The 144,179-nt window shown below is 38.4% G+C and overlaps 1 protein-coding gene and 2 pseudogenes across 8 annotated transcripts; all 3 read left to right on the forward strand.

The window, feature by feature from the left end:
* The first annotated feature begins 981 nt into the window (after positions 1–981).
* Positions 982–1,750, forward strand: LOC122743613 (annotated as a pseudogene).
* A 22,610-nt stretch (positions 1,751–24,360) lies between these two features.
* Positions 24,361–114,587, forward strand: USP10 (ubiquitin specific peptidase 10). Of its 8 annotated transcripts, none has more exons than XM_043982209.1 (16): positions 24,361–24,472; positions 73,549–73,617; positions 76,691–76,751; positions 76,996–77,010; positions 79,504–79,602; positions 82,464–83,498; positions 97,205–97,296; positions 97,829–97,938; positions 98,313–98,368; positions 98,670–98,773; positions 100,079–100,178; positions 100,996–101,170; positions 105,772–105,937; positions 109,665–109,809; positions 111,585–111,650; positions 113,527–114,587. In XM_043982209.1, the coding sequence occupies exons 1-16, from the start codon at positions 24,452–24,454 to the stop codon at positions 113,712–113,714; spliced, it is 2,502 nt and encodes an 833-aa protein (XP_043838144.1). In that variant the 5' UTR covers positions 24,361–24,451; the 3' UTR covers positions 113,715–114,587. The 8 variants fall into 8 exon arrangements, with proteins under 8 accessions (XP_043838144.1, XP_043838146.1, XP_043838149.1 ...); XM_043982211.1 differs by having other exon boundaries at positions 82,467–83,498; XM_043982214.1 differs by lacking the exon at positions 79,504–79,602.
* A 23,974-nt stretch (positions 114,588–138,561) lies between these two features.
* On the forward strand, positions 138,562–140,189 carry LOC122739457 (annotated as a pseudogene).
* The last annotated feature ends 3,990 nt before the right edge of the window (positions 140,190–144,179 follow it).

A 144,179-nucleotide genomic window follows, 5' to 3' on the forward strand; every position in this document is an offset into this window, starting at 1 on the left:
ATACTGCTTCAAGCTAATTGGCTAGCATCAACCAAATCCATTGGTTCACTGGACTTGAGTGGTCCTGCGTTAAGGTCAGAGTTCACACCCTCTGAGAAGGGCCAGGCAGGTGTGGTTTTAATTGAATTAACTTTAAGTGAGTTAATCAGCGAAGTCAATCAATCCAATCAATCTTAATCTAATCAATCCCCTCAAACTGGGGCCTTTAGGTGTTCCCCAAACCCTATTATTTTCTCACAGTTTTCAAGGAGGACCAGTGATGTCATGGGTGATGTCTTGATTTGTGGGTGAATTGGATTTAAGTGAGGCAGAGTTGGGAAAAGTCCTCAGCCTCCCTCTCTTTTCTTGAGTCATTGAAGTCCTGTGATGGGACAAAAATCAAGATAACTGGTGATGGCCTGGGATGCAATGGATGACCTTGGTGTCTTTGATGGCTGGCCAAGCTCTAAGCGCTCCACAGCATCAGATTCAGTCACCTTAGAACTTGGTCAGACATGGGAAACACTAAGGTCATCTACTGCATCCCGGGCCAGCAATGTCTGACCAAGTTCCAAGTGCTTCACAGTGCCTGCTTCAGCTGCCTTTGACTGTTGGAACAAATCATTCTCATTCACCCATTCCACCAGGAGAAGTCTTCACGTGCTTGGGGTAGACATCTCCCTAACTCACCCCTAAACCTGGTTTGGTCCATCTGCCTCCTTTCCAGCCCTGAATATATGATCAATATTATTGTTCTCATTTTACCAGTGATGAAACTCAAATTCACAGCAGTGACTTATTGTCCAGGGAGTCTGGGAAAACTGAGCACCTAGCCATGGGGAGAAGGGTAGGGAATAGCTCCAGGAGGTAAGATTGAGACACTCCAGAACCAAGCCAGGTGGAGGAGGATCACAAGGTGCTCGACTTAGTTAGCCTGCTGGGGGGGGGGGGATGTCTGCAACTTGGGCCTGGGACCTAGATGCCTTGGAAGACTTCAAGGCTTGCTAGAGGGAGGTGGAGTCCATGAGTGGAATTCAGAGGCTGCTGGTCCACATAGAGAGGCTGCTGAATCACTGAGTGGCAAAACCTCATTAATGATTTATCGTTGGTTTATTTAACTCATAAATTTATGGAACTCATCAAATTCGCCTCTTGTGGAGTCTTTGATTAAATGAAGTTGTACCAACATTGGGAGTATGGAAACAAAGAGTATATGACATCATCAATGTCAACATTGTATATAACAATATATAGGATAACATCCAATGCTGCAATCAACCATATTCAAAAAAGATCTAAGAACCATATTCAGTGGACTGGATTTGATCTTGGTGCTACTGAATCAAAAGTGCCCCAGCAAAAGAAGATAAGGGATGAATTTACTGATTTAACAACAATGGAAAAGGCTTTAGATGAGTTAATTAAGGATTATGCTCAGCACCTGTTTGAACTAACAGGTGACACAGAAAATGAATTATTAACTTATATAACCTATCAAGTTACCCATAGTATTCAAGCTTTCCATGAACTGACTGTTATTGCAGTCAAGGCTCCAGAAGAAACCAAATTGGAAGTGCCAACTCCTAAAGAAGACTATAAGAATACCTTTATCAGGATCACAGAGGGACCTCTTGATGTTGATTTGTGTGAAATGGAACAAGATAACATAAATATCAAAATATTTGAAAGAATGAGTACCACTGTATGTGGAAATAAGGATGATCAAGAAGGAAATCTATAGCTGACAGAATGAAGAGAAAAAACCACCTGAATTGCCTTGAACGTTAAAACTTTGGAATGATTTTAATAATGGTTGTCAAGTGGACTTAAATGTTCTCTGAGATTCATTTTTTCTATTTGAGCTTTTATTTAATTTTTTTTTAGAATTTTATTTTCCCAAATTACATGTAAATACAAATTTTGACATCAATTTTTAAAAAACTTTGTGTTCCAAATTCTCTTCCTAAGAACTCAAGCAATTCAATATAAGCTATACATGAGCAGTCATGCAAAACATTTCCACATTAGCCAGGTTGTGAAAGAAGACAGACAAAAACAAAACTTCAGATAAAGGAACTAACAAAAGAAAATTATGCTTCAAACTGTATTCAGATACCATCAGTTTTCTCTCTGTAGATGGACTTCATTTTTCATAAGATCTTCAGAGTTGTCTTGGATCATTGCATTGCTGAAAATAACCAAGTCATTCACAGCAGATCATCTTGCAGTATTGCTGTGATTTTGTATACAGTACATTTCATGTTGCATCAGCTCATGCAGGTCTTTCCAGGTTTTTCCGATAGCATCCTGCTCATTATTTTAAAAAAATATAGTTAACTACATTTATATAGTACTTTAAAGAGAGATTTCCTTAAAATAAACCCATGAGGTTGATTCTTGCAATCAATTTGATCTTTTAAAAAAAATCAGCCATAGAGAACTTCTGTACCTGGTTTGACATTAATATTTAGGCCAATAGTTTTAGTAGATCTCTTATATAGTTATATCAACTTATTGTGGAAAATGGCTCATTTTATAAACAATTATGAAAATCTAATTTGTCACTTACATAAAGCAAGGACTTTCCCTACTGAAAAAATTCCATCAAAACAATCCTTTAGAGCAAGTTAATTACTACAAAAACATTTGGACTAATATGAAATTGAAGAATACAGCATGTCATTATCTTTATAATGTAAAATATGCACCAAGTGAAATTATGCTTTACATAATATGAGTACTGTTTGCATTGCTCGCAGTCAGTTGTTTCATTAGTAAAGGTGGGGGTAGCTAGGTGGTGCAGTGGATAGAGCACTGGCCCTGTATTCAAGAGGACCTCAGTTTAAATCAAGCCTCAGACATTTACTAGCTGTGTGACCCTGGGCAAGTCACTTAACTCTGCCTAAAAAAAATAGTAAAGACATACACTATGAATGTGAATATTCCTGTATAATGTTTAGATAATGCATGAAAAATGTGAAGTATACATAAAATTTTCACCTTGTCTAGCAAAAATTAAAATATAAATATGAAAAGTTTTAAAAAGTGACTTGTCCAAAGTCACACAAGAAGTAGCAAGTTTGTATATTCAAAATCAGATCTTTGAAATCTAAGTCTCATGTTCTGTCCATCATATCTTGCTACCTTTCCATTTGGAAGAGAGAATTATTCCTCCCATCCTAGTTGTGGCAGGGTTGCTGCCACAGTGTCTTTGACAACTGTTTTCTCTTCACTGAGACTACCCTAATTCAGGCCCTTTTCACCTCTCACCCAGACTGTCTGCCTCCTATTTAGTCTTCCTTGAATCCAGACTCTCCTCTCTCCAATCCTTCACTCTGTGAAATTAATAGTTTAAATGCATAGGTCTGACCATGACTCTCCTCTGCTTAAGAAGTTCCAGTGGCTCCCTATTGCAACTAGGAAAAAATACAAATATCTCTGGCTAGTACTTAAGGTCTTGATGAATCTGGCTCCAGCCTTGATTTTCCAGGTCAATTACAAATTATTCTCCTTCAAACCAAAAAGGTTGTACTCCATCTTCTGCCTCCATGCCTTTGCACAAGTTGTCCTTCATATCTACAATGTTCTCCTTTCTCACTTCTGCATCTTGCTACCCAAAGCTCCCTTCAGGGTCCAACTTAAGTGCTGTATTCTAAATGAAGCCAGTTGTCAGTGACTTTCTCTATTGAAATTGGCTTGCATCTATTTAATCTTGACTTTTCTGTGTAAATATTGTTTCCTGGTAGTAGAATGTAAGCTTCTTGAGGGTAAGTGCTTTCTTTTTTGTCTTTTATTCCTTAAATATTTATTAAATTGAGTTGGATTAAGGTAGGGAGTATGAGCATTATTCTTCCAATTTTCTAACTGAGGAAACTGAGGTTCAGAGAAGGGAAGTTACTTGTCCAAGGTCTTTCCCATTGCAAAAAGTAAAGGATTCTTTTCACAATACCATGCTGTTTCATTACCATATGCATCAGTGGGAGCTACCAAAGCATAAATTTAATTACTATTTAGAAGGAGGGATGTTGTAAAGTTGATTCATTCGTCACTGAGTTAGACTGTGTGATCTTTTGAAATGCCTTCCTTGCTGAGATTCTATGACTCAACATTCTTTGAGCAAATGGAGCCATTTGCTTAAAGCCAGAGCTAATCCATGACCCATGTAGGACTAGAGCCAAGGCCTCCTCAACTTCTCAGGCCAAAATAAAAATCAGTAGCAATTTGTTTTAATTTTAATTTTTATTTCCAACATTCATTTTTATAAGATTTAGAGTTCCAAATTTTTCTCCCTTCCTCCCTTTCCTCCCCCCCTCCACAAGACAGCAACCAATCTGATATAGGTTACATATATACACAATCCACAAGTACTCTTTTTTTTTAGTCTGTGTTCAATCAATATCAGTTCTTTCTCTTGAGGTGAATAGTATGCTTCACCATTAGCCCTTTGGGATTGTCTTGTCTTGTATTGCTGAGAATAGTTAAGTCACTGACAATTGCTCATTGTGCACAATGTCCTCCTGGTTCTGCTCATGTCACTATACATCAGTTCATATGAGTCTTTCCAGGTTTTTCTGAAATCATTCTGCTTGTCATTTCTTATAGCACAATAATATTCCATTACAATAATATAACACAGCTTGTTCAGTCAATCCCCAATTGATGGACATTCCCTTGATTTCCAATTCTTAGCCACCACAAAGAGTTGCAATAAATATTTTTTGTACAATTTGTTTCCCTTTTCTCCTTATTCACAATTACTATTATTAACTGTTTCCTTCCATCCTATTCCTTTCCCCATGATATTTACTCTATTATCTAATCCCTCAAACTCTATTATCAAATCCCTCAAAAGGGATTTGCTTCTGACTGCCCCTTCCCCCAATCTGCTCTCCCTTCTTTGCCCCTCCCTCCTTATCCCCTTCCCTTCCTATTTTTCTGCAGGGTTAGATAGATTACTCCACCCAGTTGAATGTGTATGTTATTCCCTCCTTCCGACAACTCTGATGAGATTAAGGTATTTCAGCCAATTCTGATGAGTGTTAGGCTCATTTTCTGTCCATCTTAAATAGATTACTCTACCCAATTGGGTGTGTATGCTAATCCCTCCTTTAGACAACTCTGATGAGATTAAGGTCTTTGAGCCTATTCTGATGAGTATAAAGTTCATTTACTGCCATGTTCCTCCCCCATCTCTCCCTCCACTCCAGAAGCCCTTTCCTGTTTTTTTCATGTGGGATTTCACCCCATTCTACCTCTCCCCTTCCCCCTCCTCCAGTGTATTCCTCTCACCCCTCGACTTTACCCTAAAGATGTCATCATGGGGCAGCTAGGTGACACAGTAGACAAAGCACCAACCCTAGACTCAGGTGGACCCAAGCCCAAATCTGGCCTCAGACACAAGGGATTTGCCTACTGCACGACCCCAGGCATGTCACCCAATTCCAACTACCCCACAAAAAGAGATAAAAAATAAATACTTTGAAGATATCATCCCTTCATAATCCCACCTTTGCTCTCTAAATTTATTCCTATCATCTGCCCTAATACTGAGAATGTTCTTGTGGGTTAGAAGTATCATCTTCCCATGTAGGAATGTAAACAATTAACCTTTTAACATTCCTCTTAATTTTTTTTTCCTGTTTACCTTTTTATGGTGCTCTAGGGTCTTGTATTTGAAAGTCACATTTTCCATTCAGTTCAGGTCTTTTCATCACAAATACCTGAAAGTCCTCTTTTTCATTGAAGTCCCGTGTTTTCCTCTGAAAGATTATACACAGTTTTGCTGGATAGGTGATTCTTGGTTGTAATCCCAATTCCTTTGCTCTCTGGAATATCATATTCCATGCCCTCTGATTATTTAATGTAAAAGCTACTAGATCTTGTGCTATCCTGACTGTGGCTCCACAGTACTTTAATTCTTTCTTTTTGGGCACCTTGCAATATTTTCTCCTTGACCTGGGACCTCTGGAATTTGGCTATAATATTCCTGGGATTTTTCCTTTTGAGATCTCTTTCTGGAGGTGATTGATGGATTCTTTAAATTTCTATTTTACCTTCTGCTTCTAGAATATCAGGGCAATTTTCCATGACAATTTCCTGGAAGATGATATCTAAGCTCTTTCCTTGATCATGGTTTTCAGGTAGTCCAATAATTTTCAAATTATCTCTCCTGGATCTTTTTTCCAGATCAGCAATTTTTCCAAGAAGATATTTCACATTGCCCTCTATTTTTTTTATTCATTTGGATTTGCTTAATTGTGTCTTGGGTTCTCATAAAGTCACTAGCTTCTGTTTGTTCAATCCTGATTCTTAGGCAATTGTTTTTAATTTTTGTGTGTGTGTGTGAGGCAATTGGGGTTAAGTGACTTGCCCAGGGTCACACAGCTATTAAGTGTCATGGGTCTGAGGCTGGATTTGAACTCAGGTCCTCCTGAATCCAGGGCCGGTGCTCTAACCACTGAGCCACCTAGCCACCCCTTAGGAAATTATTTTTGTCAGAGAGCTTTTCTATTTGGCTTTTCAAGCTGTTGACTTTTTTCCTCATGTCTTTCCTGCATCACCCTCATTTCTCTTTCCATTTTTTCCTTTACCTCTCTTACTCTATCTTCAAATTCCTTTTTGAGCACCTCTATGGCCTTAGGCCAATTCATATTTTTCTTGGAAGCTTTAGATGGAGGGGCCCTGATGTTGCTATCCTCTTCTGAGGGTGCACCTCGATCTTCCTTGTCACTAAGAAGCTTCTATGATTGACAATTTTCTTTGCCTGCTCATCCTGCCTGTCTTTCACTTGACTTTTAACTTCTTCTTATTGTGGGGTCCTGCTTCCAGGATATACTGTCCCAAGCTTCAGGGGGGCCCAGGTGTTTTGATTTAATTTCACTTGCCTGGCCCTTTCTCCAGTTCATAGATAACCCCAGGCCAACTTGCCAATCAACCAGACAGCAAAACTTTGTATACTATGGTTTCTAGCTCCGATGAGCCTGCACCCCTCCCCTACCTGGGCCACTACCGCTCAAGGTTTCTTCCTGGTTCCCTGCTGGGGTAGAACATCCAAGTTCCCCCTTAGCTCCTGCATATACCCCTGTAGATTCCCCCCTGGCCAGCCATTCAGCCCTTTCACCAGACCATTAACTTAGTTCCAGAAGATGCTGGCACTGCCACTGATTTGGAGGTTCTGGGGTAAGTTTTTCTGGTGCAGCCTGCCTGGGGATGTATTTGTGTTAGCATGATTGTAGGGCTAGACTCCACTCCCAGCCCGGCTCCCCCTTCTGCTGAATTTTCAAGGTGTCTTTAGCTGGAAAATAATCTCAGCCATATTTTTGTGGGTTCTGCTGCTCCAGGAGTTGTTTCCTGGCTGTGTTTAGAGTTTTTTTGGGGGTAATTGTGTCAGGAAGTCTGAACCTTTACTGCCTTTCCTCCACCATCTTGGTTCCACCCCCCAAAACAAGGATAGCAACTTGTCTAGAATTGGTACATTAAAAAGTTGCAGATTTTTAGTATTCTGTATAGATGGTGACATGAGCAAGGCCCGCTAAAGAAAACTGCATGGCTAACAGAGCATGCAGAGACCTAAAGTAATGTGATTCCATCATAACATGGTCTCGTGGCATGAAATATGTGTCTGCTGAAGATACTTTCCAGTGGTTGATTGGAGTCCCAGTTCTTACTGCTGGTAGCCAATAGGAAGGTCCCAGAGGAGGTTATTTTCTTATTTCCTAAGCTCAGTGGACTAATTTTCTTATCTCCTATGCTCAGTGTGCTCAGGATTGTGAGCAGCAGTTGTGTGTGTGTGTGTGTGTGTGTGTGTGTGTAGGGAGGACTCCAAGTGCTTTCCTGAGCTGGTAACTACAGCTGCTCTTGGGTCAGTCCTAGGTTAGCCAGAGGGTGACCAGACAGATCATATTACTTCCAGACCAAACTGGGTCCCAGCTGTTCAAAATCTGGCAATGGTTCCTGATCAAGGTTGGCCCTGTGTATTGGCAGCATACAATGGAACCATCCAAGAAGTGTCAGAACCCCTTGCCCAGAAGTATTACCCCCATTAGCCCTTCCATGCTGTTGAAAATTGCCACCTTTGAAGTCATTCTCTTGGATGCACTTTTCATTCAATGCATTCACTAAGGATTCCAGAATGTTAAAGCTGGAAGGGTCTTCACAACATAGAGATCAGAGCTGGGAGAGATCTACAGAATAATCTAGCCCAACTCTTTCATTCTTACCAATGAGCATAATGATTTCAAGAGAGGCAATGTGACTTGTCCAAGGTCATACAGGTAAAGCTAACAAAATTGATTAAGCATCAACTGTATGTAGAATACTGTGCTAAGTCCTTGAAGAGATGTTCATTTTTACACAAAGCAGAGTCCCTGCTCTCATGGAATCTACAGTCTTAAGAGAATAAAATGCAAATCCAGAGATGTGGACATATCCAGTAGCATATCATTGTGTGATATGGAATAGCATATTATTAGGAAATTAGTTATAGAAAGAAATGATATGTGAAGTCTAAGCAGGAAGATCATTACTGACCAGGGCAATCAAGGAGAGATTCCTGGAAGAGAAACTATGGTATAATGGATGAAGTACTGGGCCTAAAAACAGGACAACAACAACGACGAGGACAATGACTACTACTACTACTTCTACTACCACCACTACCACCACCATCATCACTACTACCTCCACTACTGGTGAGGAGGAGGAGGATGAAATAACAATAGCTTACATTTAGATAGCACTTTAAGGCTTGCAAAGTGCTTTCCTGGTGTTAGTCAACAAGCATTTATTAAGCACCTACTATGTACTAAGCACTGGGGATACCAGAAAAAGGGCAAAAGACAGTCCCTACTCTCAAGGATCTCACTGTCTGTCTAATAAGGGGAAACAGCTTGCAAAGAACTGGCTTTATACAGGATCAATTGGAGATAATCAACAGAGGGAAGGCACTACTAGCAAGGTAAGATTTTAGCTGGGACTTGAAGGAGGCCAGGAGACAGAGGTGAGGAGGCAGAGCATTCTAGGCATGGGAGACAGCCAGGGAAAATGTCTAAGTCAGGAGATAAGAGGGCTTTGCAAAGAACAAAGGAGGCCCATGTTTCTGGATCACAGAGCATGCAGGAGGTGAGTAAGTTACAGTAAGGGGACTGGAAAAGTATCAGGGGGCCAGCACAGGAAGGGCTTTGAACTCCCAACAGATGATTTTATATTTGATCTTGGAGGTGACAGAGACCTGCTGGAGTTTATTGAATAAGGGTAGGGAGCACCATGATCAGACCTGTGCTTTAGGCAGATCAGTTTGACAAGTGAATGGAAGATGGACTGCAGTGGGGAGAGACTCGAGGCAAGGAGACCACCCAGCAGGCTATGGGTGATGGATGATGAGGACTTGTACCAGGGTGGTTTCAGTGTCAGAGGAGAGAAGGAGAGAATGTATGTTGTCATCTGTCCTTTGTTCTTGAAGAGGACCATGACACTGGGAGGTGATGTCATGACTTGCTATGAATTGGATTTAAGTGAAGGAGTGCTGGGAAAAGTCACTAACCTCACTCTCTCCTCCAGAGCCATCTGGGTCCAGTGAAAAGATATACATCAGGATGACTGGAGATGGCCCCAGATGTTTGAGTAAATCGGGGTAAGTGACTTACCCAGGGTCACACAGATAGTAAATGAGGTGATATTTGAACTCAGATCCTCCTAACTTCAGGGCCAGTTCTCTATCCACTGCACCACCCAGCTGCTCACAATAGAAATATTGTTATTATGAATTCTATGCGATGCTTTTGGAAAGAGCATTGAGTTCTTTCAGGAGCTTTGAGTACTAGTCCTAGATTGGCCTTCCACTTGATGTGATCTTCTGGGCGAATCACTTCATTTGTCTGGGGCTGAATTACCTTCAGGACTAAATAAATTCTGAGGGTCCCTTCTACCTTTAACATGGTAATGATTTTACTATTGTTTGTGGTGTCTTAAATAACTGCACATTCGTTAAGCATTATCCAAAGGTCTCCATGAACAGCTATTGCTCTTCTCAGGGAGATGGAAGAAAATCAGAAAGTTTCATTCTTTTGCCCCAGTCCAAGGGTTGGATGTCATAACATCATAGGAGACAATTCTGGATTTGGAGTTAGAGGAGCCAGGTTCAAATTCTACCTGTGTGACCTTAAGCGAGTCACTGCCAGTCTGCACTAATTTGCTGTCTTTCCTTTAAGGTCATTAAACCTCCCAGGAGGATTGTTATGAGAGAGGAATGACCTGTTCAGATGTGGGGTCATGTTGTCTCATCCTCCTCAAATCTGTCCATCCTTCCTCCTCCTAATTCTAACCAACCTCTCTGGGTTGTTGCTAGAATCTTCTTGTTGGGGAGAGAAGGTTTGAGCTGAAACAAAAGGCAATTGTGACAACTTTCTAGGGGGTGGCTGGCGTGGGGGAATGTAGGAAGTTGAGATCCATTGTGACACACAGCATTTTGTGTTTTCCATCTTGTTGCTGTAAACTCCCATTAACCTTTTGAGGGCAGGGACTGACTTTTGCTTCTTTTTTGGACCTGAAGTACCTGGCACATAGTAGATGATTAATACATGTTTATTGTTTGATTGATTTTATTGATTTAAGTGTGTAGCTAACAGTTATAAAGCACCTACTATGTGACAGACACGTGTGCTAAGTGCTTTACAAAGATGATCTCATTTGATCCTCACAACAACCCTGGGAAATAGGCACTATTATTACCCCCATTTTACAGATGAGGAAACCGAGGCAAATAGAGGCTAAGCGACTTGTCACACAGCTAGTATGTGACAGAGAAAGGAGTTGAACCCCAATCTTCTTGGCTCTGAGGCCAGCCCTCTATCCACTTGCCACAATGAAGAGAATTTAATATCCTTCAGGATTCAGGGTGACCTGCATGAACATCGGTTACCATTGTGCAGGAGGTGGAGTTGGAGACTGAACGGAATCTGGATCAATCCTAGGAAGCTGGGTCCCCCAGGCTGCAGCTTGCTGACTGGCTTGCTGTTGCTTTCTCTTAACAGGCGTGTGCAGGATGCTATTTGAGCTCCCTGGTTTCTTCAGATTCTGCATAAAGGGTCTTTGAGTTTGCTGTGATCCAGCAGACAGCTGATGCTATTTCCCTCCCTAAGAACTTCCTCTGTTCCTTGTCTGCACAGCTTGGCAGCTGGCAGTGAACATCGAGGAGCCATCACTGTTGCCAGGCGTCCTGTTGTCATGGCGATCCTTGTTTTACCAGATTTCATCAGCGAGTCAGAGATCTTAGAGCTGAAAAGTAACTCAAGTGATTGTCTGGGCCAGCCCTTTGCCTGTGATCGTTCATCATGTTGGCAGAGTGGATACAGCAGTGGCTTAGAAGCAGGACGACCCATTTTGAATTCTTCCTCTGAAGCTTGTGGTGGATGTGTGATGGCCTCAGTTTCCTTATCTGTAAGATAGCAATGATGATACTTACAGCATCTGCCTCCTAAGGTTCTTAGAAGGCTCAGATGAGACAAAGGAAGCATGGAAAGCAGTTGGCATATTTTAGAACTCTCGAGGAGTCAGCTGAGAGGCAGCAGCATACCAGGCTTGGTGTCAAGAAGATTAGGGTTCAAGTTGTGCTTCTGATACAGACCTGCTGTTTAACTTCCCTATATCTACAATGGACAGGTTGAGGAGGGTGAATTTCCATTCCCATTTCTGACTCTGATGAAATCAGAGGAGCCTATCCCTCAAAGTCTCTTTGTTGTTGTTTTATTGTCAGCTTAGTCTGGGATTGTGTGCCTACGGAAGCTGCTATTACTGAGAAAGACTTTCTTTTTTACTTTTGCCCGGTGGGAAATTTACTGAGTCTTATTTGACTTGAAAGATATGGAACTGCATAACTCATTTATCAGCCACACTAACAAAAGGCAAGTGATTAGGGAGAACTCAGTTTTATTTCATTGCAAAGCAAACACAGTATGATAATCATCCCTCAAACAGCAGTTATATAGCACAGTTCACTCCACTTGACAGCAATTTGTGTCACAAGTTAATAAGCATTCGTCCACCTACTGTGCACTGAGGGATTTCTGTCATACCCCCTGGATTCCATTAAAACATCAGCTGAGATCCCAGGGGTTCTGGTCAATGGCAAACCAGAAGAGTCTTCCATCCAACCTCCAAGGAGGATCCACTTGGTAAGAGGGTGGTGGGGGAAGAGGCATTAGCTTTATCCTTATCCTGGGTCTCCCTTCCCCACCCTCTTTTGTTCTGGAGGAAGACTTTTTCAGCTCCCAAAGACCCAGATGATGTTAGATTTCCCATTCCCTTATCAGTGTCCTAGCAGCATCCCTTAGAGTAGCCAATGGCAATGTCCTTATTGGGAGCAGAGGACAGATTGGATGCAGATTCATGGCTATCTGAGGAACTCAGCAAAGAAACTACATCAAGCCTAGTGAGCACCCCATAAATGGGACAAAAGGCAACCACAGACCTGGAAGACCTCAAATCAGTATGCTGGGGATAATTGGACCTCTGGTAGCTGATTAAGTCACCAACTGAGATAGTTTAGAGCAATCTGAGTTCAAATCCAGCCTCAGACACTTATTAGCTGTGTGACCCTGGACAAGTCATTTAATCTCTTTCTGCCTTGGTTTGTTCATCTGCAAAATGAAGATTAAAACAGCACCTACTTCCCATAGATATTGTGACTACCAAGTCTGATAACATCTATAAAGCACTTTGCAAACCCTAAAGTCCTATATAAATGCTAGTTGTTTGTTTAGGATGTTAATTTAAAAACCTTCATTAGCCCTCATATCTATATGCACAAAGAGACAAACATTCCCTTTCCCTGTCCAAACTCTGAGTAATTAGTATCAGAGAGAAGAAACTAGATACTGAGTACCTTTTGGTATCCATGTATTATGGAATCCTCAAAAGAATCTCATTTCACTGAATTCTTTCCTACTAAAAGTCTCAATGAGTGTTATTCAAAAAGTGCTTTGTGATATGCTAGAAATCCTTCCAGTATTACTAGAGCTAGAGGCAAATCTAGAAATGAGTCTAATCTGATCCAGCACCTTCATTTTGGGGCAGCTAGGTGGTACAGTGGATAAAGTGCTGGTCCTGGATTCAGGAGGACCTGAGTTCGAATCCAGCCTCAGATACTTGACACTAGCTGTGTGACCCTGGCAAGTCACTTAACCCTCATTTCCCTGCAAACAACAACAACAACAACAACAAAAACCCAACACCTTCATTTTACAGAGATGAAAACAGAGGCCCAAAGAAGGGAAGTGAGTCACATACCTACTTAGTGGCAAAGTTGGAACAAGAAACCAGGTCTCCTAATTCCTAGTCCAGCAAGGATACTGAGTCTCAGAGAGAAGCAAGCCAATCTCAGAATACTGGATTTGGGAGAAACACAAATCCTTTCATTCCCAAGTGATGATAAAGCTTCCACTTGATCTCCAGGGACAGGAAGCTCATTACCTTATAGGGCATCTTTTCCCATTGTTGAACAGCTCTGATAATTAGGAAATTCTTCCCTTTTATTGAGCCAAAATCCATGTCTCTGGAATTTCTACTAATCAGACAAGCTGCTGCTTCTTTGGCTGATACTTTTGCCTCTCTATTTTCTAGGTAAAATGACACCAATTATCTTTGATGTTTTCATGTGGAAGGACATGCTGTTGTTTACTAATTTAATTCACAGAGAATTATAAATGTGACTCATTTTTCAATAGAATTGAATCTGACAATTGCACCCTTGAAGTTACTTTACAAATCCTCAGATGTGACGGAGGCACAGCTCAGTGGCACAGTAGATAGGGCACCAGCCCTGGAGTCAGAAGGACCTGCATTCAAATCCTCCTCAGATGCTTACTAGCTATGTGACCCTGGGCAAGTCACTTAACCCCAATTGCCTCAAAGCCAAAACCCTGGATGTGGATATTCCCTCCAACTAGCACTCTCTCAGCAGATCTACAGATTTCAATGCTTGTATGACTTCTTATCCTGGTTCTTGTTCACATCTTCCCACAAATCCTAGAGATGAGATCTATCCGACATATTGAGGTCTTCTGGTTTTGTGGCACTGTGTGGACTCCAATGGAGTTACTACAAGTCATCAATTCAGCATATGTTTTCTCTCTGCTGCTAAAGCCTCTATCCTAGTTCAAATTGTCCAACAATTAAAAGGGATACCTTAGAAGGTAATGAGCTTCCTGTCCCTGGAGATCTTCAAAAGGAGGTTTCAAAATTCAGCATACATGTTGGTTTGCCATACACTTTGGTTTAATGACACATCAATTATATCACATTAGTCCATCTTCTCATTTCAGCTATCCTCTCATCTTTTTCCTCCTTCTCTTCTGGATGAGCCATTTAATTTTATTGATTAAACATCTTCCATTCAAAGTCTCTTAAAACTCTGTACTCTTAACTTCTGACCTCTCTCCTCTCTTGTCAAATTCTGTAATACCCATTCCCCCACTAAAACCCATAGTAAATAATCAGTTCTTCTCCTTAAGAAACTCTCTTGCTTCATAACCTTGGAGTTATCTATGACTCTGACTCTCCCCTCTCCCTCACCCCCATAGTCCATCAGTTGTCAAGTCTTGTCAATTCCATCCTCATAAAATCTCTCACATTCTCCACCTTCTCTCTATCCTGACAGCCACTATCCTCGTTCAAGTCACTATTACCTTTTTCCATAAACTATAATTATTATTTTTGTTTGTTTCTTTTGTTTTTGCAGGGCAATGAGGGTTAAGTGACCTGCCCAGGGTCACACAGCTAGTAAGTGTCAAGTGTCTGAGGTCGGATTTGAACTCAGGTCCTCCTGAATCCAGGGCCAGTGCTTTATCCACTGTACCACCTAGCTGCCCCTAAAGTACTTTACAATCTGGCTCCCATCTCCTTTTCCAGTCTTATTTGATATTCCTCCTCTTCACAGCTCTCCATTGCATTCTAATTGACCTGATGGCTCTTCCTAAGCACAACATTTTTTCTCTGACCTCTGTACCTTTGCAGAAAAGGTGTTATCTATCTGCAATACATTCCCTTCTCACCTCTGTCTTAGACATCCTAGGTTCTTTCAGATAACATTTCAATACTATATCTTTCCCAATGCCTTTTCTGATCCTTTAGGAAGCCTTTTTCCAATCCTTCTTAATTCTAGTACTTTTCTTCTGTTGTTTATTTCCAATTTACCTTGTCTATTGCTTGTTTGTGCGTGGCTGTTTGCAGATTGTCTCTTCCATTAGATTGTGAGCTCCTCTAAGGCAGGGACTGTCTTTTGCCTTTCTTTGTTACCTCAGTGCTTAGCACTTGATAAATGTTTAGTAACTTACTGATCCTTTCTAGTTATTCATGCTTTCTCTGTGTCTCTCTGCGTCTCTCTCTGTCTCTATCTCTCTGTGTCTTTCTTTGTGTCTCTCTCTCAAATATATATATTGTGGATCTACTTATGTGTACATATTCTTAGCTTGTACATGATTTATTCCCCTAGTAGAATGTAAATTCCTTGAGGACAGGAACTGTCTTGTTTTTAGCCCCAAGTCCTCATCATACCTTGCATGGAGAAGCCTGTCAAAGAATGTGTTGAATTTAACCTAATTGAATGCAGTAGAAAAGAGTAATTCAGATTTATTAATAATTAAGACTAATTCAGATGTGCTTTAATATTTACAACTTGCTATAAAACATCTTCATTGCCTTTGACACTTCATCTCCTAAACCACCCCCTTAGCTGTCTCTCTAACCTTGGTTTTCCTTTTATAAGAGCTCCCTCTACTCTTTCTGCACTGTTCTGCTATAAACAAACAAGAAGAGAGGCTGCTATTGCATTTTGGCCCTGTATTACAGGAATATAGGATTTATGCTTAATTCATTGGCTCTTGTCCTACATCTGGTTTTTAAAACTTTCCCCATTAAAAAATCCTAAACTTTCACTTTTTCACCCAGTTGTTCATTTTCCTTATCTGACACTGATAACCTCTCTTGCTTCACTGAAAAGACTGAGTTTACAGCCTATTGGGGATATAAAATAGAAGCCTTGCCTGGATCTCTCTGGAAACAATCTCTCTTTATTTGAATCAGTCACATCACTTGGTGTTGTTTCTTCTCCACTCAAATTTTCATATCAGTTATTTGTGTATTTTTCTGATCTCTAGTACTAGTTGAGCAATTCCTTAATATGGAAAGAACACTGGTCCCGGAGTTAAAGAACTTGACTTCAAATCCCACCTCTGACATAGACTACCTGTGTGACTTGGGACTACACTCATCCATCTTCCTTCACCGCAGTTTCCTCATCCGTAAAATGAGAGGATCCTACCAGATGGACTCTGACATGTCTTCAGATTCTAGGTATATGATCCTAGCTATAAGATTTATATTGTTCTCTTGGAATAAAGGTATATCTACTTAGGTTATCTAAAAGTAAATAGCCACCTAGCTGCCCCAATGAACTCATTTCTTTAAAAAAATTTTTTTGCTGTTATTTCCTATAGTTTCCTTTATCCTCTTATGTAGTTTGTTTTGTGCATTTAAAAATATTAATCTGAAAAGGGGTACATTTCTTCTTGTTCCCTTGTTCAGTTGTGTAAGACTCTTTGTGACTCCATGGTCCATAGCATGCCAAATCCTTCTGTCCTCCACTATCTCCTGAAGTCTATTCAAGCTCTGTGTTCACTGCATCCATGACACTATCTATCTCTCTCATCCTCTACTGTCCCCTTCTCCTTTTGCCTTCAGTCTTTCCCAGCATCAGAGTTTTTTTCCCAGTGAGTCCTATCTTTTTATTAAGAATTGAAGCTTGAGCTTCAGTATTTCTTTTTCCAATGAATAGTCAGAGTCAATTTCTTTAAGTATTGACTGATTTGATCTCCTTGCTGTCCAAGGGACTCAGAAAAGTCTTCTCCAGTACAATTTGAAAGCATTGATTCTGCAGTGCTCAGCTTTCCTTACAGTCCAGCTCTCACAGCCATACAATGATTGCTATGGGAAAAATCAAAGCTTTCACTATATGAACCTTTGTCAGCAAGGTGATACCATAGATTACACCAAATGGCTAAAAAGAGCCCTTGACACCCTAAAACCTTAACAACCACATATCTCTCTATCTATGGAAGATCTAGCCTTCAGTCCACTATCCCCTTTATGCAGGCACACAGTATTTCTCCTTACCTAGAGTCACATTTCCTTCCCAGTCCCTAAGCTTGGTTGGAACTCTGGTTATACATGATTCTACAATAATTGAAAGGATTAACCTTTTCTTTCAGCTCATCATGGCAGGCTGGATGATCCTGGATTCCTAGAGGCCATGCCAGTGCTTTTTACAGGATGGTATAAGCCAGGAAGGCTTTAAGGACAGATGCAGAGAAGGCTGTTGTCCGATGTTTAAGGAGCTTCCTGGCTAAGTTAAAAGGCTCATTGCTAGGCTGATGGCAAAGTGATGAATGTTTTCCGCCATGGAAACTCTGGCGGCAGACTAGAGGAATTGTGATCTCTATCAGTGCAGGGAATGATGGTACCGAGGAATCAAAAAAATCCTTGATGTGCTGAAGTTATTTTCCCTAGTGCCTCTTGTATAAGAGGAGCTCAGTCAATGTTGAATTGAGCCATGAATGCTACCTGTAAATTCTTTACTCCTCCAGTCATCTCCTGCTTCTGACTGTCCATTTCTTTTTTTTTTTTAGTGAGGCAATTGGGGTTAAGTGACTTGCCCAGGGTCACACAGCTAGTAAGTGTTAAGTGTCTGAGGCTGGATTTGAACGCAGGTACTCCTGACTCCAGGGCCGGTGCTCTATCCACTGCGCCATCTAGCTGCCCCTGACTGTCCATTTCTTAACATCTGCTACCAAGTGACACTTGACCTACAAAAATCAAAGCTGTTATTTCACCCTGTGAGAGGTGATCCCGTTCTATTACCCACTTCCATCAGCTTTCTCCATCATGGTCTATGGTATCATCATTTCTCCAAGCCAAATTTGGAGAGATAATTTTTAACATTTTCCTTCTTTGCTTTCAACATCAGAGTTGTAACAGAAGGCTGACCCATTCCTTTTCCAGAAGCAGCTCTTGCTTGCATGTGTCCTTTTCCCACCCTCTGCTTCCAATCCAGTCTTCTCGCTCCCACCCTGCCACATGCAACAGCCTGGCTATCTTCCTGCCAAAGTGCTTATGACCCTGCCCCCACTTACCATGTAAGGGAAACTCTGGGAATAGGAATCAAATCAGGATGGTTATATCAATCATCTTGTGACTCCACTGACCACCCTGTGACTTCCCAGAACAACACAGCCCCCATCTCCTACATACCCTATCTTTTTTTGTTAGAATAGAAACCCCTTGAGGGCAGGGAGTGTCTTACTTTTTGGGTTTGTATTCCTAGCACTTAGCAAAGGGGCTGGCACATAGTAAGAAACAAATGCTTAAAAAGGTTTTTTTTTTTAAATGCTTTTTCATTCATTTATTTGTCCATTCATTCAATGGCCTTTTCGTATCCTTCCTAACTTTTCTTAAGTGTTTGACATTATTGACTATTTCCACAGCTCACCAGTGGAATGCTCTGTTAGTCAATAAACAGTTATTATTAATAATAAGTTAGTCAATAAGCATTTAACAAATGCCTACCATGTCCTAGGGGCAGCTAGGTGGTACAGTGGATAAAGTCCCAGGCCTGGCTGGAGTCAGGAAGACCTGAGTTCAAATTTGGCCTCAGACACTTACTAGCTGAGACCCTGGGCAAGTCACTCAATCCTTTTTGCCTCAATTTCCTCATCTGTGAAATGAGCAGGAGAAGGAAATGGCAAATCACTCCAGTATCTTTGCCAAGAAAACTCCAAATGGGGTCATGAAGAGTAGGACAGGACTGGGAAAAAAAAAAAAGACTAAATAACAAACAACAGCAACCGAACTACGCCTGGACACTGTGCTAAGCACTGGGGATACAAAGAAAGGCTGACAGTCCCTGTTCTGGAGGAGCTCACAATCTAACATGCAGACAACTATGTGCAAACAAGCATTCTACAAAATAGATAGGAAATCATTTCCTGCACGGATTACTACTCTTTCTGGTGTTACTGTATCCAGTTCTGCTGCTCTATTTATCTTTCCCCAAGAGTAACATGGAATCATTATTTAACACTGCCGGGTAGAATAGTCAGAACCATCTCTCCCTCCCATTTAGGTGGGTAAAATGTAATAGTCGAAAGCAACACTTACCTAGATTCTAATCTCTTCCAAGGCACTGTTGTTCTTTTAAGAGTATCAAATGCTCAGGCCTTAATACTTCCAGATTACATCAGTTTTCCTCTGTTGAATTGAAAGCTTTATAGTTTCCAGATTCTTTAGAGGTTTGTTTGTTTTTTTTTTTTTTAGAAATTTCTTTTCTTTTTAAAATTACATTTTTTTTTCCAATGGTCAATTATTTCGTTAGTTTTCTTTCTCTCCCTGTACCCCCCCCCCCGAAAATCTGGAAAAACAAAGATTTTTTTTTTTTAAAGCAACAAACAGGGGCAACTAGGTGGTGCAGTAGATAAAGCACCAGCCCTGGATTCAGGAGGACCTGAGTTCCAATCCGGCCTCAGACACCTCACACTAGCTGTGTGATTCTGGGCAAGTCACTTAACTCTCATTGCCCTGCAAAAAAAAAAATTTAAAAAGCAACAAAGAAAAAAAAACCCTGTAACAAATATGCATAGTCAAATAAAATAAACCCTCATATTGACCTTGTCCCAAAATGTGTCTTATTCTGAATATTATTATATCATTTCAGTGTCTGGTGGTGGGTGCCGGGCATCATGCCTCCCCCAGGATAAGCTGATCACCTGAAATCTCATCACTATAAAGACTGACTCAGTTTTTGATACTTAACTGTATCAATTGCCTCTCCCTTCTGACAGGGGGACTGAGGGGTGGAGCAGTAAATTCCTCCCAAAGTCTTCTTTTTTAAGAGGGCTCAGGACTTTCCAGGTAACTGCATTTTTCCATCAGCAGCTCAGTGTGGTTTCAACTCCATGGAATATCATACCATCATGCAGGATGTGCCCTGGTGCCCCATCCTCTCTAGCTTCCTTTTGTGTGTTGTCTTCCCTCATTAGACTGTAAGATCCTTGGTGGCAGGGACTGTCTTTTTCTTATTTATATCCCTGGCACTTAGAAAAGTGCCTTGGGGAACAGCTAAGTGGTCCAGTGGATAAAGCACCAGCCTTAGATTCAGGAGGACCTGAGTTCAAATGTGACATCAGACACTTGACACTTACTAGCTGTGTGACCCTGGGCAAGTCACTTAATTCTCATTGTAGTGCAAAAAACCAAAAATCAACGAAAAAAAAAAGAACAGTGGCTTGAATTTAGTAAGTGCTTAGTATAAAACTGTCGAATTACTGGAAACACGGTTGATCTTTTCCTCAACCAGAGTTCTGAAGTCTTTCAAAATTGTTCATTTTTATAATGTTATTGTTAAAGTCGAAATTATTCTCCTGATTCTTCTCACCTCACTCTCCATTAGTTCATACAGGTTTTTTTGAAAATAATCTCTTCCATCATTTCTTACAGTCTAACTCAATAGCATTCCATTACCTTCACATGCCATAATTTCTCAATTGATGGGGACCTTCTTAATTTCCTGGCTTTTGTTACTTTAAATATTTTTGTACATATAGGATGTTTTCCTTCTTCTTTGAACTCTTGGGGATATTGGGGTAGTAGTGGATCACTCAAAGGATATACACAGTTTGGTAACTTTATTAGCTCAAATGAGATAATATTTGTGAAGTTCTTTGCAAACCTTTAAAAGCTATGTACATGCTAGCTATGATGATGATGGCCATAACTTCAAATTGCTTTCCAGAATATATTTTTTAAATAACCAATTTACCAATCTATTAACAGTGCACCAATGTACCTGTTTTCTTGTATCCTCTCCAACATTTGTCATTTCCCTTTTTTGGCAATTTTGTCAATCTGATGGAAGAGCAATGGAACCTCAGAATAGCTTTAATTTGCACATATCTAATTATTAGTGGGGGCAGCTAGGTGGCACAGAGGATAGAATGTAGTTAAATGGAGGGCTGGGCCTGGAATCAGGAAGGCTCATCTTCCCGAATTTAAAATCTGACTTCAGACACTTAATAGTTGGGTGACCCTGAGCAAGTCACTAAACCCTATTTGCCTCAGTTTCCTCATCTGTAAAGTGAGCTGGAGAAGGAAATGGCAAACCACTCCAGTATCTTTGCCAATAATTGTTGTTCGGTCTTCATGACAATTATTGGTGATTTGGAGCATTTTTCCATATGACTGTAGATATCTTGAAAACTGTTTATACATATCCTTTGACTGTTTATCAATTGGGGGAATGTCTCTTATTCTAATAAATGTGAATCATTTCCTAACATATCCTGGAAAGGAGAACTTTATCCTAGAAATGTGCTGCAAAGATCTTTTCCCAGTTAACTGTTTCCCTTCTAATTTTAAATGTATTCCACCCTATCCTTTCTAACCACTCCTATTTATAGCTGCTATTTATAGCTTCCTCTAACACAGGGCTTCTTAAACTTTTTTTCCACTCATGACCCCTTTTCGCCTGAGAAACTTTTATGTGACTCCAGGTATATAGGTATATACATAACCTTTTACTGTTGCTAAATTTTTCGTGACCTCCCTCACATTCAGTTATGTGACCCCATATGGAGTCTTGACCCACAGTTATAGGCTCGACAGCCCATTTCCTCAAATTCTGTATCATCTAAATCTGAATATAAGCTAAGCATAGTGTTGGGGTCTTTTATTTCATTGATAAAAGGAACTCCTGGATCAAGAAATTCCCTTTACCAATACAAGTCAGCTTAGCCTTAAAGAATTGCCTAGAGCAGCAGTTCTCAAAGCATGGACCTGGGATCCCAAAGACCTTTTTAGGGAATCTTTGAGTTCAAAACAATTTTCATATTAATACTAAGACATTTTAATATCTAAGTCACTGTCAGTAGCTATGACCCACAGAAGCAAAAGCTCTTGGAGGGGTTGGTATCCTAATTTTGAAGAGTTTATAGGAGTACTGGGATGGAAAAGGTTAGAGAACCATTGGCCTAGAGCACTGAGATTATGTGATTTGTCCATAGGCCCACAGCCTGTATGTGTCAGAAGTGGTACTTGAAAAAAAAAAAGTGGTTCTTGAATTTACGTCTTCCAGGCTTTGAGACTCATTCCAAATATACACAACACTCTTAAAATGAGATCTCCTTGAAAGGAAATATATATATATATATATATATAGGTATATATTTAAAAAAATCTAATATAGATAGATGACAAGCTTGAATTATATATACAAACACACCCATATATACACATGCATAATACATACACACATTTACATGTATGTATGTGTATATACACACATATATAGTCAGAATGGGGGGGACTATGGGGGACATTTGGTTCAATAATCTATTTTTTATCCTATCAATTTCTTTTTTTAAAATTTCTTTTGTTGTTGTTGTTGTTGTTGTTGAGGCAATTGGGGTTAAGTGACTTGCCCAGGGTCACACAGCTAGTAAGTGCCAAGTGTCTGAGGCTGGATTTGAACTCAGGTCCTCCTGACTCCAGGGCTGGTACTCTATCCACTGTGCCACCTAGCTGCCCCCCATCCTATCAATTTCAAACTCCTAGAATTAGAGAATTTTAACATGGAAAGAATTTTTGATTTTCTAGTCTAATTGGCTAATTTTCTACATGAGGAAACTGAGGCCTAATGAAGGACTTAGGGAATGTGATGGAACTCTGAGCAATCAGAGGAATTTGAGGGTGACTTTTAAGATCCTAGAATTATTTTGTTCCCTCAAACTAAAATATATAAAAAATACACACACACACACACATATAAGTGTATGTGTATATGTATATGTAAATATAAATGATATGCTCACAGTTCCTTCATGTGATCTTGAGCTGGGAAGGTGCTTTAATGGTCATCAAAGCAAATCCTTTTCATTTTATAGAGGAAATTGGCCCAAGGAGCTATTGAGTGACAGGCACATAGTAAGAGATTAATGATCTCTCTGTCTCTCTCTCTCTATCCTAATGTCACATAACTGGCAAGTAGCCCTGGTGGGATTACAACCCAACCTAGTTCTATTCCAAAATTCTAAGTTCTCTGACAACCACTATAACCTGCTGCCTCTCTCTACAGCACTTAGAACAGTGCCTGGCACATAAGTAGGTGCTTAATAAATGCTAACTGTTGACTGATCTACTAGCATTTCCTCATGCTAGCTAGTCTCTCTCCTTTTTTTTAAAAAAAGAGTTGTTTTTATTTTTTTGATTGATTGATTGCAGGGCAATGAGAGTTAAATGACTTGCCCAGGGTCACACAGCTAGTAAGTATCAAGTGTCTGAGGCTGAATTTGAACTCAGGTTCTCCTGAACCCAGGGCAGGCGCTTTATCCACTTCGCCACCTAGTCTTTCTCCTTTTACCATCTATCTAAATTCCCACGACTCTCTGAATCTTTTAAAAATATGATTTATAGAACCAGAATTCCTCTGTTTCGACGTATTTCTTATAGCTTCTTCTTTCCTTCTTTAACTTCAGGCATCACTTCCAATTTTTGCTCCCCTCGTTTCTCCTTTACGCCCCCTTCCTGATTGCCCTCCTAGCTGCCCACGCTTAGTTTCGGTCGGCTGTCTCAGTTTCAATGAATCACTAGGGGAGTCCTGGAGGGAACCTTTGAGATTACTCTGGGAAACCTTGTTTCCCTTCCTTTGGAGACTGTAAAAACTACCGAGGTGGCGGTGGGTGGGGAAAGGGATGGAGGAAGGGTGCTTGGAGCTGGCTCTGTCAGAGGCACAGCCAAAGACGTGGGGGACACCTGCACCCCCGTGGCCAGGCTGCAGCGAACTCCTAAGCAGTTGCTGCGGTACAGGCAACAAGTAGACCAGACAAAACACGTGAGGTCTAGTCAAAAGGAGGACATGTATGGTCGAGGGTCTCACCTCTCTCGGGTTTGGCTTTCGTCACTTTATAGATCTGATTCAACCCCTCTATTAGACAAGAGGAAGAAACGGAGGTCCAGAGAGAGCCCTCAGGATTCTGCCCCTAAAGCATTTGCACCCAGGTCCTGGTACTCCAAAGTCCAGCGCTCTGAGAAAGGACTTTTCCCTGCTATCTCTCCCTGCCTTTCTCTTTCCGGCGCGATACTGGGGAACTCGTTCCCCGGCTAGCTGCAATAACCCACAGCTAGGCAGAAAGTGCAGCCCAGACTGCAACCTTTACTTCCCCACTGAGAGCCAGGCAAGCCCGGGAGTGCCCGCCCCCCGCCCCCCGCCGCGCCTGCGCAGCAGCTATCCTCTCCCCCCCGCCTCGCCGCTGCGCAGGCGCGGCGGCCGATGCGAGTGTGCCTGCATGAGAGCGAGAGGAGAAGATGGCGGCGGCGGGGAAAGCGGCGTGAGGAGCCCGGGCTGCGAGCGGGGTCTCCCTGAGGCGGGGGCGACATGGCCCTCCGCGGCCCCCAGGTGACTGAGGGAGCTCGCCGGGGCGGGGACGGGGGTACGGCAGTGGCGGGGACGGGCTGGGGGTCCGGGGCGCCGGGGGCACCGGGCCCGGCGAGGAGGGCGGGCGGCGTGTGAGGGAGCGTGTGAGGGAGCGGGCTGCGGGCGGGCCGTGGCGGGGACGGACGGACCGAGGGGCGGGGGCGCGTCCTCGCTTTTCCGGAGGGGGGGCCCGGCCTAGGCCCCGGGAACTCTGCTCCGCCGCCGCAGGCCCGGCCCCCCCGGCCTCGGGCCGGCCACGCTCCCGGGCGGCCCAGCCGGCCAAGGGGGAGGCAGGAGGAGGGAGGAGGAGGGAGGAGCCCCCGGCACCGGGCCGGGGGGGGGGCGTGGGGGGGAGGAGGAGGACGGGAGGACGAGGATCAAGGTTTGTGCTCGTCCTCCGGGAAATCGCATCCTTCCTTCCCCCTATGGCCCTGGAGCCGGGGAAGGGGAGAGGGGAGGGGCAGGGGAGGGTCTCCTCCCACCCACCCCGGACCCTCTGCAAATCTCTCTTTTGGGGCGCCCCAGAGGTTGCATGAAAACCCAGGAGATTTGGGCGACCCGGAGCTCCGTCTTGTCCCCGAGAGCAGCCGCAGCCTCCTGCCCGGCGAGGGGACGGGAGGGGGCGTCTAGGGGGTCTAGGATCGGGCCTGGGGGGCTGCTTACCTCTTGCCCCCCTTCCTTTTTAAACTTAAGTTTATCTTCGTCTCCTGTAAGAAGTCCCCAGCATCTTTTAGGCAAATCCTCCCCGACCTAAGTTTACAGGTTAACGACCCCTCACTGATAGGGGGTACAGGTCCTGTAGTGCAACTTGGGTATGAGTTTTCATCTTTTGCCCCTAACTCCCCTTAATGAGCTTACTCATGATGTTTGGCACACAGTGGGTGCTTAATAAACAGTAGCTGACTGACACTAATGGAGTAATGGAAGAGAGCTCGCTGGATTTGCTGTCAGGGAAGGGGGCTTCAGATCTTGAGGTGTGTGATCTTAGATGAGTCACTGGCCCCTCATTTTCTCACTTGTGAAGTGACGTCTTTGGACCAAATGATCTTCGGTTCCTTCCAGCTCATTCTATGAATACCCTGTAAGAACCTACCTGTAAGACTACTCTGTAAGCTTCTAAGTTTTAGAAGCTTAATTACATAGTTCAGGGATACAATGAAAAAAAAATAGTGGAAAGACTAAAATGTTACTTCTTTTTCCTGCTAAATTTAGAAGAGGCCCTTTTGTCAACGTAAAAGACAAAGTGTTTACTTGTTTTTATATATATATAATATAAATTATAAATATATAATAATATAAATTATATATTTATTTATATACAAATTATATATATAAATTAAATTAAAATGATACTGGATAAAAATCAGCCTATAGTAGGTATTCTGGAGCCTGATTTACACTGATTTATTGACATGTACCCTTAAAGGGATTGAAGTTTCTAAAAACGCTTAATTTTATTTTGTGTCAAATATTTTAAAAATCAGACTTATAAGGCCACTCACGAGGAATACGTTTTTATTAAAAATACGACCTCTTTTTTTAGTGTGAAGTTAATCTGAGTGTTTTTCCATATAGGATGATTACCTGTTGGCAAAAATGAAGTTATATGTAGTGTGAAATTGGAAAACATGGACATCTTATTTTCCTCTTTAGATTCCCTGAGTTTTTTAAAATAGAAAACTTTTTATAGGTGGCAACATTTATGGGATTCTGTGAAATTGGTGGCATCAGATTTTTTTCTCTTTCACAAGCCTTTTTTGCCTTCCTTTTAAAGTACACATTTGTTTTCTCCACAATTCTTACAAAAATATTGCATTTTATTCTTCCTAATAGAGCAGTGAGCATGTTTTCTTGTATGATACTATTAGTAATTCACATTTCTGTTTGCCTAGCATAATTTGAAATGGGAAAGCATTATTAAGCATAGATTGGTTTAGTCTGTGCCCTGTGCTAGGCACAGTTAGAATCATAGTTTTAGAACTGGAAGTTACATTAGAGGTTATCCTATCTAAATCTCTCATTTTACACGAGAAAACCCAGGCCCCAAAAGTTTGTGGCTTGCCTAAGATTACACAAGGAGTAGGTAAACTGAGTTCTCCTACTCCAAATACAGTTCATTCTCTTTAATGCATCATCAGTAAATTTGTGCAAAAGTAGAGATGATGATTTACTTTTATCATTTCATTTGAATTAACTGGTTCATCTTGTGTTTGATGTAGTCTCATTTGTAAAGGAAACGTTAAAATAATTTAGAACAAGGAAATATTAAACTACTAGAGAATGTAGTAAAGGGAAATGTTTAGTATATTCCTCATAATTTTATGATATCCAAAGTTTTACTAGATAACCCATCTTATTAAAAGAAAATTACTTATTAAGTGGTAATTTAAACACTAAGTCCTGAATTCAGGATTCTGCCAAAGTTTACTAACCTTTGCAAATCAAGATTTTTTGTTTGTTTTTTTTAGCATCTAATTTATTTAATAGATGCCTAAAATTAATAGTTATTTAAAGTGGAGATTTTAAAAAAGAACAAATGTTCTAATTGTACTTCAGCTTTGAAGAGTAACAGGTTCTGAATTAATGATGAAACACTTAGTAAGCATTGACTATGTTCATGGCACCTTGCATACAGATTTATAAAAGCATCACAGTTCCTGCCCTTAAGGAGCTTTCATTCTAATTGGAGAAGACCAACACTAATAAAGTGTTGGGACAGGGAATGAATTTTGTTGGGGAAGTCACTGGGATGGTGAGTAGGGGCATAGGCAATTGATCGACATAATCTTTTCAACAAATGGTAGTATTGATTTGATTACTGTACTCATAGCTACAGGTGGGAAACAGTAAGTGGGGGTAAAAGGCCAAGTTCAGAGAGCAGCATTCTAGGGCCTGAGTAGGGCTAAATAATGGAAAATTCTCACTAACTTGAGCCTGTGGCACCAGGTAAGGAATTGGAGTTCTGTTTCAGTGTGGAGCTAAGGCAAAGGGTGGAACCCAGGGGTATGGCATGAGGATGGCTGGAATGTAAATTGGTTAGAACCTGTGTTTTGATAATAGGAAAAGTGTTGACCTGAGCCCAGGTCCAAACTAAATTCTAATGTAAATTTTAAAATTTACTTCTGAATGCTAATATGAAGGTACTCAACATGATTAGCTTTAACAGTTGGAAATATAAATTAACCACTTATTAAAAAATTTTGTTTTCCTTCCTCTATACTATGATTTAAGTTGGGACAGCTTCCCTTTACTCCCAGTCCTCCCCAGCCCCACCCACCCCTTACCCCCTCCAGAAGTTGTATATTTATACAGTATAAAGATTCTGTAATCATTGAAGTCAAGGTTAGGGATAGGTACTAGACTTGTGATTGGTAAGTGAGGAAATTACTGCAGCTCAGTCAGTAAGTACCTTCTCTATAGCTTAAGTCTTATAAGTTTCCTAAAGCCTTAAAAAGTTAAATGGGATGGAAACTTAGGTCTTCTTGACTGTTAGGTCCCTTCATCACACTCTGTCATTGAAGTCAAACATTAGTTAATGTTCTTGATTTATGATTAACAGTATTGATGTATTCTTTATACGTAACATTAAAAAAAATCATAAGTATTTTTTTATTTTCCAGTTACATGTAAAAATAGTTTTCACCATTTGTTTTCGTAAGATTTTTAGTTCCAAATTTTTCGCCCTCCCCAAGACAGAAAGGAATCTGATATGTTTCATATGTTTATATATGTATGGATATATATATACACACACATACAATCACATTAAACATTTCTGCATTAGTCATATATATATATATATATATATATAAATAATTTATAAACCTTTGTTGCCTTCTCAGACATGATGAACAATTTAAGTAAAATTGCTGCCACATTCTTGAATGTTTTGTATATATTTTCTTTTAATATTGAACAGATAATTTAGGCATCTTCTGAGAAGAGACAGATGTTGAATTTATGAAGTTGGCCATTTTATTACTTTAAAAACAGTTTCTATGAAATTTCACAATAGATTTAAGTGGATCTGTATTATAAGTGTAACCTTTTGGGTCTATCATATAATGAGGTGAGATCCATCCTTTAGGTAATTGGAATCCTTGGAATGGGGTCCAGTATTGACCTGGTTCTATTCTAAATTCTACTCTGCTACATGTCTTATAGTGGAGTTCCTAGGTACTTCCATGATTTCGTATGTATTTTTGGATATCTTATTTAAAATTGATTGAATTTTAAATGTTTCATATGAAGGACCTCAGAGGAGAAAATATCAAAGAAGGGATGACTTATTCTGCATATTTATGCTAAGTGTTGGTCATACCCTGCATGTGACTTAAGTATTAAACATTATGTTCACTTCTGGACACCATGGTTTAAGAGGAATATTGATTAGCTGGAGATAGTTAAAAGTAGAGTAATAATGAGTCACTAAGTTTTAAGCACTTATTACATGCCAAGCACAGTGCTGAAGATACAAGTACAAAAAAAGAGACAATTCCTACTTTAAATGAGTTTACGTTCTGATGGGGGAGACAAAATACATAGAAAAATTATACAAATATAAAGCCAATAAATAAAAATGTATATAAAATAATTTGGGAGGGAAGGAAGCTATCAGTTGGGTCAGGTCATGCAGAAAATAGTACTTGAGTTTACTCTTAAAAGAAGATGGAGACCATGAGGCTGAGGTAAGGAGGGAGAATGCATTTCACCTGTATTGTATGGCCGGCCCAAAGTTTTGAAGGTAGGTGATGGAGCATCCCATGTGAGGAGCAGAAAGAAGACCACTTTGGCTAAATAAATCACAGAATGTTGAAAGGAGGAGTAATATCCAGTGAGGCTAGAAAGATAGGTGGGGGCCAGGTTATGTAGGACTTTAAAAGCTGAAGAGAGGAGCTTATATTTCATCCTAAAGCCATTAGGAAGCTTTTTGAATTGATTGAGCAGAGAGGTCACATGATGAAGGGCCTTGAGTCCACAGAAGAGAAGACTAGTGAGACATGATAGCTGAGTTCATGTATTTGAAGTACTGTCATGGAAGGAGGGATTAGATTTGTTTTATTTGGCCTGAGAGGGCAGAACCAGGAGCAAAGAGTAGAAATTTAGAGGCAAATTTAGGTTTGATGTTTTTTTTATTAGGAATAATTTCTTAACAATTAGAGTCATCTGAAAGTGAAATGGATTGCCTCACAACATAGTTGAATTTCTCCTAATTAGATGTCTTGAAGCAGAGACTAGATGACCATTTATCCAGTATTTTATAGTGATTCCTCTTGGACTAGAATGTTACTAAGCCCTTCTAACTGTAAATTCTCTGATTTTTAAGTTGAGGAAAGTTGATTGTCTTTGGATTTGAATTGTTAACCAGTCTTTTTGTGTAGTGAGGATTTTGTTATGCATGAGCTTTTATAGAGTTATGTTAAATATTTTGCCAAATTCTTATTTCTTACATGAACATATTAAAGAATTGAAAAGTAACCCTGGGGAATTTTGTTTATAAATTTTTTAACTCTATTGTTATAGTTCTGTTGGCTACCATATAGACAACATTCTCTTTTGTGAAAAACAGATAAATCTATAATAGAATTTGCTGGCCCTGGACCATTGGATTACAGTCTTTTGTCACTTTAGTGCTACTTCAGCAGTGTAGATGTTAGTTTCCAAAGAATTACATATGCTTGTATTGCAGTTTTCCTTTTTATTGGGACTTTGTGTGAACATACACATGGGGGTGGATGGATCATTACTGAATAGTATATAAAGCAAAGAGCATAGGAATGGAAGATCTTTAGAATATAGACTTCTGGGGGAATTTTTTTCGCGTGATAATGATGTTATAAAAATTAGTGGAAAAGTAAGGGAGGGGACACAAATAGAAACTCTTCTGTATCATATGCATACAGAACATAACCCTTTTTATGACTTGTAGGTTGTAGCATTTGGGTGCCTTTGACAGTCAACAAATGTTAAAGTAAGATCTTATTCTTTATACCTTACAGCCATTTGTATGATTCTAAAGATGTCGTGGTCTGTGGACTATCTTTGGTGAAAGTCTGCCTGTTTCTTTTAATCACCTCACCAAAGATACCCTTTGTGAATGCAGATAATTCTCATAAAATTTTTTTTGTAGTAGCTGAGAAGGGAAAAATTTATGGGCTTACAGTTATTGATATTTTCCTTTTTGTACTTATTAAATAATAATAATATCTAATTCTTTCCCCATGAGTTAGACATTTTCTCTTTTAAAGGAGAAAGCTAGAATTCATCCTTGCATAAGAGGGAGAATCATGTACCTTGAGCACTCCCTCATCATGTACCTTTTGAGCACTCTTCCCTCAAAATTGTATTGTATTCATCTTGGACTTTTGTGTTTCAGTCCAAGTCAGAGAAGGATTTCACATAGATAGGGAAGCCATTTAAATGCTCCTGCTTGAGCATGATGATATGCTGGTTGCCTCAAGCCTTGGTACATTACAGAACCTCCTAAATGGGATCCCTGATTTTCTACACAGTTAAAAACAAATAGATAGAAAAATATCTGTTGTCTATATCAAACACAAATAGACATGGGGGATACTAATCCCATACGTAAGAATCCCTTTGGACCTTATTTGTTTTATAATGTAATGTTATCTAGGTTTTGTTGTATTTTTATTTATTTCATTAAACATTTCCCAGTTATATTTTAATCTGGTTAGAGCTGTACTCAGGAATGTTGTGAGAACGTTGTGGACATGTGTTTAACACCTCTGGTCTAGAGCAGTGGTGGCAGATTCAAATGGAAATGGACCACTAAACTGTACATAAGTATCACTTCAGGCCACATGTTGACTTAGAAAACCACACATGCTTATATATTTCTTTTTTTATTAATACATCAACACATTAAAAGCAGATAGGAACTATGTTTTAATCTGCTTCAGGCCATACTTTGGAGTGTTGTGGGCCATGAGTTTGATACCTCTGGTGTAGAGTAAGCTATGCATTTGGATAAGTGGACAACCTGTAGAGCTTAATCTTTCCTTTGTATATCTTGGGCATACAGTGCAGGTAGACTATGATATTTTTTTGTGTGTTTTTTTGTTTGTTTGTTTTTGTAGGGCAATGAGGATTAAGTGACTTACTTGCCCAAGGTCACACAACTAGTAAGTGTCAAGTGTCTGAGGCCAGATTTGAATTTAGGTCCTTCTGAATCCAGGGCCGGTGCTTTAGCCACTGTGCCACCTAGCTGTCTAGACTATGAACTGAATACAGAATTGGAGTATAGGAGGAAGAGAGTGGGTTGGGAAAGGACGTAGTCTTCCCCTGAAACAAAAATCCATCTTTTTAACACTGGTATTCTTCCAGTGATAATGGATGGCAGTCACTCATGGAATACTATGGAATCTCCAAAGGGGATATCTAAAAGATAATTAAGCAATCGTCTAGCATTTATTAAGCTCCTACTATATGCTAGCCACTGTGCTAAGTGCTGGTAGTACAAAGAAACGCAAAAACCAGTCCCTGCTCTAAAGGAATTTAAATTTTAATATCAATCAATCAATCAATCAATCAATTTTAGTATTAAGGAGGACCTGGAAAGGCTTCTTGCAGCTGGGAATCGAAGGAAACCAGGAAAGGTAGGAGGCGTAGAGGAGGGAGAGAGTTCTAGGCAAGGGGAAAAACCAGTGAAAATGCAAAGAGTCATGTGGTAGAGTTATGCAAGGCACAGTAAGAAGGCCAGTGTCACTGGATCACTGTGTATGTGAAGAGGAGTGAGGTGAAAGCAGACTGGAAAAGGTATGATGGGCTTTAAAAGCCAAACAGAGGATTTTATGCTTATTCCTGGAGGTAACAGCACTAACAATTCCCCCCACCCCCTCAGCAAGGCACTATTATAGTCAGAACTACACATTAGGAAGATCGATTTGGCAGATGAGTAGAGGCTGGACCACAGTGAAGAGAGACTTGCAAGCAGGGACACCAGCCAGCAGGCTATTGTAGTAGTCTAGGTATGAAGTGGCAGTATCAGGAGAGAAGGGGGCATATTGCAAAATATGTTATAAAGGTAGAGTTGACAGAATTTGACAAATAATTGGCTTTGGTGGGGGATGGAGTGAGACAGAGTAAGGAGTTGAGGAGTAACCATCTAGGCTTTTAGCCTGGTTTCTAGGGAACTGGGAAGATGATGGAACCCTGGACAGTAATGGGAAAATGAGGAAGAGGGGAAGGTTTGGGGAAAAAACCAATGAGTTCAATTTCTGGACATTTTGAATTTAACATGTATACAGGGCATCCATTTTGAAATTCTAGTAGGCAGTTGGATATGTGAGACTGGAGGTCAGGAGAGAAGTTAGGTCTGGGCAAGTCGATTTGAGAGTCATCTGCATAGAGAGATGATAATTGAAACTTTGGGAACACCAGGTGAAATAGTACATAGAGAGAAAAGGACCCAGGTCAGCCTTGGGGGACTCCTACCATTAGTGAGTGTGATTTAGATGAATATCCAGCAAAAGAGACAGAAGTAGTGATCAGACAGTTTGGAGAAGAACCAGGAGAGAGCAGTGCATGGAAACTAGGAAGAAAAGACTTATCAAAGAAAAGTAGATGATTAATAATGTTCCAGATTAACAGTGTTAGAGAGGTCAAGAAGGAGGAGGCTTAAGAAAAGACCATCATATTTAATAATTAAGAGATCATTGATAATTTTGAAGAGAGAAGTGGATTGGGGGGGGTGGGGTAAATATGCTAACACAATGACAAAGGGGGAGTTATTCTGGAAAAGCACACAGCCCACAACACTCTGCCACACCAAATTAAAATGTAATTGAGAAATATTTAACAAAATAAAATGCAGTAAAATAGAGTGTTAATATGTGGTTTTCTAAGTCTCCGCCTCAGTTCCCCCTCCGTAAAGTTTGGTGACTCCTCTTTCTATTCAAGCTTGACACTACTGGTGTAAAGAATATCATTAGAAAAATAAATATAAATTGTAAAAATAATGGGCCAGTCAGGTAATGAGAAAACAGGCCTGCTTGTTACTTTGACATCCATGTAATGGGAAGACATTGTGGGGAAGGACCCCGACCATGTTGGGTGGACCCCTTATGTTGAACTTATTAGAGGACATAGATGAGCATGGATGATCAGTCATGGCTGGATTGTGATGCGTATTGTTGGAGGGAACTTTGCTAAGATATAGGTCAATTGGAGTATTTGGGTGAGGAGAGCAAGCTTGGGGAATGTAGGTAGTACAATAGATACTTAATAGCTCACATTTATACAGAGTGTCCCGAAAGTCTTAGTGCAGTTTTAAGGTTTTTAAGCTCTAATCCGTATTGGAACTATTTAAAAGCTATTTAGCTCTAATAATAAGTTTAAATAACTCCAATATTGATTTAGAGCTTAAAACTACACTAAGACTTTTGGGGTACCTTATGTGGTACCTTACAATTTACAAAGTATTTTTGTTTTTAAACTGAGATGTAGGGAGTGTGACTTTGATCTCAGTCACATGGCTCATGTGACTTTAGAGATATGATTGGGTGAAGTATTCCCATCTTTCTCTCTTGGGTCCAATTCAATTCAGTTTAGTCCAGTGAAGGTGGAGTCCCAAGGAGTGCAGCTGGTGGGAAATAACTGGGCTGTGAGCCTTCTTTAAATGGAAACTTTAGGAGCTATTTGCTCTGCCCTTTAGACATGCAATCAAAGGAGCTTAGGCTACGGAGGAGCTGTGGGTATCAAAGCTGATGTAATCTCAGGGATGATGAATTTCCTGATAATGAGCTTTTCCTTGTAGCATGAAGATAGTGGAGTCACATCCAAGGAGTAAGACTGGCTGGTTGGTTGTGAGCTCTTTTTAAATAGAGCCTTTGGGAGGAGTTTTTCTTCTACCTTTCCTTTCTAATTTTTATGCAAATATTGCTAGGTACCTCTCTTTGGTTTTTGCTTACTGCTACTGTCCCCTTTTCAGAATTTCCCAGTCTCTTCTTCTGGGTCTAGTTCTATGCCAGCCTTACATATCCTGAAGTCTTCCCTAGGGTCAAGATATGTCAACAGGCATTTAGTGTGCATTTTATGCCAGGCACAGTGCTAAGTGTCAGCTGTCAGAGAATGGTAGAAAGAAAGTCTCTATCCTCAAGGAGCTTAAATTGTAATGGGATAGTCAATATATAAATAAGGAAAGAGAGGAAGGGAACAAGTATTTATTAAATGCTGACTATATGCTTGCTATCTAAGTGCTTTATAAAAATTATCTTATTTGATCCACATTACAACCTTGGAAGGTAGATACTAATATTTTTCTCATCTTACAGTTGAGGAAACAGACAGAATGAATTTCTTGTGCATGGTCACACAGCTAGTAAGTGTGTGAGGCCAGATTGAATTGAATTTTTCTTGACACCAAACCCAGTGCTCTACCTACTGTGCCATGTAACTAGGTATATACTGAACAAATAGACATTCTGAGAGGGAAAGACATTGGCAACAGTTGTAATCTGGAAAGGCCTCCCGGAGTAGGTGAAATTTGAGCTGAATCTTGAAGGAAGTCAGGGAAAGTAAGAGGCTGAGGTGAAGGGGCAGAGAATTCCAGGAGTGGGGGATAGCTTGTATAAAGGCATGGAATGTCTGAGGGACTACAAGTAGGCCAGTTGTAGTGTTTGCAGAGGAGAATAAGTTGTAAGCTGATTGGAAAGACATGAAGGGAGTAGCTTGTGAAGAGTTTAAAATACTAAACAAAGGAGTCTTTATTCTGTTCTGGGGGTGATGGGCCCCTGGAGCTTATTGAATATAGGGGATAGAGTGGTATAAGTTCAGACCCATGCTTTTGAAAAATCACTTTGGCAGCTGAGTAGAGGGTAGATTGAAGGGGAAAGATACTTGAGTCAGAGAAAATTAGTCATAAGGCTGTTGGAATAGTTCAGTGAGAGAGGTCATGAGAACCTGAACTAGGGTTGTCATTGTATTAGTCCAAAGAGGGGAAATATATGAAAGATGTAATGATAGAAATGACAAGATTTGGTGATGTATTGTATATGGGGGAAATAACAGTGAGGAATAGAGAATAACACTAAGATTTCGAGTGTGGATGACTGGGAGGATGATTGGTGGCATCTTCAACACTGATAAGGAAGTTGGGAAGTAGAGATGGTTTGGGGAGAGATGAGTTACATTTTGGCCAGGTTGAGTTTGAGCTATCTAGAGGACATTCAGTTCTAGGTGCCCCAAAACAGATTGGTTGGTGGTATAGGAAAGGGATTGAGATTAGGGCTAGATTTACATATGAAGTAAATAAATGAGATCAGCATTATCACGTTAGAGAGAGAGAAGACTACACAGAAAAGACAGCAAAGGCAGCAAAGGATAGAGGAGAACAGGGAGAAACCGATGTCATGAAAACCGAGTGAGGAGAGAGTATCCAAAAGGAGGTGATCAACAATTAGGTTTGAGTAATTCTATTTCACTTCTTTGTCACTTTTCTAGTTCCCTGCCCAAATGGTCTCCACATTTATCTGGCTCTGTTCTTCCTTGATCAGTTGTAGTTGGTTCTAGTTTGCTTTTGCTTAGTTAAGGAATAAGTATTACTTTGTTTTGTAACGTTTAAAATCTAATGTGTGGTCGTCTTGTTTCTACCTCCAGCGTCGGGGGAGAACTAGCTAAGGTTTACTTATAAGTTGGAAATATCAGCACCAGTTTTTGGCATTAAGCATTTATTAAAGAGTAAAGAGAACACATGGAGTACAGAAAGTAAAGCAAGAAAAGCCCATTTCCTTTTCTCTCTCTGCCACCAGCCCGAAGTCCCAGAACAAAAAGGACCAGAGTTTTTGACCCAGCCTCCCTTCCTACTTCCTGTCTCCCACCCTGGAAGGGCTGTCTTTCAAGCTGACTGGTTGAGGGTGGTCTTGTGTTAGTGTCATAGTCCACAGCCTCTAAGAACAACACCCCACTCAGGGCTGGCCCGGTGTGATGTAGATTTAATCTACCTTAAATAGGTTCAGTCAGTCTCACCCAGTTCAATCAGTTCTAAATCTGTCTCCAGGTAGGGCCTTTGGGTGTCTGCCAAATCCCATTATTTTCTCAGTTTCCTGTATTATGTGGAGGCAGATGGATTGAAGTTGGTTGGCATTACATTTAAAAAAAAATGTCTTTGGGGGGGCAGCTAGGTGGCTCGCTGGATAAAGCACCGGTCCTGGATTTCAGGAGGACCCGAGTTCAAATCCAGTCTCAGACACATGACACTTACTAGCTGTGTGACCCTGGGCAAAGTCACTTAACCCCCATTGACCCACTTAAAAAAAAAAGATATATTTTTTTGTTTGGTTGGTTTTTTTGCAGGATAGTGAGGGTTACGTGACTTGCCCAGGGTCACACAGCTAGTAAGTGTCTTGTGTCTGAGACTGGATTTGAACTCGGGTCCTCCTGAATCCAGGGCTGGTGCTTTATCCACTGCGCCACCTAGCTGCCCCCCAAAAAGATATATTTTTAATGACAGTTCAGTTCTCCAGATCATAATGCTCCAGAAAAGGCTGATTATCAACCTACTCCCATAAGTTAATGAAGTAGAAGATGAAAATAAAGATAGAATGATTTTCCCCATCCCCATCATGGAATTCCTGAAACGTTTGTCTCTAGAGACCCTTGGGAGTCTGTGAATCCCAAAGTAAGAATCCTTGTTCTAATCCAACACTTCTGAGATAAAGTAACTGAGGCAGGACGTGAAAACCCCCCCAGTTGTTTAGTGACAAAACTGAGATGTAAGTGGGGCTTTGTGCATCTTTTTCTTTCCTATTTTTTAAAAGGAGGGTTTCATGAGAAAAATGACCTGGTTTTTTTTTTTTAATTTTTTTTTATAACATTAACATTTTGGGGGGATATTTTGAGAGGGAAACCATATGATTAACCCAGCTATCAGGTCCTGTCAATTCTACTTTTCTAACCTCTCTCACACTGCCTAGTCTCTTCTTTGACACTGCTAGTACCCTTGTGAAGACAGACCCTCATCACCTATCACCCCAAGTTTATACTATTGCAATAGCCTACTAGTTGATTTTCTTGCTGCAAGTCTCTCCTCACTGTAGTTTCTCTTACACTAAGCACTTGAAATGATCTTTCTAAAAAGCACAGGTCTGCCCATATCATCCTTCCTTGTTCAGTAAACTCCATTGACTCCATATTATTTTCAGGACTAAGATCCTCTGTTTGGAGTTCAAAGCTCTTCATAACCTGGTGCTCTTATCTTCCCTTCCCCCACTTTTTCAACCTTCTTACACCTGACTCCAAGTACTGGCCTCCTTGCTGCTCCTCACACAAGACCTTTATCTGCCAGCTTTGGGCAGCATATTGTCACTGGCCACCCCCCATTTCTGGAACTCTACCGTCTCCTCTCTTCCTCCTGGCTTTCTTTAGGTTTCTAGATAAAATCTCACTTTCCACAAGTAGTCTCTTTTGACTGGTTCCTCCCAGAACCTGCATTTTTTCTTGTATTTTAAAGTGGTCTAGGCCAGCCATGTTTTTCTTCATTCCTTTCCTTACTGCACTCCTTATTTTCACATTGTCCTTTTCAGTTCCCTATGTGTTGCCTTCTCTTCATTAGAATATAAGCTCCTTGAGGGCTTTGACTGCTTATTTTTTTGTTTTTGTTTTTGTTTTTGCAGGACAAATGGGGGTTAAGTGACTTGCCCAGGGTCACACAGTTAGTAAGTGTCAAGTGTCTGAGACTGGATTTGAACTCAGGTACTCCTGAATCCAGGACCTGTGCTTTATCCACTGCTCCACCTAGCTGCCCCGACTGTCTGCTTACAATAGTGTTTAGAACAGCCCTGGGATGACTGACTATTCAAAACTTATTTTACCTTACACTCCCCCCACCCCCTTGATATAGGGGTGGGGAATGGGGGAGGGGTGTAGGTTGCATTTTGCATCCTTTTATGCACCACATAGCCTTGGAGTATTTGGAATAGTCGTTTTAGAAAAAGATTTATACAGCTTTTTCATGAACTCATCTGTTGTCTTTAAGTGAAATAAACCCTTTTGGTTACTTTTTTTTTTTAAACTCAAGTTGTTTTAGGTTTTCTTGTGCAAAACTGGCATCCTTTGAAATACATAAAATAGTATATTTTAATTTTCATTTTGTCCATTTATATATTTAGTCCAGATATATGAGCTAGAGAGTTTTATGTCTTAACAGTTTTACTTGACTTTTCATTTCGAAAAACTTTAGGTAGCTGTTACTTTCTTTAAAGAAATAGTGGTGGAGAGAATTCTTTTGGAAAACATTTTGCTTGTTGTCCCTTCACTTTCCAGTACTTTCTCATTACTGCCGCTGTGATTTTCATTTCCAGTGTCAACAACCAATTTAGCTCCATACTGACCTCTACTTTAGAATTCCTTTATACGTAGTCCAGGATTTGCCCTACCCCAACCCTGAATGACTCCCACCATCTGCTGCCTCTTCACCTATTCTTATACTGTAATGGAGTTGGAAGAACTCAAGAATCTGAGCTGACTTGGGTCCAGTACAAATTTGTTATTGAATCTCAATTTAAACCTCATTGAAATAAGGCAATCCTTTTACTTCGTAATTGATTCTTTATCCCATTTTCCAGAGGGTATTCTCTGAACCTTCTCTTCTTTCCTTAAATATTTTTTTTCTCTGTCCTCTCACCTCAGCATCTAGGCCTAATACTTTACTGAGAAAATAGAGTGATATCTTCCATGAGATCTTCTGTTAATTCTTCATCAAAACACTCTCTCCCTTACTTGTCTTGGTTAATCATTTGGGCTTTTCTGCTTGATAAGTCCAACTCTTCTACATGTGTCCTTAATTTCATTGCCTGTAACAGATTTCCCACTTAATGATCTTCTCTTTCATATTCACTAATTGGTGAATAGCCATTTACTGGTTTCTTCTTTATTGTTGTTCAGTTTTTTCAATCCTGTTTAACACTTTGTGATCCCATTTGGTGGGTTTTTTTTGGCAAAGGTACTGTAGTGGCTTGCCACTTCCTTCTCCAGTTCATTTTACAGATGAGGAAACTGAGACAAACAGGGTGAAGTGATTTGTTCAGGGTCACACAGCTAGTAAATGTGTGAGGCCAGATTTGAACTCTAAAAATTAGTCTTCCTGACTCTAGGCCCAGCACTCTGTTTACTGCCCCAGCTAGCATTTCCTTCTTTATTGCCTAAAAGCAGATAATCCCAAGTCTCCATCATTACTATAAAGCTTTCACTAGACAATAACATCCTTCAAATTGTTGTCTAATACCTCTCTTCCCTTTCTGAGACATTCATCTAAAAATCTGTGCTCATTGCTTCTGCTTCTTTCATTAACTTTTTAAAGTTACATATTTTTGTCAATTAACAAAAATTCACTACTCTCTTCCTCCAAAATTGAGAATGAAAAGAAGATAAAATCATTTAGAAAAATGTTATAATCAAGCAAAACACATTTCTGCATTGACCATGTCCAAAAATATGTTTCATTCTATTCTCTTCAGTTATTCGTTTTTATCAAGAGGTGTGGGTAGCATATTTCATCATTAGTCCTTTATAATCCTGGTTGGTCATTACACTGATTAGAAGTTCCTAAGTCTTTCAAAGTTTTAGTCTTTATGGTTATCATCGTCTAAATTGTTCTGGTTCTGTCCACTTCGCTCTGCATCAGTTCATATAAGTCTTCCCAAGTTTCTCTAAAACTATTGCCTTTATAATTTTTTTACAGCATAATAGTTTGCCATTATAATTATATAGTATAATGTGTTCAGTCACCCCCCAATTTATGTCACCCCCTTAATGAGGAAGCTAGGTATTACAGTAGATAGAGCACTAGGTATTGGGTGAAGAAGACCTGATATCAAATCCTGCCCCAGACCCTTACTAACTATTTGACCTTTGGCAAGTAATTTAACCTGTTTTGTCTCAGTTTCTTCAACTGTAAAATGGGGTTAACACCTATTTCCCAAGGTTATTGTGAGGATCAAATGAGAGATAATATTTGTAAAGCACTTATCACAGTGCCTGGCACAGAGTTGGCACTATATAAATGCCAACTGTTGTTAGTATTATTATTAGCCCCTTTCAAAAAGTTATAAATATTTTTGTATGTCCTTAGTTATGAGTTTGTTTTGAGACTAAGTCTCTGCTTTGAGACTTAGCCTACCTCCCTCTAATTCTTCCTTCTCCCCTTTCCCTCCTATTTCCCTAAGATCCTGGGATTACACAACAAACAATACCCAAAGAAAACAGCTACAGGATCAGCGCAGGTCTTCCCTCCAGAAGTGTACAGAACCTGGATCTAATATCAGATCTACATTTAAGGAAAAAAAAAAGACTCAAAATAGAACAACTCCAAAACTACAAAGAAAACATCAAAGAACAACACAGCTTGGGTACTTATTCAACCAGAATTTCTGGAAGAGATGAAACGAGGTTTTTTTTGTTTGTTTTTTTTTTTTTTTAGTGAGGCAATTGGGGTTAAGTGACTTGCCCAGGGTCACACAGCTAGTAAGTGTTAAGTGTCTGAGGCCGGATTTGAACTCAGGTACTCCTGACTCCAGGGCCCGTGCTCTGTCCACTGCGCCATCTAGCTGCCCCGAAACAAGAGTTTTTAAAAAAAGAATTAAATTTTTTTGTAACCAATGAAATGAAAGCACTAGAGGAAAAAACTGGAAAAGAAGTGAGTGCTGTGGAAGAAAGGGAAATGTTTAGTGAAATGTATTTCTGTACCCAACTCTCTCTATGTGTATGTGTGTATCCCTCCTTCAATGATCAGTTCAGATGAGAGTGAGATTTAAGTGTCAGCTGCTGCTCCCTGGCTTCCTCTTCCTTGTTTGTATAGATGTCTGCTTGCCTATCCTGATTATGAGATAGTTTTCTCTAACCTTCCTTTCTCTCCACTCCCAGTGAATTCTTCTGTTTAATACCATCAAGACATTGATTACTCCTAGACCTTGACTAATTACACTCCCTTTATGAACCATGATGATAGAAAAATAGATGTTTCATCTCACTTTAATTAAGCAATGTATCCTTGTTTATTCTTTTATGATTGTTCATTTGTGTTTATGTGTTTGAACTTAAGAATTTCTACATAACTCTGGTCTTTTCATCAAGAGTACTCAGAAGCACTCTTGTTAAAGATCCATTTTGCCCTCTGTAGGATTACATTCACTTTTTCTCTGTAAATTACCTTTGACTCTAAACCCATATCCTTTGCTTCCTGGAATATTATATTTCAGGTTCTCTGTTGCTTTATGGTGGTATCTGCTAAGTCTTGTGTTATGCAATCTGTGACTTCTCAGTTATTTGAATTCTTTCTTTCTGTCTGCTTACAGTAAGTATTTTTCCTTTGATCTGGAACTCTGAATTTTAGCTTCAGTTTTACTGAAGATTTTCATTTTGGGATTTCTTTCAGAAGCTGACCATGGGATTCTATTTCTACTTTGCCCTCTGGTTCTAAGAGATCTGGGCAGTTTTTCTTTCTTTCTTACTTTCTTTTTCTTTCTTTCCTTTTTTTTTTTTGTGAGACAATTGGGGTTAAGTGACTTGCCGAGGGTCACACAGCTAGTAAGTGTTAAGTGTCTGAAGCCGGATTTGAACTCAGGTCCTCCTGACTCCAGGGCCGGTGCTCTATCCACTATGCCACCTAGCTGTTCTTGGGCAGTTTTCTTTTAAAATATTTTTGAAATACGATGTCTAAACTCTTTTTTCGGTCATGGTGTTCAACTAGTACAGCGATTTTTAATGTTCTCCTTGATCTGTTTTTCTTTTATCAGGTCTTTTGACTTTGTTTTGACATGTCTTGTCTCATGGAATCATTGGCTTCTAGTTGGTCCATTCTAATTTTTAGAGAGTTTGTTGCTTGGACAATTCATCAGTTAAAAAATATTTTTAATTCTTTTTTTTTTAACTCCTGTTTCATCTCTTCCAGAAATTCTGGTTAAATTTGTACCCAAGTTGTGTTTTTCTTTGGTTCATTCTTTGTAATTTTGGAGTTGTTGTCTTCTGAGTTTCTATCTTAAATGCCCCCGTCCCCATAATATTTTTTATTGTGAAACTCATTTTTGGTTGCCTGTTCTTTTAGCCTACTTCCTGACTTCAGACTTCATTTTAGGTCAGGCTCTGCACACTTCTCGAGTTAAGATAGGTGCTGATCCTGTAGCTGTTTTCTTTGGGTATTGTTTGTTGTGTGATCCCAGATTTCAGAAACAGCCCGATTTGGGAGCTTGCAAGCTTTCAGTGCTCTTAGTGGTCTGATGCAGGGCAAAGTCTGACTGTTGCTCCCCTGCTCTGAGCTCTGCAAGTTCCTGACATGGGTTTGGTTCCACCCTGGGAAACTCAGCTGATTCTGAGGGACAGAACTGCAAGCTTTCCCTTTGTCTAACATGCCTGCCCTGGTTCTTAGAGGAAGAACATCTTTGAGAGACCTTGCTCTGTTCCTGGGTTTTGAGCCACACCACTGCTGCTTGCTTCTGAACTTGCTCTTTCTCAATATCCCTGAAAACAACCCTTAGGAACAGAACATGTAACTTTCTCAATCTGCCTTGTATCTGTGACCTAGCATTGGGCATCAAAGCTGTCATTTGGCACCTGTTTCATTCATGGTGCCCTGATATGTATCTGGTGGTTTCATAACATGGATCTGAGACCTGTTTTTGTCCTAGTGCCCAGCTTGTCCTTGAGCTCTCGCTTTGTGTGGTGTTTCTAGCTAGACCTTGTCACTAGCATTTGCAGAGCTCTTTTTCTCCCTGTGCCATCCTGGGCTGGAAAAATGACTTACTGTGACTTTTCTTAGATTTTCCCATTGGAGTTCTGTCTCATGCATTTTCTGCCTCTATTTGGAGGAGTTTTTTTGGAGAGGGTGAACTTGGTGTTACTGCTTTCTCTGGCATCTTGACTTTGCCTCCTTTCATGTACTTCTTAAGCCTTTGCAACATGGCTTCCAAACTCCTTACTCAACTTTAAGCATTTTCTCCAAATTTATCTTTGAACTGTCATATCTTACAGTCTTTTCTCATTGTTTTGTTTGTTGTTTGTCCTTCCTTTTTGAAGAGGACCAAGGACATCACAGGGTGATGTTTTGACTTGGGAGTGAATTGGATTTCAGAGAGGCAGAGTTGTGAAAAGTTGAAGTCATCAGCCTCACTTTCGATAGTCCTTGAAATCTGGTGGCAAGACAGAAGTTGTGGATGACCTTCGTGTCTTCAGTATCTGACCAAACTCCAAGTGCTCCACAGCACTTCCTTCATGTGTCTTCTTGACCTGTGGAGCAAATTGTCCTCATTCTCAACCCTTCTGTGGCATTTGAAGCTCCTGATGTTATTCTCTTCCTGGATACTCTTTTCTCTAGGGCAGCTAGGTGGCACAGTGGGTAGAGCACTGGCCCTGAAGTTGGAAGGACCTGAGCTCAAATATGACCCCACACACTTATTAGCTGTGTGACTCTGGGCAAGTCACTTAACCCCAGTTGCCTTAAACATCTGGGGCCATCACTAGTCATTCTGATCTTTCCACTGGATGCAGATGGCTCTGGAGGAGAGGGTGAAACTGGTGACTTTGCACAGCCCTCCCTCACTTAAATCCAGTTGACTGCTAGTCATGACATCACCTCCTGATGTCATGGTCCTCTTTGAGAAGGAAGGACAATCAACAGCTACTATTCTTTCTGGGTTTTCATGACACTAGTCTCTCCTGGTCCTCCTGTCTGATTGCTTCTTAGTCTCCTTTGCTGGCTCGTCATTTACATTGCTCCTCCTAAATGTAGGTATGTTCCTTCCAAAGTTTTGTCCTGGGCTCTTTTTTCTCTATGTCTTCTCTCACTTTCTGATCTTAATCAGCTCCCATGGGTTTATTGGTCCAGTAATGATTTTCTAATTTGTCTTTCCTTATTTCCACCTCATGGAATCCCTCCCTTCCTTCAAGGACTACCTTCTGAATGAAGCCTTTCCTGATTTTTAGTGAACTGTCTCCCCAAATTGCTTTATATTTATTCTTGGCATACATAACATGTAACTTATGCTGTTCTCCCTACCCTGCCCCTGTATAAGCTTTTTGAGCAGAGGGGCTATTTAATTTTTTGTTGTAGGCACTTTGCTTATTCAGCTCATTTTGTGGTGGCTAAGAATTGAAAATCAAAGGAATGCCCATCAATTGGGGAATAGCTAAACAAACTATGGTATATGATGATGATGGAATATTATTGTGTTATAAGGAATCATAAGCAGATGATTTCAGAAAGATCCGGAAAGACTTTTATGAACTGATGTATTGTGAAGTGAGCAGAATCAAGAGAACATTGTGGAAAGAGATGGTAATATTGTTGGATGAAGAACTGTGAATGACTTAACTATTCTCAACAATACAGTGATTCAGGACAATCCCTAAGGACTATAGATGAAACATACTGTCCACCTCCAAAGAAAGAACTGATATTGATGGAAAACAGACTGAAACATGCTATTTTTCACTTTTTTTCATTTTTTCCCCTTTTATTCAAGTTTTCTTGTACAAAATGACTAATATAGTAATGTTTTACGTAATTGTACATGTATAACCTATATCTGATTGCTTACCTCCTTGGAGGGGGGAGGGAAGGAAAGGAAGGAGGGATAAAAATTAGAACTCAAAACTAAATAAAAATGCTTATTACTTAAAAAAAATGCTTATTGATTTAATTGTACCGTAGATATGTATTTTAAACCACTTATTTTCTTAAAATGTTTTTATTGATATCTTTTGTTTTTATATCACCTTTATTTTCCATCATATCCTGACCTTTCCTTTACCCAGAAAGCCATAATAAATTACTCTCCTAAGGAATAAGAAAAAAATAGTTAGATTCAGTTGATGTGGTAGTTTTGCTAACAGTTGATGGGCACTTTTTCACACCCATAGTTCCTCACCTCTACAAAGAAAGGAGGCATGAATGTTTCATATCTTAATGGTGTTTGTTTGGTTAGTACAATTATACATCTGAACTTATTCTTTTTTGTTTTTGTATTTTTTTTTCCTGGGGCAGTGGGGTTAAGGGACTTGCAGCTAGTAAGTGTCAAGTGTTTGAGGCTGGATTTGAACTCAGGTCCTCCTGAATCCAAGGCCAGTGCTTTATCCACTGTGCCACCTAGCTGCCCCCTGAACGCATTTTTTTTTGCATTCATTCATTCATTCATTTATCTATCTATCTATCTATCTATCTATCTATCTATCTATCTGTCTATTTATTCATTCATTCATTCATTCATTTATTTTTTTCAGCAGCAAACATTTATTTTATTTTCCAGTTACATGTAAGGGTAGTTTTCAACATTCATTTTCTTTTTTTCTTTACTTTTCTTTTCTTTCTTTTTCTTTTTCTTTTTCTTTTTTTTTTTTTAGTGAGGCAGTTGGGGTTAAGTGACTTGCCCAGGGTCACACAGTTAGTAAGTGTTAAGTGTCTGAGGCCGGATTTGAACTCGGGTAGTCCTGACTCCAGGGCTGATGCTCTATCCACTGCGCCATCTAGCTAGCTGCCCCTTCAACATTCATTTTTCATAAGATTTCTCCTTTCCTCCCCCCTCCACAAGATTGCAACCAGGTTACATATGTACAATCCACAAGTGTTCTTTTTATCAGTTCTTTCTATAGGGGTGCATAGTAAGCTTCCTCAGTAGTTCCTTGGGATTGTCTTGGATCATTGCATTGCTGGGAGTAGTTAAGTCATTCACAATTGCTCATTGAACAATACTGCTGTCACTATGCACAATGTCCTCCCAGCTCTGCTCACTTCACTATACATCGATGTTCATTAGTCTTTCCAGGTTTTTCGGGGATCATCCTGTTTGTCATTTCCTGTAGCACAAGACCATTCCACTACAATCATATAGCACAGCTTTCTCCATCATTCCTCAATTGATGGACATTCCCTTGCTTCTCAATTCTTAGCTTCCACCAAGAGTTGCTAATAAATATTTTTTGTACAATTTTCCCCCTCTTTTCTCTTTTTCATGATTACTATTGTTAACTGTTTCCCTTCCATGAACTCATTCTTTTTAATGGATCTAGAGCTGAAAGATTCTAAGTCTGGGATTCATGGGGACTTTAGGGGGTCTCTGAACTTGGATTTGGGGAAAACACATATTTCAATATAATTGTTTTTTATCTTTTATATTTCTTTTATGCATTAAAAACATTGATACAAAAAGGGGCTCTATAGGCCTCACCAGAAAAACATAGGGGTCCATAATGAAAAAACAGTTAAGAACCCTTGATCTTGTCCAACACCATCATTTTACAGATGAGTACACTATGGCTCCGAGAAGTGAAGTGATACCGTAGCTGTCCTGGCATTGGAGCCTGGTCTTTACACTTCATATCCAGTATTCATTCTGTTCCAGTTATATTGCTACAAGTATATTGCCCCTAACCCTCTGGAAATAGCTGTCCACAAAGGTGCTTAATAAATATTTGCCGAAAGTTGAATTCACAGCCACAGGACAGTGTAATAGGTGAAACAATGTTGTAATGAAATTCTTCTGATAATTGGAGGAATAAATTCTTAGTTTGTTTCTTTTTTTTACTTGTAGCTTAGTTAACACTGATGTTCCTAGTGTATTCTGAAAAGTCATAGAAATCTTCTATAGTAGATATGAAAGTTGGGCAAGGGAGACTATGATCTTTACAATAAAGTTACCTCAAGAAAATGAAAATACCTTCCTACTTGAGGCTATGCTTTCTGTATTTTGTGGGGAGGGAGGCTGGGTCTCGTATCTTTCCCAGACTGGAAGTGAAGTGGACACTCATGGGCTGATCTTACAGCTGTTTTGGCAAGGGAGCTTTAGCTTTTTTTTTTTTTTTTTTTTTGAGATATTTTATTTTTTCCGTTACATGTAAAGATAGTTCTCAACTTTTGTTTATACATGCTTTACACTTTCAGATTTTTCTCCCTCCCTCCCCCCTCCCCTAGACAGCAGGTAATCTGATATAGGTTATATCTATATATATCTATACATATACATATAGATATATATATACACACACATATATATACACATAATAACATTAATCCTATTTCTGCATTAATCCTGTTACAAGAGAAAGAATCAGAGCAGTGATGCAAAACCTCAAAATAGAAAAAAAAAACAACAGCACCCAAAACAAAAGAAATAATATGGTTCAATCAGCATCTATACTCCACAGTTCTTTCTTTCTTTTTTTTTCTTGGATTTGGAGATCCTCTTCTATCATGAGTTCCCTGGAACTCTTCTGTACCATTGCATTGGTGAGAAGAATATAGTCCATCACAGTGGGTCAACACTCAATGTTGATGATACTGTGTACAATGTTCTTCTGGTTCTGCTCATCTCACTCATCATCAGTTCACGTAAGACCCTCCAGGTTTCTCTGAACTCTTCCTGCTCATCATTTCTTACAGCACAATAGTATTCCATTGTATTCATATACCACAACTTGTCCAGCCATTCCCCAATTGATGGGCACCCCCTCAACTTCCAATTCCTTGCTACCACGTAAAGAGCAGCTATAAATATTTTTGTACATGTGGGTCCCTTTCCCCCTTCCATGATTTCTTTGGGCAAAAGACCTAAAAGTGGGATTGCTGGGTCAAAGGGTATGCACAGCTTTATCGCCCTTTGGGCATAATTCCAAATTGCTCTCCAGAATGGTTGGATCAGCTCACAGCTCCACCAACAATGCATTAGTGTTCCAATTTTCCCACAGCCTCTCCAACATTTATTATCTTCCTTTTTTGTCATTTTAGCCAATCTGATAGGTGTCAGGTGGTACCTCAGAGTTGTTTTAATTTGCATCTCTCTAATCATTAGAGATTTAGAGCATTTTTTCATATGGGAATAGATAGCTTTGGTTTCTTCATCAGAAAACTGCCTGTTCATATCCTTTGACCATTTCTCAATTGGGGAATGACTTGGATTCTTATAAATTTGATTTAATTCCCTATATATTTTAGAGATGAGGCCTTTATCAGAAGCACTGGCCTCAAAAATTGTTTCCCAGCTTTCTGCCTCCCTTCTAATTTTGGATGCATTGCTTCTGTTTGTACAAAAATTTTTTAATTTAATATAATCAAAATCATCCACTTTGCATTTTATAATATACTCTATCTCATGTTTGGTCAAAAACTGTTCTCCTTTCCAAAGATCTGATAGGTACACTATTCCTTTCTCTCCTAATTTACCTATGGTATCACCTCTTATGTCTAAATCATGTATCCATTTTGACCTTATTTTAGTATAAGGTGTAAGATGTTGGTCTAAGCCTAATTTCTGCCATACTATCTTCCAGTTTTCCCAGCAGTTTTTGTCAAATACTGAGTTCCTATCCCAGAAGCTGGAGTCTTTGGGTTTATCAAACACTACATTACTAGTGTCATTTACTACTGCATTTCCTGAGCCTAGCCTATTCCATTGATCTACCACTCTATTTTTTAGCCAGTACCAGATAGTTTTGATGACTGCCGCTTTATAGTAAAGCTCCAGGTTTGGTACCGCTAACCCACCTTCCTGTGAATTTTTTTTCATTATTTCCCTGGATATTCTTGATTTTTTGTTTTTCCAGATGAATTTTGTTATTATTTTTTCTAGCTGTATAAAATAATTTTTAGGTAGCCTGATTGGCATGGCACTGAATAAGTAAATTAATTTAGGCAGTATTGTCATTTTTACTATATTAGCTCTGCCTATCCATGAGCAATTGATATCTTTCCAATTATTTAGATCTGATTTGATTTGTGTGAAGAGTGTTTGGTAGTTGTGTTCATAGAGTTCCTGGGTTTGTCTTGGCAAGTAGACTCCCAAGTATTTTATATTACCTACCGTTACTTTAAATGGAATTTCTCTTTCTATCTCTTGCTGCTGGACTTTGTTGGTCATGTATAGAAATGCTGATGATTTATGTGGATTTATTTTATATCCTGCTACTTTGCTAAAGTTGTTAATTGTTTCAAGTAATTTTTGACTTGATTCTCGAGGATTCCTTAAGTATACCATCATATCATCTGCAAAGAGTGATAGTTTTGTTTCCTCCTTGCCTATTCTAATTCCTTTAATTCCTTTCTCTTCTCTGATTGCTAAAGCTAACATTTCTAGGACAATATTAAATAATAGGGGTGATAATGGACATCCCTGTTTCACCCCTGATCTTATTGGGAAGGCCTCTAATTTATCTCCATTGCATATAATACTTGCTGATGGCTTTAGGTAGATACTGTTTATTATTCTAAGGAAAGCTCCCCCTATTCCTAAACTCTCTAGTGTTTTTATTAGGAATGGGTGCTGTACTTTGTCAAAAGCTTTCTCTGCATCTATTGAGATAATCATATGATTTTGGTTGGTTTTCTTATTGATGTGGTTGATTATGTTAATAGTTTTCCTAATGTTGAACCAGCCCTGCATTCCTGGTATAAATCCCACCTGGTCATAGTGTATTATCCTGGTGATCACTTGCTGTAATCTCCTTGCTAATATCTTATTTAAGATTTTAGCATCAATATTCATTAGGGAGATTGGTCTATAATTTTCTTTCTCTGTTTTTGCTGGAGCTTTAGCTTTTATTTTCCTGTTTGCCCCTCCTTAGGCAGCTGGGTTCCCCTTCCTCCTACCTCCATTAGTGCATAACTTTGTCCAGTCACTATCATCTTAACAACACACTGCAAGCACCCTATAGCTCTAGAACTCCCAAACTTAAGCAGTCCACTAGCTTCAACCTTCCCCAGTCTGATGAATATCAGGACTGTGCCACCACTACTTGGTGATCTCTGCATTCTTAAATTGCTTCAAGATATTCCTGTGTTGTTTTTATGGTTTTGCATATAGTAGGCACCTAATGTTTGTAGTTACTTTTAACAGTCATGGGTTTGATATTTGGTGCAATTTTTGATATTTTAAATGTATTGAAAGCATCTGTTTTATGTAAGGGGTGTGTGTATTAAAGTAGGTAATCCTTTACCTGCTTATTTTGAGGTTACTCTGACTAATCAAAAAGTTTAAGGATTCAAGAGGCTCATGGTCCTGTAGTGCCACAATTATTGCCAAATTATTGTAATAAATTTGGGAGTGAGCTGCATTAGAACTTTTATGATTAAGAAAATGCTGGACTAATCACTCTAATTACACAGCAGCATCAGCATTCTTTCAATGTCTAGTGAAGTCTTTTAACTTTCATTTCTTAAGCATTGACTCTACTACAGGAAAAATTAAGTAGAGGACAAACTTTGGTATGGGAGAGAGACCTTTTAAAAAAAACTATCGGTAAACTTTGTTACAGTGCTTCTTAGCCCCATCTCATCACATTCCAGAACTGAATCCTTTCTAGTGTGTAATTGTCATCAAGAGCTGGTAAAACTACCTAAAGAGAATGATTGCTCTTGATGGGAATATAAAGTTCTAAGGTTTGCAGAGTGCTTTATGTACATTATCTCATTTGATCACTGTAACAGTTCTGTGAGGGAGGTGTTTTTATCACTTTTATACCCGGGAAACTGAGGTTCCAAGGTTAGGTGACTTTCTCTGACTTCATACCATTAATAAGTTCCTGATGCAGGATTTGAATTTAGGTATTCCTGATTCTACTTTCAGCTCTGTATTACCTTGCACTTCAGTCCCTTTGTCAAAGAGAGGAAGGTATATATACTTTATAAGCTGGATATCAACTTCTTTTAATTGCAATTTTTTTGCCTTTAAACTTTAAAGTTTTTTATATAATTATCATAATAGTGTATTTTTAAAATTCTGTTTTGCTTTACATATATCACTTTATAGAAATCTTTTCATGATTTGTTTTTATTCTTGTTTTGTTTTGTTTTTTGTGGGGCAGTGAGTGTTAAGTGACTTGCCCAGGGTCACACAGCTAGTGTCAAACATCTGAGGTCAGATTTGAACTCAGGTCCCCCTGAATCCAGGGCTGGTGCTTTATCCACTGCACCATCTAGCTGCCCCCTGTTTTATTCTTAATATTGGTCATTCCTTTATGGTGTGGCAATTAATATTGTATTACATCACTATACCACAATTGATTCAGATATTTCTTGTTTATGGGGGACATAGTTTTATTTTTTATTTTTTCAGTTACAGTTAGTAATGTGGGTGGGTAGTAGTGTCAAAAACATGCTTGGGTTATAAATCTTTTAGTGGGATTTCTGGGTCAAAGGGTATGGAGCATTTTGCAATTTTTTATTGATTTTTTTGAGTATGAAGTTGTTAAGGGCTAAAATTCTAGCTAAACTGTCTAAACTATTTAATGAGTGGTTGCCAATAAATTATAAGCTTTAGCAAGAGTTAGACTTTTAAGCATTTATTAAGGAGAATAAGAATTTGATAAAGAGAGAAGAAATGCCTAGATTCCTATCTATTAAAGTGAGAGCACATTTCTGGCTCCCTTCTCCACCAGAGTCCAGAGGAAAGAGCGCGAGACTGAGCGCCAGTCTCTTCCTTCCTCCTCCCACTAGCCCGCGTCACTTCCTGACGCCAAAGAAAAGACTCCTGGTCTTGCCCTCAAAGACCTTCGCTTCATGGGCAGAACTCTTCTACAGTAAGTCTCCAGCAGGTGGCGTCATTCCAATCGTTACAAAGTGATATCTAAAAATTTTAAATTTCTCTTTTAATAATTTTGATTATTTTGGATAGTTGTTAGACCTTTTTAAAAAACCCTCCATCTCCTCTATTCTTATCCATTGAAGAATAACTTAATTGTATCTGTGGCAATTGGGGGGGGGCAGGGCAGTGAGGGTTAAGTGACTTGTCACACAGCTAGTAAGTGTCAAGTGTTTGAGGCCGCATTTGAACTCAGGTCCTCCTGAATCCAGGGCCGGTGCTTTATCCACTGCACCACCTAGCTGCCCCTGGCAATTCCTTAAAGACTTTTGGGTGACAGACATCAGAGTTGTATGCAAAATTTTTCCCCATAATACATTTTAAAACAATTCTAGCTATAAAATTTGCATTCTTTTTGTCTTTATGTAAGGGAAATAGTCTATTCACTTTACATAAGTGAAATGTCTTTTATAACATTCTCTGTTCCAGGACTAGTTACAGATCCATCTTCTATCCATAGTTGTGATAGAGAAAGATCTTCATTTTCTTCCACATTTTTAATAGTGGACTTCTTATATTTAGCTTATTTTGAATTTCTTGTTGCTATTGTAACATGCTCGTGTAAACCATTTTTTTTCCACCAGTCTCCTTTCTGATTTTCCCAGAAATTCTTGTTGAGTAAATGAGTTCTTTACCTAGTACTTTATATTCTTGGGTTATTGAAAACTAAGCTACTATATATAAGCATTTTTTCCTAAGTCTTGCTTATGTAATGTATTCTGCTGATCAACTTATGATCCAGTACTATGCTTTTCGGCTAATTTTTTAAAAAATTGCTACTATATATTTTGAGTTATAATAATGCCGAACCTTTTTACTTCATCTCCCCCATAATTTCTTGAGATATTCTTGATCTATCCACAGTCAATTCTATTATTACTTTATTTTAATTCTCAGGTCCTCCTTGACTCCAGGGCAGGTGCTCTGTCCACTGCGCCACCTAGCTGCCCTGAAAAGTGATCAGTTTTTCCGTAAGTTCCAGAGGAACTTAAGAAATATGTATGTTCTACATTACATTTACAGGTTACCCCCTCTCTTTGAGAGGTTTCTTGTTAAACAAAATAATACTATTAAGTAAGTGAAATAGAATGAGTACTACAGTGACCTCATCTGAAAATAGATGCAACTTTCTCCACTTTTAGCAACCTCCCCCCTTCACTATTAAAAAAATTTTTTTTTAAATAGCAGAAGTTGTTTTCTTTCCCTTTGGCCAAATGCTTATTGACTGGCTGAGTCCTAAGCAGTGACCAGGGTGCAAGAGCTCAGCTTCCTTACTTTTCATTTCAATGAATACCATAGGTTGACAGGTATGAATGCGTTATGATCTTCATCACAGATATTATGCTGTCTTTATCTCCAAACCCTTCTTTCCAAATTTCCTTGTTACTGTCAAGGAAACCAATCACCTTGATTCACACTCTCAGTATCATTACTCACTCACCTTCGCCACAATCTAGTCAGTTGCTTGGTCTTGTTTCTCCTTCACAACATTTCTCACATTTGTTCTCTTCTCTACTTATTTAGCCTTGTTCAAACCCTAATCACTTCTCAAGCAGACTGTTACAAGGGCTTTCTAAATGTTTTTTTCTTGCCTCAATTTTTTCCCATCTCCTAGCCATCCTTCACACAGCTGATAGTTATTTTCCTAAAGAATAGGTCTGGGGGCATCTAGGTGGTGCAGTACATAAAGCACCAGGCCTGGATTCAGGAGGACCTGAGTTGAAATCCAGCCACAGACACTTGACACTTACTAGCTGTGTGACCCTGGGCAAGTCACTTAACCCTCATTACCCTGGCCAAAAAAAAAAAAAAGAAAAAAAAAGGAATAGGTCTGAGTACATCACTTTTCTATTCATTAAACTCTAGTGGCCTTCTATTGACAGTAGGTTCAAATACTTTTTATTTCATTCTTTTTAAATGTTTTTTTTTTGTGTGTGTAAGATCTGTTTTCTACTTAATAGTATAGTAGTGCATTTTGTTTTTAATAAATGTGTGTCTATGTATGTATGTATGTACATGTATATATGCTGAGAGTGTATCTTCCAAGATTTTTTTTACTGATTGGGTATATGATCAAAAAAGAGATCATTGTGTTAGATGGTGGTGATGATGTAATTTTCTATTTATATAGGAGTTTTAGTCATGCATAACATTTTGTATTTATCCTATTTGATGCTCCTAACTACTCTGAATTAGGTGTGGTATTACCATCTCCATTTTACAAATGAGAAAATTTAGGTTCAAACAGCTTATAAATGTTGGGGGTAGGAGCTAACCAAGACTTCCTGACTAAAGTGCTCTTTCCATTATTGTTTCTTTTTTAAAAATTTGTTTTTGTTTTTGTTTGCGGGGCAGTGGGGGTTAAGTGACTTCCCCAGGGTCACACGACTAGTAAGTGTCAAGTGTCTGAGTCCAGATTTGAACTCAGGTCTTTCTGAATCCAGGGCCGGTGTTTTATCCACTGTGCCACCTAGCTGCCCCCTCCTTTTTTTTTTTTTTTAATTTTATTATTATTTTTTGCGGGTCAGTGGGGGTTAAGTGACTTGCCCAGGATCACACAGCTAGTGTCAAGTGTCTGAGGCTGGATTTGAATTTAGGTCCTCCTGAATCCAGGGCCGGTGCTTTATCCACTGCGCCACCTAGCTGCCCCCATTATTGTTTCTTTTAAGCAGCAAATTGTTTTGTTTTCTAATCCATTCTACAATTTGCCTCCTTTTATGGATGAATTTAGCTTATCAACTCCCAAAGTTATTATTTTTTAAATTTGATTTTCCTTCCATTAGATTCTTTTGATTTGGAATATTACCTGTTTTATTTTTATCTTCAGTCTTATTGTACTACACTGGTAGTCACTGTCTTGTTTCTACCATTCCTTCAAACTCACATAAAGCTTGTGCCAGGCAAGTCAAACCACCACCACCATTTTAACCACTGTTCTAGACCAGAGGGATCAAATTTGGGGCTTGGCTACAGCCATAACTAGATTAAAATGTAATTGGGAAATGTTTTTTAAAAATAAAACTACGGTACAACATAATGTTAATTTGTGGTTTTCTAAGTCAGTATGTTCCTCTTGCCCCATCCTTTCTATTTGAATTTGATATCACTTCTCTAGACCCTCTCGAGATAGCATAGGGCCTTGAACTTTGAAAATATCAATGCCCTCCAGACTACCAGTCCAACTTTTAGTCCCCTGACTCTGTAGTCATCATTGAGAGTAGAAATTGCTGTAGAGAGGGACCTCTGCCTTTCTTGTAACCTCTCCCACCATCTGCTAACCAATTGCTTTGCAACAGGCAGGTAAACCCAGGAGCCTTACCTTATCCCATAGTTCCTCTATGCCCACCACTGGCATAGAGGTATCATCCTGGGAGGCAATCCTAGTGGAGATGTGGATTGGCAACTGCTTCTGCAAGTGCTACAACTATAACTACTGAAGATGCAGAAAAGAAGGTTCTTTCCACCAAACCCACTGACACTCTCAAAGGTTTCTACATCAAGATTTTATTAGTGGAGCTAACATTAAAGATGTTGTATTATATCTGCTTTGCCACTGTACTCCAAGAACCATAGGACCATTCTATCTGACTTGCAATTGGAACCTTTCTATGTGTTGTCTGCCCCATTAGAACATGGGCTCCTTGAGAGTAGGGACTGTCTTCTATTTTTATCAACAGCACTTAGCACAGTGCTTTGCACATAGTAATTGCTTAATAAATTCTTTTCCTTTTCTGTCCAGTCCTGTGCTGTTGCATAACCATTTTAGGTCTCAATTTACTTATTTGTAAAATGAGGCAATTTAACTTGATCTCTTAAGGTCTCTTCTAGGTTTATCTAAATCAGCAATCTTATTCATTTGCTTATCTTCCAATTCTTCATGAGATTTCTTCTGTCTGATACCACCACTCTATTGGAACTGTTCTCAAGGTAACCATTTAATCTGTTAAATTCTAAATCCAGTGGTTTTCTGAGTCATCATTATCCTTGACCTTTCTGCAATTTTTTTTCACAGGGTTAAACACCCCTTTCTCCTTATTGTTTCTTCTTTCCTTACTTCCAGTGCACTATGTTCTTTCTCTTTTTCTACCTTTGTTGCCATCTCTGAAATCTTTGTTGAATTATCATCCATCTCCTGCCTGCTAAATGTTTGTTCGGCAAGACTGTCCTGAACCCTATTCTCCTTTTCTATATTTTTCTCTTAGTGCTCTCATTAGCTCAATTCTGATGTGAAAACTCTGCAAATAACTATAATAAATCATCTCTGCTTCAAGCCCTCAACACCTCTCTTGGCCTCATTGATTTCCCTATTACTAGTGTCCCTTTCATGAATATTCCTAATACATAGATGTTACTGTGTCATTCCTTTGGTCAGAGAACTTAAATGACTCCCTATAGCAATCTCCTCAGCCTGGCCTTTTTAAGACCGTACAAATATAATTCCTTCTGCCTTTGCAGACATTTTAAAATATTTTCCTCCTTCCCACACTTTATTCCAGGTGGAATGGCATACTCATTCAGCATTCCATCCTAATTCCTTGCTTTTTATCACCTTCCCCCATGCATGAATTGTACCCTCTTCTCTGCCTCCAAGAATCTCTAACTTCCTCCAAGCCTCAGCTCAGAAGCTACTTTCCTCATATCCACAGTTATTAGTCCATAACCTTCATCCTCAGATTAGCCTGTGATAACTTATTGGTGTATATTTTCTATCTCCCCTGTAGAAGCTCTTTGAGGGGAAGGGAATGGTTTTCATCTTTGTATTTTCAGTGCTTAATAAATGTTTGAACTAAATTCTGCAAGAGACATTGATAGGAGGTTTGGAAGATACCTGTGAGGAAATAATCTAGTTGGAGATGTGACTGAATCACAAAACAATTAGAGAACAGCACAAGATAGTATATAATTGCTGAATTGTAGTTCCTTAGAAAGGGAGGGACATGTCAGTTTTTGGATTCTTCCTTCTCCCTCACCCCAAGTATCCAGTCAGATACTACCTTGTTTATTTTTCATGGTCTCTTCCATAAGTACTAGGCACTTAGTTTCTATCTGTATTATTAATAGCCATCATCCTGAATTCCCTCTCCCCCCCACCCCCCACCCCCCACCCCATCCTAGCCAATCTTAAGGGCTCTTTCTAAGAAAGCTTTTGAGGAAAGAATTGACTGGATTTGAGAGACTTGACTGGACCAGGTCTTTAATGAAGGCTTTCCAGATTCTTGTCTCAAACAACCTTTCTGAATTTATTTCCCCACTGTTTCCTTAGACTAGGGGTTCCTAACTGTTTTTGTATCATAGACTCCTTTGGCAATCTGGTGAAGCCTCTGGATCCTTTCTCAGAATGTTTCTAAATATATAAAAAGAAATAGGAGTTATCAGAATATTAAAAAAAAATTCGTGGACCCCAGTTTAAGAAACCCTGTGTTAGTATTCCAAAGAAAGTTGTCTTATTTCTTTCACATGCTAGGAATTTTCCTACTCATATGCCTTTATTAATGCCATTCCCTCCTTTTAGGGGATTTTAGGCTTTTCCATATTCCACTCTCCCTTCACTTTTACATATCCATTTACATAGCCATCATTCTCTTCTGTGGGGCTAATGCTACTGGAGCTTAATTGGTCTCCTTGCCTGGAGCCTATACCCTTCTCAATTCATCCTGTATTATTCACCCTCTTTACCTTTAGCTCCCTTCAAGATTAAATGCATATTAACTTCCTCAATATCTGATCTAGTTGTTATCCTCTCTTCTATCTTCATTTACTTTTTATTTATCTCACATATATTTTCTATTAATTCATCTGCGTACATGTTTTTTTCCTTTAGAAGAATGAAGTCTCCTTGAGGGCAGGGACTATGGCCTTTTTTGGAGGGTTGGGGGTATTTTTGTCTTTGTATCCTAAACACCTGGTGGTGGGAATGGTCATATTTTGTGCAGTCATTTGTTTAGGATCATCCATTTAGGAGTGGAAAAGCCTTTCATAGTACTCCTTATTTTTTGGAGCAGCCCTTCTTCTCCCTCTCCAGGGTCCATTCTCAGTTCACAAGTAAATAGACTGTTCATATTTTGCTACTAATAAGTACAGGGGATAGAAACAAAGGGGAAAACATTGTCCTCAAGGTCCTCAATTTTAACAGGTCTATGATAGGTCTAGTGACCAAAGGCAAGTCCCTTAGCCTCTCTGTGCCTCGGATCTTTTTTTTTTCCCCCCAGGGCAATGAGGGTTAAGTGACTTGCCCAGGGTCACACAGCTAGTTAAGTGTCATGTGTCTGAGACTGGATTTGAACTCAGGTCCTCCTGAATCCAAGGCCAGTGCTTTATCCACTGCGCCACCTAGCTGCCCCTGCCTCCGTTCTTTAATGAGTAGAGGAAGTGATTTGTGCTTTAGGAAATCACTTTGGGAGCTAAATAGAGGATTGATTGGAGTGGAGAGAGACTTTAAGAGAGGGAGACCAATTAGAACGCTGTTGCAATAGTCCATGTAGTTGTTGGATCACTTCTTCTGTCTTTTATGTGAGCACTTGAGTTCTCTATCAAATAGACTTTTAGGCAAACATATATTTGAACAACATGACCAGCCCACTGGACTTGCACTCTCTGCAGTAGTATTTGAATACTTGGCAGTTCAGCCTGAGAAAGGACCTCAGTGTCTGGTACCTTATCTTGCCAGGTGATCTTCAGAATCTTCCTAAAACAATTCACATGTAAGAGGTTCAGTTTTCTGGCACGGCACTGGTAGACTGTCTAGATTTCACAGGCATACAACACAGTTTGCAACAACAGTTCTGTAGACCTTCAGTTTCATAGGCAGCCTCTTCCCACATTTTCCTTTGGAACCTCCCAAATGCTAAGCTTTCTCTGGCAATGCATGTGTCAACCTCATCTTCCATATGTGTACATCCCTGGAAATTATACTGCCAAGTTAAGTGAACTTATCCACAGCATTCACAATTTATCCATTTACTGTAACAAATGGTTCCACATATGGTGTGGTGCTGGCTGGTGGAGAACCTCCGTTTTCTTAATGTTATTTTTCAGGCCAAAATTAGCACGAACAGCAAAGAATCATTCCATACTCTCTTGCTTCTCAGCCTCAGAGTGCACAAATTAGAGTGCATTTAGTGCACATTTTGTTCACATCTGTGAACAAAAAGTCATACACCAGCTCTCCCTCCACTTTAGTCTTGGCTTATAGCCTTTACAAGTTAAATAATTTACTGTCAGTGCAGTAGCTAACTTCATGTTATTTTTGTACTTGATGAAGGCGTCTGACAACATCACTGAAAACAGCTGCAGCCTTGCTTTATTCCATTGATGACTGGGAAAGCTTGAGAGCATTGTCCATTGCCCATTATGCAGAACCTGGGTGAGCATGCTGTCATAAAAATAATAAATAGTACTGATGAATTTTTCCAGGGAACTAAATTTTTCCATAATCTTCCAAAATCCCTCATGACTAACAGTATTAAAGGCTTTGGTCAGATTGATGAAGGTTGCATACAGACCTATTTTCTGCTCCTGGCATTTCTCCTGGAGTTGTTAGATAGTAGACACCATTTTGATCATTCTTTGCTGCTTTCTGAAGCCACACTGGCTGTTGGGTAGATGACCATCTTCTAGGTGAAGAATCAGCCTATTAAGGAGGACTCTGGCAAGAATCTTGTTGACAGTGACTAAGAGAGGATTCCCCCCCTTCCCCCCCCCCAAAAAAAAAGGTGATTGTCACAGAAGAATCTATTCCTTTTCCTTTATCAAGATAGACAATAAAGGCATCCTTGAACTTTTGGGGGATAACCTCTTGCCATATACCTTGAAATATACCTTATCCCCTGCCTTGTAAATCTCAGTTGGAATAGAATCAGCACCAGGTACTTTGCCACATTGAGATAAGCCAAATGACATTCAGAATCTCCTCTTCACTTCTAAGTTTAACGAAAGAGAGATTGCCTTTGTCCTGAGATATATGGTCAGTGGCTTCAGCATTGATCAATGGCAGTCTGCTATGGAAGTGTTTAGCCCATCTTTCTAGGATCTTGTCCTTATCACTAATCCATGTGGCTCCATCAGTACTGTTATTGATACACACCATAGGGTTTTGGCCCCTAAATAGACTTCAGGATGTCATTAAAGTGCTTTGAATTGTTACTATCCTAGTAAAACTGAATTTCATCTGCCTTCTTACTGAACCAAGAATCCGGCATCTTTCCAAGCTTGCTTGCACTTTATATTTGATGGAGTTAAATGCTGACTTAGAGATGGATAAACTATCTTGCTGGTAAACCCTGTGAAATTTTCATTTTTCATCTAGTTGCTTCTGAATTTCCACAACATTTTTGTCAAACAAGTCTTGATGTTTTTGGGTGTTCTGGTTCAGATGAGTAAATGCAGTGCTTTACACCAAATCATTGAAAATTGCCCACTACTTTTCTGCTTCATTGTTACCAACCATGGACTCAGCTTTCCCTTCAAATTAGCAACAAACTGTTCACACTGGGAGAAGCACTCTACTCTGTTGACATTAAGGCTTCTTTGTAGTCATCTTGCCTTGGAGGGCCACCACTTGTTGAATGAGAATGCTTAGCTTTGGAGAGGATAAGTCTATGATTGGTTCAGCACTCTGCACATCACCTTGGTCATTCTCAGATCTGTTTCTCTCTTCTCCTTACAATGATATAGCCTATTAAATGCTAGTGTTTGCTGTGAAGATTCTTCCGTGAAGTTTTATTGTGTTTAGATAAATGGAAGGCCAGTGTTGATGATGTCATGAGATATACCAAGTCTTTGCTAGTAAGTGACCATTGTTGTTGTTATTTGACTCTATTCCTTTTAAGGATTCCCTGCCATGTCTGGTAGTCTGTGCCTACTCTAGCATTATAATCTTGTCCCCTTTCAGCACATTGCAAAATCTATGCCAACTGCATGGTGTTTCCTATCATTGCAGCCACTCTAGAAAAAATGTGTATCCATCTCTGACTTTTATAAGCTGGCCTTCATTCGCCAACTGTGTTTCAATCAGGGCTGCTATTTGGACATGACACTTGCTGAGTCCTGTACAAACAAGAGCTATTCGTCATTTGGGACTACTAGATTTCATATTGTCCATATTCCAAGTACTATTGGTGAGTGGAATCATGTTCACAAAAGTTTTTGTACTTTTTTTTTTTTTTTTTTGCTGCAGAATAGGCTCCCCACCTGCTGCATTAATAGGGCAGAGTTAGGTTAGGTGAAGCTGACCTAAAAGGCACCTTTTCTAGCTCCTTCCTCATGCCAGAAGGTGAGAAGTGTGGTTCTTCATAAAGGCTGCTTAGACATCTGGGGGCTGCCAAATCCCACTGCTCCTTCAGTCCAGTGAGAAAACAACCCTATGACCTGGGCCACCCGTGTGCATGGTCATGACTAGAGCTCCCAGTGTATCTGCACCTGCTGCTTTATCACTTTTCCATTGCCATAGAACTTTGAGTTCAGTAAAAATGATAAAATGGTATGGGTGGTGTCTTTTGATTCATGCATAAGTTGGATTTAAGTGAGGCAAAGTTGTCAGCCTCACTCTATTTTCCAGAGTCATTGGAGTCTAGTGGCAAGACAAAAGTCAAGACAACCGGTTGTGGCTTGGGATGCTGTGGTTGATTTTGGCATCTTTGATGTCTAACCAGGCTCTAAGAGCTCCACAGTGCCTGCATCTGCCACCCTCATGGCCCATTGGAATAAATTATTCACATCCGCCCATTCATCCTGCCTCCCCCCCAACTCACTGACAGGTTTGAGGCCTGCCAGTTACCCCCAAACTGGTTTAGCCAGTCCGCCAAACTGGGGTGTGGCCATAGTACATGCTGCAGCTTTTTGGAGCCACAAGTGAGAGTTGGGTGGCAGGTAGACACTAAAGGAGGAAAGCAACCCTGAAAAGGGCTTGGTAGCCCTCACACCAGAGGTTTTAGTCTTCCCTAAACACCCCTATACCCCAGCAGTATTATATATAGAGAGAGATAGACAGACTGACTATAGTATCACATACTGCTTCTTCACAAACTCTTTTTTCTTACTCTGGTAAAGTTAGTTTGTAGACTTTAGTTACTCTGACCAAAATTTCCATGGTTGTTTTGTATTTTAAAATATGGTGCTAGTTGTGTTGGTGGTAAGTTGTGACTTTGTATTTCTTTCTCAAATGCAAGAAAACATGAACAACAAGCATGCAATTTTGTATTTAGTCAAATCTGTTTTACAAGCTAGTGAATAATCTAAAATAGGAAACAGTCTACCTTATTTTGACCCATAACCTCTCATTGCTTTAGACAACTTTCTAAGATTATAAATTGTAGAGAAGGTGAGGAGTATCTGACCTACATTGGTTGGCAAGAGGGAGTTTTCCCATCCAGGGAGTTCCTTATACTAAATCAAAGGTCTTGTTCATGGAAAAAAATCAAATCAGATAAATTCACTTGAATACTTTTGTGTGCTTTAAATAGTATAAAAAGGCTTCTTGGTTTTATCTGAATGTAAACTGCTACAATTATTTCTCTTTTTGGAAAGAGTCTTAGTACCAGCTTTGGGTAGGCTCTTTGAGTTTGCCTAGCACGGTGCCAGGCACATAGTAGGCTCTTCATAAGTGTTTATTGATACAATATTGATTTCTAGAAAGGCTCTTTGGTTCTTTGATATGTTTGTTGTGTGTAGTATTCTTCCCATCTGACACCCTCTGGAGGCATTTTTCCTTTCCCTCTGGAAGTATCTTCCTTGTAGCTCCTTTTATGACCACCAGTGGGCTACTAACAATATTTTCCTGACCCTTGAAATTGAGGTCACACTTAATTTCTGTGATTTGTAAGGGGCTAAAATTCTTATCTAAAATATCTAATGAGTGGTCACCAATAAATTATAAGCTTTAGCAAGAGTTAGACTTTTAAGCATTTTTTTTTAAGTGAGGCAATTGGGGTTAAGTGACTTGCCCAGGGTCACATAGCTAGTAAGTGTTAAGTATCTGAGGCTGGATTTGAACTCAGGTACTCCTGACTCCAGGGCTGGTGCTCTATCCACTGTGCCACCTAGCTGCCCCTTTTAAGCATTTATTAAGGAGAATAAGAATTTGGTGGAGAGAGAGAGAGAGAGAGACCGAACTAGATTCAGCTATCTATTTCCGGGAGCTAAAATTCTTCTCTACTCTCCATGAGAGAGCCAGTCTCGCCCCTTCTTCCTCCCACCAGCCTCCTGTGAAACTGGGAACATCCTGTCCACATAGCTCCAAGCTAATTGGTTGGTAGCTTTGATAGACAGTACCCACAAGCAAATGTCACTTCCTGACTGCATGGCTTGCCCTCAGATGCCTTCTCATGGTGGGGCTTTCCTACAGTAAGTCTCCTGCAGGTGGTGTCACTTCAATTGTTACAGATTATATAAAGTTATATACTGCCACATTTTTGGAAGAGGAGCCATACCTGTACTTGGAATTAAAGGTTTGTCTAAGACTACTTTTAACTGTCTTGTAGAAGGACAGACAGTAAGTACATCATTCTGTCACTTGTGGTATGTCCATTTGTTTGGAGAGACTATGTTTTGTGGTTAGGGCCTACTTAGTCTACCACTACATTAGTTTTAGAAATTTATCTGTAGGTGAGATAAAATGTTTAGAGCAATGATGTATCGTTAGTTATAAGGTATTATTTGGATCTAGCATTTAGGAGAGGCATCAACTTGAACTCCATATTCTATGGGCTTGTTCCTGCTGTAAAGATCCTTGGACTCAAAGAAGGGGTCACTACTTTCTTTTTTTTAAGATTTTTTTTGGGGGGTGAGGCAATTGGGGTTAAGTGACTTGCCCAGGGTTACACAGCTAGTAAGTGTCAAGGGTCTGAGGCTGGATTTGAACTCAGGTCCTTCTGAATCCAGGGCCAGTGCTCTATCTACTGCGCCACCCCTCATTACTTTCTTATAACTTTATTGGGAAAACCTCAGCATCCTGCAAGATCCCATCAGCCTTGGTATTCTACCTCATCATTACTCTGTACCCCTCTGATTGGAGAATGGAGCTATGAGCTCCAAAACCTCCATTTAAGTAGGAAGCTCAGCTTAGACATCTCAGCTCTCACCTAGCTGCACTACTTTTTTTTTTTTTTAGTGAGGCAATTGAGGTTAAGTGACTTGCCCAGGGTCACACAGCTAGTAAGTGTTAAGTGTCTGAGGCCAGGTTTGAACTTAGGTCCTCCTGACTCCAGGGCCGGTGCTCTATCCACTGAGCCACCTAGCTGCCCCTGCACTACTTTTGAAACTTCCCTGATTTCACCCTGGGAAAACCTCATCATCTTGCAAAAAGATCCTATCAGCCTTGCTATTGCACCTCTTCCTACCCTCTGTTCCTCTGATTGGAAGGGTAGAGCTGTGAACTCTAAAATCTCCTTTTAAGGAGGGAACTCAACTCAGACATCTCATTTTTTATCTGGCTTGAGATACTTTGGGACTTCTCACTATATTCCACGCCCACAACCTTTCTTCTCTTCCTCCCACCCACCCCCCAGCCTCCTTTTTCCTTCATTACATTTTAAGCTCCTTGAAGGCAGAAATTAACTTTTTTTTTTGTCTTCTCACCCCCATCGCTTAGTACAGCGCCTGGCACATAGTAGGCAGTAAATTTTTATTATTGAGTCTTGACTATAACCCCATTTCTTTGAATACAAAATATTTAAATGCCACATTAGAACCATCTACTCCTAATCCCCCCAACCACATTGTGAAGTAGTATGTTGGATACAAAGTAATATATAATTAGGCTAGTCCAATTCTGTGCCTAGAGGTGGGTTGTAAAATTAGGTTAATGTGACTAGGAAAAATTTTTATTTATGCAAGCCAGATATTCAGCTCTCATTTGCCCATATTATTAAGTTATAGCTATTCTGAAAGCCAGTTGGATTTTAGGTGCCTGTGGTTCAGGGAGGTAAAAAAAGTCATCTTTGTCAAAAACAGGTTAGTCTCTGATCATGTCTATTGTGAGGGCCAAATTTAATATAGGGAGAGTTAATTGAGTGGCTCACCATAATATTGGGGTCCCGGAAATAATGAGGGACCTCTAGGTCCAAAGCTCCCTCTGAACTGCCTTTTTAGATATTTCTTCCAGGTCAATAAGAAAGGAGCCTAACGGCCTCTTTTCCACAAACGAATCAATTTTTATTAATGGGAATAAAATAAACAGCAAAGGTAAAAATAATAAAATCAAAGACAAGGGAATAGGGAAAAAGAAATATGGATAATCCCCCTAACTCTAACCTAAGTCTATACAATCCCCAAACTAAATCAAAAGAACAGGGCCCGCATGTTAACCTACCACCTGGGGTCCATAGCTTTGATGGAAAATGGCCAGGGCCCCCAGGACAAAAAGTACTAAGAATGAACCTCTTTCTCAGCTGCTACAGCTCAAACCACCAGGAAAAAAAGTCACTCTGGAAGAGACTGAGCTCCCTTCAGCCAGCGTTTACTCTCCCTTCCCCAAAAGGGGAGGTCCTTCAAAACTGTCTGTGGAGAGTAGTTTCTCCTGCTGACATCAGCAGCATATGTCACTCAGGCCAGGCCAGGTGTGGCCCATCCCAGTCAGTCTGCCAAATTCCAATAATCTTACCACACTATGCTCTTACTCAAAAACATTAAAAGGTTCCTCAGTCCTTATTCAATAAACATTCAATCCCTTCTCTTTTTCCAGGCTAAAGATTTTAGTTCCTTTTCTGTGAACCTCTTTGTCTCTTATTTGGTTATGAACTCTTTCCCATGTGTATTTCCTTCCATCCTGTTTTATTATACTTTTTCATTCTTTTCTTTTTCTCCTCACTTTTCATTTCTTTTGCCTCTGACTAATCCCTCCCCATATCTATCCTAATCTTATTTCTGCTCTCTTCTTTACCTTTTGTTACCCTTTTGGGTGAAATAGATTTCTATATTCAGTGTGTGTGTGTGTGTGTATATATATATATATATATATATATATATATATATATAATATATATTTCTTTCCTTTAATCACTTTAGATGAGAATAAGGTGCAAATGTCTCCTTATATACCCTTTTCTGTATAGACTTCTGATTTACTTTTAACTCCTGTATGTCAGATTCTCTGCTTAGCTTTCGTCTTTTCATCAGGAATGCTTAGAAATCCTCACTTCCCGTAAAGGTTCATTTTTTTTTTTCTTGTGTGGGATTATACTCAGTGTTTCTGTTTAAGTTTCTTGATTATAAGTCTAGATCTTTTGCCTTCTCGAATATCACATTCCAAACTGTCTGCTCCTTTATAGCGGTGACTGCTCAATCTTGTATGATCTTGGCTGTGACTCCTTCTGTACTTGATTTCTTTCTTTCTTTCTTCTTGGATGTAGTTTTTTTTTCCCTTTGACCTAAAAACTCTGGATTTTGACTGTGGTATTACTGGGATTTTTCATTTTGGTTTTTCTTTAAGCAAGTGACTGGGTTCTTTTATTTTTACTTTATTTTCTGGTTATAAGAGACCTGGGCAGTTTTCTTCTGCAATTTCTTGAAGTACATGTCTAGGCTCTTTTTGGTGGTCATGGCTTTCAGGTAGTCCAATGATTCTTTTTTTTTTTTAGTGAGGCAATTGGGGTTAAGTGACTTGCCCAGGGTCACACAGCTAGTAAGTGTTAAGTGTCTGAGGCCGGCCACTTAGCTGCCCCGCAATGATTCTTTTAAAAAAAAAATTTTTTTTTTGTGGGTCAGTGAGGGTTAAGTGACTTGTCCAGGGTCACACAGCCAATATGTGTTAAGTGTCTGAGGCCAGATTTGAACTCAGGTCCTCCTGAATCCAGGGCCAGTGCTTTATCCACTGCACCACCTAGCTGCCCCCAAAGCACTTATTCTAATGGAAGGAGACAATATGCAAAAAAAAAAAGTATGTATAAGATATATGTTGTGTAAATGGAAGGTAATTTCAGAGGAAAAGAACAGCAGTGGAGTGAGGGTGATGAACTAGGAAAAGTCTCTTGCAGAATGGGGGATTTAAGCTGAGTCTTGAAGAAAGTGAAGAGGCAAAGATGAGTGTAGGAAATCGGGAGTGAAGAAGAACAGAATTAGGAGGCAGTGTGCATGAAGGCCCAGCTGAAATTATTTAACACATTAATAGTGGACCTAATGAAAATGATTTCATGGTTTTCTGCAGTTTTGTTCAGCAGCTTGTGAATACCAGCAGAATTAGTGGATGGAGGAGGTTTAACAAAGGCATGATCAGCAATAGGACAGAGAGAGAAGGTACCAAGTTAAGATGATAGTTTACAGTTGAACTGATTCACAAAGGATTGAGATGGGAAAAAGAGGAAAATGTAACCAGTGTGGGGTGATAGCCTAGGAAAGAACTGGGAGAGGGAAGGATTAGAAGTCACAGTAAATCAGGGTTATAAGGTATAAGGAAAGGTGGGATATTAAAAAGAGATCAGGTAAAATTTTTTTTGGAGTTCCTGAGCATTGAAGTGGAATACTTAAGAGTGATGTTAAGATCAAGAGTATGGGGGGCAGCTAGGTGGCACAGTGGATAAAGCACCTGCCCTAGATTCAGGAGTACCTGAGTTCAAATCCAGCCTCAGACACTTGACACTTACTAGCTGTGTGACACTGGCCAAGTCATTTAACCCCCCATTGCCCCCCCCCCCAAAAGATCTAGAGTATGACCCTCTATCACTGTGTGTGGTTGAGCTGGAATAAAGTAATATGCGGTAGAATAATATGTCTTGGGAATTGAGTAGATTGGAGGACTTAGAAAGTTAGGAAACTTGAGGCAATATTGGTATGTTTGTTGAAGTCCCTTATTAGGACAGGAGTTATAGTGGAGAAACGAAGCCAGGCACTAGACAGTGTTCTGGGAGAAAAAGGAGAAAGAGGACAGTAAATAACAGCTACTAGAATCTTGATTGGGTGATAAATTTGGATTGAATAAACTTTAAAAGAGGATGAGTGGGGCAGCTAGGTGGCGCAGTGGATAGGACACCTGCCCTGGAGTCAGGAGTACCTGAGTTCAAATCCCACCTCAGACACTTAACACTTACTAGCTGTGTGACCCTGGGCAAGTCACTTAATCCCAATTGCCTCACTTTAAAAAAAAAAAAAAAGAGAGGATGAGTTATTAAGTGAAGAAGTTAGAGAATTTGGAAGCAATTTGTGAGCAAGGAGCATTCTCTACTCTCCCACCATGCCCAGGCTGGGTCTGGGTTCCTGGACTTTAGTCCATGGGAGGTAGGAGTGGGAGTTGCATAGTTCAGACCAGTTCCTACTTCACAAGTCCTACTTCACCAGAAAATATACATGGCACTTTACCTTAACAACGACCTGAAGTTTACTTATGGAAGTTGGTGTTGTAAGGGTTATAGCTTGTGAGTTATTGTGAAATGGTACAGGTTTTTTGTTTGTTTGTTTGTTTGTTTTTTTTGCATTCTCATTGTTTCACAAGGAAGTAACATAGAAGCAAACTCAAAATTTGCATTATGCCTAAGATATTCCCTAATATATCAATTGCATTGGAAAAAAATTCTCACTTTGGAAACGTTATAGCAGGGCTGACTAACTTCTAAAACACAGGGCTGACTGTTCCACTTCTATACTCATTAAACTCCAATTGTTACCTGTTACCTCAACAATCAAATATGTTGTTTGTTATTTAAAGTCCTTCGTATTCTGTTTCTATCCAACCTTTTTGGGCTTACTGCACACAACTCCCCTTCACCCATGTGTCAGCCAGATCTTTTTTAAAATTATACTTCGTATATCACTTCAGATATATTGAGCCTATTCCTTCATCTTTAGAGTGGAAGTTATAGTTGAACTACCTACTTTACAAGTTTGTTATGAGAATGGAGTTTTTCCCCAATTAAAAATTTTTTTAAAAATTATTTTCCAGTTACATGTAGAGAAAGCTTTCAGCATTTGTTTACATAAGATTTCCAATTTCAAATTTTTTCTCCCTCCTTCCCCATCCCCCTCCCCCAGACAGCAGGCAATCCGATATAGGCACACATTATGGTTTAATATACACACACTTTTATTTATTTTTTTTATTTTTTAATTTTTTTTAGTGAGGCAATTGGGGTTAAGTGACTTGCCCAGGGTCACACAGCTAGTAAGTGTTAAGTGTCTGAGGCCGGATTTGAACTCAGGTACTCCTGACTCCAAGGCCGGTGCTCTATCTACTGTGCCACCTAGCTGCCCCCACACACTTTTATTTATAAATGATCTTTTAAAGAAAATGTAAATAACTTTTTGAGTTTGGGGCCTCAGGCATGTTTCATCAAGTAAACACCTCAGGCAGAAAGGCATATGTAGAGCTTTCACCTTGGGAAATAGACTTATCTGATCTCAACTCATAAAGTGAAAACCAAGGTTTGAGAAAAAAATATTGCAACAATGTCAAAGAGTATACCTTAAAAGTATGATATGTAGTTGTCCAAAGAGAGCTAGTTTGTATATCAACTTTCAAATATTAGGATCCACTTGTGTGTCCTTTGCATTTTAAAGACTTTTTCTTTTTAAAGATCTATTTGGGGGGCAGCCATGTGGTACAGTGGATAAAACACTGGCCCTGGATTCAGGAGGATCTGAGTTCAAATCCAGCCTCAGACACTTGACACTTCCTAGATGTGTGACCCTAGGCAAGTCACTTAACCCTCATTGCCCTGCAAAAACAAAAAAACCCAAACAAAGAAACAAACAAAAAAAAGATCTAGATGAGACTTTAGCCATCTAATCCAACCCTCTAATTTTATAGATGAGTTTTTATATGTACTGGCATAATTAGTTATCAACAAGTATTTATTAAACATCTGCTCTACTTCAGGTACTGAGAATAAAAAGTACAAAAAATGAAAAATTCCCTCTTGAAAAGGAGTTTGCATTCTAATTGGGAAGACAAAAATATGCTGCATAAATATAAAGAACACTAGGAGTTACAGGTATTGAGAAAGACTTTGTATAGAAAAATGGTACCTGAGTTTCTTGTTAAGGGAGAGGGACTCTGAAGCTAAGGTAGGGAGGGGTGGGGAATTCCAAGAATATGGAACAGATAGCTCAAGGGCATAGTGAGAGGAAAAGACTGAAGGCCATTTAGGCTAGATGGACCATAGAGTGCTAGCTGGAAGTTATATTTTATCCTAGAGTGAACAGGAAGCCACTGGAATTGAGCTAGCTTTTAAAAAGCTAAATGTTTATTCTAAAACACAGATGTCCACTTACATTTATCAAACTTCTCAAGCTTATTTATTTTTAATTTGTGAACTAAAAACAAACATTTCTATAACAATAAAAAGATGATTGCATATGAAACTGTAAGTCTGTTATGTACAACTTGGTGTTCCTTTTAAATATGTAATAAAGTTTTCCTGTAACTTTATTTTTTCTTTCTCCCTCTTTTCCCCTTCCTCCTTCCCTCCCCCCCTAGAACTGGAAGTGGCTACCATATTAGACTTGTGTGTTTGTATATATGTACACTTGTACACTCATCCTATACATATTTGTATTTATCAGTTCTTTTTCTGGATGCAAATAGTTTTTTTTTTTAACAGAAGCAGAATGGCTTTTTAATTTTTTTCATGTTAAACACATTTCCACATTAAACAGAACAAAAGGAAAAAATGCAAGAAAGAACAATAACAAAAAAACCCAACAAAAGTGAAAATAGTATGCTTCAGTCTGCATTTTGACTCTATAGTTCCTTTTATGAATGTGGAGAGCATTTTCCACCATAAGTCTTTTGGCATAGTCTTGGGGTCGTTGTATTGCTGAGAAGAGCTAAGTATCACAGTTGATCATTACACAACTTTGCTGCTCCTCTCATTCAGCATCAATTCATGTAAGTCTTTCCAGGTTTTTCTGAAATCCTTCTGCTTATCATTTCTTATAGCACAGTAGTATTCTATTATATTCATATACCACAACTTGTTTAGCCATTCCCCAATTGATGGATGTCCCCTCAATTTCTAATTCTTTGCTATCAAAAAAAGAGCAGCTATGAACAATTTTGTACATGTGGGTCCTTTCTCCTTTTTTATAGTCTCTTTTTGATATAGACCTAGTAGTGTTATTGCTGGGTCAAAGGGCATGCACAGTTTTATAGCCCCTTGGGCATAGTTCAAATTGCTTTCCCAATTAAATTACCAAAAAATTATTTTACTGAATTAGAAAAAAAAATTCATTTGGAAGAACAAAAAACGTCAAGAATATTGAATAAAAAAAATGTAAAAGAAGGTGGTTTAGCTGTACCAGATCTTAAACTATATGATAAAGTAATAATTCTCAAACTATCTGGTACTGGGTAAGAAATAGAAAGTGATCAGTGAAACAGATTAAACATACAATTTACAGAAGCAAATGAATATAGTAACCTTGTAATTGACAGTGTAAAGACTTAAGTTTTGGGGATAAGAATTCATTATTTGGTAAAAATTGGGAAAGCATTCCAGCCAAAATTGGGCATAGACCAATATCTTACACCATTTACCAAAATTTTGTTAACTTCTTAAAGTGGTAGTTCGTTTGTCAATTAAATAGTAAAATAGCATAGTATACCCAGTAGCAATTGCTTAAGGACTCTACAAAGGATGCAGTATTTTCAGGTTGGAATTTATTTTGCTTAAAATTATCTTGAGCCCACAATGATCTTCATAACACATTATAGACAAAAATCAAAAGAAGTTAATTTTAAACAGCTATATGAAATAAACGAGTTGCTTAAGTTATTTGTAGAATGAACTTTGTGCCTCACTTTACATATGTTACATGTATATCAACTTTATGATAAAATTAGAGATGTATTCCTGTGGGAGGAAGATATTTGCCTCCCTCCCCCCAAGATAATGTCAAAATATCTAGTTAGAGCACTTAAATTTTAATCAAAAAAGCTGTTCTTATGCCTTCTATTTACTTATCTCTGTGACCTTGGGCAAGTCACTATCCTTTTATTGGTCTGTGTTTCCTCATATATAAAATATATGGACAAAATAAGATGTAAAGACTCCTTCTAAACAAATTCCTATGATGCTTTGATTTTCTATAGTAAAGTTTTAAAAGTTTAAAGAAAAAGATTTCTAATGAAAATATTCCTTAATAAAAATATTACACTGGGAAAAAATTAAAAGTGAATTTGTTTTCTAAATCAGGCTGCCCTCTAGTCAATATCAGATTTTTATCTTATTGGGAGATTCCATTGGTTCTGGTACAGTATGAATAAATGAGTGAATGAATGAAGCATGTATTACACTTTTATTATGGTCAAAGCATCAACTGCCGGGGAAACAAATAGCTCAGGGAGCTCACATGCTAATTGGAGAGACGTTTATGGAAGATTTTCAGCTGCAGATTACATGGTAGGGTGTGGTGTAGTGGCAAAGCAAATTGTAATGTCTCTCCTTTAATGTGATTTCCATTGATCAAACAGTATCAATTTCTGATGCTGAGTCATTTGTTAGTGCCAAAGACTTTGAAAACAAGTACTTTGTTTTCTGGATCTTCAATAGCTGTGTCAGAAACAGTTGCTAGGCTACATCTCCACATGGTTTGCTTTCCAGGATGATGGCTGCAGGCCCTGGGTTGGAATCATTGATGACGCAAAAGGTCTTGGATTTAGGGTCTGAAGGTGGTGGTGATAGTTTCATTTGCCTGGCAAAAATGCTACCTCCTGTCCCAACCTTAGAGTGCCTTGCTTCTTAAGCTAGGTTGGCTTGCCTGCCCTGGCAGTTGGTTGGCAGTTGATCCAACTTACGCAGCCAACCAGTAATAATAATTTTCATTTCCTAAAGTTCCTGGGTTTAGCTCTTGGAACGAACACTGGAATGGCAGCCAGAAGGCTTGATATCTCTAATCCTAGATCTCTTGTGTTACCTTAAGCAAGACATTTAGTTAATGTCTCATAGGATTTAATTTCCTCATCTATTTCATGAAGGTTTGCTAGATGAACACCTTTATGATCCTATAAGAATTTTTTTCTTTTAATAACATGTTTCTTTTCTATCTAAAAACTAAAAAATTGCTCTTTGCTACTGTTCAAAGATGAATTTCATGGGTTTTCACTGTTATATGTTGAAATAGATTTTCTACGTTATCTGGTAGAAAAAAATGGAGGCAACAGTGAACATAAAGAACCAGAAGAGTAAAGAAGAGAATCAGAATTTGATAGGTTATAGAATAGTCTTTAGTTAGAAATAGGTTTAGTGAATTTAGAAAATACCTTTAGTGAATTTGTTGTGTTTTAGTATGCTTTCAAAATTAAATTATTAGTAGGCCTCAGTTTTGAAGCATTTATCATTTAATTTGTTAAATGTTATTATTGATATTTTATAGGTTGGGACGATTTAGCAGCTCATAGCTCAGTAACTATAAAAGATCTCAGGTCTGAGATCTTTCCATGGTTTAGCCTGTTGAAATGGATCTCAGGAGTTTTGTTACCAAAGTATATTTAATGAATTGTCAAAATATTTTAAACGTTTACATTTTATGTGATCAGTATGTTTTTTTCCTCCTCAGTATGTTTTTGGAGATTTTACTCCTGATGAGTTCAATCAGTTTTTTGTGACTCCTCGTTCTTCTGTTGAGGTAAGAGCCCTATTTTGTATATTAGGCATGTTTAATGATCATTTTCAGTCATTTTCAATCTTTACTTTTTTTTTGTTTAAAAGTGTCAGGAAACATTTTATTTTCTAAACATGAAAACTGGTTTAAATTTGGACAAAAAAGGAAAATTGGGGAAAATCATAATGATGAATAAAATACACAGTATGTTCTATTCATGGAACTTAAATATGAATATGAATACAAACTCCTATATTAATCATGGTCTGAGAATGGACACTTTTTTGCTTAGTTTGGCTCATAGAAAACAAATATGTTCTATTAGTAGTGTGTTTCTGTCCCTCCCTTCTTTCCCTTTATCTGTTTATCTAGCTGGTTTTTTTCCAAAGAAATTTTATTTGGTGAATGGAGGCGACACAACCCGTTTTTGGACCAAAACAGGGATGTATATGTGTGTGTGTGTGTGTGTGTGTGTGTGTGTTCACATTTGTGTGTGCATATACACGTACAACAGACGCACGCATATACCATAGTATTTGTTTTCTACTTTAAGGGGAAAGAAGGAAATCCATAGACAAACTAATATCAAGGATTCAGTCAAAACTTGGTTGAAAGCCTGGGTATCATTATTCATTTAGTGTCCAGTCCGGGTTCTTAAAGTCTTCTATAGTTACGGTGAACATGGTAGTGACCCAGAGAGATTTCAGAAAGTTGAGTAAGGGAAGGTCGAATTAGTTTATATAAAGCAGGAAAATGAACCTATACACAGAAAGATTTACAGAAGGTATCTTTATAGATTGTCAGTTAACTACTGATTATAATCATACAGAACATTAATTCCCAAGGAATTTGATTGATTAAAGTTTTACATACTTAAAATTATATTCACATACTTAACATTATACTTATTTAGTAGACAATTCTCTCTGTATTTCAGCAAGATATATGTATACACCTAAGATACTATCATTACTATCTTAACATCATCTGTGATAACCATAAGTGTAAATTTTCTTAAATGGGAAGAAAAACAGTCTAATTTTTATCTGGGAATACTTTTTGAAAATTTGGTCAAAATCAGATTTTCATATTTAGGATGATTAGAAACTAAAGAATATAAAAATTTAGTCTAAATCATTTAAATTAAAATTTTAAAAACTAATCACAATATTAAAAAATTAAAATGATTAAACATGCAACTATAAATTCTAATATTTGCAGTTGACTTAAAAATATATATATATAAGGCTAGCCTTATAATGATAACAAATTTCCCCTTTGGTTTTGTGTCCTAAAATTGTTCTGTAGAAAAATTTTAATGAAAAAAAATTCTTGAAATCTTGGTTTTTGTAATTGCATGTGGCCATCTTAATAACCACTTAACTGGAGCTAGCATTAATTAGACAGTTTTATAAATAAATAAATAAAACATATTGGGAAGTGGATGGATTGTTGGGCATGAGTTCTTGAAGACCTGGCTTTGAATTATGCCTCAGAGACTCAGTTGCTGTGACCTAGGACAAGCCACTTAACTACTTTTAGCTTCCATTGCCTCTTCTGTAAAGTGGGGGTAATACCTGTTGTAGTAAGAATCAAGTAGTAAGATAATGTGTGTAGAAGCAACTTGTAAAGACAACAGGGTGAATGTCAGCTGGTGTTACTCCTTCAAAGATGGAGTGGCAGCCCAGTAGAGCAAATGGAGTGCATAAATTTTTGAACAAATTATGTAGGATTCTTTTTAATCCCTTATTTCAAATTCTTTCATCTCAATGTATCACTTACCTTCCATGTGTGTTTTTATCCAGTTAGAATGAATTGAGTAGTAGTGCTTGCATGATGTTGATACTTAGAATAAAAATTGAGAGCAATAGCCCTTGTATGCAGTCATGTAGTGCCTTGTCACCTTTTCATTTAAAAGAAAAGAGAACACTTAGGTTCTAAATACAGAATTCCACTAATGTGTACAGATTTGTACTTTTCAATCTACTTTTTATTTTTTATTCAACAGATCTTTTTATTTGTCTACATTAAGGCTACCCTATTTATGTGAAGCACTTTTCAGTTTTCCTCTTTTGTTTCCACCTTAGACATTCTAACCACCTAAATAAAGCTCCCCACACTTTTGTACAGCCACAGATACAACTGACACAAAGTGGATCAACTACTAGGAAGAAAGGGGGTCAGGGGTATGGTCTGTACCATGTCTCTTGGCTTCCCCTCCTGGATTCCATTTAGTATTCACTGTGGAGAGCTAGGGTACTATGGGCTCTGTTTAGCTCTCTGTTCTACAGAAAAGTCACGCATCTGGCCATTAGCTTCCTTACCTAAAAGCCCACCAGCATGTAGCTGTTGTTCCAAAGGGACTGAAGTGATCCTAGAGATTGTCTGGCACCCTCATTTTATTATTATTATTATTATTATTTTGGTGAGGCAGTTGGGGTTAAGTGACTTGCCCAGGGTCACACAGCTAGTAAGTGTCAAGTGTCTGAGGCCAGATTTGAACTCAGGTCCTCCTGACTCCAGGGCCAGTGTTCTATCCACTGCACCATTCAGCTGCCTCTAGCACCCTCATTTTATGAGGGAACTCAGAAACAGAGAAGTTCAGAGACTTGCCCAAGACCACACATTAGTAGCAGCCTCAGGAGTCAGTTCCAGGCCCTGTAACTCCCACTCCATTGCCTCTTCTAGATTGCCATTAATTTCTTTTCTTACTTCTAGTCTCCTACTGTTTTGTGACTTTGTACTCTTGGTCAGGAGGGTGCAGCACTGGGCAGAAAAAAGTATGATTGCATCAACTTTAGAATAATACTTTTTAACAGAAAAATAATTGTATAACCCTCTGGTGAGTTGGTTATGTCATACATTTTCATATACATAGTGGTAGCTAGTCAAAATTCACTAATAAGCAACTTATATATATAGTGGTACCAGATTTTATTTGATAAAAACATTAAAGCATTGGGTAATCCTATAAAATTGCTTCCTTAAATTATTGTGCTATTTGTGTAAATGCCCATGTTTTCTAGTTGTGATAAAATATTGTTACAGTAAAGTGTTGAAATTTCTTGAATTAAAAACATTTCAAATATATTTGCAGCTTCCACCATATAATGAAACAATTTTATGTGACACTGAAACCCCAGAGGAACTACATGATGGTAAGTTAATTCCTTTTTATTTTTTAACTCATTCAGCATTTTCCCCTCTTACATACTCTAGACTTTTATACTCTATATTGTTGCTTGGCAGATTGCTTCAGAAATATTTCTTGCCTTGTTTCTTACTCTCCTATTTTTGTTGTACATGAGCAGACTTGATGTCTTATTACTGTTCCATTTTAAACACACCTTTTGCTTTAGAATAAGGCATGTAGTGGTTAATTCTTTCTTTTTCCCTTAACAGTTCTCAGTGTCACAGGTATGTATCATCTGTCATTGTCACCTTTCCTCTTCCTCCAAGGTTTGCTACAGGGTTTCTTGCATTGATGGTGATGTCGCCAGGTGCAGGGGCTTGCTAATCTTGGAGCATGTATGTGTTCATATTGCTGGTGAGTGGTAGCTTGGGTTGGCTGTTCTCATAGTTTAAAATCTTTTTGAGCCTGTTACTGCCATATTGGGAATTTTGGTGCCTTGTTGGCCTGCCAGTTTGTTGCTGTCTTGTCACTTGAGTGTGGGTCTTTTGTTTCTTTACCTGAACTGATTTTTGTAGATCTCGTTTATTGAGATAGGAGCACTTCGTTGCCTTTATGGTACACCATTTTATTACAATAGAAGTAGGTGATACAGGCCTGATGTCTCTTTTGAGACTGACAGAGAGTTCTAATTTCTCTAGTGTTTTTAGTTTGGATCACTTCTAAAAAAAACTGTCAACCAGGAATTTCCTTTAAGATTTAAGGAGCTTACACTCATGGAGTTCCCAGAATTAAGGGATATAAATGTATACTATCCAACTCTTGATGATGTGTATTCTCTTCAAAGTCAGGTCAAATTCTTGGGCTGAAATGAAATTTGAAAAGGATTGCATTTTAAAAACTCATTCAAACTTATAAGAAGTAAGGAACCAGATGAAAGGAAAAGGAAAAAGCAAATTTTATTGATATCTATTTGGCTTGTATTGAAGTTCTAGGAAGTCAAAGCTGTAATTTACGACATTCTACTCAATGATAATTAAGAAAATAAAATAGGAGTGCTAAGAGCCATTAAATGGCTATAATATGGTCACTGACTCAGCTGTTCATTTTGTAAATCTCCTACTACCTCATCCCTCTACCTTGTGGGGACATCAGTCACAAGACATAAGAGTAAAAGAGAAAGCTCTCCTAATTCAAAACCAAACTTAGCAGGTTTTTTAAACAACTTGCTTGGACCTTTTGAAAGTTTCATGTGACTAAATGGATTTTTCAAGGTACAGATATAAATGGCTTCTTTATCTAAAACAACTTCACTTAGTAAAATGCTTTGAAGCCTGTAAGCAGTTCAGTCTCAAGAGTGGGGAAGGAGAGGGGGAAAGCCTCCTATTTTGTTCATTTTAACATGGTGCTCTTTAAAACATTGCTTCTTACACAGATTAAAAGTCATATTTTTAAAGGAACATATATAAGCCCAAACTGACCTTTTATGTAGGTCTTTTTGTCCTTTTTTAGGAGCCTGTAGTACTATAGTAAGCCAAGTTTATTGGCTTTCTACTCCATAATAATGATCTGCTCAGTAATGGGTCTTGTCAGCGTACCCAAGGAAATGGTACATTTACAGAGTACTCCAAAGTTCTCAATGTATTTTTAAGTAGTAGCTTAAATGTGTTAAAAGGCTTTAGTAACTTTAAAATGCACTAAGACTTTGGGGGCACCCTGTATATTGACATGTAATTTCTAGTGTTGAGTATATTTTACTGTTCAAAATTGTGTTTTGTTCTAGCCTAGTATAGTTCTTATTCTGAAATTTTAAAAGCAGCTTTTCATTAAATTTTCTAGTATTTTAAAAGGGCTCTAAGACTATTTTTTTTGAAAGTGCTGCTTTGTAACCTTGTTTGAAATTTGTTACTATGAATTGGTTACATTTAATTCCTTTAAAGAAAAAAAAGCCACTTTCAATAAATCATTTGTAAGAAGGTAGTACTAGATAAATCATTAAAGTTGATTTCATTAAAGCTTTAAATGTTTTTGTCATTACTTGAGGTGTCTTTATCTATTTTCTAGAAAACTGCCTGCCTAACTATCTTGTTTGCTCATTTAACTTTTTTTTTTTTTTTAGTGAGGCAATTGGGGTTAAGTGACTTGTCCAGGGTCACACAGCTAGTAAGTGTTAAGTGTCTGAGGCCGAATTTGAACTCAGGTACTCCTGACTCCAGGACCGGTGCTCTATCCACTGCGCCACCTAGCTGCCCCAGCTCATTTAACTTTTACCCAAAATGTGGGTTTCTAGAAAAGATGTTTTTCTTGACCTTTCCTTCCCTGCCAGTATATTGGATTGATAAATTGGGCTTTGTCTTAACTTTCCTGCCCTTCATTGTGCTTAAGTACGTCCATTGTGATAGAAATATAATGAGCAATTCGAGCTAACTAGGCAGGGCAGGTGTGTCCTGTTCCCTTCTAATGTTAATAATCTAAACACTCAGTGTTCAATATTTAATTGATGCACCAGCATATTGAAATGATCACAAAGTTCCATGAATGGCCGACCACGTTGTACATCTGTATTTACTATACAGTAGCCACTTTTAAAATTGAGAATACACATGCTAAAGGAGCTATTTCTGCCTCTTATGAATAATCCAAATCCTGCTCAAGCTGCATGACAGTGCATACTAATTCTTAATATACATTTGCAGCATACACCATAACGCATTGACAGGATACATTATAACCATTCTAAGGGGTATCTTGTCAATGTGTAGTATTCTTCATACCTTCAGGTACATCAATTTCAGTCCATGCAACATTGCATCCTCGAAACATCACGGAATGGGTTGAAACAAAGATACGTGGAAGCAAAGTGGACTGTCAACTTATAGGTACAATAATGAAAAATTGATTTCATTGAAAATAGTCATTCCTTTAGTATTCATTTTTAAAAAAAGATTCCTAAATGATGAACACTGGCAGTGAAATCAGAATGACTGCTTTATATTTAAACTTTGTATAGGTATTATTTTTTTATTTTTTTAATGTATGAGGTATTTTATTTTTTCCGTTACATGTAAAGATAGTTCTCAACTTTTGTTTATACATGCTTTACAATTTCAGATTTTTCTCCCTCCCTCCCCTCCCTCCCCCCTCCCCTAGACAGCAGGTAATCTGATATAGGTTATATCTATATATCTCTGTATAGGTATTATTAATGTTTATTTTGGTACATTTTGGGTGTTAGGGAGAGTAATAGCTAATGGTTGGATTTTCAGCATTTGATGTATTATAAAAAGTTACGTCTCTACATATTGAGACACATTTCCTTTGCCATCATAGTACTGTTTTATAAGTGGCCTTAAAAAAAGTGTAGAATTTAACAGCCAATTCTTCAAAATAAGATAGATATTGAATGAAGTGGGAAGACATATATTCTTAGGCAACTTCTAGGTTTAAGTAATAGGTTATGTATGTTAAGTATGAGGAATTTGTCATAGGTTTACAAAGCAAATTTGTTTAAAGAGTATGGGGGATAGAAAGGCCTGGTATGCTCTGTATGGTCCATGGGGTCATGAAGAGTTGGATACAGCTGAATGACTAAACAACAACAGAAAATTAAGAAGACGACATAATTTTGTTTTCAGTATTGTGGTCCCTTAGGAAATTGCCTTGTGTTTTCATGAAGTTGATCCAAATTAAGTCATTCAGTCATGATTTGAGAGCTGCATGTTTATAAAATGTTTAGAATTGTGTTTATATATGTTTTAATGCATAAACACATACACACATGCCTGCATACACATGTATTTGTAGGTAAAGTGCTGACACTCTTGTCAGTTTTATTGTGTGAAAAGAGGGTTGGATTAGGGTACTTTGGTATTGCATTTGAATACTCTCTATATGATAACCTCAGTATTGATAGTTGTTAAAATAAAAAAGCCTGGCTCAGGAAGAGTCTACTTAGGATACCCATTTTCCCCATCTTGTTCCACATCCATGTGGGAGCACACATCACTTTAAAATGGGTGTCCTTAACCTTTTGTATCATGAACCCCTTTGGCAGTATAAAATCATGGTTTTAAATGAAATTATACTGAAATAAAAATGCATTTTTTTCTCTCATCCAAATTAATTGACCCCCTGAATTGGTTGACAGACCCCTTGGAGGTCCATGGATCCCAAGTTAAGAACTCCTCACTTACAGGCTAGAAGGAACATGACAATGAGTCACACCATATCTGGGTTGAGGGGAGAGAATTGATTGTATATTTTTAAAAGCTACTTGTTGAGTTTGATGGAAGTTATTAAAAACAAAGACGATAATATCGTGAATTGTGTCTGCTGTGAGGATTTGCATATATTTTATTTGTCTTTATTGGGCACTCAATAATAATTTCAAATTAACTACCATGTACATTTTTACATCGAAGCTTTCACATCTCTTTTGTAATTGTAAACTTTTTATTAGTGAAAGGGAGATAGATTGTTATTTCTTAAGTAGATAACTTTTACATGCCACCTGGAAGAGGATGATCATGGTACAGTTAGGTAGGTGTAAGCTGAATTATGGCACTTTGCATCATTAATTATATTAGTTTTTAAAGTTAAGGTATTTGAATAGTTTGATTTTTGTATGTGCTATTGTGACACTTAATGAAACAGGTCTTATTAATGTAAAGAATTAATTGTGATTTGAGGTTTCTATCACCCCATCTTTTGGTTAAAATTAGAAGTGGTGGAAGCGCCTGAGGCCTGCTGGGGCGCACACACCAGGGCTCCTAATTCTAGCCAAAAGATGGGGTCATAGAAACCTCAAATCACAATTAATTCTTTCATTACTTTAAATTGAGTATATTTCAAGGTAAGAAAGAGTGGGGGAAATAACTTTCCTGTTCAGTTAGTGAACTGAGTAGACAAATCTTGTAAATTTTAATGTCTCTAAATTGTACATGTGTATATAGATGGTGATCACATAGCATGAAGTCTGAGTGACTCAAAGATCTTCTCAGAATAATTTTGCTCAATATTTTATAGAGGTTAGTTCCACACTGAGGAATAAGGCTTTAAATCCTCTATGTAATTCCTGTTGTTCTATCAGAAGTATGCCTTTTAAATTTGATTCCTTTTCATTTTTTAAAAAGGTTTTTGGTCTGGACTTGTGAAAGAGTAAAATTTATTTTATAAAAGCTACATTGTTTCTTAAAATTTTTAAATTAATTTTTGGGACAGGGTTTTTAAAATTTTTACAGAAATAGGTGTTAATTGTGGTAGGTGGTGATTTTGTTTTGCTTCTGTTAATGATTATTTGAATTTTTCCAAGATATTTACTGTGAATACTTAATAAATTGCCTAAATCCACATTTACTACTACATAGAATAGTGTGGTGAAGATAGGAGTTTATTTGAAGGTATGTATTAAGGGAACCATTCAGATACCATTTGGCTATTTTGACTGGAAATTCATTTTGATATGTTTTCTGAAAATATAAATTTATGATAGCATGGTAATTGAGAATGAAAACACAAGTTTGTGCTTTTCATGATACCATAACATTTGAGTATTAATTTGGTTTAGTTACAAAAGATGCATTTCTTGCACTAATGATGGATTCCGTAGATTTCTGTTAATTAGAAAAAGAGCATACTATATAAAGAAGATAGAAAAGAAGAATAGTATAAAGGATCACTAATTTTGATGTTTCATTAAAGACTGAACTTAACTAGGGGCATCATTATCTTTTCTTTTAAACAGGGGAAGACTATCAGCGAATTGAGTTTGGTGTTACCGAAGTTATTGAACAAGATGAATCTTTACTGAATAGCACTGACTACAGTATTTCAAGCACACTGAATCCTCAGGCCCCAGAATTTATTCTTGGTTGCACAACTTCCAAAAAGAACCATGATGACCTACACAGTGAAACCAACTACAACTCCATCGACTGCCAGTTCACAAGCCCTGTGCTTGCTTTGGATAATGGCTCCAATGCTGAAGCAGAAAATATAGAAAATGACAGCCTTTCTGGCGGCCTTGGACAAAGGGAACGTAAAAAGAAGAAAAAAAGACCACCTGGATATTACAGTTATTTGAAAGACGGCAGTGATCATATCCCTACAGAAACTCTTGTAAATGGTCATGGAAACTCACCAGTACTAAACAATGTAAGCACAGAGGATACAGGATTTATGAGAAATATACCATCGTCAACTATACCGAGGACTTGTAATAGCCCTGAAAATGCTGTGGACTTCATCAGTGACGCTGTGACTGATGATTCTTTCCCTAGAGCACTAGACAGTATCAGGACTGCAGGGCAGCCTGAGGTATGCCATGTCACTAATTTTGAACAGTCTTGCATCCCTTCAGAGGCCGGCAGGGGAAGCCCATTAAGGACAGCTGTTGCACAGCCTTATACTGGTACTACTGAAAATCTTGGAGTTGCTAATGGACAAACACTTGAATCCTCTGTCGAGGGCCCAGCTGCCAATGGGGTAGAATTGTACACTGTGGAAAGCACTGACTCTGATCCAGCTAAGCCTGACAATGCTTCCCCTACTGCTGAGGTCACAACCCCTGTCACAGGGTCGGTTTCTGTTAGCCAGCCTGCTAAGTCTTGGGCCAGCCTTTTTCACAATGCTAAGCCCTCTGCTTCCACACCTGGGGCTTATGTTGAAACGAAATATTCCCCTCCTGCCACATCTGCTCTGCTCCCTGAAAAACAGGTTGAAGTCAAAGAAGGGCTTGTTCCAGTTTCAGAGGATCCTGTAGCCATAAAGATTGCAGGTATAGTTAACAAAGATTACAACTGAAAGTGAAGATGTGAGCAATTGTGATTAACCTTTGATTAAGGCTTTAAAGTTTTTATAAATAAAATAAATGATATTGTAGACATTGATTCTGGGAGAGTAGGGCCAGAATTTTAAGTTATTGAAATTCTGAAGCATTGCAATTTTAAATCATCTGCTTATTTTCTGGGATTTTATGGAGTACTTGCATATATTACATGATAAAAATGCAATAATATATACTTCTAAGCATAAAAGAGTAATTACACTTACAAGTTAAATGTTTAAAGTCTCATTGCTAGGGCAAACAAAAAGTCTTTCCCCAGTTTTTGATTGAATAGTCCTGTTCTGTTGCCTAGCCATTTTGTGGTGGTGTGATAAAGTAGCCTTGTTACTTTAGGATATAAAGGTTATATGCATTTAATACAATATTCTTTCTCTAGTTTGTACTGTCATTTTAGTCTGTTTCCAGTTTTTTTAATTTTAAGAAAGTTTTATGAAGCAAATAGTTGGCTTTTTAAAAGTACTTCTTTGGAATGCCTGGATATGAGAAATAGAAACTGATTTTCTTCAGAATTTCAACAAACCAAAGATCAGATTTGGACAGGAAAAAAACATGGAAGACTTGTTCAAAGGTACCTTTTAAAAAAAACAAACACCAACACACAAAAAAAGTGCTTAAGTTTTTTGTGTTCACAGTGATGACAATTCACTTTCAAGGCTCCTTTTTGTTTAGAAATTAAAAATTTGGGGGCAGCTAGGTGGCACAGTGGATAAAGCACTGGCCTTGGATTCAGAAGGACCTGAGTTCAAATCTGGACACTTACTAGCTGTGTGACCCTGGGCAAGTCACTTAACCCTCATTGCCCCATGCCAAAAACAAAAACGAAATTAAAAATTTACTGTAGGTTGAGGGCATTTATATACACACAAGAAAAGAAAGATAATTCTTTTTAAAATTCCCTTATATCCAAAACTGGGCCTGCCTTGTTATATAATTTCTCCTATCAAACCAATTTGCATTTGGTGCAGCATTGTAATATTGAACTATTGGGACAGCTAGGTGGTACAGTGGATAGAACGCTGTCCCTGAAGTCAGGAGGACCTGAGTTTTCAAATCCGACCTCAGGCACTTAGCTGTGTGATCCTGGGCAAGTCACTTAACCCCAATTGCCTCCCTCTCCTTAAGTTTTTTTTTTTAATTACTGTGCCTTGTGTAAATTTCTTTTGATCCAGAATTTCAAAATTTTAGCTTGTTGTATCAGAGTAACTTCAATGAAAGCATCAAAGAATTTATCTTTTTATTTTTTAAAAAGGAAATTCTTCATGTGACAGTTGGTTGAAACAAGTTTCTGTAAAAAGAAAAATCAATAGGGTATTTTTTGTTCAAAAAAGTTTCAGGGCATTTTACATTACATATGAAAGCTACTTAGTTGCTTCTTTTTGGTATTTTAGAATCCTGTTAAAAAGATCCCTCATATTCAACCAACTAATTCTATTTAGTTTAGCTGTGTACCTTATTTCAAAAAACAACAAAGCTCCTGCAAATCATCTCCTCTTTTAGCTTTATTGAGTTATAGAGTATGATGATATGAAGGTGAACTTTTTCATTGCCAGATCAGTAATGGAATTATACTTCTGAGTTAAAGCAATGTCAATCATTATTAAAGTTTGGTTTTTGCCCTTGTAAAACTAAGAAGGTGGATAGTTTGCACAGTGACATTCTTAGAATCAAATAGTTTTTTTTTTAAGTGAGGCAATTGGGGTTAAGTGACTTGCCCAGGGTCACACAGCTAGTAAGTGTTAAGTGTCTGAGGCCGGATTTGAACTCAGGTCCTCCTGACTCCAGGACCGGTGTTCTATCCACTGCGCCACCCAGCATTCAATTTTTAATGCTTTTTACATTCAGTCTTAAATTTTTTATGTGACCTTCAGAGTTAGAGGAATTGGGTTTAAATTCTGGCTCTGCTACTTTCCTGATCCTGTGCTTGTCATTTAACCTTTACCTCACTTTCCTCATCCCTAAAATGAATGAGCTTGTATTAGATGACTTCTCAGGTCCTTTCTAATCTCTAAATCTAATTATAATCCTGTGATCCATACTATCTATGTTGGTTATCCATGGTTCAGTCAGAAACATCATCAGATATCCCCAGTAAAATTCATTTTGGAGTTTCGTATGTATGTAATTCCTTCCCCTTCCTTTCCCATCCCTTCCCTTCCCTTCCCATAACAATTCTTAATTGACTTCTCATGTTTTGCTTAGACCAATATTAGAATTTTTTAATGCTAGGATACACACCAGCAGATGAAGAGGACAACCCTGAAGCATGATACACATTTAGAGCAAATCAGCTTGAGATTTTAAAAATTCCATTTATATTTATTTATTTTTATATATATGTATGTGTGTACACACACACACACACACACACACACACACACACACACACACACACTCTCTCTCTCTCTCTCTCTCTCTCTCTGCCAGTCCAGAATTGACTGCGCTGAGATAATTAAGAAATAGGCTAACAGTGTTACCTCTTTTGAAATGAATCCAGTAAGAGACTGACATGAAGAAGAAATATACTACAAGCCCCATGTAGGTCTTTAGACCTGTACCCTTATCACTTTGCTAAGGGTCATTATTTAACCTAAATAACTTTTATGATAAATTAGATTACTCTTGTGAACTAATTCCACAACACACTTCTTGAGAAGAGCTATACATATATACATACATACATATATATTTGATCTGATCTTTCTGTCAGGTATTAAAAATACTTGATAGTGATTTACAAAAATTTACTCAGCTTCATTCAAAATAATGCAGATTGTGTAACTAACATGACAACAAAACTCTAGTGTGTTTTGAAAGTACAATTCCTTTTCACATAGATCCCTGGCTTGATCTTTATGTGCCACTTATTAGAAATACTTGTAATAAGTTGAAAATTTTCAAATTTTTCTCCTAACTTCACTTAAAGTGAAGCCTGTTATGGCTGTCCCATTATGTTCTCTCCTAGTGACATGAAAAGCATGAACATATTTTCTTAAAATTTCCCCATTTTGTAATTTAAAATATTATGTAGTTCAGTTTTATAGCAGAGAGGATTTTAAGTTGTTTTAGGTAAAAGTCATAACATCAAAAGTCTGTATAAGATTTTCAAGACAATTTATTTAAAATAATGTATTGCATTCTAGTTACATTGAAAGTTTGTTGGAATTTGTTGTAATTAGATTTGACCTGTATTAAATTAAGATGGTTATACTGCTTGCACTGTAATTTTATGTTTATTATATATGTTTAGTTTGAAGCCAAGTGTCAGCTATTTTTATGGACTATCCTTTTTATAGATTTTCCACAGTCCATTATTATACCTAACTGGCAGCTCCTCCCTGCTGTCCAACAAGCATCCTTCTCCCATTCATTATTTGGTGTGTGCTCAAGAAGGAAGTCTTAATTTAAAAATCACCAGAGGTAAAATAAAGGCCAAATTAAAAGGTATACTATTTGAAAAAGAAACAACGACCATGCAAAATATCCTGAAGCCAATTACAACCAACTTTTTTTTTTAAGTGAGGCAATTGGGGTTAAGTGACTTTCCCAGGGTCACAGGCACAGCTAGTAAGTGTCAAGTGTCTGAGGCAGGATTTGAACTCAGGTCCACCTGAATCCAGAGCCAGTGCTTTATCCACTGCACCACCTAGCTGCTCCATTTTTTTGGTTTTTTGCAGGGCAATGGGGGTTAAGTGACTTGCCCAGGGTCACACAGCTAGTAAATGTCAAGTGTCTGAAGCGGGATTTGAAGTCAGGTCCTCCTGAATCTAGGGCCGGTACTTTATCCACTGCGCCACCTAGCCGCCCCCACAACTAACTCTTGATAGTTTTTTCATTGCCAAATACTGCTTCCATCTTTTTGTTAACTTCATTCACTCTTCTCAAGTCCTTCCCTAACACTACCAGCTATGTCTATTTACTATTTACTTTCTTTATGCAGTCTGCATTGAAGCAACAGCCGGAAGAAAAGGTTTTTAGAACCGAAACAGTTTCCTCCTAGATTCCAGTCAACAGAATGAGCCAGTAAGAATAGAGTTGGGGAAGGGGAGGATAGAGCTTTATAGAGTGATCTTTTAGACATTTTCAGCAGCAAGCAGCTGAATAGGGGTTCAGTGTAGAGAACCAAGATAACGTAATGGTTTGTCCCAAGTCAATTATTTTGAATCATTTACATTGATATATGAGTAATCCATATATTTAAAATGTTCATATTATTTAGATTACTAATCTTTCATTAGCATAGATAATGAGGAGTTTGCTGTACCTTCGATATATTTACTACTCAGAGTTTAAGGTTTTAAGTTTTTCAAAATTGGCCTTTTCTTTAAAGGTTTGCTTTGTAACCATGTAGTTGTGAACTTTTTTATTGGGGGGGGAGGTGGTCAAATTGTCCCATAGCCATTCTGTAAAATGTCTTAACCTTGTTAAGGGCATTCTTTTGTAATTTACATTTCTTTAGACAAAATTTTCTTAGGATTATTTTTAAAGAATTGTTGTCAACTGTGTAGCAAACAGTAAAATATACTTTGGTGAAATAGAACAAAATGGGTAGGAAAAGTGTCTGGTTAACTGTGTGGTTCTAGCCCTGGCTCTGCCCCCCCCCCTTTTTTTTTCCTTGGTGGGGCAATGTCTTGCCCAGGGTCACACAGCTAGAAAGTGTCAAGTGTCTGAGGCCAAATTTGAACTCAGGTCCTCCTGAATCCAGGGCTGGTGCTTTATCTACTGTGCCACCTTCTTCCCTTTTTCCCCCCCATTTAACTAGCTACATGACTCCTGGTCAAGGCACTTCTCTTGGCTGCAATTTTCTCATCTTAAAATTGAAGCGTCAAACTGGGTGGTTTCTCAAGGTCCCTTTTGATGGTTTTATAAGGAAAATGTTAGTGATTCTACTTGTTCAATGAAGAAATATAATTGATCATTTAGTTTTTGTTACTGTGTCATTTGTTGCGTGAGATAGGGTGCTGACATCATTAACTGAAGTCTATTTGCATACCCCTGGTACCAGAATTCCCTAATAAAGCTCATGCGGTTATGGAGTGTTAGGAGGGGTTTTAGGGCCTGTTCAATTTGAGCGTCTATCTTCGGAGTAGAGACAGTCTCCTTAAAGTAAGGAAGTGAAGAGAAGCGACTGCGATTCATCAGGCAGCTCGCTTTCACCACGCGTCTCCTTCGGCCCCGGCTTCACAGCTAATCCGTGCCCTTGCCAGTTTCCGTGAGGACAGACTCAGAGCCTCTTTAGCTCACTCTAACCTGTCAGAATGCGTTCCACATCGGCGCGACTTTGAATATATTCTTTATCTTCTTGGTTTCCAAAGCCGTAAGTGAAGCAATTCAATTTTAAATCCTTAACTTGGGTAGGCCATTTACAGTGAAGTATCTGTTACTTTGCCAAAGTACTCACGCGGTTTTTAGAAAAATCATTTGTAGATCTGAGGTCATGGTAGCACAAGACATGACCAAAGCCAGACTGTTCTTTTGCTGAAAATTGCCCAAAAAGATAATTATGGTACGTTTCTCTATTCTGTAGGAACTTAAGTTCAACTCTCCTACTCATAAGACATAAACTATTTCTATAGCCAATAGGTAGTAGTAAATGTGGTCACTTTGCTGTCCTTCACCAGATCAGGTGAGCAAGATAGCGTGTTCTACCAAATGGGTGTTAATGAGGAAAAGAAAGAGACTTGGAGCGTGTTCTGGACAGTTAGGAAGATCACAGAAAAACAGGTCAAGAACATCTGAATGTCGGTTACGTGTCAATTAATGAGTCTTATGAATCAATGAAAGTTCTGCACCTGAAGTTTTCATGGATTTTTAAATGGTAATATGACCTTTAAATCCTAATTTTGATGGGGAAGCCAATTTTAGATGCATAAAATATGCATAATAACAATGTCACTGTTTATATAAGTGCAATGCTTGAGAAGTAATACTGAGTTTATTATACCTGAGCAATATATAGAAATGTAATGTATATCAGCTGTGTATGGTGCACATTAAAAATAGGCCATCAAGCAACTGCATTTTTTTATGCTTCAGCAAATTTCATAGAGTTGAACTCTTTCATCCACTGAGTATGGTTTTAGGCAGCATTTGTGTTCCTGATTATTTTTAAGTTCTCATTTTCGTTGCTTATATAGTATGAAGTCATTCTATCAATTATAGTTTATTCTGAAATCCTCTGCAGCTAGGAGGTATTGCACATGAAAAGGATAGATAGATGTGGGGCACCATTTACATAAGAGTTGTTGATTAAAATTGTAGTGTGGGTTGCCAGTAAGGTATTGGAAATAGGTACTAATGGAAGAAGCTACCTCTCAAATGAAACAACAAAGTCAATAGTCCACTCTCAATTGCTTGCATTAGTCAGTCAGATATAGATCATATGGCATAGCTTAAGGTTTATAATTGGCTTAGGGATAAGAAGGGACATTTTATCAAATATATTCCCCAAGTATCTTGGTTCAGAATTGCTAAAAGATGTACAAAGTACATAGTTCTACACAGAAGTTAACATATTGTGTAGTCTATTTGAGCAGAGTTGGTGGGATAGGGGAGGGGGAAGGAATGCATTACTTTTTAGACATAAATGATTGCATCATCTTTGAATAAGAAAAACATATCAGAGCTTGCTGAAACAACTTGGACTTGACGTTGAAGTGCTTGGGTTCTCTAACCTTGTATAGGTCAGTTCACCTCTCTGAGCCACAATTTCCTAATTTTACAGATGGGGACAATAATACTTGAATTACCTGCCTCACAAGGTTGTTAAGAAAGCGTTTTATAAACTGTCAAGTGCTATACAAATGTGAACTATATCAGATCATCATGCCAGAAGTCTCACAGTCATACAGTAAGCCATGTTACAGTTTATTGTCTCCTCCCTATTTTCTTCCTCCATCAATAATACTAACCAAGCAGCCATTTGTCAGGGGACAGTTAAGGGAGATTTTTTCTTGAGAGCTGCTTATTGTGAATTTTACGGCTTATAAGTCTTTTCTAACTTGACCTAAGGCTATGACCTAGAGATTTTTTCCTAATTTCTTTTTTTTTTTCCATCCTGTTTCCTTGCCTTTTCTGTTTCCACATCCTTTTCTCTGACTTTGTTCTAGCACCTAGAACCATGTTTTAGACGTGGTAGGTATTTATAAATGTTTGTTGTATACAATTGTTCTTACTTTTTTATACTCTTTTGCCCTATACTTGTCCCTATTAAGTTTCCTACTCTTGTCAGTTTTTCTCTGATTCTGATGCTAGTCTTTCTCAGTCCCCATCTTGTATCTCTGCTTCTCATGTTTTTCCCACCTGATTGTTTTTCTCTTGACTTCCTCGTCTGTCACTTTGCCTTCTGCTTCTGACTATGTTAAAAATCCTATCTTCCACTCACCTGCCAGCTGAACACATAAGTAAGCTGCATTTAAGCAGAATAATCAATAATCATGAGAACTTTAAGCAAAATCTACCTTAGTTTTCCTGTAGTCAGTATTGTTTTCAATGGTAGCATGAGGATGTTTAATTTTTTTGTGCAGTAGTATTCTTTGACCACAAGGTGGAAGTCATTCATTAGTGAACACTGCAAAATATTAATCCATAGCTTCTTTATTTTGTGGCCTTTGTAATTATTTTACCAAGCAAATGTCTAATAAATGGGCATCATAAATGTAATTAGACCATGATATCTTCTGAAAAGTCTTACCTTTTAAAATATTGAATAGGGTAGTAACTTTTGGTCTACTCTTAAATGTTTACTTTTCATTGAAAATTATGTAGATCCACAAGAAGATCCATAATAAAAGTTAAAAGCTTGATTTTAAAGAATTGAAGTTGACATTTCTCATGTGATATTTCTTAAATAGACATTTTATTCTATAAATTTTGGGAAATTGAAGAAAAGAGCACTGGTCAGAGAGTTATTCTAAGTTTACTTCTGTCATAGTTGAACAAATTATTTGTTTTAAGTTTTAAGCTCACTTTTCTAAACTGGAATGTTATTTGCTCTGCCTTTCTCACAGGGTTGTTATAAGTGAACTTTAATACTTGGGTGGATCTACTATGATTTTATCAACGTAGACACCCCTTCCACCAATTCCCTCCAACCTTCTATGGCTCTTGTCCATATTCATCAAATACAGTGGAAGTTTTTCTCTTTGTCATTTGACATTATGTGGTTACCAGCAGAAGATATGGAATGACCTTCGGTTATTTATGCTCTGAATACATTATTAGTCTATCCTTTTTTCATACCATGCATTTCTTCGATTACATTCTAAATGAAACCCTTTGTAAACCATATTCCCTTATTTTTCCATTCACTTTAAAGAAATTTGCTTCTATGGTAGCCCTTCCTTTCATGCAAATAAACATTATTTGATTACTTGCTTTGAAGAAAGAAGGACAATTTTAAAGGTTCTTACAATTTGAAGTAAAAACATTCCATTGGAAGATAAGTGGTCTATAAGGAGCTTTGTTTTAGATATATGAGTGGTTGTGTCTTATTCTGAGGCAAAGTTCAATAAGAAATGTAGAGAAACAAGTGCTATGAGGCATCAATAGTCGATTGAGGATTTTCAAGCTTTTTGAGGGTAGGTGGTATGTCCAAATAATTTTGTTTCTGGGCACTTGGCAGAATCTTTTAAAATTGAATTGGTAGAGTTTCTTTTAGGTTTGAATTAATTTACATTTCTTCTAACTTCTAAAGTTTATAAAATCCTGCAGTATTATCATGATTTTAAGTCAAGAAACATGTGAAATGATTTGCCCAGGGTCACACAACCAATAAATTATAGAACCTGGAGTCAGTTTAGATCCTTAGTCTCCAAATCCAGAGCACTTTCCTCTATACCATGCTGCCTTGTATAGATAGTAATTGATAGACAGTCTTTGTTTGAGTCCTATCATTTAAGAAATTAGAAAAGGGATTATAACAGTAGCCCAACAGTTGCATTTCTTTTCCTGATGTCACCTCTAGAGTTCATTTTAATATAGACCACCTTCAAGTCATATCAACCAATAGATTTGATTATTTAAAATTTTTTTTGAAATTCCTTATTCTTTTGGGGGGGGGGGTGAGGCAATTGGGGTTAAGTGACTTGCCCAGGGTCACACAGCTAGTAAATGTCAAGTGTCTGAGGTCGAATTTGAACTCAGGTCCTCCTGAATCCAGGGCTGGTGCTTTATCCGCTGTGCCACTTAGCTGCCCCCAACCAATAGATTTGAATAATGCTAACCAATTAGATTTGTTTGATAGTGACCTGCCTCTATCAAAAAAGGATAACCCATGGAAAATTCCCTGCAGTGCTTTTGGGGGGTGGAGGGGCAAGACTTTTCTTCTGCTTGTGCTAACTGGCATGCTGAAGCTCTCTCTTCCTCCTCTACTACACAGCCTGGGATTGTGAGAAATTAGGGAGACACGTGGTCAATCCTTTACTGGTATAACGTTGATAAATTAATAATATAGTATCCAAAACTGGTGTCTATAGTAATTAATTTTCAAACAACTCAGTTTGAATCTTTACTCTGCCACTTAGTTCCTGTGTGACTGTTGGATATGTCTCTTAATCTCTAGATTTTTGCCTCAATGACTTTCACAGTTCTTTCTAGTTATCATAAATCTGATTTTATCATCTTTTATGTCAGATTATAAATTGACATCATCTTCTTGAAATGGATATGTTTGCAGTTAGTAAAGGAACCACAAGGGGATGCCAAAGACTTGATTTTAATGTTGTAGAACCATTGAATTTACATCTTGCCATTCCCCTGGATAACTATAACCTAAACAGAATGCCCCCCAAATTGACATTTTACTGCGTTTAAATGTTTTGTGAAGAATTGAGGAACTTGCAGGTAATTTTTTTTTTAAAGTTCATTTTAACTAGAAATTGTCTTATTGCCTTTGGAATTATCCATATGCACATTTAAATTTTGGTATTTCTGGAGACTGTAGGATCCTATTTGAAATAACTAATCCTAGATATTATCTTATTGTCATATATCATCTCAAAAACTTTACTCTTGTGATAGAAATATAACATGACTTCACTATATATAGAAAAGTTGTATGTAAAGAAAATGTGTATGGAATGTTTTTTGGTGCTTCCTGTTCTTTGAAGGTTGAGTTCACACTTAAAACTGGTAGAACCAAGACCATTTAGTTAGCTTTCTTTGGCAAGGAGTGAGAGTCTTCTTTATGACTCTTAAGGTTTCAGGGAATGGAGGGAAGCTGAGAATGTCAGGTGGCCTCAACCCTCTCAATTAAGGGGAATAGAAAATATCTGGAGTGGATGTTGTGGAGAACTGTGTTAAATCAGTAAAAGAATAACCGTGTGGTCATTTATTTTTAAAAAGTAAAGTTTCATTAACAAGTACTAAGAAGAGTCTAAATCATCAAGTCTGAATTAATAGAATTTAAGAACGTAGGCAGTTTTGTTATTTTCAAATATGGAACAAGTATTGAGTTAGGGCAAAGATGGACATTTTTTCAGAATGCAGTTGGACTAAGTCTGTTGGAGAAAGAGAGAACTATATTATGAAGTTGGCTTTTATTGAGTGTGTTTCATTGGTAAATGGGACATCCAGTTACTAGATTGTAGTAGATCATTTGGATTTTTTTGCTTCTAAAACTCACATTTAGTTAATAGAAATTTCATATAAACTTGATATCCATGTACAAAACACCTTCTATGTCTATGTGTTGTACTCTGGGAAAGATAGAAGTAAAAGCCTGCCTGCTTTCATGGAACTCAGTCTAATTGGAGTGGGGTTAAGGTAAAACTATGGCACATATATGGTGATACAAAACCTAGACCATAATTTCATAATGTGGGTTTTTGTTTTGTTTTGTTTTGTTTTTTAGTGAGGCAGTTGGGGTCAAGTGACTTGCCCAGGGTCACAGAGCTGTTAGATATCTGTATTTTCTATGTAACTATATAAAATTAGTATCATTATAAAGCAGAATGGACCGAAATACAATCATCTTCACTGAACTTAAATGTTTCAAGGGACTTTAGAAGGTCATATAGTTTAAACCATACTCCAACAAGGATTCTTTTTACTGTTTTTTGACAATTGCTTAATTTAGTCTTTGTAGATCTGTAATGAAAAGGAAACCACTGCTTTCTGTGGCAGTCTTCGTTTTTTGGTAGTTTTCTCATTGTTAGAGGTTGTTCCTTATGTCTGCTAATTCTACAGTCTGAGGCCCAGTGCTACATGTCTACACAGATGTTGTACTTGATAGCCCTTCAGGCACTTGCAGACATCTGTCATGTCTCTGTTCAGTCTCCTACAACCTAGATTTCCCTAGTTCCTAAAACTAACCCTCATGTGGGATTATCTTAAGGCCTTTTGTCATCCTGGTCACCCATCTCTGGACATTTTCCAAGGTTATCACTTTCCTTCCTAAAGTGTGGTACCGTAACTGAACATAATATTATGGGTTTGGCCTGGGTATAGCAAGAAATATCATGTCCCCAATCCTGGACATTCTGCTCCTCTTCACGCACCCAAGGATTGCATGAGCTTTACTGTTTGCTCTGTCACACTGTTGAGTCACTGAATTTTCAAACCACTAAAACTGTCAGTTCTTTTGCAGACAAATGTTATCTAACCATGTGTATCCTATCTTACCCATTTGAAGTTGATTTTTATAGCCACACAAACTGTAAGACTGCATTTATTTCACCTTAATAGCTTTGGCACAGTGTTTACTGAGATACGGATTGCTATCCAAGGTCAAAAATGGCCAGGGGTTGGAGAGGGTTCAGGGAGTCCAATTGCGAAGTACCAAGTACAAAGTGCTCCATCCTCCTTAGATGGAAACATGAAAGACCATGTTAAATATGGGATAATGGAAAGATCTTTGGACTAGAGTCAGACAACCTAAACTCGTTTTAATGAATGTCTTCCACTTATTAACTGCCATATGGAACAAGTCGGCTTACTAAGGATACTACTATTTGCTTATACCTACTTTATAGCATTGAGAGTCAAGAGAGAAAGGATGTATGGAAGTGCTTTGGAAAACTGTAAAGCATTATATTAGAAATGAAAATTCTAAAACCTAACAATTGAAATTTAAAATTGAAATTAAAATTTAAAATTCATTTATTTGTTTAATAAATAAATTATTAAATGGGTTGGGGGGGTAGTCAAGTGAGGATGTATAGTTATTAAACTGCATTTAAAAAGTCATAAACTTTCAAGGAAATTGTTTAATAAAAACTTATAAATTATATTTGTTTCTCTACGTTTTAAAGTAGCTTATTGGTCTTATATTTGCATTCTCAGTTTAAATTCAAAACATCACTGTTCTGTTCACCTCATTGAAAATTAGGATTAGGTTATAAAGGCTGAGGAAGAAGAACCAATAAATTTTTAACATTATATACATCTGTACCGGAGAAGGTGTTACTCCCAACATCTGTATGATAGAGCTAACCTCTGTAGGTTAGTCATTCTCCATTCATTCTGAATTGAGGAATGAGAAAAAGTTACTACCATTAATGGTGACTTTGGACTCAATATTTGTATGATGTGAACTGAAAGCCAATTGTTTCTAAATTGAGGACTACCTTATATGAGTAGTTTATCTCTAGGAAAAAAATAAGTGATCTTTAATTCCATACTTTTCTGTGTATGGTCATGTCAGAAATGTTTCTATTTAGATTTTTTTTCTAAATCAGTTTTAAAAGAGGGAGGCAGCATGGTTTAATAGAAATAGCATTCATCTTGAAGTCCTAACTTTGGTTTAAATTATGACCGTGTGTGACCTTGGGCAAACAGTTTAACCTTTCTGAGCTTCATTTTTTTTCAGGGAGTTTTGCGGAAGGATCTTTAAGATCCCTGCCAGCTTAAAGTTCTGTGATCCTGGGTTTTTGAAGGGAAATAATAAGGGTTTGACAGTTATTTGTTTTTCCAAAGCATTTTTGATGCTTGCTCTTTGAATATCTGAAATATTGTTATGTGTGTTACTGTGATAAAGACCAGAGGTGTCAAACATGCAGTTTGAAGTGGGGGTGAAGCTATTTTAAAATGTAATTGGGAGGGGCAGCTAGGTGGCGAAGTGGATAGAGCACCAGCCCTGGAGTCAGGAGTACCTGAGTTCAAATCCGGCCTCAGACACTTAACACTTACTAGCTGTGTAACCCTGGGCAAGTCACTTAACCTCAATTGCCTCACTTAAAAAAATGTAATTGGGACACAGTTAACAAAATAATTAAAAATACAATAGAACATAAATAAACGATATTTGGTTTTCTAAGTCAGTGTGCAGGCCACAGGGATCCTTACACATGGTTTAGTGGTCCAGGTTTCTATTTGAGTTTGACACCACTGATGTTGATAGTAACTGAGCATTTATGAAAAATAAAAGATGCCTTTCATTAAGAAAGTACAATAGAATTAGTATGGGATAAAGTTAAAATGATTATAAAGATGGGTAGTCTCATTCTGCTTCTAATTAACTCCAATTTTGTTACTACCAAAATGATATCATTATAGGGAAAAATAATTGCAAGTTAATTAGTGTTTTCCTTCCTATGTGTATTTATTAAAGGTAGGACTTTGAAAAATGGAGTGAAAGAATTGATTTACATGGCACTTGTCTTCATTTATTTATTAAATGTATGTTATCTTTAAATTTACAGAATTACTAGAAAATGTAACATTAATACATAAACCAGTATCTTTGCAACCCCGGGGGCTGATCAATAAAGGAAACTGGTGCTACATCAATGCTGTATCCTTTCCCAAAGTTTACTTTTTTTTTTTAAGTTATCTTTGTATTCAGTTTAATCCAGGAGCTCTTAAGGTCTGTAAACTTATTTTTGAAAATATTTTGATATCTATTTCAATGTAATTTAATTTTCTTTGGCTTGTAAATGATATAAACCGAGATTGATGAGTTAAGCTGAATTTTGTTGAGGTTCTTTCTACTTGGAGTCAACTCAGAGTTTGATTTACTATTCACTAGCCTTTATAGTCAGGGTAGGGTTACCAGATTGAAATGGAATTTCAATAAATAATAATAAAATAAAAGGTTTTTTCGTCAGCTAGGATTTTGATTAAAACCATTTTGTATAGACAAACCTGTTTTCATAATAAATTCCTACATTGACTTGAATGAGAACGGGAAAGGATTACACGATTGGTCAATTCTTATGTGTGTTATGATTTTCTTATTTTATGAAGTTTAAGTGTTTTATGTGTCTTAAGAAAACATTTCTTGCATTTTATTCTTTCCTTTATTCCTCCTTAATGCTGTTATCTAGACACTGCAGGCATTGGTTGCTTGCCCCCCAATGTATCATCTAATGAAGTTCATTCCAGTGTATTCCAAAGTGCAGCGGCCATGCACGTCAACACCCATGATAGACAGTTTGTAAGTAGTATCCTCAGGCTGTAGCCTTGTCTTTTTATACTGAGACTATGTAATTTAACAGGATTATGTGCTTTCCGAGAACAAATACGCATTTCTTTTGAGTATTGTGATGCCTCTTTTATGAGCTTACAGATTAATTTTGTCTAATATGGCCAAAGTTTTTATGGAAAGCAAAAATAAAACGTTCAAAAATAGTCATAATGATGATGGTTTTGAAGAACTAGCAATTGAATGCCCAGTTCCTATTTGTTTTGATCTTTTAAGGAATATTACGATTGTAAATATCATTTAATATGACATTCTCTAATTGGAATTAAACTTCATCCAAAAAATTTCCAATATGCTTTTTCACTTCCTTTTCATTTTACTTCCAGTGTTCGACTAATGAATGAATTCACCAATATGCCAATACCTCCAAAAGCCAAACAAGGTAAGTTTATTAGTTAAATGGTTCTCTTATTACTTTACAAAATGAATAATAGAAGTGGATAAGGACTAAAATGGCTTAATTTAAGCTTCTTATGAAACAAAATATAAAAAATATAAAAAAAATGTTTTATTTAAAACATTTTATTATAGAATTGTATACAAAGGTACATATCAATCAGCAACTATTTAAGTACCTGTTATATGCCTGCTTTAGACACCCCAAGCTTCTTTTGTTATAACTGCTTCCTTCCATTTTTGAATATGCTTTAATTTTTATATCTTGTGTCTTATTTCTCTTGTAGCTCTTGGTGACAAGATAGTGAGGGATATACGCCCTGGAGCTGCCTTTGAACCCACTTATATATATAGACTACTGACAGTTATCAAGTCAAGCCTCTCTGAAAAGGTTGGAGATTTCTCTAGTGTCTCTAATGTTAAGTTGTAGCAGGTGCCTCAGTGGATAGAGCCTAGACCTGAAATTGTGCAGACCTGAGTTCAAATTTGGCCTCAGACCCCTCTGTCTACCTCAGTTTCCTCATCTATAAAATGGGGATAATAACAGCATCTGTGTCCCAGGGGTGTCTGAGAATAAAACGAACTATTTATAAAGCTCTTTGCAAACCTTAAAGTGCCTTAGAAATGCCAACTCTTATGACTATTAATTATATTTATTTCCAGTCTAATTGTCAGTCTGCTGTATAAAAAGTACTTTTTGGCATTGGACAAAATGCTAGCAATACCAGGACTTTGGATCAAATTTAGGTGTAGCCTAGAGTCACCAGTGTGGTATCAATGACATTTAAGGAGAATTTATTCCTCAAATTTGAGGCTGGATCAGGGTATGCAGTGATATAGAAAGATGGAGGTATAGTTCATTGCAATGTAACAAGACACTACTAGGCACTAGGCACAATGTAGATTGCTCAGAATTTAATTTTCAGTACCTAATTATGTAAGGAGCTGCAGTGGCATTTGAAATCAATTCTTGGACACATTGTATTTGCATTTATTTATAGGTTTCTAAGAACTAATATTTACATAGCACTTAATGTGGTTACATAAATTATCTTGTTAGAGCCATATACTGATGTTGTGAGATCAATATTAGAGATAGATTGTCTTTTTATGGTGGAGAAAAGTGAAGCATCCATAGTCCTATAGCCTGTAAGTGTCAGAGGTGAGATTTAAGCCCAGGTCCATTTCTTCTTCCACTAAGTCACATTGATTCATAGATATTTGACCTCAAATGGAGCTAGTTATCACCATTCACCACTGCCCTTTTGTACACTTTCTGTTCCTTCTATCTGCTTACAGTGGAGTGGTAGAAAGATAGATGGAGTTGGAGTCAGACTATATTCACATTTCAGCTTTTAGTATTGATTACGTGTATGGCCTCAGGCAACCCAGTAAACCTATTTTTCTGTTTCTTCTTTGTTAAAAAAAAAAAAAAAGATAAAGAAATTGGACTCAGTGACTTCTGAGATTCCTTCCAGCTCTGACTTTGTATGTAATCCCGCCTGAATCCCTACTCTGTGCTTTCCCCATGTCCTGTTGAGATGCAGATCTAAGTTCCCAAAGTAGTGCTAAACATCCAGACAGATGACCTTATTTCCCCAAAAGAAGCATCAAAAAGGAAAGCTGAAAAGGTGGAGAGTTTGCAGCATATCTCGCAAATATTCTGAGAATACTAAGTCTTGTTTTTCCTTTTTAGGGTCGGCAGGAAGATGCTGAAGAATATTTAGGATTTATTCTAAATGGACTACATGAGGAAATGTTGAACTTAAAGAAACTTCTTTTACCAAATAATGAAAGTAGGTTATCTGAGTTGCTTTACTTGCCAAAAAAAACTATATTGAGAAAGTTCCCAAGAATTGTTTAAAATAAGTGTTTAGTGGCTGTTTTCCCCACCATTCTTGCCTTCCATAAAAAGCCAGTAGTTTACTGATTAAATGTCTGATAATCCTAGTTATGGACCTACACTAGAAAATTGTCTTACAAAGTATACAAAAGGAATGTTATTTCTGGAGAAGAAATATTCAAGAAGCATAAACATGCTATCATCATTATTGACAGATTTGAAGTACATGCTATATGTAAGGTATTAACATTAGGCAATGTCCTGTGTCAATAAAACCTGAACAACATTTTGCATTAATATTTTTCAAAACTTTTGTAAGAATATTTGGACTTTTAAACCAGTCATTTTTAAAGTGACTTTTGAGATTTTTCACCAAACTAAGTACAAATTCCAAATGATTACCTTTTGACTTTTAGCACACCTTGGCCTTAAAAATAATGTATATACTTTAAATAAATTCAAGGAGAAACATCAACTGTATTTTTTTTCATTTTGATTACCTGAATTGTTTATTTATTGACTAAAGTTTTTTTTTTTTTTAAGTTTTTGGTGAGGCACTTGGGGTTAAGTGACTTGCCTAGGGTCACACAGGTAGTAATTGTTAAGTGTCTGAGGTCGGATTTGAACTCAGGGCCTCCTGACTGCTCTATGCACTGCACCACCTAGCTGCCCTAAAGTTTTTAAACATTTAAATTAGAAGCCTTTAAGTAGCTAGAACTTTTGCTAACGGTTTTTATAGATGAAAATGTAATCTTATATTTCCCTTTCAGAATTTTCAGTTTCCAATGGACCTGAAACACAGTCTATACCTGAAGATGAACAGGGACAAGGAGAAGGTAGTGAGGATGAGTGGGAACAAGTTGGCCCTCGCAACAAGACGTCAGTCACTCGGCAAGCCGACTTCATTCAGACTCCAATTACTGGCATTTTTGGGGGACACATAAGGTGTGTCACCTTTTAGAAAGATTGACCATTTCTATAGCTGCTTCAGTACTTTGCCTTCTTAATATTGTTTGGCTCCAAAATGTTCTTGTTGCTCTCCGGAATTGCAGATTTGAAAGGGACCTTAAGTGGCTTTGCCATCTGCAGCTGCATAGCCTCTTGCTCCACTTCAGCATAGCTCTAATTCTTGGGAACATTTCCTTACAGTATCAGACATTTGCCTCTGGAACTTCTACCAATTGTTCCTATTTCTTCCCACAGAACCAAACTGAACAAGCCTAATTTCTCTTCTACAACTGCCACATCATGTGGCAAGAACAACTCAAGGCTTTCTACCCTCCTGGGTGCTCCCTCTCCACTGAATGTTGTCCATCTCACCAGTGTCCTGCCTAAAATGCGGCACGTGGGATGGAGCACAATGCTTTGGGTGTGACCTAATCAGAAAGAGTGGGGCAGACATTGCCTCTTCAACGTGGAAGCTCTGTCCCTCAATGTAGCATTGTAGGCTCCTGGGAAGCCTCCAGTCAAGCAAGTCAAGCTCTTGTTCAGACACATTTCAGGCAACTATGCCCATCCCACCCGCCTTTGAGTTTGGGAAGTTTATTCTTTTGAACCCAGATTTTGCATTTATCCCTATCCACTTTAATTTCAATAGGTGTGTTTAAATCCTGAGGCTCTGCTCTGCTCTCTCTGCTAGGTTGGTGTCATTTGGGGGTGTTCTGGAAAAGCTGGTGGACCCATGGGCTTAGCAGTCAGGAAGATCTGGGTCCATGCCCCTCCTCAGACACTAGCTGTGCCACCCTGCACAATACACTTTCTCAGACCCAGTTTATACATTTATAAAATGAGGAAATCTCCCAGGTTTGGATGATTGGGAGTGTCATGATATATGTAAAGCACTTTGTAAACATTAAAAGTACTCACCATTGATAGAAATATTAAACAGCTTAGGCCTAAACATGGTTCCCTAGAGCATGCAAATTCTACCTCAGTAAGTACTCTATAAGATGTAGAACAGAAAAGGGCTTTAGAGTTTAGCTAAACATTCTCATTTTATAGTTTATGACAAGACCCAAAGATGTCACCAATTCAGAAAGAGGAGTAGATTTGTAATGAGAAGATCTCTGTTCAAATCCTAGTTTTGTTCCTTACTACTTGTGCAACTTTGGGCAAGTCACTTTATTTTTGGAACCTCAGTTTCTTTATCTAGAAAAGTTTGACCTACATGATCTCTAAACCCTTTTCTAGCTCTAAATTCTGTGATCTAATCTAGGAACCAAAACAATAATCAGTAATGCCAGTGCATTTTGATAGACTTATTAGAAAATGCAAAGTCAAAGCTGTCCTTACGACTTACTTGAGTGGTCCACATCCAAGAGACCAATGATTGCTTAAGCCTTTTTGCACACAGTAGAACTGAGTTGACTATGACAGATTCAAATGAACAAGGCTCTTTTAAGTATGGAAACAAATCAAAGAAAATAACTTATTTCATCTTTTTTTTTTTTAATTTTGTGGGGCAATGGGGGTTAAGTGACTTGCCCAAGGTCACACAGCTAGTAAGTGTCAAGTGTCTGAGGCTGGATTTGAACTCAGGTACTCCTGAATCCAGGGCCGGTGCTTTATCCACTGCGCCATCTAGCTGCCCCCATCATTTTTGTTTTATAGACAGATACCTGTACATAAAATCATACTCAGTTTGTTTACTCACCCTACAGTAGGTCACCCAGCAGACCACAGAAACAGTATTACATCATGAACTACTAGAATGTTTCCTTCTCCAAGGCAAGATGAGATACAGAGTATCTAAAATCAAATCAACTGCTGATGCCCTTTCTGTCCCCCACTGCTGCCCTAAGCATCAGAAATAGAAAAATATAATGGAAAAAAACAATTGGGGCAGCTAGGTGGCGCAGTGAATAAAGCACTGGCCCTGGATTCAGGAGTACCTGAGTTCAAATCTGGCCTCAGACACTTAACACTTATCAGCTGTGTGACCCTGGGCAAGTCACTTAACCCCCATTGCCCCACAAAAAAAAAAAAACAAAAAACAAACAAACAAAAAAAACCCAATTAAAATAGCATGGTAGAATTGCTATTTCTTTACTTGGAAGAGTATGTTTACCCTCCCAGAATGTTAATTTTTTTTTTTTACATACCTCTTCAAACATCTTTTCTGTAATTTTTGTATGGGGAATGGCATTTGATCCATAAGAAAGGTTTTTTAACCCACGTTGGGATTTTCCCCTTGTGTCAGAAGTTCTAGACATCTGGGACATTATCAGATGTTGGATTGCTTTAGGATGGGATGAACCAAAATGCTTTGCTTCTAAGTAAAATAGAGCATTTGTGAGCATTTAAAGACCAAAACTAGTATACACCAAGTAGAGTTTATTGGCTACACAGTCTTAATGGCAAAATGAAATTTTACTTTTCTTGTGGGGTTAAAGGTAAAGCAATTTGTGAAGTGAAATTCACTTTTTTTTTTAAAAAAATACTTAATTTTTTAACATTCTTTTTAAAGTTTTAAACTCCAAATTCTCTCTCTCCTTCCAGCCTCTCCCCCACCCACTGACAAGGCAAGTAATATCCATTATACATGTGTAGCCATGTAAAAAATTTCTATATTAGCCATGTTGCAATAAATAAATAAATAAAAATGCAAGAAAAATCGAGAGAAAAAAACACGCTTCAATTTGTACTCAAGAATTCAGTTGTCTCTGTGGAGGTGGATAGCATCTTTTATCATGATTCCTTTGGAATTGTCTTGGATCTTTGTCTTGATCAGAGTAGCTAAGTCTTTCACAGTAGATCATTCTTACAATATTGCTGTTACTGTGTACAATGTTGTACTGGTTCTGGTCACTTTATTTTGCATTAATTAATATTAAGTCTTCCCAGGTATTTCTGAAACCATTCTTCTCATCATTTTGCATAACACAGTGGTATTCCATCACAATCATTTACCACAACTTATTTAACAATTCTCCAGTTGATGGGCATTCTTCCCAGTTCGAATTCTTTGCCACTATGAAAAGAGCTGCTATAAATTTCCTTTTTCCTTTGATCTGTTTGGTATATAGATTTAAAAGTGTTAGTGCTGGGTCAAAGGGTATGTACAGTTTTATGGTTCTTTGGACATAATTCCAAATTTTTTTTGTGGAATGGCAGGATTCGTTCATAACTCCAAAAATGGTACATTAATGTCCCAATTTTCCACATTTGCTCCAGCATTTATCAATTCCCTTTTCTGTCTTGTTAGCCAATCCGATGGCAGAATTCTTTTGATTTGCTTTTTAATTTAATTGTCTCTAATCGGTAATTATTTAGAGCATTTTTTTCTTGTAACTATTGATAGCTTTCATTTCTTCTGAATATTGCCTGTTCTTGTCTTTTGACAATTTATCAACTGGGGAATGGCTTTTATTTTTATAAATTTGGCTCAGTTCCTTATATAGTTGAGAAAGGAGGCCTTTGTCAGAGAAACTTGCTGTAAAATTTTCCCCCAGTTTCCTGTTTTCCTTCTAATTTTGGCTGCATTGGTTTTGTTTGTGCAAAAATGTTTAAATTTAATGTAATCAGAATTATCCATTTTACTTCCCATGATCCTCTCTATCTCTTGTTTGGCTATAAGTTCTTTGCTTAGGCATACATTTGATAGGTAAAATTTTCCATTCTCCCCTTATTTGTTTATGCCATTATTCTTTAAGTCTAAATTATGTTTCTGTTTTGATCTTATACAGTATAAGTGATTACCACTTTGTAATACAGTTTGAAATCTAGTACTGCTAGGCTGCCTTCCTTCACCTTTTTTCATTGATTCCTTTGATATTCTTGACTTTTTGTACTTCCAGATAAATTTTGTTGGGTTTTTTAATTTTTGGGGTTTTTTTAAGCTTTATGAAGTGATTCTTTGGTAGTTTGATATGGCACTAAATAAATTAAGTTAATTTAGATAGAAGTGTCATTTTTATTATATTGGCTCAGCCTACTCACAGACAAGTAGTTCTCCAGTTGTTTAGATCTGTTTTTTGTTGGTTTTTCTTTTTTGAGAAGAGTGTTTTGTAATTGTGTTCATATAGTTCCTGGGTACATCTGCAGGAAATTCACTTTCTTTTAAAACATTATGACAAAGTTGAGCTTAACTAGAAAGAGTGACAAACTGGTGATGGAGTATATATAGATTTTTTTTTTTTTTTAGTGAGGCAATTGGGGTTAAGTGACTTGCCCAGGGTCACACAGCTAGTAAGTATTACGTGTCTGAGGCCGGATTTGAACTCAGGTACTCCTGACTCCAGGGCCGGTGCTCTATCCACTGCGCCACCTAGCTGCCCCTTGGAGTATATATTAAAAGTGTTTGTATGACCCTGGGCAAGTCACTTAACCCTCATTGCCCCGCCAAAAACAAAACCAAAAACAGTGTTTATAGGAGTCATATAACATTCAGTTTTGGAGAACATTATATGCCATATTTCAGATTATCTTTGTTATCTGATCTTTTGAAATAGATAGCTTTTATCTATTTAAATAACCCTAATGATTAGCTTTAGGAGGTAGTGGCAGAAGTTATATTTTCTATAATCTTTGTCTTTCTGTTCTTTCAGATCTGTAGTTTACCAACAGAGTTCAAAGGAATCTGCCACTTTGCAGCCATTTTTTACCTTGCAATTGGATATCCAGTCTGAGAAGATACACACAGTCCAGGATGCATTGGAAAGTCTGGTGGCAAGAGAGTCTGTCCAAGGATATACCACAAAAACCAAGCAAGAGGTATTTTAACAGAAACAACAGGTTTTGAGGGAGAGAGCCCCAGGCTAGCCGGGGAAAGATGGCATTGCAAGAATTTAAACCAACATCCCTGGAATCAACTCCAGATTCATAGTTCTCTTTACTACACTGAATTTTTTTCAAAGTAGCTCTGTCAGTATTGAAATTTAAAAATTAGATCTCTGGGAGAGAATAATTTGTCAATTACTTAATCATTATATTACTAATTTAGGCTAAACTAATATAATTGAACCTGATTCATGTTTCCTTGGATTCATTACAATGCCATTTAATATTTTCCTTAATGTGAATTAAGCACGTATTCAGTTTTTAACTCCCAGCATTCAATGATTATGTGGTGTTTGTGTGAGCCATTCAACAAGCATTTATTAAGCTGCTACTATGTGCTAGGCACTATGGTGGGTCCTAGAGGTACAGATACAAAAGATGTTGATTCCTACTAAAAAAAAGTTTACATTCTATAAGAGATAAAAATATATAAGTGTATACTGATTAAGGATATACAGAACAAATATAGTGCTTACTGAGGGCGTTAGAATTGGGAGGGATCAGTTATGGCTTCAGGCAGAAAGAAGGTACAGCTTGAGCTGCATCTTGAAGGAGTAGAGGGATTCTAAGATCACAGGTAAGGAGAAGGAGGGGAGATCATTCCTGGCTTGGAGAATGGAGATCATCGGTGCCATCAATGTGGGAGCAACAGACAAGACCAGCCTGGCTAAACCAGAGAACACAAGGAGCAAAGCTAGAAAAACACTGAAGCAAGATTGGGGGAGACTTAAACAACCAAACAGAAGAGCTAACACTTTATCCTAGAGATAATAGGGAGAATCTGCTCTTTTGTAAATGGAGAGGATTGAGCTCAAGGAGTCCTTCAGATAAGAAGTTCTGTGAATCTGGTGATTCATTCTAGCTGGCACATAGCTAATTTGGAATAAACAGTATAAATTGTTTGGTTGGACTTTGTACTTAAGCTTCTGAGGGTGATAAAATTTAAAGTTGTAACCATAGTTTAGAGAGAAAAGAGGAGAGGGGAGGGGGGATGGAAGAGGTTTACAGTTTAATCTGTCTGCTGAACAAAAATGAGATGCTGCTACTTTTTATAGTGGTTTCTAAGTGATGTGGCACATACAGTTAATTGATTACTCAATAATTGTTTTAAATAGCTCCTTATTTAGTACTTGCAAGATAAAATTACAAATTCCATAGCCTGACATTCAAGTTTTTGTCCCTCCTCAGTTTTTCCAGATAGCACTTTGGTTCTTTGCTATATTGCTTGGTTATTACCATACTATTTTTTGCCATGTCACATTGTCCATTAGTAGACTGTAAGGTCCTTTATGATATTGTTTTTCATCTTTTTGTCATTAGTTTCTATAGTAGAATCAAATGGAAATGGATCCCTGCAGGTCACATATTACTTAGAAAAGCACAGATTAGCATTATCAATGATGTGTTGTATTTTTTTTTTTTGTTAAAAATTTTCTATTTACTTTTTTGGTGAGACAATTGGGGTTAAGTGACTTGCCCAGGGTAGTGTCTGAGGCTGGATTTGAACTCAGGTCCACCTGACTCCAGGGCCAGGTGCTCTATCCACTGTGCCACCTAGCTGCCCTTCCATTTACATTTTAATCTGGTACTAGCTACACTCAGTCTAGCTGAGAACTGAACAGATAGTATACCTTTACACTCTAAAATGAGTATTTCATAAATATAAGAATCTGGGACCCATTGTAGGGATAAAGTATAATTGATACTGTATCTGAAATGACTATTTTCACTTTAGCTACAGATTGTTCACTATAATTTGAAATTCATATTGTTGTTGAATCATTTTTCGGTGGTGTCCAGCTCTCTGTAACACTAATTGGGGTTTTCTTGGCAAAGACACTGGAGTGGTTTGCCATTCCAGCTCATTTTACAGATGAGGAAACTGGGGCAAAAAAGGTTAAGTGACTTGCCCAGGGTCATACAGTGTTTGAGGCCAGATTTGAATTCAGGAAGATGAGTGTTTTGACACTCTATTCACTGCACACCTGGCTGCCCTCTGCAATGCATGAAAGTCAAAACATGAGAACCTCAATAAGAAAATAAGAAAAACAGTTCAGTGTAAAGTAATTTGAGTTACAGGATACAGAAATATTTTGGTAAAAAGCGACGTGCTTCTGAGAAGTGAAATAGACGTCTAAATATTATAACGCCAGTTTTTCAGAGGGTGTAGCAGACAAGGTAGTTAGTTATTTAGTTCTGTTTTTTTACTATCAAAATAAATTCATTAATATTTTTCAGTGGTCAGCATATCTTTGCAAGCACTTGCCACGCATCTAAAATTTTTAGTAAAGACTTGGTCAAAATAAAATATGAGAGGGGGCGGCTAGGTGGCGCAGTGGATAAAGCACTGGCCCTGGATTCAGGAGGACCAGGGTTCAAATCTGGCCTCAGACACTTGACAGTTACTAGCTGTGTGACCCTGGGCAAGTCACTTAACCCCCATTGCCGCCCCCCCCCCCCCAATATGAGAAAGTAAAATTATTTGAAATGTGAAAAAATTAAATGTTGGATTGGTAGGCCTATAGAAACATTAGTGGAATATAAAAGGTGTATCTTTGTTCTTTTTTTTTTTTTTTGGTGAGGCAATTGGGGTTAAGTGACTTGCCCAGGGTCACACAGCTAGTAAGTGTCAAGTGTCTGAGGCCAGATTTGAACTCAGGTCCTCCTGAATCCAGGGCCAGTGCTTTATCCACTGTGCCATCTAGCTGCCCCTAAAAGGTGTATCTTAAAAAGAAATGTGATAGAAACTCAGCCAAGTATAAAAGTGGCAGTCACTGTTAGATTTAAGACTTCGATGGTCTGGGCCTGATGGAGTCTCAGAGATCATTCAGTCCAACTTTCATTTTACAGAGAAAAACCTGAAGCTGGAGAAGTGACTCTCCAAGTGACCACATGCAGTTGGTGGCAGAGCTGTGACTCAACCCAGCTTCCTTCCTCACAGGGCACTGTCCTGTTTCTTCCCCCTTCCCCCTTCTGTTAATATTAACAACAGTATTTGTTTATGAAGAGTAACATGGTATAGTGGGCAGAAGACAGGTCAAGCCCTGTCCATGACATGAGACCCCAGGCAAGTCACTGTAATGCCCTGAGTCCCCAGCAGAGCTTCAGAACAGATGACAGGAGCCTTCTGGAAGCTCTCTAGACCGAAGAAGTCACAGGCCCAATCGAGAGAGAGTGAAAGAAAGAGGGAACAAGAAAGTCACACAGATATGTGACTTTTGCTCTTTCACCTCTACCATAAGTCAGGGTCCAAATCATTAGTGCTTTTGGACTTTCAGAAAAGCCCAGAGTGTACAACTGGTGACAGCAAATGGGTGTCATTGGAGGACCTGCTTTGCTCTGTCTACCTCCAGCTTGGTAGCCATTGTAATGCTAGAAGACTGTCCCGTGTGCCACAAGGTCTGTGGGGTCAGGTGAGAGGCCAGGCCATGGGAGCATTGAAGTGGCAGAGTGAATCGGTCAGTTGCTTTTTCTCTAATTTCTTTTGGTTTCCTGTGCTCTCAAAGTCACTATTGCCCCAGTCTCCCCAAGTACACAGAGGGATTGTTTCCCACCTCGTTTCAAAGGGGACGATGGTTGTAGGAGATGAGGGATCAGTTAGCTCACGGGATGGCTTTTGCTTTCAGAAAGGCAGGACTCATTCATGTGCCCTCTGTCTTAGGTCGAGATTAGTCGGAGAGTGACCCTGGAAAAACTCCCTCCTGTTCTTGTTCTGCACCTCAAACGGTTTGTGTATGAGAAGACCGGTGGATGTCAGAAACTTATTAAGAATATTGAGTATCCTGTGGACTTGGAAATTAGCAGAGGTAACATTCAGTTTTCTTATATTTTAAAGAGATAGTGATTTAAGACCTTGGTTGTCACACCTTTCATGTTAACACTGGAAAAAATTGTATTTTTAAAAAATCTTCTTTGATTTTTCCATGAACATTTCTGATTGAATATTAATGTTATTATCTAGAGGAAGATTGGTAGGTATGTCTTGAGTTTTATCAAAGAGGAAAGTTTTTTAAGTTACTTAACCATAGTCTGCATTTTTTTTTCTTGACTTTGAAAAAGTGCAGAATTAGATTAGGGAAATGTCTAGCTATTGTCCATCATTATGTTGTATCAGTTTTTACTGTAATCCTGTATTTTCTCAGTTAAAATACTGAAAAATTTATCAGAAGAGCATGTTACTCTTATTTTTCTGATTTTCTTCTGGTGGAAGTTAAGTTGATACTAGAAAAGTTGTAAATGTGCTTTTATTGTGGCCATTAAACATAGACTTTAGTAATTTTCAACTTTAGGAAAACTACTGATTATTCTACATCGAAGTCCCATCCACTGAAGTTCTATTCTGATGCCTTGTGATTAGGTTAGCCCTGGGTTTTTGAAAGCTGTGCCAGTGGTTGAAGCTCTGCTTGCCCCTACCAAGCTGGAAAGGCTTCCAGTTTGGGTGTGCCATCTCAGAGAACCAGACTCTCCAAGTTGAGAGTCTCATCACTGAAGTTAGTCAGACTTGTTCACAAAGCCAGACTGTTAAGGTGTAAAGGGGTTTCAGTCTGTGTCAGCAAAGGGGAAAGTATCTACACCAGTAAAAGCACATGTGGTTTGAAACACACTAACTACAGCTTTAAGTAAAGTGTCAAGACTGAGGAATGGTGTGCTCTGGCTAAGTGAATTCGAGCCAGCTACTCAGTGGCATCTGTCCTTGGGGCTCTTTCGTGGGACTATAGCTACAGTGATGAATGTAGAACTTTTTAATCCATTGACCAAAGTAATCATCAGTTTGGTACCATGCATTTTAAAAGATATCTAAGAAAATACAGAATTACAGAATTGTCCTGCTGGTCTTATTAGTTAAGAAATATACATTTAAATAGAAAAACAAAGTCTTTCCCCAAGAGTTTGACTGGAAGAAAGTATGAGGAATCACACAATCTACAATATTTGCATTTCCCAGAAGAAAATTTCGAGTAGGCTTATACCAACGTAAAGGTGATTGTGGCTACATTGGGTCAGTTGAAAAAGCAGACAAATATACATGTGAAGTTTGCTTTGGGGGGGTCATTTAACTAGTGGACAAACTTAAACATGATCTAAACTGTTAAGTATCTCCCTCAGAACACAATTACAGAAGTAGGTAGCGGAAAGTTTCAGCCTGTTATTTCTTACATGGTACCCAGCAAATAAACTAACTCTGATTCTCAATAAACCTAGTTGATGTTTTAGATTTAAGACTACTTTTACCGGGGGCCCAGAGGACTCTGATAGCAGACTTGCTTTATGACTTCTGGTTTAAAGCACACAAGGACAATTTCTGAAGTTACTTTTCCTTTGTTTGACAGTTAGAGCAGCTGTTCTTGAGGAGGCAGGTTTTTTCTAGCGTGGACTTTCAGTTAACTGGTGCCCCTTTTAAACAGTTTTTAAAATTCCAATATTACCATACTAGGCATGGCACGGCTCAATTGTGAAGCCACTTGAACTATTTTGCAGTTTTTTGGGTGGTTCCTGGTGTTTCTTATATTGAAATCTTGTGTTGTGTTCAATGTTTAGAAGTCTTCCAGTACCTTAGAACTGTTGGCATTTTGTTTTTCAGAACTACTTTCTCCAGGTGTAAAAAATAAAAATTTTAAAGGCCACAGAAACTATCGACTTTTTGCAGGTATGTACATTTGTGTAACGTATTCAGTTATATATAGCATGTATAATTATTTTGTTAAGGAATCCCTAAATCAGTTATAACTTACTTGGAAACCTAGGTTTATATAGTTTGGTAATGGATTCTTAGCCCTGAACCAGTTCCAAAATAAGACCTGTTTCATAATTTAAATTTTTTTTGGCCATTGCGGATTTTTTGTGGGGCAATGGATATCTGTAGAGAGGACTTTACAAGGTGCAAATGCTTAACTGTAGAATGGATTGATATATGATATGAAGCTCTTACTCTGTGTCAAACTCAGTGTTAAAAAACTGGGGATACAAATACCAGCAAGTAAAATATCCCCTACCCTCGGGGAGCTTACATTCTAGTGAAGGAAGATAAGGCATAGATGCTAGAAAGCAAGGGGTGAGCTCTGTCTCTGTCTCTGTCTCTGTCTCTGTCTCTGTCTCTCTCGTCACACACACACACACACACACACACACACACACACACACACACACGCACACATCCATCCATCATGGGGCATGGTGAATCCAGGAAGTAATGTGGAGTCTTGGGTCCTGCAAAAGAAAGGAAGAGCCCATCTCTCAGAGCTGGGGGACCAAAGTAGAATCAAGGCTCCATGGGGAAGGCATGAGCATGATGGTTAGAAAGCAGACAGCATGGCATGGGAAGTGAGTGAGAGATTTTTGTTTAGAGCAAAACTTACCCCACCCTATCCTTAAGCCGCAGTTCCCATTGTCATACCTTATATCAGCATATATGGTCAGGTTAAGACAAAAACACACCACTAAAAAACACCAAAGTTCCCAGACTGACTCTGCATGTGTGTGTATTTGTTTTATTTTGGTTTGGTTTGGTTTGGTTTTTGTTGTTGTTGTTGTTGTTTGTTTTTTGGTGGGGCAATGGGGGTTAAGTGACTTGCACAGCTAGTAAGTGTCTGAGGCTGGATTTGAACTCAGGAACTCCTGAATCCAGGGTCGGTGCTTTATCCACTTTGCTACCAGCTGTCCCCTGTGTGTATTTTTAAATAAAGATAAATCTGAATTTGAATGTTTTTATAACACAGAGGAGTGAGTGGTACTCGATTTTCTCTAGGCCAGCTTGACTTTTAAACATGTTGCCGTATGTGTGTGTGTGTGACATAGAGAGAGAGTGTTTGTACCGTGAATAAATCCATGATCATAGCCAGCTATACACTGTACTTTTTACTGTTTGAGCTTCTTGTCCCAGGCTTTATTTGTAAGTAATCAGTCACAGTTACAGATGTAATCCGATTATGGTGAAGATTTGTATTACTAAAATAACATCTCAGCTAAATAGCCAGAGTTGTGTGTCCTTTTCTCAATCCCTGTTGTGTCACAGCCTAACGTTTTGTGTCATTGTTTTTCCCTGAGGTTTCATGTTTGAGGATAAAATTTCTACTTAATTAAATACTGTGATTAAGAAAGACTCATAGGCTCTTATAGATTTAGAGCCAGAAGAACTGTTAGACGATCCTCTCATTGTCCAAATGAGCAAACCTCTTGAGAGGTTTTATCTCCACCTGAGAAGGCTGGGATTTGACCTCTGCTCTTCAAAATCCCCGATCCAGCATTCTTCCCACTGTAAACTAGATACTATTTTATGGTTTTTTTTTTAATTTTGAGGACAGGGGAAGAGAATTTCCTCTCAAATTGTAAAGAAGTATTAAAATAAATAGTAGATATAGTTCATTAATGAAGGTTTCTTGGTTTTGAGTCAGTAAATCCTAGTGCAGAAATTTTTGTCTATTCTCTTGCACATTGCAAAGGGTTTAGAAATTGAGAAGCTTGTTTCATACTTATTTGAAATCAGAAATACTATAGCTAATAATCAGTCTTTCTCTTTTTTACAGTGGTCTATCATCATGGAAACAGTGCAACTGGTGGTCATTATACTACAGATGTCTTCCAAATTGGTCTGAATGGCTGGTTACGTATTGATGACCAGGCAGTCAAAGTGATAAACCAGTACCAGGTGGTGAAGCCTTCTGCTGAACGCACAGCCTACCTCCTGTACTATCGCCGAGTTGACCTGCTCTAAAACTTCTCTCTCTGTGCTGTGTGTGCAAGATACCCGCTTTCTTAGAATACCACCTCTTACTAACTTTTTTTCCTCTCTCTAATGGCTCTATTGAGTGAAACTTTATTTCTCCTTTGCAACTGTGGGATAGAATGGAAAAGAAAGTAACTCCCTTGGAGTTTGTGCACAGCATAGTTTGTTGATTTTTAACTTCCAAATCAAAATCATTTGGTTGAAAGACTATTGCTTGATTTAAAAAATACAAAAGTCCCTTTATTTCTGAATAATGCTGATTCCTGTGATGATAAAGGGGGGATTTGCATCTGATTCCCAATTTAATTGCCTAGTAGAAGAAATCCTGCACCAGCAACACTTGTGAATTTCTGTGAGAATGAATTTTATCTTTCCTTATAAAAGTGAAAACCTTTTTAAAATGCAACACCTTCTCCTCCCTACCCTCTTTAGTTTTTGATAAAGGATAAAAATATGAGCCAGTTCTTAGAGGAGAAAGAGTTCCCTACTTTAAAAGAAAATGTACAGAAAGAACAAAAAGCTAAGTTGCTGGTTCTAAATAGGAAAACAATTTTAATAATTATGCGATGGGAAACTGCTGAAGTATACATTGCAGATCAAATATTTGGAGTTAAGATGTTAGGCTAATAGATGGGTGATTGTAACTTTATTGCTATTAAAGATTTCAAACTGCATTTATGCTTCTGTGTACACAAGATTTTAAAATGAGCAAAATAATGAAGGTTGGTATTTCTTTGTTTGCTTTGTTTAATTTTGCTGTCTGCTCTTCTCTAATGTTGAGTTTCTAATTGTACACAGTTTAGTGATATCTAGGAACATAAAGTTGTCGCCCATCAATAAAAATCACCAAGTTGGTTTAAAGAGGTTCGTGTTTCTTTGAATATAAGCGCCTTACCTCAATGTTAGGGGCTTCGTTTTAAGAATTGTGTATCTTGGTGTTAAAATGAACACTGATTTAATCTAATAATAGTAACTCACTTCTTTAATGCTTTGAAGTTTAGGAAGTATTTTCCCCATAATACTTTATAAAGTAGGTGGGGCAAGTACTCATCCCATTTTACAGATAGAAAAATGGAGACAAAGAGATTAAGTGACTTTCCCAAGATCACACATTTATTAAATGTTAGGTCCTGTTTCTCGTTTATGAAAGCCTGACTATAACTCAAGCAGTACTTTTCACTAGAGTTATGGTGATTTGGATAAGTGAAGGCACAAGAGAGTGTTCATAAAGCAATTATAAAAATCTACATTTTTTAACCCGACAGTGTTACGTAACCTTGTAGAAGTCCCGGAGTGCCATAGATGGGATGAAACCCTGAGTTGTCACCATCAAGCAGTAGTTAGGGAATGAAAGAAGCAAAGGAATAAAGAGAAAGGTGAACTTAATAACAACATCACCAGCCACGGCTGAACACCTCTGCCCCCATTAGCCACCAGCATCTGGGGCTCTCCATACCAGTGTAGACTTCAGTCATTGGTTGGACCATAGTCCTGAATTGTTTTTAAGGGCCTAGGTGGTTTAAGTCCTCTGTGGTTTCTGATTATAGTCTGGTGACATCCTAGAGCAGAGGGTCAAACGAGGGACCTGAAAACATTACCAAGTGTGGGCCCCAAACAAGATTAAAATGTAATTTGGCAAATAGATAACATTACATTTTAAAACTAAGTCACTATGTGGCCCATAGGGATCCTTTTGTGCAGATCAGTGGCCTCCACTTGTAGTTGAGTTTGACACCGCTGGCCTAGAGATACAAATATGCAGGCAACTGCAATTCCAACTTGGCACCTGTAGCCAACTGTGATTTTCTTTCCTGAATTATGCCACATTCAGTTCCTTAAAACTTAAGAGTTACATGATGCTTAGAAGTCAAATTACTTGTAAGGAAAGCCACACCAGCAATAGCTTTGCCAAAGATCTTGAAAAGTCAAATTTTGATTTACCTCATTAAACCACAAATTTGATTATAACATGGGTTAAGTCTGTTTCTCATGGATATGGTAGTATAGAGTGCATTTCATCCTGTGTAATCTGAGGGTAGTTTTTGTCCCTTAACCTCAGCAGTATAGCTGTTTCTCTGGTTTTCTTTATCTTTGTCTCTTCTGAGCTTCCACTCATACCACATCTTCCCAGAATTCCTAAACTTCAGCTAGCTATTGAGTAATTGTTAGTGAATCATATCAACCATTACTTATGCACTCTGCATGTGTAAATGCGTGTGTGCACACATAGGTGCATGATCTGTCAGAAACAGATCTAGGATGAGGCCTTATTAAAATACATTTAAATGCAAAAATTTTTTCCCTATTTTAGTTTTAAAACCTTAAACATCACTTCCTATGATAAAAAAATTATGGGAGAATGTTAGAAATTTGAGGGTAGTAAACAAAAAAACAATTTAAGTGTTCTGACCAAATTCTATTTAATGTATTTAGAGTTATTGCCTTCACTGGATACATCTAGGCATTAGGTTAGCCAATTAGTAATCAATAGATTCTTTTCTCTCCTACTTTCCTGCATAGGAGGGTTCTCCCTAGAAGAGAAATAAGGCTGGTGTTTAATAGCAGTTTCAAAATTAATTATTTCCTTCCTGCCAGTGATCTGGATTGTATTAATATCTATCCCTTAGGTTATCTATTTTTTGTTTGAAATGCTGATTCAGGATTTTAAAAAGTCAGTTCTTGATCATTCAACTAATAGAGACAGCAAAATGGTTGATTATCTTAAACTACTTAACTTTGGAATGCATTACATGTAATTTAGAATTGAATATGCTTTTCTGGTCATCCTGATAGTGAAATGAGTTTTTATTCTCTTTGTGTATAGCAATTGCTAACAAGCCAACACAGCTTAGAAATGTCTTAAATGAGGAGGTTGGAGTTAAGAATTGGTCACAGCTGAATGCCAAAGTGGATAGTTGGCTAACATGATTGAGAATTGATAGTCTAATGGATTGTTATAATTTATACCAGAGGTCCTGAAAGTGTGGTCTGGAGGAACCTGGGGTCCATGAGACCCTTTCAGGGGATCTTCAGCGTTAAGACTATTCTTACTAATACTAAGGTACTGTCATTTACAATATGCTTAACATTGATGGAACCCGAAGAAGGAAAAGGTCTTTGGGGTCTTCAGTTTTTAAATTTGTCAAGAGGTCCTGAAACCAAAAGGTTTAAGAACCACTGGTTTATACATTCCAGTACTTGACAGCATTTCAGCCTTGTTGCAAGCAAATCCAAACAAAAGACTTCCAGGATCCCAGAAGTGAATTATTAACCTAGTGTAGACCTCTTCATATTGGTCATTTCCTTGTTTTGCAGTCAAAATGTGAGGTGGCATTCCCACAGTAGTAAATTACACTGTAATCTTGTCGTGACTTCCAATATGAATGCAAAGGTATCTGAACATGTATGTGACAGGGTTGTTTTTCTTTAATATTTAAACTACTGAAAAGAAGGCATTTTAGTGCATTTTGTATATTTTGCAATATAATTCTGCCCTGGAGTGAAAAAATATGAGATAACTAAGTTGAAATGATTATCAGCTCACAAGGCAGTCAAGATACATCTTATTTATTGTCCAGGAAAGCTAGGCTTAAAAGTTTTATTTTTAAAAAGGAAGGGAAAAAAAGGTTAACCTCCACCCTTGTGCGCAGGGGGTGGGGGGGGGCTCTTTTCTCCCAATTTATCATGTTTAATGGAATCCAATGTTTTGTTGTTGTTTCCACAGAGGCAGGGACACTGTGTCTTTTGTTCTGTATCAGTTGCTGACTATATTATGACAATACACGAATACTCGTAATATAAATGATACAGATTTGTATTTTCATTGGTTTAAGAAAAAACCTGTGTGCCTAGTAAGGTGGTAGGGTGTTCAATAGTAAAATATCTTATAGTTAATTTAAACTGTTTCGGATCAGTCTAATTACTCATTGTTGTAATAGCTGAAGGAAACTTGATATCGTTAAAGCTGCAATGAAACCGAAGTAAGTAACTTCTATAGGCTCTCTCTACCTGATGTCAGCTCATCCAGTTGAGAAGAGAAAAATTCAGTCAACTGGTAGTTTGGTTTCACTTACCTGTTGTTGGCTACAAATGGGTTTGCCCATTTGGTTTTTCTGTATCAAATTGACTGAATAAAAGAATGTATTTTGAAGCACGTGTAGTTTACTTCCATCCCTATCAGTAAATTAGTAAATTATGCCTGTTTTTGGTACATTTGTTATCAACTAGATAATTATTTAATATTTCCTGGTAGGGATGGGGGTAGGGAGTAAGTATATAATTGTCAGAAAATAAATAACATCAGTAGTGGGCTGGAAAATGCAACAATTTATCTTTGAAGATAAGAGGAGAAACAGATAATTTGCCACAGCAGAAGGTATTTAGAGACCATCTAATCCAAATGCATCATTTTATTTACTAATGAAATTGAGGCCCAGAGATGAGAAGTAATGATTACTGTTATTTAGTGCTATTTCTCACACAACACTGGGAATTAATAATACAATCTTTATCCCCATTTACAGATGAAAAAGTGGGGGTCTAAAGGTAAAAGTCCCAAGGCTTACATGGTTACTAGCAGATCATCTGGGTCTCTTGATTTCCAGTCCAGTGCTCTTTATAGTATTCATTGCCATGAGTAGTGTTAACATAATGGAAAGAGGGTACAGGATATGGAGTCCATAGACCCAGGTTCAAATCCCAGCGTTGTTATTAATTCTACCTGTGACCATGGGCAAGTCACTTCTGTGGTCCCCAATTTCCTCCTTTGTACAGTAGATGACTATACCCCTTCCTTTGATGCATTCTCATGTGCTGAGTTCTCTGTGAAGATAGAAATGTCAGTTGAAATCATTATGTTGAGAACAGGTGACATTTCAACTGACTATTTGCTCATCATTGAAAAGCACTGATAAGATAATGGATGTGAATGACTGACATTGCTTTAGTATTTTCATTTTTTAAAATTCATCCTTAGCACGGTAGGGTGTTTAATAATCAACTATTTTGTAATTTATTTTGTGACATTTAAAACAAATTAATTTTATTAAAACTAATCATAGAAAATTAACCACACTATATATTATTTATAGCATAGGGCTATAAGCATTTCCTTTCCAGAGATTTAAAAACAAAATGTGGCTATCTTTTGGACTGGCCATTTATATGGAAATAGATTGTTTTGTAGAAAAAAATTGTCACCATCACTGCACTGTTTCTTTTAATGAATATCCTGTAAATTAATGAAACCTCTACCTACCCTTCTGTCTATGAAATGTGTGTCTATACGTATCCTAATAAGATGAATTTATTTAAAACAGTGGTAAGTACTTAATTTTGTATGGAATATGAATTTTGAATTCACGTTTTGCTTTGCGTTTAAGGTCTAAGGTTGTTATATTCCTGTTTTAATCAATTTCTCCTTTTGTATGCTGTGATCATGGTTCAGGAGAACTAGCCAAGTGCTTATTTGCTAAATATGATATTTTGTCACAATGGTCTTTTACAGCTCAAAATGTCCATGCAATCAACTCCCAAGTTATATTTTAAGTCATTGTATTTACATTAAAGGCAATTTAAACTATCTTGGCTTCTGGGCTGTTTGATTTATGAGGTGGTACTTATATTCATATAACCTTTATAAAGTACTTTACTCACACTGACCCAGTGAGGTAAGTTGTTCAAATAATGTTATCCCCTTTCGACAAATGATGAAAGATTACAAAACTAGTGATGGGGCAGCATACAATGCTGGATTTGGAGACAATCTGAATTTAAAAATCTGCATCTGCCACTTAGTACCTTTGTGACCTTGGGCAAATCATTTACCTTCCTTGGGCTTTAGTTTCATCAAGTGTAAAATGAAGTTGGATCACATGACCTCTGAGGCCCTTTCCAGCTTTATATCTATGAACCTGTCAAGTCACTTAACCATTTCTAGGCCTCCATATTCTTGTCTGCAACATGAGGGGGCTGAGTTACATGACTTTTTCCACTTCTTATTCTATTATATGACTTGCCCAACTAGTAAATATCAGACCTGGGGTTTAATTCAGGGAAGGATGGACTTGTCAAACTGAAAAAGAAAGGCATCCATGCAGCACCATATTGACCTAGAAAACCACAAAAAACATTAAAAAAAAATTTTGTTAAACATTTCCCAATTTCATTTTAATCTGGTTAATGGGGGAATTTGGAGCTTGCTTGGAAAATGAGTTTGACACCATTGGGCTAGGATTAATCCCTTGGGTTCCTTATAAAATTTTGCCATTTGGCATTTCCCTTTGTAGTTCTTTGCTTTCTTTAATCAGAATTAAGAACAAGGAAATTTTAAAGATGTTGCCAAAAAATTGTCTTGTTTTCTATGCTTAATTTTATTATATGCCACCTTTTAGATGACTCTTGTTAATAATATCCTTAGGAACTACTGAGTACTTCAGTCGACATGATTGTATATTGAATAATGAAGCTATCAACATATTGGTGTAATCCATCAGCTTTCTCAATAATTACAGGGATAAAGTAACAATGTTCCTTCTCACCTCTCTATGTGATAAGAGTTCTAGAAATGTTAGCAATGACAATAAATCTGAGAAAGCCATAAAGATAAGCAAAGAAAAGGCAAAACAATCATATTCACTAAAGGCATTCAAGATGGTTTAGTTAGAAAATCCTAGGAAATTGGTGGAGAAATAAACTGAGACAGTATTTTTGGCAAAGTTGCAGACTACCAAATAAAACTGCAAAAATCAACAGTATTTCTACATAATAAAATCCAAGAGGCAATAATAAAAAGGAAGGTTCCACTCAAAATAACTCCCTAATGATTAAAATATTTGGAATTCATTTTTGCCAAACTCCACAGTCTCATCGTGGGTTCAATTACAAAACACCTACCCCTTAAAGAAACAAAGAATTTAAAAGGTAGGCAAAGTCCATGTTCATGGATTGGGTCTTCCATACTTGAAATCCATCTTCAGCTTGAGAAGGCAGTTGAAGTGGAGGTGTTACAAAAATATTTTTGCAGCTAGGGAGTGAATCCCAAAGCTAAGCTGGGTAATTTTGAAGGCATAATTTTTTTTTGGGGGGGGGTGAGGCAATTGGGGTTAAGTGACTTGCCCAGGGTCACACAGCTTAGTAAATGTCAAGTGTCTGAGGCTGGATTTGAAGTCAGGTCCTCCTGACTCCAGGGCCGGTGCTCTATTCACTATGCCACCTAGCTGTCCCCTAAGGCATGATATTTTAAAGCTTTTTCCTACTCATAAAATCAGTGAAAAATCAGTCAACTGGGAAAGACATCTTTCAAATAACTGATAAGGGTCTGGCATCTGAGATTTAGAGACATTTAAGAAATATAGATAAAAAATTAACCCTCAGTAAATTAGTAGTCAAAGGATAGGAGATAATAATTCTCAAAAGAATTTCAAACTAGTATCAACCATGTGAAAATGTTCCACATTATTAATAATAAAGGAAATGTGAATCAACCCTGAAGTTTCACCTCCCAGTAAATTGGCAAGGATGATAAAAGGTAGGAAGTAAATGTTGGAGGATTTGTGGAAAGACAGTTACATTAACTTATTGGGGATGGAGCTAAGCATTGGTCCGCCCATTCTGGAATTATGGAAACAGGATTACTAAAACATCTATACTCTCGCATACAGAAATTCCACTGCTGGGCATTATAACTTAAGGATGTCACTGACAATAAGGAAAAGCTTCCGTTATTCACCAAAATATTTATAGTGGCACATTTTTGTAGTTGCAAAGAATTGGAAATAAAGCAAATGCTTCTTGATCGGGGAATGTCTGAACAAATTGAGATACACACAGATAATGGAATATTTAATTTGCTGTAAAAAATTGACAAGGGTGATGAATAAGGAGGAACATGGAAAAACTTAGATGAACTATTACCAAGTGAGGTAAACAGAACCAGGAAAATTATATGCAACATCTACAACAATGTAGATAGAAAAGAATGAGGAAGATGAAAGATTGAGACTGAATGCTGTAAAATTATAATGATCCTAAGAAGAGATACAAGGAAATACCTCCCCCCACCACACCTACTCCTTTGTAGAGGTTCATGTGAAAAATTAAATATAATACTTTTTATGTTTTGCTCAGTTTTTTTCCCTTTCCTCTTTTTATTCTTATTATAAAGAATATAAGTTCTCTGGAAGGGGGTGGATGGAGGGACACAGGGGAATGTAGGTGATATCAAAAAGAAGATATCAATATAAATCTATCTTTTTTTTTTTTTTTAGTGAGGCAATTGGGGTTAAGTGACTTGCCCAGGGTCACACAGCTAGTAATCTTAAGTGTCTGAGGCCGGATTTGAACTCAGGTACTCCTGACTCCAGGGCCGGTGCTCTATCCACTGCACCACCTAGCTGCCCCTAAATCTATCTTTTAATAAAGGACCCTGTCCAGAGCTTCTTGACCTTAGTTTTCTTATAAGATTTCCTTCCAGCTCTAATTTGGTAATCCTATTAATCTTTTTACCATGTTTAAAAAAATTTTTTTTCATGACAGGATAGAGTGTAATCTATCAATTGTTAAATATTTATTAAGTGTCTACTATATTCTAGGCACTTGGGGATATGAAGAAAATAACCCCTATCTTTGAGAAATTTTCTTTCCAGAGAGAAAACATTAATGCATAAGTATTTACAAAGTAAGCATAAATATGAAATTGGTTGGGATGGGAGGAATCAGGAAAAGTCTCATGTAAAAGATGAACCTGAGATTTGCTTTGAAAGATGCCATGGGGCAGCTAGGTGACTCAGTGGATAAAGCACCGGCCCTGAATTCAGGAGGTCCTGAGTTCAAATCTGGCCTCAGACACTTGACACTTACTAGCTGTGTGACCCGAGGCAAGTCACTTAACCCTCATTGCTCCGAAAAAAGAAAGAAAGAAAGATGCCATGGATCCTAAAAGTCTGAGGCAGAGGGGTGCACTCAAGCCACAGCAGAGAGCTTTGTGCAAAGGTGAGAAATTGTGTGCACAAGGAAAGTGAGTAACATAAAGGCTGGAAGTGTAGTTTGGAGTCAGTTTATGAAGGGTTTGTCATTCCAGGCTGAGGACTTTGTACTGAATCACAGAACAAGGAGCCGGTTGGAGTCTGAGTAATGAAGTGATGTGGTCAGACTTATGCTTTAAGAAAACCATTTTGGTGACTGTATGGAGGATGGTTTGGAGTGAGCAGGATGTAGGGGATGAGGCAGAGGGAGGGATCAAGGAGTAGGTGATGACAATGGTCCAGAGGAGAGGCCATGTCCTGAACTAGAGTGGTGGCGGCACAAGCAGAGAGATGGGGACTTGTGATAAATGGTCTGACAGAACTGATGACAACAAGACTTGGCAATTGATTGAATTTGTGAATGGAATGAGTGAAGAGTGGAGAATGACAGATCTGGGTAGCTGAAAGGATGTTGGCACTCTCCAAAGAAATGGGGAAGTTTAAGAAGAGGAGTGGGTTTGGAGGAGAGTTCAGTTTTGGATATGTACAGTTTGTGATAGCTATGGGGGTGGGGGCCCTCCATAGTGTTCAATAGGTAGTTGGTGGTGGGAAACTAGAGTTCAGGGGATAAACCAGGGCAGCATATGCAGATTGGAGAGGTTATTTGCAGAGAGATATTTAAATTTCTGGGAAGTGGATGGGATCAAGAGAGTGTAAAGAAAGCATAGAAGGCTCCTTAGAACAGAGCCTTGGGGAATGGGTTATAAGGGATGATCTAGCTAAGCAGACTGAGGAGTAGTTAGGTAAAGGAACTACGAGAGAATGGTGTCATGAAAACCCTGAGAGAAAACGGAATCCAGAAAGAGATGGTAGTTGGTAATGGTCAAATGGTTCAAAGAGGTCAAGAAGACTGAGTATTGTGAAATAATAATAATAGCTAGAATTTTCATAGTGCTTCAATTTTTGGAAAGTACTTTACATGTGTTATTCCAACATTGTGAAGTAGGTGATCTTGTATCTCTATTAAAAAAAAAATAAATGAGGGAACTGAGGCTGAGAGTTTGCAATTCACCTAGGTTTAAGTGTCTGAGGGAAGGTTGAAAATCAGGTCTTATTCCAGGTCCAAGTCAATTCAAGTGAATAAGCATTTCCTTGGAGCTGGTGCCAACACACTATAGTAAATGTTGGAAATACAAAGAAGGGCAAAAAGAGAACAGAACAAAACCAGTCCCTGCTCTCAAGGAACTCAGTGGAGGACACGAACAACTGAATGCAAGGTGATGATGACCAAGAACAGTTAGTTGGTACATACACACATACATACGTGCACATGCATACATACATACGTGTCCTCCATGGCATATATATCCAGTAGTAGGATCCTTGGGTCAAAGCCACTTAGTAACCTTCCCATATAACTCTTAATTGTTTCCTATCAAGGTGGACCAATCCACAGTTCCACTAACAGTTTTAGTGCCTTGGCCCATAGCCTCTTTGGGACTTACTGTTTCTGTCTTTTATCATTTTTAGCCATTTATAAGAATCTTCCCACTTAATTTGATGAGATAACTAAGGCCTAGAAAGATTAACTGTCTTGTTCAAGGTCACATAAGTGATAGAACCAGAGTTTGCATCCAATACAGGCTCCAAATTCAGCATTCTCTCTCTACTATAGCACATGGTTTCCCAGACAGTTAAAAAGAAGCAACTGCTTATAACTTTAAAATTTTCAACTGCATTCTTCAATGAAGATGTCCTGTATGAGACAAGCTAAATTATTCTGAGTCTTCAATATACCGTTGGTCCAATCCCTACTCCTGTCTTCTCCAGTAGATTGTTTCCTCAATCATACCTCTTCCCTTTCTAAAAATCTTTAGTTTCTCCCTTTTTATCGACTTTTTTCTTGCCTGCGAACACAAAACTTTCACTAGGCCTTACCATCCCCTCAAATTATTATCCTTTATCTCTTCCTTTTCACAGCCAAACTTCTAAAACAAACAAACTCCAAGCCTGTTGTTTCTCCTTGACTCCACTTCTTTTCCTCTCACTTTTTTTGGGACATGGGGAGAGGTGGGGCAGACCTATGATTTCATCCATGTAGGCAGCTCTACTGGTGAAGATCAATACATTTTTTGTAATGCAGAAGTCTAGGGAGTTGCCCAAGGGGCACTGAGAATTGGTGTGTCAATTTCTTCTCAATCCTCCACAGTCTAGTTCAACTGAAACTGCCCTGTCCAAAGCCAGAATTCATCTGCCAAGGCAGTCTTCTTTGATGGACCATCACTAGTGTCACATCCTCTAACTTTGGGTGTTCCCAAAAGCTCTGTCCAGAACCCCTTTTCCCGATACTCAGTGATTTCATCAGCTTCTATGAATTTAATTATCATTCCTATGCTGATGACTCCCAGAGCTATATTTCTTTTCCTATTCTCTCTCCTTAGCTCCAGTAAGCCGGTCGCTAACTGCCTACTTATTTGGCAAGTCACTTAATCCTGCTTGCCTCAGTTTCCAGTTTTTTTGCTATACCCAAAAAAATGTCACTAGAAATTGTGTGTGTATACACATATATATGTGTATATATGTATATGTGTGTATATACACATAGGTATAGGTATAGGTATATCTCCTCTAATATTTCTAATTGGAAGTCATCTCAAACTCAAACCACTCAAAACAAAATTCATTTTGTTTTCCCCCACCCCAAACCCACAACTTTACTGCTTTACTTTTTTTTTTTTAGTGAGGCAATTGGGGTTAAGTGACTTGCCCAGGGTCACACAGCTAGTAAGTGTTAAGTGTCTGAGGCCAGATTTGAACTCAGGTACTCCTGACTCCAGGGTCGGTGCTCTATCCACTGTGCCATCTAGCTGCCCACTACTGCTTTACTTTTTCCATTGAGGACACTACCATCTTCCCAGTCAGACTCACAACCTTGGCATCACCTTCCCCTTTCCCCCCTCACATATTTTCAATTCTATCTCCACAAAGCCTCCTTCATCTGACCCCTTCTCTCCACTCACACAGCCATTAACCTAATTCAAGCCCTCATCCCCCTTTGCCTCAATGGTTGCAATCACCTTTTAATTGTTATCCCACTCTCTCAATTCTCTTCCCTTCTCAACCCATGCTCCATATAGCTGCCAAGATGAGTATCCCAAAATGCAAGTCTTACCATGTCATTGCCTTACTCATCTAGAGGCAATCCACATTACCTCTAGAATCAAATACAGATTCCTCTCTGGCTTTTAAAGTCTTTCTCAACCTATCCCCAACCTACCTTTCCAAACTTATTAGACATCAGTCCCTTCCACACAGTAAGATGGCCAGCTAAACTTACTGTTCTTCCTATATGACTCTCCAACCCCTGCCTCTAGACAGGAGCTATTATAATGTGAGCTGTTATTAAGTGGGACTATAAATGAGTGCGCATCAAACATTTCACAAGGATAACATTATCACTAGAGAGAGACTGAAATCAAGAATGATACTCAGACCAAATGCCTGCTCAATGCTGGGGATGACATCATCTTTCTTACCACTTCTTGCCGTTAAGTAGGACAGAACATTTTCGTAAATGGATCATTTGTGAAATTAAGGGGTTTTGGTTTTTACATATTCCAAGTCAAATATGAAACATATGAACGTGCAGACTGACGGTAGTCCTCTCAGTCTCTTTCACAATATTTTCCAGACCACTACCATTGCCATTTGCAAGTGAGCAGACTCAAGCACCTAGCGTTTATGGGCTCCCCTAAATCTTCTTTTATTACTTTGGCAATGTTGATGCTGAAAAAAATATCATTTTCCCGAAAATATGCAAAAAGTTGGGCACATCCATAATTTGCCACGACCCAAAACAAATGTCTCAAAAAACTGAAGAACTGACAGGAATGTGTTCAAAAGATCCAGTCCACCATTTGCTTGGCATAATACACACAGAGTCTCATGAACTCAAAACTGTAAGGTACACTAGAGGTCATCTGGTCCAACTCCCTTGTTTTTAAAGATGAGAAAACTGAGGCCCAGAAAGGTTAAATTATTTGTCCAAGGTCATGCATTTAGTAAGTAGCCAAGTCAGGATTTGAACACAGGCCTGACTCCAGATCCAGTACTCTGTCCCCTGTACCATGTTGATACATAATACATCAGCTTCTAAAGGTGTCCCTTTAGCTAGTTCTTAATTTGGTTTAATTTTGTCTTGTTTCTGGCCACAATGCTGAGGACCAGAAAGTCTTATCTTCTTAAGGTTAGCCTCTGAAAGTGAGGACAATAGAAGTGCTATGAACAGTAGTTAATCCATTTAATCCAGAAGATTTTTTTTTCCCTATTGGGCAGGGGTGTCCATTATATATTATGCCCAATGGAATTCAACTAAATAAAAACACTGGCTATAACTTAGTGTTAGAAACAAAAAGACTCAGAAGAATAAAAAAATACTAAAATTGAAGGTAATCTTAAGGCATTTTTGGAAAAAATGCAAAATTTCCCCACAAACAAAAATAAGACAACCAGACAGCTTTGGGATGTCAAAGTTTTTTGACGTAGCTTGTAAATTGACAGACACCTTCCAGGTTCCAAAGTTAATTTCTAAAATCTGTCACTCCTTCACAGAGTGCAAAACTTCCAGCAAGCAAACTTTGTTTCAAAAATAAACTCTGAAGTTGGAAATCAAAGCAGACAGGCTGTTTCCTAGTACAGAAAGGAGTCTTCTAAATTACTGGATCACTAATCTGAATTTCAAAAGCGAATGGTAACAAGTAATGACTTACTTTGATGCCCACAACTCAAGTGATGAGTGGAATGTGACAAGTGTTTATTTGTAAGACTCTCCCTTTTAGTTTTCCCTTCTGTTTCCCATTGCAATTTCTCTCCCTTTCCCTATTGTCTCCTCTCCTCATTCCCTTCCCCTACCTTTCCTAGTCTCTCTCCTTTAATGGATCGTACCATAGAAATGAAGTTATTTTAAATTATTTTATTCTTTGAATGGGTGTGTACCAATGGACAATCACTGAAGAATCAAAAATGAATTTAACTAAAAGGACAATGGGGAATCACTGAGTAGATATGTGTAAGCTTATAAACCCCTAACAAATAGGAAGCAAACAAAAGATATGTGAAACAAATATTCTTATCCAAGAAATGTATGAATGAAAAAGATGGGCTCATTATATTGCAGGAACAAGGGCTAACACAATGGCTATCTTATGAGCTCCATTAGTAGTGTTTGGATGTTAAGAAAAATGGAATTACTTGGGTGCAGCTAGGTGGTGCAGTGGATAAAGCACCAAACCTGGATTCAGGAGGACCTGAGTTCAAATCCAGGCTCAGACACTTGACACTTAGTAGTTGTGTGACCCTGGGCAAGTCACTTAACCCTCATTGCCCCACAAAAAAAAAAAAAAAAGAAAGAAAGAAAAAAAGAAAAATGTCAAACTATCAGTTGGGTGGACCATTTGGTGAGCTCATGGACTAGAGATGTAGGATGGGCAGACATGGATGGGTTGGTATCTGTATAGTTGGAGCCAATAGCCATATTAATGAGATCAGAGATCCATCCGAGTATCAAATGAAATTTTGCTTCCTGTTCTTCATCCTGGGAGAAGGCCAATTGAATCCAATACAATTGTTTTCAAAATCCCAAATCAAGTTATTTTTCATTTGCAGTGTGGAATGGAGGAACAATCAATCAATAACCATTCATTAAATACCCACTACGTACTAGGCATGTGATTGTTACTAGAGACAAAAAGACAAAAGTGAAGTAGTCTGTCCTCAAGGTTCTTAGAGTTCTAAGGTACATAGGTATATGCTAAATAAGTAGGAGTTTGGGGTGTGTGTGTGTGTGTGTGTGTGTGTGTGTGTGTGTGTGTGTGTGTGTTTATGCACCCGTGTGCGTGTGCGTGCATGTGCAGCAATGAGGGTTAAGTGACTTGCCCAGGGTCACACAGCTAGTAAGTGTCAAGTATCTGAGACTGGATTTGAACTCAGGTCCTCCTGAATCCAGGGCCAGTGCTTTATCCACTGCAGCACCTAGCTGCCCTCTAAATAGGACATTTTTAAGGGAGGGTGAAAGGTCTAGGACCTTGGGAGGGGAGTCTGGAAAGACCCTTTATAAAATTTGGCCCTTGACTTGAACCTTTTTAGTGAGGATTTAAGTGGTCTAGTACAGATCCAGTGACAGACCACGGGTTTATTAGCCAAAGACCAGAGAAGTACCTCAGTTTATTAGAGAGGATTAGAGCAAAATGGCTCTAGAACTGGAAGGTACCTCTAGAACCACGTAGTCCAGCCCCTTCATTTTGCAGTTGATGAAATTGCAGTCCAGGTCTATTAAGCAATTTGTCTAAGTTCATACAAGTGATCAGAGTTTGAGGTGAAACTTGAACCGTGGTTCTCTGGCTCCAGAACCTACCTTTTCCCCATTGTACCCAAATATAGGGCCATCCTTGTGATAAAGAAGATCTGATTTCACCTGTCTGACAAATTCTAGCTGTGTGTTCATGGTTGAGGCGCTTAACTTCCCAGTGCTATAAGGGTAGCTCACTAAGATGCCAAATTACAAAGAGCTGTAGCTCTGCTTTGCTAGAAGGAGTTTCCTGATGAGATCATAGAACAGGCTCTTCCTTCCTTCTCCCTCTAGAAAGAAAGAAATAAACTCAGAAGTCCAGTATCCTTATTTCTATGTTCCAAAGATCAGCCTAGCCAAGTTCGGTGTATCACCAATTTGGTGGTAGGAGTGATGAATTTTTTGGACATAGCAACACTCTAACACCATCTCTTGAATTATAGTGAGGTTATAATTTGTCCGTGAAGGGAGTTCCCAAACTGAAGAAACCACAGATCCCCAAACCATTCAGGAGCATACATAAGAATGTGAAAAGAAAGGGGCAGCTTGGTGGTGCAGTGGATAAAGCACCTGACCTAGATTCAGGAAGACCTGAGTTCACATCCAGCCTCAGACACTTGACACTTACTAGCTGTGTGACCTTGGGCAAGTCACTTAACCTTCATTGCCCTACCCCCCCCCAAAAAAAAAGAAGTATGCAGGCAGGCCACCAGTGCCTTGGTTGAACCCTCTACAGATGATTTACAAAAAGAGACAAGGGACAGTAGAACAGGATTAGCAGGTTTGTGATGTACCCTGGTGGAACCAGAGAGAGAGAGAGCAAGAGTGAGAGCAAGAGCAAGAGTGAAAGAGGAGGGGGAAGGAGACAGAGACAGACAGAGAGACAGAGATAAACAGAGACAGAGAGACATAGAGAGAGAGACAGAGAGACAGAAAGAACATGCCCACACATTAGAAGAGACCTCATTTTACCCAGGGGGGTAAAGTGACTTGGCCCAAGGCAGTAAAGGAGAGAGGCAGAATTTGAATCTAAGTCCTCTGAATCCAAGTTCAGTTCTCATCTCCCCTTGTTGAAATGATCACTCCAGTGAAATATTTCATAAGTGGCAGGGACAGACTCTGGATGGAGGTCTTCTGACTCCAAACCCAGGGCTCTCTTTACTGGGCCACACTCCTCCTCTTTGAGATTGTTGCTCCAATTCCCCTGTCATTACAAATAAAGCAACCATTCATACTTTGGTATGAGAGGTCCTTTCCTGCCCCACCCCCCAATGTTTTTTGGGACACAGTCTTCCTAGTTAAATAGAAGAAGCACTTTTAAAGCCAAATCTCAAATGACTTATTAGAGAGAGAAGGGCATTAGAATGTAAGCTACTTGAGGGGCAGCTAGGTGGCGCAGTGGATAGAGCCCTGGAGTCAGGAGTACCCGAGTTCAAATCCGACCTCAGACACTTAACACACACTTACTAGCTGTGTGACCCTGGGCAAGTCACTTAACCCCAATTGCCTCACTTACAAAAACAAAAAAACAAACAAACAAACAAAATGTAAGCTACTTGAGAGTAGGGAATGTTTCATTTTTCGTATTTGTATTCCCAGTGCCTGCACATGGTGGGTCTTTAATAAATTTTTGTTGATTGACTTATTTTAAGAGCAACCCATATGGGGACTAGTAAGCTACTATGTTTGTCTGAATACAATTCACACCCCTAAAATAAGATCTGTTTGAAAGGAAAAAGAAGCACAGACTTGTCCTGAAAAATAATTCCTATTATAGACTTCACTCAGGTTTTATGCAGACCAGACTTTGGGGGAAAAGCATGGCCTATATTAGGACCAACATGGTATTCACTATTTGTCCTAAGCACCAAGTTACTCACTATGTCTATAACCAATTTTATTCACAATATTTACTCTAATGAACTCATTCTCCACCACTACATCTCCAGGTCTTTCAGCCTCTGACACTCACAAGCAGAATGAGAAGATTTCAGGGTTAGAAAGGACCGCAGCAGCCAACTAATCAAACCCATAACTGAACAAGCATCCCTTCTACAACATTCTTAAGGAGTAGTCATCCAGTCTTTGCTTAAAAACTTTTAGTGAAGGGAAACCCCCTACCTCTTGTTAGAGATCATTTCACTTTGGGATCATTATCATTGTTAGATAAGTTTTCCCTCATGTGAAGCTGAGATCTGAATTTTTGGAACTTCCCATGGTGTTCTATTCTACCCTCTGAGGTCAAATCGACCAAGTCTACCTTCCCTTCTACAAGACAGTACTTCAAATACTGGATGACAGTTACGACTTCCTCCCAAAGCCCTCTTTTCTCTGAGCTAAATTCCCCTAGTTCCTTCATGAACCTTCATACAGCATTATCATGAAGCCACTGACCATCCTGGCTGCTCTCCAGTTTATCAATAATCTGAAAATCTGGTACGTAGAAGTGAATACAACGCTCTAGAAGTGATCTAGCCATTCATTCAATTCATTTGTCAGCAGTAGTGTGGTGAGGGAGACACCTTCTTCTCACCAAAGGTGCCAAATGATGTATTCACATGGACTGAGTTTATTTCCTAAAAGGAACCTGATCCCAAATCAAGGGTATCACGTTCTTCTTGCATTCTGATTCATCATCTCCCCACCCCACTGATCAGAACTCGGAGGAATCTCTTAAATTACATCTCTTGGGGGCAGCTAGGTGGTGCAGTGGATAAAACACCGGCCCTGGATTCAGGAGTTCCTGAGTTCAAATCCAGCCTCAGACACTTGACACTTACTGGCTGTGTGACCCTGGGCAAGTCACTTAACCCCCATTGCCCTGCCCCCCCCCCCAAAAAAAGTGATGGGGGCAGCTAGATGGCGCAGTGGATAGAGCACCAGCCCTGGAGTCAGGAGTACCTGAGTTCAAATCTGGCCTCAGACACTTAACACTTACTAGCTGTGTGACCCTGGGCAAGTCACTTAACCCCAATTGCCTCACTAAAAAAAAAAAAAAAGTTACATCTCTTAGTTACACCTCATGGCTAGGTTTTCATCTTAAAGAATGCGCAAATAACCCTTCTAGAAAGTTAATTAATATACAGTGTAGTCTGTATCAGGTATAGAACGGTAATTTATTTCTCCCACAACAAAATAAATGATTTTTTTTTGGGGGGGGTGTCAGTGAGGGTTAAGTGACTTGCCCAAGGTCACACAGCCAGTAAGTGCCAAGTGTCTGAGACTGGATTTGAACTCAGGTCCTCCTGAATCCAGGGCCAGTGCTTTATCCACTGTGCCACCTAGCTGCCACCACAAAATAAATTCTTAAAACACAAAAGACTTATAAACATATATTGACAAATATTTAAAATATGAAACAGTAACCCATCTCTCCTATCATCCTGGAAAATAGACTAAGGAGACATATGGGACAGATATTTTATTTTCAAATCTGACATATGTTGTCTGCCCAACTCACAAATCCAATCTCCTGGCAAGCCAGAATACTACTTATTTTTTGTTTTATAAATTTTTCATTCCAAATTCTCTCTATCCCTCTACCCTCTCCCCCACTCATTTGAGAAGGCAAGAAATACAATATCCATTATACATATGAAGTCATGCAAAACATATTTCCACATTAGTCATGTTGTGTGTGGGGGAAGGAAGAAAAAGAAAACATGCTGGGGCAGCTAGGTAGCACAGTGGATAAATCACTGGCCCTGGATTCAGGAGTACCTGAGTTCAAATCCGACCTCAGACACTTGACACTTACTAGCTGTGTGACTTTGGGCAAGTCACTTAACCCCCCTTGCCCCGCCAAAAAAAAGAAAAAAGAAAACATGCTTCAATTTATATTCAGAATTTATTTGAATATAGTTTCAGAGTTTAGCTCAGTTCACTCTCTAGAAGTCAATAACATTTTTCATCATGATTCCTTTGGAATAGTCTTGATTGTTGATCAGAATAGCTACGTCTTTCACAGTTGATCATCATGACAGTATTCCTCTTACTGTGTACAAAGTTCTGGTTTTGCTCACTTCCCTTTTTCAGTTCATATAAGTTTTCTCAGGTTTTTCTGAAACCATGCCCTTTGACATTTCTTACAATGCAATAGTATTCTGTCACAATCATATATCATAACTTGTTGAGCCATTCCCCAGTTGATGGACATCCCTTTAGTTTCCCATTCTTTGCCACTGGGGGAAAAAAAGCTGCTTTATGTAGTTTTGTACATATGTGTCCTTTTCTTTTTTCTTTGACCTCCTTGACACTATAAATCTGGCAGTGGTATTGCTGCAACAAAGGGTATGCACAATTTTATGGCCACTTAGGCATTGTTCCAAATTGTTCTTTGAAATGGTCTGATGAGTTCACAGCTTCACCAACAGTGCATTAGTATACTTATTTTCTCATATCACTCCAACATTTTTCTGTCATCTTAGGCAATCTGATAGTTGGGAAGTGGCCTCTCAGAGTTGTTTTAATTCACATTTCTCTAATTATTAGCCACATTTTTATGTGACTATTCATAGCTTTGGTTTCTCCTTCTGAAAACTCCCTGTTCATATCCTTTGACCATTTATCAACTAAAGAATGGCTTTCATTTATTTGTTTGTTTGTTTGTTTGTTTATTTATTTGTGGGGCAATGAGGGTTAAGTGACTTGCCCAGGGTCACACAACTAGTAAGTGTCAAGTATCTGAGGCTGGATTTGAACTCAAGTTCTCCAGAATCCAGGGTCAGTGTTTTATACACTGTGCCACCTAGCTGCCCCCTTCAATTACTTTTTCTTGTTTTATTGTTATCATTAGCACTTCCGGTGCAAAACTGAATAATAATAGTGGTAATGAACATTTTGTTTTACTCCTATCTTATTGGAAAAGTTTCTAGTTTATCTCCATTACAAATAATGCTTACTCTTGGTTTTAGATAAATACTACTTATCATTTTAAGAAAAGCTCCATTGATTTCTATACTTTTTAATGTTTTTCAATAGGAATGGGTGTTATATTTTGTTGAAAGGTATTCTACATCTCTTGATGTAATTCTGTGATTTTTGTTTTTTGTTATTGATTCAGCCAATTGTGTTTATAGTTTTCTAAGAATTGAACCAGTCCTGCATTCCTGGTATAAATTCAACCTGGTCATAATGTATGCTCTTTGTGATATATTTCTATAATCTTTTTGCTAGTATTTTATTTAAAGTTTTTGTACTGATATTCATTAGGGAAATTTCCCCATAGTTTTCTTTCTCAGTTGTTGCTGTCTCTGGTTTAGGTATCAAAACCATATTTGTGTCAGAGAAGAAATTTGGTAGGACTCCTTCTTTATTGGAAGTAGCTAGATGACTCAGTAGAGTACTGGGCCTAGAGTCAGGAAGACATATGTTCAAATTCAACCTCAGACATTTACTTACTGGTTGTATGACTCTGGGCAAGTCACTTAACCTGTTTATCTCAATCCACTGGAGAAGGAAATGGTAAACTACTCTATAATGGTAAACTACCCTATAGCCAGTGTGGTCCATGGGGGTCACAAAGAGTCCGACATGACTGAAAAAACAACAATTTTTATTACTTATTTTTTCAAACTTATATACTTATTATATACTTATATACTTAGAATTAATTGTTCTATTAATGTTTGATATAATTTGTTTTTAAAATCCATTTAGTTTTGGGGCTTTTTCTTTTTTTCTTATGTAACTCATTTATGACTTGTTCAATTTCTTTTTCCAAGATAGGGTTATTTAAGCATTCTATTTTTTCTTCTGTTAATCTGAGCAATATATATTATATTTTTTGTAAATATTCATCCATTTAATTTAGATTGTCAGTTTTATTGGCATAAATTTAGGCAAAAGAGCTCCCAGTAATTACTTTAATTTGATCTTCATTGGTTGTGCATTCATCCTTTTCATTTTTTTTTGTATTTTTATTTATTTTATTTTAATCTATGGTCTTCAACCTTTCTATCACATAGTATAATAAAACGATGAAACTGCCTTTTTAAAGTGATTACTCTGTGCACTTACAATGAACTAAGAACTGGAGATACAAAGAAAGGCAAAAGCAGTCCCTGCCCTTAAGGAGCTCACATTTCAGGGAAAAAACCAACCATATTGTGCATAGAACTGTACAGAGTAGTACAAAGCCATCCTTTAAAAGGGAAGGCACCTGCAAGCCCAGGGGACGAGTGGAGTTAAAAATCTGTGCTCCCAGGGTCAGCTAGGTGGCACAGTGGATAGAGCACCAGCCCTGGAGTCAGGAGTACCTAGGTTCAAATCTGGCCTCAGACACTTAACACTTACTAGCTGTGTGATCCTGGGCAAGTCACTTAACCCCAATTGCCTCACTAAAAAAAAAAAAAAAATCTGTGCTCCCCACAGCTGCCAAAATCAACTTCCTAAGACACAAGTCTGATCACATCATCTCCCTACTCAATGCACTTCCACAGCATCTCATTACGTATAGTTCCTCTTAAACTTTTCTTTTTCCTGGTTCATCAGTTGTCTGGGTTGTCCTTCAAATAAATCATTCAAGAAACTCCACTGAGCAAAATGGAAAAGGAGGTTGGTGGAATTAAACTTAGGGGAGTCCTTTTCATGCATCACCCATGATGCACTGTTTACCGTGCAAATCAGTTGTGGAGCAAGACTGGAAGGGCGAGGTGGAGCAGAGGAAAGCTTCCCTCTAGTAGAATGACTGCATCTTTGTATCCCCAGCATTTTGTCCACTTTAGGCACTTGGACTCCATTTGTTGAATTGAATTCTTGACCAGAAAGGTCAAAAAGGTGCTGCTTCTGCAGCTGCCTTTGTTGTATTTACTGCTGCGGCAGCTTCAGCTACTTCTGCTTCTAATGCATCCGTTGCGGCTGCTGCTACTGCTGCTGCTGCTATTGCTGCTTCTGCTTCTTCTGCTGCTGCTGTTGCTGCTTCAGCTGCTGCTGCTGCATCTGCTATTTCTGCAGCCACTTCTGCTTCTGCTGCAACTGCTACTGCTGCTGCTGCTGCTGCTGCTGCTGCTGCTTCTGCTGCTGCTTGTGCAGCTGCTACTACTTTGTCCCACATTCTTCTTTCTTGTCTGAAGAGGGGAGTGCTCACCAACTGACAGCAGGTCCAGGCCCAGGATGCTTACCAAGATGGCAACAGCGATCCTTTTCATTTTTGATATTAGTAATTTGATTTTCTTCTTTTTTGAAATTGAATTAGCCAATGTTTACATGTTACTGTCTTTTTCATAAAACTAGCTCCAAGTTTCATAGTTGAAATTTTACTTTTCAATTTTATTAATCTCTCCCCTTTTAAAAGAATTTAAATTTTAATATTTAATGGAGAATTTTTAATTTGTTTTTCTAATTTTTTAGTTGCACGCCCAATTAATTTATCTTTTCTTTCTTTTATTAATGTAAGCATTTGGAATTAGGAAATTTTCCATAAATTCTACTTTCACTGTATCCCACAAATAATAGTATGTTATCTCATTGTTGTCTTTATCATTAATGAAATTATTTATTGGTTCTATGATCTGTTCTTTGACCCATTCATTCTTGTTTTTTTTCTCTTTTTGCAGGGCAATGAGAGTTAAGTGACTTGCCCAGGGTCACACAGCTAGTGTCAAGTGTCTGAGGATGAATTTGAATTCAGGTCCTCCTGAATCCAGGGCCAGTGCTTTATCCACTGTGCCACCTAGCTACCCCCCCCCAATTCATTCTTTAGAATTAGATTATTTAGTTCCAATTAAATTTTTTCTTTTTCTTTTTCTTCTTTTTTGCAGGGCACTGAGGGTTAAGTGACTTGCCCAGGGTCACATAGCTAGTAGGTGTTAAGTGTCTGAGGCTGGATTTGAACTCAGGTACTCCTGAATCCAGGCCTGGTGCTTTATCCACTACACCATCTAACTGCCCCCCCCCCCCCAATTAGTTTTGTTCTACAAACAGATCAGGTTTTATTAATGAGAATAAAATAAACAGCAAAGGTGAAATTAATAAAAAAAATCAAAGATAAGGGAATAGGGAAAAAGAAATACAGATAATCCTCCTAACTCTAACCTAAGTCTCCTTCAAAACTGCCTGTGGAGAGTGGTTTCTTCTTCTGACATCAGCAGCATACATCCCTTCAGGGCAGGCCAGGTGTGGCCCCTCCCAATGAGTCAGCCAATTTTCAATAATCTTACCATACCATCAATACCCACAGCTGTAAAGCTTAAGGGGCAGAATACCTGGACTCATGTTTCTTGCATTAAACCCTTTGTCTCCTTAGAATTACACAGTGGGAAAAAGAAAGATATATTTCTGTGAATTGGTAGAGGATCTCAAGTTTCTCTTCTGCTGACAGACACCCTAGAATGAGTATTCCTTCTCTCTTCTTTGTACCTTCCTTTACTTTAAAAAAAATTATTTATTTTAGTTTTCAACATTTGTTTAGATAAGATTTCCAATTTCAAATTTTTCTCCCTCCCTCCCCCCCAATTAATTTTTTTTTTTTTTGCAGGGCAATGAAGGTTAAGTAACTTGCCCAGGGTCACACAGCTAGTGTCAATTATCTGAGGGCAGATTTGAACTCAGGTCCTCCTGAATCCAGGGCTGGTGCTTTATCCACTGTGCCACCTAGCTGCCTCCTCCAATTAATTTTTAATCTGTGTTTCAAAGATCCTTTATTGAATGTAATTTTATTGCACTATGTTCTTAAAGGGGGGGTACATTTAATATTTCTGCTTTTCTGAGTTTGTTTGTGAAGTTTTTATGCCCTAAATACATGGTCAATTTCTGCGAAGGTGCTATACTCCTTGGCTTTTCGTAGTCCTTTTTATCTGTAATATCCTTGTTGTTGTTGTTGTCATTTTTTGTGGGGTAATGAGGGTTAAGTGATGTTCCCAGGGTCACACAGCTAGTAAGTGTTTAGTGTCTGAGGCTGGATTTGAACTCAAGTCCCCCCAAATCCAGGGCTGGTGCTTTCTCCACTGCACCACCTAGCTGCCCCCTGTAATATCCTTTTAAGGGTGGTCATCTTTTCTACTCTGAGGAATTATTTATTTATTTAAAGTATTGAGTTCCAAATTCTATTCCTCTCTCATTCCCTCTCTCCTTCCCTTCCCCCCTCCTCGAGGTGGCAAGCAACCAGATATAGGTTATAATCTACATGAGCAATTATGTAAAGCATTTCCATATTAGTCATAGGGGGAGGCGGGCAGGAGGGACATGATGAAGTTCAGAAGAATGCATCTGGGTGGAAAAAGAAGAAATGTTTGTCATTGGAGCCACCCCCTCCTTTAAATGATCTGCAAAGAGCTCTCTACTCCCCACCATCCATTCTCTCCAATCAGAGGGAGGAAGAGGTCCCAGGGGCAAGGGGTATTGAGGAGATATAGTTTCAGGGTTGATTTAATCTTGAAGAATGATGAGATTCTGATGAAGCCCAGAGAATGCAGCCATCCCTTTTTGCCAATGTTTCCAACTACATGGGGACCAACTATTGTGAATACTGATCATGAATGGCCTTTAGCAAGTAGTCAGAGTGCAAGTCCATTCCCAGACATGCTCCATGGGTGGCCCTAGTCAAGCAGATGAAGGGATTCACCTCATCAGGTCATTACATATTTATTAAGAATCTTCTGCAGTGGATAGAGCACTGGCCCTGGATTCAGGAGGACCTGAGTTCAAATCCAGCCTCAGACACTTAACACTTACTAGCTGTGTGACCCTGGGCAAGTCACTTGACCCCAATTGCCTCACCAAAAAAAAAAAAAAAGAATCTTCTGGGGGCAGCTAAGTGGCACAGTGGATAAAGCACTGGCCCAGGATTCAGGAGGACCTGAGTTCAAATCCAGTCTCAGACACTTGACACTAGCTGTGTGACCCTGGGCAAATCACTTAGCCCCCATTGCCCTGCAAAAAAAAATCTACTGTATGCCAGGTATTATGTGAGGTGCTAGGATATGAAGACAAAAACGAAATATTCCCAGACATCCAGTAACTTACATTCTAGTGAACAGGGCAAAGGACAGTTAGATTATCTCCTTATTCTGAGAAGCTATGCTTCTTGGAGGGAGGTGGTGACTTGAGATCACTGAATTCCGAGAGGTCACAAGATTATACTTGGGATGGGAAAGACTGGTCATCCCCACACTGGTCCCACCCCTTCACAAAAGTATAAATAGTTGGCTAGCAAAGGACACCCCCCCCCATCCGTAGATGCTCTTCCAGTGAAGTGAAGGTGGAGAACGGAAGTTTGCCCTCTGGGGCCAAAGACAGCTTGTGTGCACCTGGGAGACAGCCTCTTAGGCTTTTCTCTTTTGGACTCTTTGTCAACTGATTTGGCAGATGCAACTCCATGCTCATCGTCAATTCACTAGCAGTTATTGGAGGTGCCCTCTTGGGCTTTGCAAAGTCTGCCAAGTCAGTAGAGATGCTGATCCTGGGCTGTTTGGTCATTGGCCTCTTCTGTGGACTTTGCATTAGCCCATGTATATTGGAGAGGTGTCCCCGACTAACCTTCATTGAGCCTTTGGCACCCTGAACCAGCTGGGCATTGTTGTGGGTGTCCCCATTCCCCAGATCTTTGGACTAAAACTCATCATGGGAAATGAGAGTCTGTGGCCATTGTTATTAGGCTTTACCATCATCCCTGCAGTTCTGCAATGTATAACCCTTCCTATGTGTCCTGAAAGTCCCAGATTCCTGCTCATCAATAAAATGGAAGAAGAAAAGGCCCAAAAGATCCTTGAGAAGTTATGGGGCACTGAAGATGTAGGGCAGGATATCCAGGAGATGAAGAATGAGAGTGCTAAAATGGCACAAGAAAAGAAACCAACTGTGCTGGACCTCTTTAGGTCACCAAATTATCGTCAACCCGTTATCATTGCCATCATGCTCCAGCTCTCTCAACAGCTCTCTGGAATGAATGCTGGTGTTAAAGAGCCAATATGTGCTACCATTGGTGCTGGTGTGATTAATGTGATATTTACTGTGGTTTTGCTCTTTCTGGTGGAGCGAGCAGGAAGGAGGACCCTTCATCTGGTAGGATTGAGTGGAATGGCCTTCTGTTTTATTCTTATGGTTGTTGTCATGTCTCTCAAGGCTTCTCATATGTGGATGAGCTATATCTGTATTGGGGCCATCTTTGACTTTGTGGCCTTCTTTGAAATTGGACCAGATTCTGAATTTCCTTAGACATGTTTGTTGTTGTTTTTGTTGAGAACTCTCATTGTTTGATTTGATTATTAGCAAAGCTATTTAAAGTTGTGTTAAGATCAATTTTGTAGGAAATTTTCCCAGCTGATTACCAGCATCTGAAACATCTGAAAAGACTTCCATTCCATGACTACATCCAGAGGACATCTCAAGAATCATCTGAGAAAGATTTCCAAAGACTTAAATGGACATTTTCCTGTTTTCCTTTTCCACATTGTATACAGTGTTTATAATGTCCACTTACTAAAGGGGAGTGCCCCCTTTAGTTTTTCTGCTTGTGATGTCCACCTGCTGATAGGGAAGTGCCCCCTTTAGCCTTTGTCAATGTGTTGCTCAATTTCTTTTTCTCTTTTAATTCCCTTTACTTTGTTAGTCATAGGCGTCTGTAACATTATTGCTTTATGTGAGGAAATGATGTTTCTTTGCATGAAGCACAGGGGGGACTATGAGAATTGGAATGACACCCCCTGCTGGGAAAGACATTGCAGGGAAGCTCAGCCATGAGGAGAAAGCATGTGATTTAGAAACCATGTGACTTTAGAGTCCAGAAGTTACCCAGTGTCTGGAAGTTACATCTATAGAACCACCTGTGGGACCTGTCAATCAGAGCTACCAGCCAATTAGCTTGGAGCTGTGTGTGTGTAGATGGCCCCATTTCTGGTTTCTCAGGAGGCTTCTGGGAGAAGCCATGGAGAGAGTAGCCCTTTCAATGGGAGACTTTGGCAAGGGAGCAAGAAACAGGCAGGATAGGGAGAGCAAGCAAATTTCATACTTGATCCACATGTTTCTCTTTACTTACCTCTAATATACTTTAATAAATACTTAATGGCCAAAGATTGGTGCTATGAATTTTCTAATTTAAGGCGACCACTCATTAGATTTTAGACATCATAGCTAGAATTTTAGCCCTTTATAGATACAAGCTAAGATCACATTAGCCTACCAGAAATAAGTAGGAGGCAGTCTAGTATGGTGGAAAGAGCATTGTTCTTGGAGTTAGATGTCTGGGCTTTGGCATTTGGGTGTGATGAGAACTGGGACAAATCACTGGATCTCTCTAGCTTTCAGTGTCTTCATTTATGAGTTGGGATATTGGAACCACCTACCTCACAAGGCTGTATAAATATCAACTGAAATAATGTAGGTAGGATTCTTTTTTTTTTTAATTAATTAATTTATTTTGCAGGGCAATGAGGGTTAAGTGACTTGCCCAGGGTCACACAGCTAGTAATTGTCAAGTGTCTGAGGCTGGATTTGAACTCAGGTCCTCCTGAATCCAGGGCCAGTGCTTTATCTACTGCGCCACCTAGCTGCCCCTGTAGGATTCTTTATAAGTCTGTTGGGTCACCTTTGCATGCATGGGTTTGTTATATCTGTCCCTGTATTCTATACTTATCTCTGTCCCTAAAATTAGTCATTTAAAAAAGTTCATGGGGCAGCTAGGTGGTGCAGGGGATAAAGCACTGGACCTGGATTCAGGAGAACCTGAGTTCAAATCCGGCCTCAGACACTTGACACTTACTAGCTGTGTGACCCTGGGCAAGTCACTTAACCCTCATTGCCCCACCAAAACACACACACACACACACACACCCCAAATGTTGAAAACCATCTCTACGTGTAACTAGAAAATAATAAAATACTTAAAAAAAAAGTTCACAGATGATTTCCATAGCTTTCCCCCTACAGTCTCAACATTATAGTTCAATGGTTTTAAAGATTGAGGGGACCTTGATGGTCATAGAGTCCAGTACCCTTATTTTTCATATGAGGAGACTGAGGAGCAGAGATTAAGAGCCTTGTTTAAGATTACACAGGTACCAGGTGAGAGGTAGAGTCGGGATTTGAAACCAGATCCTCTAATCCCAAATCCAGAATGTATCACAAAATCATTGTCTTCGATAAAATGAATCCTCTTGGGTCCTGACACAGCGACAGGATTTATATTGATTTTACTTATTGGGGATGGGAAAAACAAACCAACTGCCAAGGACAGACCCACTTTTCTTGAAATCCAAGAAGCAGCTTTAGAATTAAACACCAGCTCTGTTTAGTGTGGGCAACATGGAAGTATCTGGTTCTGAGACTTGAAAGGCTCTTAAGGCATCTTGGTCATCTAAGGGGTTTTATAGAGTTCCATCTTGATGAGCTAAGCAGAAGTGAATCCCAAACATAAGGATTAAGTTTTCCTTTAAACATATATGGGTTTCCAACTTTGGGGGAAAATATGCATGAGAAAATGCATCTTGGGTTTCATCAAACATTTGGAAAACAATCTGAAGCTGTTTTGCCAAACCAGGCTAATCTGGGTATTCCTGTTCATCCTTCTAATTGATACTTAATGAATTTGGCTGGGTTGGGGAATATTCCAGTAGAGTATTATTATTCCTCTAAGAGCCGAGGAGGCATTGATTCTGAGAATTTCATTTTGTGAACGCTGGGGATTGGGTGAAAGAAGTAGAGCTCATGGCCAAATCAAGTCCCTCCCACCTTATTAGGTTCCTGGGAATCTATTCCATAGCCTTTGGGCCATCTCTCTTTATCTATATCTACAACCTATCCCAGCTCTACAACTAGCAGCCTCCTAGAACCTTTTATTTGGATATCCTGTTGACATCTGAAATTCAACATATCCCAAATGGAAATTATCATCTTCTCCCAACTTCCCTATTTTTGTTAATTCTATGTATGTCTTTGCATATTGCAAGGAACTAAAACTAGCTTAGCATTCAAAGCCCTTGGAATTCCAAGGACAAACCTACCTTTTCAACCTTATTTCGTAATATTTCCTCTCCCCCTCACTCCTTATTCCAGTCAAATTTGTGCAACAAGCTAGCCCTTGATTTTGTTCTACATTCTCCCACCACTTTAAATTCATGAAGTCCACCCCCTAGGCTTGAATTATACTTCCCTTCTCTATGCCTAGTGAAATCCTCTTACTTCAACAATCAACTCTAGTGCTTCCACCATCATAATACTTTGCTTAAAGCCTCAGGTCAAAGGGATCTCAGCCTCCCTCCCTCCATTCCACCCTCTCTCCCTCCCTTCCTCCCTCATTCTCTATGTCTCTTTTTTCTGCCTCTCTTTCCTCTGCCTCTCCTCTCCTCCCCTCCCCTCCCCTTCCTTCTCCTCCCCTCCCCTTTCCTCTCTTCTCTCTGTGTCTCAGTCTCCCTTCCTGTCTGTCTCTCTTTTCTCTTTCTGTCTCTCTCCCCCTTTCCCCTCTCTCTGTGTCTCTCTTTCCTCTCCTCTCTCTTTCATCCCTCCCTCCTGCTCTCCCTCCATCCCTCCTTCTCTGTCTGTATCTGTCTCTCCTTCACCCCCTCTCCCCACCTCAAATACATCTTTTGCCACTATCACATTCTAGCTTGTGTCATCACATATCTATGTTCACATATCCTCCCTATCAGATAATAAGTTCCTTGGGGACAGAGACAGTATTGGCTTTCATCTTTGCCTCCCAGCATTAAGCATAAGGACTTCTAAATAGTACAACAGGTGTTTAATACATTTATATCAGAAGTGCCAGAGTCAATGTCTAGTTCCTATCTATTGGTCCACTACCTGCTAGCTGTGTGAACCCACATAAGTTTCTCTCATGCTCTGGGCTTCAATTTCCTCATTTGTAATATGAGGCAGTTGGATAAAATGAATTTAAAGTTCCCTCCAGCTTAAATATTGTAAGGGGCTCAATCATTACAATATTCCATGATCTATAACCTATTTGTCATATACATATATATTAGATGTATGTAATTGAAATAATGTATATAATATATACTTAATAGATATTCATGATCTTATTACCCTGCTACCTTTCTATAGAGGAGAAATGTGATAAGCATCAATATGCCCGTCTTTCTAGCTGGAGAATCATATAGTATATGTGATCCATTAGTGGGAATCTGCATAGTGGAGGGGAAATTTTGCTGGCTTCAGAATTGGAAGACCTGGGTTCAAATCCCATCTTTG

The sequence above is a fragment of the Dromiciops gliroides genome, chromosome 2 (genome assembly GCF_019393635.1).
Source record: "Dromiciops gliroides isolate mDroGli1 chromosome 2, mDroGli1.pri, whole genome shotgun sequence".
In the NCBI taxonomy this organism is placed as follows: domain Eukaryota; kingdom Metazoa; phylum Chordata; class Mammalia; order Microbiotheria; family Microbiotheriidae; genus Dromiciops; species Dromiciops gliroides.

Bases quoted from the DNA above. Each gene is read 5' to 3' on its own strand.
- USP10 (XM_043982209.1), top strand. From the start codon at position 24,452: ATGGCCCTCCGCGGCCCCCAG. The intron at 83,499-97,204 runs GTATAGTTAACA...TTAAATTTACAG, and splicing joins TGTAGCCATAAAGATTGCAG to AATTACTAGAAAATGTAACA. The intron at 98,774-100,078 runs GTTGGAGATTTC...TTTCCTTTTTAG, and splicing joins AGTCAAGCCTCTCTGAAAAG to GGTCGGCAGGAAGATGCTGA.